At 40.1% G+C, this 123,945-nt stretch overlaps 3 protein-coding genes and 5 long non-coding RNA genes across 16 annotated transcripts; all 8 read left to right on the top strand.

Annotated features, from left to right (window-relative positions):
* Window positions 1-7,049: 7,049 nt before the first annotated feature.
* On the top strand, window positions 7,050-8,739 carry LOC120906648. Its single transcript, XR_005740128.1, has 4 exons — window positions 7,050-7,333; window positions 7,401-7,794; window positions 7,860-8,167; window positions 8,237-8,739. It is a non-coding gene; the product is annotated as an uncharacterized LOC120906648 (long non-coding RNA).
* A 7,313-nt stretch (window positions 8,740-16,052) lies between these two features.
* LOC120905481 (N-terminal kinase-like protein) lies at window positions 16,053-68,577 on the top strand. Of its 8 annotated transcripts, none has more exons than XM_040316289.1 (13): window positions 16,053-16,253; window positions 16,580-17,033; window positions 18,573-18,887; window positions 18,970-19,205; window positions 19,269-19,347; window positions 23,976-24,197; window positions 24,273-24,428; window positions 24,880-25,144; window positions 25,226-25,390; window positions 32,349-32,494; window positions 32,575-32,709; window positions 32,771-33,251; window positions 65,001-68,577. In XM_040316289.1, exons 2-13 carry the CDS (start codon window positions 16,656-16,658, stop codon window positions 65,135-65,137), a joined length of 2,715 nt encoding a protein of 904 aa, XP_040172223.1. In that variant the 5' UTR covers window positions 16,053-16,253; window positions 16,580-16,655; the 3' UTR covers window positions 65,138-68,577. The 8 variants fall into 8 exon arrangements, with proteins under 8 accessions (XP_040172223.1, XP_040172222.1, XP_040172221.1 ...); XM_040316288.1 differs by having other exon boundaries at window positions 16,560-17,033; XM_040316287.1 differs by lacking the exon at window positions 16,053-16,253 and adding an exon at window positions 16,260-16,381.
* Window positions 27,977-32,318, top strand: LOC120905482. Its single transcript, XR_005739915.1, has 3 exons — window positions 27,977-30,467; window positions 30,563-30,628; window positions 30,699-32,318. It is a non-coding gene; the product is annotated as an uncharacterized LOC120905482 (long non-coding RNA).
* Window positions 68,578-80,080: 11,503 nt separating the features above from the next.
* Window positions 80,081-86,539, top strand: LOC120906597. 2 transcript variants are annotated; one of them, XM_040318385.1, is made up of 5 exons: window positions 80,081-81,385; window positions 81,445-81,617; window positions 82,807-85,558; window positions 85,655-85,726; window positions 86,180-86,539. In XM_040318385.1, exon 3 carries the CDS (start codon window positions 83,874-83,876, stop codon window positions 84,792-84,794), a length of 921 nt encoding a protein of 306 aa, XP_040174319.1. In that variant the 5' UTR covers window positions 80,081-81,385; window positions 81,445-81,617; window positions 82,807-83,873; the 3' UTR covers window positions 84,795-85,558; window positions 85,655-85,726; window positions 86,180-86,539. The 2 variants fall into 2 exon arrangements, with proteins under 2 accessions (XP_040174319.1, XP_040174318.1); XM_040318384.1 differs by having other exon boundaries at window positions 81,445-82,711.
* Window positions 86,540-90,406: 3,867 nt separating this feature from the next.
* LOC120906566 lies at window positions 90,407-91,358 on the top strand. Its single transcript, XR_005740121.1, has 3 exons — window positions 90,407-90,730; window positions 90,804-90,901; window positions 90,988-91,358. It is a non-coding gene; the product is annotated as an uncharacterized LOC120906566 (long non-coding RNA).
* Window positions 91,359-103,766: 12,408 nt separating this feature from the next.
* LOC120906606 lies at window positions 103,767-105,118 on the top strand. The gene is made up of 2 exons (XM_040318402.1): window positions 103,767-104,293; window positions 104,361-105,118. The coding sequence occupies exons 1-2, from the start codon at window positions 103,920-103,922 to the stop codon at window positions 104,707-104,709; spliced, it is 723 nt and encodes a 240-aa protein (XP_040174336.1). The 5' UTR covers window positions 103,767-103,919; the 3' UTR covers window positions 104,710-105,118.
* A 6,275-nt stretch (window positions 105,119-111,393) lies between these two features.
* LOC120905952 lies at window positions 111,394-112,288 on the top strand. Its single transcript, XR_005739965.1, has 2 exons — window positions 111,394-111,788; window positions 111,851-112,288. It is a non-coding gene; the product is annotated as an uncharacterized LOC120905952 (long non-coding RNA).
* Window positions 112,289-121,666: 9,378 nt separating this feature from the next.
* Window positions 121,667-122,897, top strand: LOC120905999. The gene is made up of 4 exons (XR_005739977.1): window positions 121,667-121,766; window positions 121,828-122,058; window positions 122,130-122,393; window positions 122,448-122,897. It is a non-coding gene; the product is annotated as an uncharacterized LOC120905999 (long non-coding RNA).
* Window positions 122,898-123,945: the final 1,048 nt, after the last annotated feature.

The raw sequence follows: 123,945 nt of genomic DNA, 5'->3' as shown, positions 1-123,945 counted from the left end.
GCCGTCATATTACTATCTTCTTCGAAATTTGAAAAACACTGGTTATATGCCGGGATTTTATTAGAAAAGTTTGTTGCTGTGATCACTTAATTCTATTAGAATATCTAATGCATCATGCATTCTGTTTTCTATGTCTTGTTCTGTAATGGTGGTCTTCAGCCAATCTAAATTGCGATATAAATATGTCATATCCGCAAGTTTTTCGTCAAATTCCTTCATCTTCTGCACTGAACTAATTTGCTGATATTCAAATCTTACGCGCCGCTGGGTATTCCTGTCGATGCATACGTTGTCTACAATACAATCAAATTTTACCTCCAAGTTTTCTAATTTCCGTACGATTTTTCCTAACATATTTTCCCACCTAGTTTCTTCACTGATGCTCAATAAATTACAATCTCTTTTAGTTGATTGATTAGTTTCTAAAATTGGAATGTTCTGCTGTTCAGGTGTTCTTGGGGTATAATATGTATGGTCAATATTATTTCTCTCTTTTCTAAAATTTGAAGTTGCCAAACTCGGCACTGGAGTTGCTGATCTGTTCTGTGATAAAATTATTCCTCGATTTGGAGAATAATGGTTTTGAGATTTTAGTCCCTGTTTTTTTCGTTTGATAGCACCAAAACTTGTTTCTGCCACATTTTCACTATGTAGTTCAGACGAAGAAAAGGAAAAAGTACTCAGTTCTAACCATTCTTCTTCTTCTTTGTCCGGCTGATGCATGATGCCTACGAGGAGTAAATCGAGTTTTATTTTTCAAATAACCACATTGATCACAATCGTTACGATAGTCAAATACATACCATGCTGTACAGGAACACTGACGGCTAAAGATCGATGGTAAGTATAATATACTTTGTAGCAATATGTTCTCCTCTCTTCTTTCAGATACAACACACTCTGGCTGCCAAATGAGTATAAATGACTCTCGCTAGGATCCGCGACTGACCACATCGAAACTTCGAACAATAAAAACAAATTCAAGGAATAACGGTGCAATGGCAACACGGGTGGCACTTGTGAAAAAGAGGGAGAATGAAGTAGGTAGTCGGGAGGAAAAACAAGACAGATTCAATATGATTAACACAAGCCGTTTTGTGTTTCGGACTGGTGCACAATTGAGGATATTAAGGACACACGCGGCTCTTCTGTATAAACCACTTATATTTTAATATAAATAACATATTTTCTACAGGACTGTTGTGTGTGTCGGGTCGCGGCCTATGATCGAGTGCCGACCCTCGGTAGCCCGATCGCTCCCGAAGCTCTTAACGGCCATTCGGACGTCGGATGCTGTCAGTTGCACGACAGCATCGAGTCGCGGTTACACTGCACCGTTTCTGTACACAACAAGCCGAAAAGGGGTGGAAGCGGGGGGGAGGGGATAGGTGGAGTGAGTTCTTTTTTTTCCCTGTCGATGTGTTCGAACACACACTCACCATCGTAGTCAAATAATAAACATGGCCGCTTCAACAAATGTCATCAGGCTTGAACTCGAAGAACCTGCTAAACGGCTCTGTCAACATGTCAAACTCAATCTTATCCGGGTGAACACTAGGCTAATCCGGATTGCCTTATTGCCCTTGGTCTTAAGCAAGGTGGAATATAGAGGAGGTGTCTTCTTAGCGTTTGGCATGTTGCCATTTTGAGATTCAGTTTGACAACAGCCGTCGATTTTTGTTTACAGGCAGCAGCTGCATTATAACGTGTAAAATGTCGATTTATGGAGTGTGGATGCAAAATACAATTTTTTATTGCTAAAAAAATGTTAATTAAACGAAAAAAATACATTTATCCTATCCAAATACCAGCAACATTCGTCCCATTTGACAACTGCCGTCGATCCTGGTTTTGTGCTTTTTTCTAAAGCCTCGATGCCCAATTGTTCTACATGACGACACCCCAAGTGCCTCAAATCCACTAAACGGCCACTAAACGGCTTCTAAACGACTCAAGCACTCTTCCTAAACGGAATATAGAAAGACTTCGTTTAGCAGACGGCAAACGACTCATGCAATCTAAAAATAGCGAAAAAGCTGGTGGCGCCATCTGTTTGTGGGATAGCCAACCAGTTGAGCTTCATCGCTTGGAGGAGAGCTTTCTCATTTCCTCTGTACTGTTGTATGGTTTCGCATTGAAGTTATGCATCGCTAGAACTAGAACGGCGATGCGATTGTTTAAATACTAAACTCCAACCGAAACCACCAGTACTGAAGCAAGTGAGATTTGAGTAATGGTCGTTGGTGTTGATACCCACGTATCTGACCACACGACCATTTATATAGATTTTTGCTCAGATAGTTAGAAGGCTATATAGGTCATGATAAGATGAAACTTGTCGAAAGACATTGCAAGAAAAGGATAGCAATATAATGATGATGTAATAATACGCCATCTATTGATGAAACCAATGATGCTGTGGAGCTTTCATTTTTTTCTATGGGTATTAAATTTTCCAGTCGTTTAAGCTTAATCTGTGGCGCTTGGGACCTCCTTTCTACCCACTTTGCAAAGTGGGTATAGGGACTAGGTGGGCTTATAGGTTTGGCGGGAAGGCCATATTGGACGAACGAATGACAGGAGGGGATTCGATTGTGATACGTAGTTTTTCACCCACACTACGACACATCATCCAAAATAGCCATTGGAATTCACACGCATACATCAACAAATGATCGAATCCCCTCCTGTCATTTCGTTTTCATTTTTCTACAGTACGGCTGTCAATTTGTTCGGGATAAGCTCACCTGTATAATAAACCCACTTTGCATTTTCAGATTGCGTCGATTCTTCTTCCACCTAGCTGTCAAAACGACTTATAACTTGACCTGATATCTTTACGGTCCTTGATCTATATTCATTTGGTGAAATTTGTTCACAAGCTTTCGTTTGCTTCATATCAAGGTGGATTAAAAATATTAGTAGGTGGATAAGGGCCTTTGGGGGGTCGCCATAGTTGAGGGACTTTACGTCATTTTAGAACCGTTAACCATCGGTCAAGATTTGATGATATATTTATGCACGAAATTTAAAATCATGTGAGTAAGAGTTCTAATCTCACGTAAATTGTCCATGCAGCTCGTAGATAATGAGGAATTAATTTGAAAATTGAAAAAAAAAAATGCTTTCTTAATTTTTATCATCAAAAATGTCGAAAAAACAAAGAATTATGAAATAAATTCACGGAATAACACAAAATAACACACTTTAATCCATTTTTTAATGTTTATTCGAAAAAATGGGGTAGATAAATTATATGAACAAATTTAATAAATGGAAACAAAGTTTGAATCCTGGGGACCTTACGTCCAGTGGCGAATTGTCAAACTACCCAGTCAGACAAATCGGACTTAATTTACCCCTATCTTACCGCTAAATTACCGGTAATTTAAGAGTAATTTAATGGTAAATTAGCAGTCGTTAATTTACCTATTCGAGCAGTTTTGACAGATCCTATTCCTTCCTCTATTTTGTTTATATTTTTTTCAGCTAAATTGTTAATAAATAACACGAAATTTATGATATTACAGTTTACTGGTTATATTCAATCATTTTCCTTAACTTTTACAAACGGTTACAATGAATTTTTTATAGCAAACTCGACATGAACAGCCGCTTCACCCGGAGAAGGTGGTGCACAAATAGCACTAATAAACACTATTTCTCGGCTGTTTTTTTTACATTTTACAGTTTTAAACACACCGCCGACGTCTTCTTCTACTAAAATATCATTAAAACAATACTCTTTTTGGTCTAATTTATATCTTTTTACTGACAACAAACAACAACACTTCGTACCGCTAAATTGCTCTTAAATTACTGTTATGACAGACACAAAACCGCTCGAATGGGATTAACAGAAGGATCCCACCATGCAATTGACAGCGATTTGCGAGGGCGTGCGAGGGCTCGCACGCCATACAAGTTCACCGCCCCAGAGCCCTCGCATTAAAGAGCTTGCGATCCTTGGTAGTTTTTTTACCCCTAGTTTTAGCAGTTATAATTATAGCACTGCGGGGTCGCCATAGTTGAGAGACTTTACGTCATTTTAAAACCGTTAACCAATGGTTTCCGCACACAAATCATAGCAAATAGAAAAGATTTCTTAGTCAGAACGTGCATTTTTGTGTGTCTATTGATTTTATCGAAAAAAATGAAAAATATCAACAAACGATTTGATGATTTAAAATCATGTGAGTACGAGTTCTAATCTCATGTAAATTGTACATGCGACTCATAGATAAAGAGAATTAATGTTAAAATAGAAAAATTTTAATTATTTCTTAGTTTTTATCCTCAAAAATTTCGAAAACACAATGAATCATAGAATAACTTCATGAAATAATACGAAATAACACACTTAAATCTATGTTATAATGTTAAATAAGAACTCGCACAGCCCAACATATATTTTTAAATAATATTTCATCGGAAAAATGTGGTAGATAAATTATATGAACAAATTTAATAACTGTAAACAAAGTTTGAATCCTGGGGACCTAACGTCAAGTGACGAATTGTCAAAATGCTCTGGATTTCACCACCTAATTTTTTAAATTCCACCTTGATTTAATTTATTGATTTTCTTGGTTTTACCCAAGTAACCAAATCGGTCGTAACCCTCTGTAAAGCCACTTCAAACCCACGTGGGTTAGTGGTGGTCGATTCAGTCGTTAACCCACCAAATTTTAGAACAATTGGAGCTGTCAGTTCTGATAAGATGTATTGGCCTTGCCCGCGCTTGGTCCACCTTCTCCAAACCTGGTGACTAGGAAAAGATGGATCAAGTACGGACTAAGCCGGGCAATATGCCGAACAAGGTTTTAACCTCTCCATTTATTTGATTCATCCACTTACAGCACAGCTTCGGCAATATTATTAAGAAATAAACTAAGCACTGACCAGCGAAATGTAAGAGTCCATTTGCAAGTTAACAAACACGCGCATCCACATCTTACACAAATATGTTTCACAACAATTGAACTTAAACACACAAGTTTTATAGCTTCTTTTGCACAATTAAACACATATTGGGGTGATACATGTGAGGTAAATGAATTACCCATGCATAAAAAACTAACTTTAACAAACATTGAAGTGGCCGCTTCGGGAGATGTGTGGTTTAACCCACTGACAGTTTTTTGGCTTTGTTCGATGCAACTGGATTTTTAGTACAGGAAATTGGTGGCGTTTTCGGTATCTTGGTTATTTGGGAACCCCTTGGGAGTTCCTTTATAACCAAGTTATATGGCTAAATATAACTTGGTATTTAGTTATTGAGCAGGGTGGGGGGGGGGTATGGTCAGCGTCTGTTCTCCATGTTAGGGGCGGCTGGCTGTCCCTTCTATCACTCTTTTGGTAAAAGTATGTCCTCTGCGTTAGGGAACGGTAGGACCCTCGCCGCATGTGATTTTGCCCCAAGCTTTTGTATGGGATTTGACGTTAATGACAGCACTTACGAATCAAAATCATTTGATATTGCCGCATCGCCGCATGCGATTTCATTTCAGATGTCAAATATCTAAAATCATATCAAATAATTATTATCTTTTAACGTCTTAATTATTATTAATCTTAATTATTATTATTAAGAAATAACAAAATATCATAATAATGCCTTAAAAAGCTAGAAAATTGAGAAAACTCATTTCTTGCCGCATGCGGCGAAGTTCTGACCGTTCCCTTACAGTGGAGAAGCGTTACATTCCTTAAAATATTCCCAAGCAGCATTTTTATTACGGTTGTGTCCACGCGACCGACCAGTGTACATAATTTGAATTTAAAAAAATCGATGAAAAAAAAACGTTAAAAATAACCTCTATAAAAATGCTGCTTGGGAATTTTAAAAGGCATGTAACGCTTCTCTTATGTCACGTAGAGGGCTGAGCCTTAGGCTGGAAATAGACGAACCGAGATCATCGCGGTACCGCGAAAATCGCGTATGACTTGAGCTGTCAATTCTGTTATAACATCTGACATATAGCCGAGATAATCGCGGTTCGTGTATGGCACCATCCGAGGTCTGGTGACGATTGAATGTGCCAAGAAGAAATATTTTCATTAATCAATTTGCGAATCAAATTATTTATTTCACATAGTTTGTGCAAAATAAAATACAAAACTCATTTCTCGACACAAGTTTTCACACAAATCCGCCAGGAAAAGTAAAAATAATCGGTTCGCGCTACCGCGAAAATCTCTGCAATACCGAAGTTGGGTATCTCTGCGAAACAGCAGTCTCGATTGGAGGCGCGGAAGATTTGACATCTCTACTGTTCTACAACTGTTATAAACAAGGCGCGAATTTCGCGGTACCGCGACGATCTCGGTTCGTCTATTTCCAGCCTTACCGTAGCAATAGACGATGCGCAATCTCAGATTGCGCATATATTTATCTGTCAAACGGGTCGGTTTGATATATTTATCTGTCAAAAAAAAAATTATATATCTCGGATATATAATCTTGAAAATTTATGCGCAATCTTGGCGCAATCTGAAAATGTATGGAAATGACGTTTATAGCTCAGGGTTGGCGAAATGACTTATGTTTTGATAAAACGAATATATGCGCAATCTGAGATTGCGCATCGTGTATTAATACGGTTAAATTACTGTTATGACAGACACAAAACTGCTCCAATGGGTAAATTAACAGAAGGCTCCCACGCAACAATCGAGCAGGAAAATGTATGGAGATCTGTCAAATTCCGTGTTGTTTGTATGGACGCAGTACCAACGTCATTGGTTTGGAAGCTCCCTTCACCTGGTTTCGCTTTGTCTGCCCGGTTCCCCGTCCTGAGCGTGTTGCTTCCATACGAGTTTCAACTTGTCGCCGGTAGCTTCTTAGGCCGCAAATACACGACGCGCGTTTTCCGCGGGCGCGTTCAAACGCGTATAACAGTTCCGCAGAGATATCCAGCATGAGCATCTCTGCGTTTCCACGGTAGCGCGTTCGAATGACATTTCATTTCTATGGCTGGATTGTTATACGCGTTTTCCGCGGGCGCGGAAAACGCGCGTCGTGTATTTGCGGCCTTACTCCTCTTACGAGTTGTTTTTTCTTCAACGGTAGTGAGTGGTTGTGCATCAGCCATTTTCAGTGTTTTGTTTGGTGCAATCAATACTGTAGTGAATATTTGTTTGGCGTTTATTTTTGTTTTGGTCGTACAAATCAACTATTTCATCGAAGTTTCAGGCTTATTTCAAGCTAACACAAGCTTCGAAGGCGATATGTACTCAAAGAAATTGAGAAGATCGGGGCAATTCGCTAAAATTCGCCGAGTCAACCAAACCAATTTTGAACGTGAAATGCAAGCATTGATGGATCCCTCACGTAGGTTTTTTGTTGTTGTACTAGAGTTAAGTGAATTTTTTAACATTATGTAAACATTTTTTTTCAGCTTGCCCTTCAGTTGTTCCTACTTCGATTGAAGAAGACTTTGGCATGCCAGAAGGCATTGATAGTGATACTCAACTTTTGGAAGATGATGAAGACGTGGAATCTATTCCGTCAACTAATACTGATGCGGAGAGTAATACCGAAGAAGAAAGCGAAAATGACTTCCAAAAACCATTTGAAACACTTCTTAGACTATGGGCTCTTTCATGCAAAGTTCCGCTAACAACTTTAACCAAACTGCTGAAATTGCTTAGTCATAAAACGGATTTCAACCTGCCTAAAGACGCCAGAACGTTTTTAAAAACTCCTATTCTTATTGGCAATCAAATAAAAAATGTGGCTGGTGGACAATTATGGTATCGTGGAGTCGAGAAAACCCTAAAACAATATTTTTGGTGAGTGGATAAAACAATTACATGTTAAATGTCATACATGTTTTAATACAAAACAACTATTTCAGACAAGTTACACCCGCAACGAGCCTAATTAATATCAATCTTTCCATGGACGGATTGCCGTTACATAACAGCGGGCCAACACAATTGTGGCCGATTTTAATGACGTTGCCGGATTTTGATCCAATGCCAGTGTTGGTGGTAGCCATTTTTTGTGGAGCATCAAAGCCAGAAAATGCTGAGGGCTATCTTCGTCAATTGGTGGACGAACTAAACCATCTATCAGACCAATGAACCATTATTAATGGAAAAATGATAGATATTCAGTTACGTGCAATAATTGCTGATACACCTGCGCGCTCGTTTTTAAAAGGTATAATGGTTTGATTGAAATGTTCTATCAAAATAAACTAATCCGTACCTTTTACTTTAACTTTTACAGGAGTTGCGTATCATAATGCAGTGCACGGATGCATAAAATGTAAGAGTCTAGGCACTTTTATTAAAAGCGCACGAAAGGTTGTTTATAAAAGTGTTCAAGGTGAACCTCGCACTGACAAGGAACTAAAAGGCGTTGTGTACAAAGAACACGTGAAACGCACATCTCCACTATTTTATTTGAATGACTTTGATCTTATTGTTGGTTTCATTATCGCTGATCTACTTCATCTTATAGATATAGGTGTATTTCGTAAATTGATACAGGGTTTTGTCACTGGCGCCCTCAAGCCTTTTCCAAAATGGTCACCAGAACAACAATCACAGGTATCAGCGCTGTTACTTAAAATTATATTTCCCAGCGATATAAACAGGAAACTACGTTCATTGAAATATTTGCCCTTTTGGAAAGCTTCAGAGTTTGGAAGCTTTTTACGTCACGCAAGTATTCCAATACTTAGTCGTTACATAAGTAAACAAGCTTTTGAACACTTCAAGTTATTTTATGTCGCCGTCATATTACTATCTTCTTCGAAATTTGAAAAACACTGGTTATATGCCGGGATTTTATTAGAAAAGTTTGTTGCTGTGATCACTTAATTCTATTAGAATATCTAATGCATCATGCATTCTGTTTTCTATGTCTTGTTCTGTAATGGTGGTCTTCAGCCAATCTAAATTGCGATATAAATATGTCATATCCGCAAGTTTTTCGTCAAATTCCTTCATCTTCTGCACTGAACTAATTTGCTGATATTCAAATCTTACGCGCCGCTGGGTATTCCTGTCGATGCATACGTTGTCTACAATACAATCAAATTTTACCTCCAAGTTTTCTAATTTCCGTACGATTTTTCCTAACATATTTTCCCACCTAGTTTCTTCACTGATGCTCAATAAATTACAATCTCTTTTAGTTGATTGATTAGTTTCTAAAATTGGAATGTTCTGCTGTTCAGGTGTTCTTGGGGTAAAATATGTATGGTCAATATTATTTCTCTCTTTTCTAAAATTTGATGTGGTGTTTGGCAGCCCTGCACTTTAATCAGTGACGTGCAGGTTCAGACAGCTCCGACAACGTCAATCTGTCAAAGCGACAAACCGCATGAAGGTGAAATAAACGGGCATTAGACAGAAGACAACCAAACGGTGTGGTCATCATTTCTATATCACAAGCTATTTCGGCGCTTGATACAAAATGGTGGAATCTGCAGAAATTCGCTTTGTGGATGTCGTAAAGCCCTTTACAGGCGATGGTGATATCGTCGGTTGGCTGGATCGCTTTGATAGGGCTGCAGAATTGCGCAAAGTGAAAAATGTTGCAGAACTGTTGCCGCTGTTTTTAGATGGCGGAGCAGCCCTGGTGTACGATCGCTTGAGCGATGAGAAGAAGAAAGATTCAGAGGCAATAAAGGTGGCGCTCAGAAAAGCCTTTGGTCCGGATCCGGCTGAATCTTACGCATCGTTCATTGGCGCACAGTGGGCTGGCGAACCACCCGAACAGTATCATCAAAAGTTATGCCGTTTAATGAAAGACGCAGGCATCAAAGGCGACGAGGTGTTACGTGCACAATACTGCCACGGGTTGCCCTTGTCGGTCAGAAGCGCGCTGCATGCGATGACAGAAAATTTGACCGACACCGAGAAGCTTCTAGATGCGACGCGATCTCTTCTCCGCGAGTACGGGAAGCGGCAAGCAGATGAAAGAGTGCGCGTGAACGACAACATGGCGGCAGCAGCTATTGTTAACCGGCGGTATACAGGGCAACAACAAGGAGAAACAATGCAGGTATGCCCGCGATGCGGGGACAGCATTCGGCAAAAAGTGTAAAACTCCAAAGCAACCACCTCTATGCTGGACGTGTGGGCAGGTAGGGCATTTTCGGCGTAATTGCCCTGCGGGAAACGGACAAGGGAGTTCTACGGCGCCAGCGGATCTCCCACGACATGCTTAGAGGCGCTGCCTATTATTCGAGTTGTCGTAAACGGTGTACAGGCGCGGGCCCTTATCGACACTGGCTGTGGAAAATCGATCATCTCGCCCCGGTTCTCCACATCTACGGCGTTTGGACCGCTCGCAACGATAGTAACAATTAATGGAGACAGGGTTTCTTGCCAAGGTTATGAACGTGTACTGGTCGAATGTTCTGGAATGTCAGCCCGCATCGAGTGTCTTGTTTTGGACAAGCTGGTCGATGGCGTTGATGTAGTGCTTGGAATGGACGCGATAGAATCGTTCGGTGGCGTAATGATTACGAGCACCGAAATTTTTCTGGGAACCACTACTGCGATCCGGAGACAAAGTTGTGCGCTAACCTCGAAGCCATCGTGTGGTGCAGCATGTGGAGCGGTGCCAACAGCAGTGACAATAGACGATAGAGATTTTGAGGCGAGCTTTGACGGGAAGGAGTGGACTGCACGGTGGAAATGGAAAAAAGACCCTGCGGTGCTGAGAAACACTACCGCTAGTTACGGCAGCGTTGATGATCCTGTAAAGAAAGATCGGTTCGATGAAGAGGTTCAAACATGGATTGAGAATGGTTGGCTGCGACCATGGAAGTCACAGGTATACGGTAGGCTGCCACTCATGGCGGTAGAACAACCGAATAAGAACAAGATTAGACCGGTTCTTGACTATCGTGAGCTTAACAGCTTTGTTCAATCGAACCCTGGATTGGATGCTCCTGCTTGCGATGAAACGATTCGAAGGTGGCGGAGAATGAAGGGACCCTTAAAGTTGGTGGACCTGCGATCTGCCTATCTTCAGGTACGGATCGATCCTAGCCTCTGGGACTTTCAACAGGTATGTTTCAAAAACCGATCTTATTGCTTAACACGCTTGGGCTTTGGGTTGAGTAGCGCACCAAAAATCATGAGTAAAATAGTTGAATACGTACTATCTCAAAATGATAAAATCAGACGAGGTACTGGTAGCTACATTGACGATATTATCGTGGATGAAAGTGTGGTCTCAGCAGGCGAAGTTGTCAACCACCTGAAGCGATATGGGCTAGAAGCGAAGCCACCAGTACATTTGCATGGAGGGCGAGTTCTTGGGCTAGAACTTAGCGAGAACGAAAGGCAAGTGTTGTTTCGTCGAGGGAATGATCTGCCGACTTTCCCTGATCACGAGTTGACGAGGAGGGAATTTTTCTCTGTGTGTGGACGCCTGGTGGGACACTACCCAGTGGCTAATTGGTTGCGCGTCGCGTGCAGCTACTCGAAAAGGCATTGTCAGGGGCAGCGATGGGATGATGGTGTTGGAGAAAAGGCAATGATGATCCTCCGGGAAATATTAGAAAGAGTGCAACGCGATGATCCGGTTAGAGGTTGTTGGATGGTGCCACCAGATGCTGCGGAAGGCATTGTTTGGTGTGACGCTAGCTCTGTAGCATACGGTGTAGTCTTGGAAATTGGTGGCGAGATAGTAGAAGACGCAGCGTGGTTGCGAAAAGAAGCAGATGCTGGCCATATTAACATTGCGGAGCTAGACGCGGTGATGAGAGGAATCAACCTTGCACTGAAATGGGGCTTGAGTAAGCTGAAAGTGATGTGTGATTCGGCTACTGTGGTTAGCTGGCTTCGATCGGCCTGTGATTTGGGACCAAGAGCCAAGGTTTCTGGTGCTTCAGAGATGTTGATCAGAAGACGTTTGGGCACAATACGAGAACTCATGAACGAATATGCACTGGAGTTGAACGTGATTTTTGTTCAGTCTGAACAGAACAAAGCAGATGCCTTGACGCGAGTGAAAAAATCATGGCTCACTAAACCGATCACACGTGAGTTACACGTGGCGTGCGCAGCAAACGTGAAGAGGTTGCATGAACAGCATCATTTTGGCGTAGATCGTTCACTCTATCTGGCAAGACTGGTAGATCCAACAATAAATAGAAATGAAATATCGCAGTGCGTACGCGAATGCATACAGTGTCAATCTATCGACCCAGCACCGACCACACACGAGCAAGGTGATCTCGAAGTAAAAAGAATATGGCAACGATTAGCTGTAGACGTAACTCACTTTGAATCAAGTAAATATCTTACAATAGTAGATTGTGGACCAGGACGATTTGCGATATGGCGCGAGATAAAAACAGAGAGTGGCTCAGAAATAAGTCAGGTGTTGGAAGGAGTATTTCGTGAAAGAGGACCTCCTGATGAATTGCTAATGGATAACGGATTGGCATTCCGCTCTAGCTATGTCGAACTGCTGTGTAGGAACTGGAATGTAGTGAGGCGATATAGAGCAGCTTATCGCCCATCCGGTAATGGTATTGTCGAACGTAACCATCGAACAATTAAAAGAATAGCTGCCAGAAGTGCCACGTCACCTCTCCAGGCCGTGTTTTGGTACAATCTGGCGTCGGATTGTAGTCGAGAGGAATCTCCAGCAGATGCCATCTTCCGTTACAAATGGAGACATCCTTCGGCAAAACCTCGAGAGCCTTCAGAAAAAGGCATCGAGGAATGCCCCTTCAAGCCAGGAGATTCAGTATTCGTTAAGCCACCCCAAGTAACCTGTACAACCAAATGGAAGCCTGGTACAGTGACTGGTGTCATATCAAGAAACACTGTAGAGGTGGAAGGCACGCCGAGACATGTGCTTGACATTCGAAGAGCTCCGAGTACATACGGGGAAGAGATTTTTGACAACCTCACACATTGCTTTACCATCATCTGCAGCTGAGGACGAGATAGATCTCTTTCTTGATGCGAGGTCAAACCCGAATGATTCTATAGACGCTTATGTCGAAGTTGATGAGGAGCAAGAGGAAACAAGCGTTGAGCAATATGCTGAAATTCCTGCCCAGTTTGATGAGCAACCCATAGAAATGAATGAAGGTCGACCGGCGCGGAACCGACGGCCGCCACAGGCACTGGCAGATTTTGTTGTAGACATTAAGTGATGAGAACATCATGGGGGCGTGTGGTGTTTGGCAGCCCTGCACTTTAATCAGTGACGTGCAGGTTCAGACAGCTCCGACAACGTCAATCTGTCAAAGCGACAAACCGCATGAAGGTGAAATAAACGGGCATTAGACAGAAGACAACCAAACGGTGTGGTCATCATTTCTATATCACATTTGAAGTTGCCAAACTCGGCACTGGAGTTGCTGATCTGTTCTGTGATAAAATTATTCCTCGATTTGGAGAATAATGGTTTTGAGATTTTAGTCCCTGTTTTTTTCGTTTGATAGCACCAAAACTTGTTTCTGCCACATTTTCACTATGTAGTTCAGACGAAGAAAAGGAAAAAGTACTCAGTTCTAACCATTCTTCTTCTTCTTTGTCCGGCTGATGCATGATGCCTACGAGGAGTAAATCGAGTTTTATTTTTCAAATAACCACATTGATCACAATCGTTACGATAGTCAAATACATACCATGCTGTACAGGAACACTGACGGCTAAAGATCGATGGTAAGTATAATATACTTTGTAGCAATATGTTCTCCTCTCTTCTTTCAGATACAACACACTCTGGCTGCCAAATGAGTATAAATGACTCTCGCTAGGATCCGCGACTGACCACATCGAAACTTCGAACAATAAAAACAAATTCAAGGAATAACGGTGCAATGGCAACACGGGTGGCACTTGTGAAAAAGAGGGAGAATGAAGTAGGTAGTCGGGAGGAAAAACAAGACAGATTCAATATGATTAACACAAGCCGTTTTGTGTTTCGGACTGGTGCACAATTGAGGATATTAAGGACACACGCGGCTCTTCTGTATAAACCACTTATATTTTAATATAAATAACATATTTTCTACAGGACTGTTGTGTGTGTCGGGTCGCGGCCTATGATCGAGTGCCGACCCTCGGTAGCCCGATCGCTCCCGAAGCTCTTAACGGCCATTCGGACGTCGGATGCTGTCAGTTGCACGACAGCATCGAGTCGCGGTTACACTGCACCGTTTCTGTACACAACAAGCCGAAAAGGGGTGGAAGCGGGGGGGAGGGGATAGGTGGAGTGAGTTCTTTTTTTTCCCTGTCGATGTGTTCGAACACACACTCACCATCGTAGTCAAATAATAAACATGGCTGCTTCAACAAATGTCATCAGGCTTGAACTCGAAGAACCTGCTAAACGGCTCTGTCAACATGTCAAACTCAATCTTATCCGGGTGAACACTAGGCTAATCCGGATTGCCTTATTGCCCTTGGTCTTAAGCAAGGTGGAATATAGAGGAGGTGTCTTCTTAGCGTTTGGCATGTTGCCATTTTGAGATTCAGTTTGACAACAGCCGTCGATTTTTGTTTACAGGCAGCAGCTGCATTATAACGTGTAAAATGTCGATTTATGGAGTGTGGATGCAAAATACAATTTTTTATTGCTAAAAAAATGTTAATTAAACGAAAAAAATACATTTATCCTATCCAAATACCAGCAACATTCGTCCCATTTGACAACTGCCGTCGATCCTGGTTTTGTGCTTTTTTCTAAAGCCTCGATGCCCAATTGTTCTACATGACGACACCTCCTTTCTACCCACTTTGGTCTTAAGCAAGGTGTCTTTATTAAGGAGGTGAATTGTTAGCGCGTTTTCCGGGCGCCATCATTGAGTATTGTTAAGTCAAATCGCATACAATTTTCTATACCCCCCTCCAGCCCTCCCCGATTTTATACCGGAGCCCCCAGTATTGTTATGTCAAGTCGTGAAATGTCAATTTGCTCTGAAGCACTTCACCTCCTAATATCCATACACCTTGGTCTTAAGGAAATGTTGCCGAGATTTATATGGGAAATTGTTACGTGGGCTGTCTGACTGGGTAGAGTCCACCACTTGATATTTTTAAATCCACCTTTGGTGGTACACAAAACGCAGCTTCACGACCAAGGTGTTTTAAAATGACAAGGTGAAGTTGTTCAGAACAAAATGAAATTTCTCGACTTGACATAACTGTTCCTTGGGCTCCGGCAAGGTGTTATAAATGACAAGGTGAAGTTGTTCAGAGCCAAAGTGGGTAGAAAGGAGGTGTCGTCATGTAAAACAATTGGGCATCGAGGCTTTAGAAAAAAGCACAAAACCAGGATCGACGGCAGTTGTCAAATGGGACGAATGTTGCTGGTATTTGGATAGGATAAATGTATTTTTTTCGTTTAATTAACATTTTTTTAGCAATAAAAAATTGTATTTTGCATCCACACTCCATAAATCGACATTTTACACGTTATAATGCAGCTGCTGCCTGTAAACAAAAATCGACGGCTGTTGTCAAACTGAATCTCAAAATGGCAACATGCCAAACGCTAAGAAGACACCTCCTCTATATTCCACCTTGGTTCAGAGCAAAATGACATTTCTCGACTTGACATATCTCTTCCTGGGGCTCCAGTATAAAAATCGGGGAGGGCTGGTGTGGGGTAATGGAATTTGTATACAGAGAGTGACAGATGTCCCCCACAATGTCGCCCAGCAAAAGCGATAAAAATCAACCTTCTAAATACATTATCCTTGGGCTCCGGTATAAAAAAACAGTGAAGGTGGGTGCGGGGTAATTAAATTTGTTTGCAGAGTGGCAGATGTCTCCCACAATGTCGCTCAGCAATAGCGATACAAATCAATCTTCAATCAAATACATTATCCTCGTACACGACCCGAAAACTTTTTGACGTAAAGATTCCAGATTTCTGAGTTTACGCCTCAAGTTTCGGGTCGTGTACCGAGGCCTTCATATCCTCATTATTTTACCTTCTATCTTTCAGGAACCTTGGTCTCGCCCGACCAAAAGTATCAATTTCGCTCGTTTTCGATGCAAAATTTCACTCTTTGTTAGTCAAAGTAGCTCATTGCACTGAGTCAACTTGCCTGTAATTTTGTTTAAAACCGTAAAAAAAAAGTTAAAAAGTATTTTTTTTTTTAGTTTTGAATTTATTTAGCTCTTCTACAAACTGGTCTACTTTTTATCACACGAGATGCCATCACTTGCGACAACTGTCTCAGTTTGTAGTCTCGTGGGATGTAAAAGCGCATTAGGATCTTTCTTGAATTGTAAACATAAAACTAAATGAGGTAAATGTCAAATCACAAGCATATTATACTTTTATTCTCTTGTCAATTTCTGATGTGCGACACAATCTGTTTCGTATATTGACTTTGTTCTAATGCCGTGGAGCTCTCCATTATCGTAATATAAAAGGGTAAAACGTGAAAACACCTAACACTACTTTAATGAACTCATTTCGGATAATCTATGTTATCCATTTTAGTACTGGGATTTACTTTAGATGTATTCTCTTCAGCAGTGCAGTGGCCAAATTGCTTTGAATATTATTCAATCTAGTATAAGATCTTCAATAATACAGTTTGTCATCTTAGACCTGTATCGTTTCATCCAGAACAGCAAATATAAATACCGTTTAGCGATTCTGTGAAGTTGATTCAGTTGTGTGCAGTTTAGTGTGTGTGAACGTAATGTGGTCTTTTTTCTCACGCGATTCGTCTAAAGACTTCCCTTATGAAATTGGTGATCCAGTGCAACAGTTCAACACCAAGAGCATCTGGAGTCTGTTCCGTGGCAAACGAAAAGGTTCAAACGATGAGGTGTCGGTCTTTACCTACGATATCAAAAATGGTTCGGATATTAAGCTGGAACTAGCTAGGGCCGCACTTAAGCGGCTCAAAACGCTCCGCCATCCCAGCATACTGCAATTTCTGGACAGTCTGGAATCCGATAAAGTCTTATACGTGGCAACCGAACCGGTCGAGCCTCTAGGAACACATATCGGCAATCTAGCTGCTCAAGGACCTCAGCGCGATTTGTATTTGGCCTGGGGTATATTTCAAATCACGGTAAAGTATTATTTTGTAAGCAAGCATCCCTTCTATTTTTTTAACATCGAATCTATAATGTTGTTTGTTTGTTCTTCATTAATGAAATATATGAATGGATAACGAGTAGCTTTAAAGGTGAATGAGCAAGACATATAAAGTTAATAAATAAGTCAAATCAGTCTCAAACTATTGGTTGATTTGTTTCCTTTGCATCTGCCCTAAAACCGAGCCGCTTTTCCTGAATAATAATAAAACTTAATTATCCAGGTGTAATAGTTCAATGCAGAGATGTCAAACATACTGCCCGAGGGTCACATGTGGTCCGCGAAGCTTTTCAATACGGCCCGCGCAGAACTTTGACAGTTATATGAATGAAACTGAAGTAAATTGTAGATTACGAGACAGAAAAATGGATGAAATATTTTTTATCCACTGAGGAAGAAGATTTCAACATTTAGTCTCAATAGTTCGATTAACGAAGTGTGATGTGAGATTTTTATTCAGTGGCTGTTATCTGGCAGATATCCGCGAAGATGGCATGTAGCATATGCTTTAGTTCTTGTTTGCTGACGGCTCCCAAAAGCCGGACTTATATTTTCCCATATTTTCACCCATTTTCTGACTTTGAGGTTTTAGGAAAAAAAAACTCGGAAACCATGTATCGGAATACCATTTTTACTTCATTGATGAGGGTACCCTTTAGCTAGGCTTCGACAAAATTCTGGCCGATATCTTTAAAAATATCGAAAATTCAAACACTTCAAAAAGGTGTGAATTGTATGAGGCCGATTGGAAGTTGAAAGTCTCTTTTCCTTAAAAAAGAAATAGCCACACATCTAGCCATTATTTGACGATATGGTAATAAACTGACAAGTTATAGTTATTATTCATAGGCATTGTCAAAATGCGGCATTTTTTTTTTTTCGTGTGTCGATATGTTGAGGTGATATACGAGGTCAAACGAATCGTCCAGGTTGCCTCAAAGTTGGCGTGTATCTGGAACATTGCATGAGAACAATAAAATGTCTGAGTTAGGGCAACCACCACTAAAGTATAATATGAGTAAATGTTAACTGCTTTGCGTAATTAAATTGTATTTCCATATTTGTTATTTGTACACAATTAAAGATGGTGGAGTATTTGTCGTGAATAGGTTTATACAAGGCTTCGAAAAAGTGTAGATACGATTCTAAGTCAAAGCATAGATTTTTATAATTTTCTCCGACCGAAAACGCCATGTGGCGTAGTGGGTGATGGAGAAAACAAAAACTGGGCGAATAGCTTAAAATATCTGAATTAATATTTTTTACTCAAATCCGGCTCGCGACCCAAAACGAGTTTGACATCACTGGTCTAATGAATTCTTAATATTAATTATTATAAAAATTAATTCAAATATTTGACATTATTTATTATAAAACTCCGGGGTATTTCGGTTTAAATCCAAAGTATTCTGTTCTGGCATATACAATATAAATTTATTTATAATACAAAATGTTCATTCTTCTAGAACATGAGTCAACGTACTAATTCTTTATATCTATTTACTGATTTCAGCGTGCATTATCATTTCTTAATAATGATGGCAACCTGAGACACAACAATGTATCGATATGGTCGGTATTTATCAATACATCAGGCGAATGGAAATTGGGTGGACTGGAGTACGTATCCTCGGCTGAATTACCTGTTGTCCCACCGATAAAAATACCACCTTCTTTGGAAATTTATGATCCACCGGAAAAGAATGACGCTAGCAAAATAAAAACGGCTACAAAATGTTCGAGTGACATGTGGGGTCTCGGTTGTCTGGTGTGGGAATCCTTCAATGAACCTTTGAAAACACGAGGACACCTTAAAAATATCGAAAGGGTAATGTAACTAATCTCATGCACATTTTCTACTATACCAATAGTTATGATTTTTATCTTTGTGGTATTTTCCCTCTCTGTAGATCCCAAAATCGTTAGCTCCATTATATTGTGAGCTTGTTGGTGCCACACCTGCTAATCGACCTAATCCCGCTGATGTTATCACCAAATGTCGCAAACCTGGCGGATTCTTCAAAAATGACTTAGTTGATTCCTTACTTTTTCTGGAAGAAATTCAAATCAAAGATAAGATTGAGAAGATGCGATTTTTTAGCTCCCTCACTGCGCAAATAGATAATTTTCCTGACAATGTTTGTAGGTGAGTGTTTTCATATTTTCGCTCCTAGCATTACCAAAATTAAGCTCCTCATTTTTTTCATAGGTACAAAATTCTTCCGCAACTTATAACAGCCTACGAGTACGGTGATGCTGGTTCTGCTGTTTTAGCTCCAATGTTTAAGGTAATGTGTCGAAGTATGGCAGATTAAGTTCAGTCTTCTTTCGTTTTATTATTTCACTGTAGTCTTTCCCCGAGTTATGCGACACTCGAGTAACGCGAATTCGAGTTACGCAAATTTTAAATTTTTGACAGTTTAGATGTCAAATCTGTACAATTTTCTCTATCAATTGTTAAATGAAAAATAATTTGCATTTTTTAAAGTGTTAAATCACTAAAAAACAGAAATAACCCATATACACCTATTGCATCCAATCAAAAATCATTATTAATCAAGTATATTTTGGCTATAAAACGTGATATTCAACTTGCGCGAAAATCCGAGTTACTCGAATGTCTCCGGAACGCATTATTCGCGTAACTCGGGGAAAGACTGTAGTTGATAAACTCTGGTTCATATTGCTTATTATTCATGTCGCGTTTTTCCTCCCGAGGAGTTCAAAGATTTTATCTCAAATTTTCGTTCCTTCCTATTTGGCGTAATAACTGTAGTTAAGTTTTGCCTTATCACTCCTAGCCATAGTATTGTTCAAGATACTGGTTAGCTGATTGATTTACCCATTTATCAGGATAAACAGTCTTGATTATCAGAGACTCGATCCATTCAAGCTTTGAGCACATGACAGGCACATGAAAATAATTCAAGAAACTGTAAAATATATCAAAGAATGCACTGTTTTAAATTATTTACGCCGAAGGCAAAATGAATTATGGTTCTTTTATTTACTCCTCTTCTTCTTATTCTTATTCTTATTCTTATTCTTATTCTTATTCTTATTCTTATTCTTATTCTTATTCTTATTCTTATTCTTATTCTTATTCTTATTCTTATTCTTATTCTTATTCTTATTCTTATTCTTATCCTTATTCTTATTCTTATTCTTATTCTTATTCTTATTCTTATTCTTATTCTTATTCTTATTCTTATTCTTATTCTTATTCTTATTCTTATTCTTATTCTTATTCTTATTCTTATTCTTATTCTTATTCTTATTCTTATTCTTATTCTTATTCTTGCACAACCTGTATTTAGCTATCAGGGACACCAGTGTAATATAACAATAATTACTGTTAATGTTCTCACTTTATAGTTGTGATCGTCCAGGCGATCTTGGAAATTTGTAAGAAATTTCTCTTACTGGAATCGTTCGAGCTAAGAGGCTTTACCTTGCATAGGGGAAACTCCCAGCTCATGAATAAAGATACGTGCAACTTCATTCACTGTCTATATCAATTTATCTTTATTTCACAAAACCCTGGTATATATATCTTAGAATTATTTGTGTGTGTTGGTTGTGTACGTACATTTTGTGTCGATGTGTAGGTGTGATGCATTCGTATATGATATATGCGTATATGCTATTTGTATTTTTCTTGAAATCTTTCGCGTTACGCTGAGATGTTGTGACCTTTGCGTCTTGGGGTGTTATCCTACAGGAATCAATTATCGCTACGCATTTGCATGTTACATCATGCAGTCTGTTTCCTATTTGATCTTCTCGCGCTGTACGGACCTACGCAGACACATTTTATTGCCCTACGCTTACCGATGAAGTACTGGGCCGTTCCAAAAGCGCATGTGTATTTAAACCAACAATAATTATTCCATACGATAAGTTACTGTTAGGTTCTATGTTCCCATTTGCTGCATTTATCAGTTATGTTTCAAATGGGATTTGACTACTCTGCTGTTTTACCGGATTTGTCAAAGTTTTAACTATTTGAACTGTAAAATGTGATAGTTTCCAGTGGTTCTATGATTATACAAAGTTGTACAGCAGACATGCCACACCAGGAAGGGCATGTAATTGAGTCTTGCGTGTTGAGGAGATTACCACGGAACCGGACATTCAGTCAAACAAGGATAATGTTTTGAAAGATCCGGTTCACCACTTGCTGAGAGAAATAGAGGCGAATGATCGAATGGCCAAGTGAGCAAGTGGACAAGAATCATTTTTCGGATCATCATTCTGTTCTCCCCAGATAGTGGGCATACTTTTTCGATCTTACACATACATGATTATATATATACCAAAACTAGAAAGTATGACCGGTTGCACCACCTGATCTAACCCGACTCACAGATTTTGTTTTGACCATCCATAACGATCATCCTATTAAGTCGTGTGCAGACGAATATCATATTTGATAGCAATATGTCCAATTGTTTGGAGATATATGCTTTCGAGGTGTGAATTGTAAATTTATTCAACTGAGCTCTTTGGCGCTTATCGTGTGGATGCAGATTTAACGATTTCATTGTTCACTTGTAGATCATGATGAAGATATAGCTACCTCTCTGCAGCTGGTTCGCTCGTTAACACGCTGAGCGCTACATCTTCGCCTCTTCGGACATACTGTATACGTGAAAGTTCGATCTTTTTAGTACGTTACACTCCATAAAAAAAATGTAAATTGGATAATTTATGTAACTTGTTTTTTTGTTAGGCATTTTTTAGAACAAAAAAGTTTTGTTATTAACTTTGATGTCTTAACCGGTATGTTTTAATTTGTTTTAGTTTTTGAGTTTTTTAGGATTATATGGATCCTTTTTATTGTTTCTTCAGTTTGCTTTTTTTTATTATTTTTCTTATGCATATCCTTCGCCTTTTCCGATATTATGTATCTTTGTGGATACACACTAGACTATCTTAATATTTTGCCGAAATAAGGAATGTCTTTGTAAATAACGTTTCAGGATTTTAAAAAATACTACACGTGTATAACGACCTCCTTAATCTGTTTTTGGTCATTTTGGACCTTATACACACTAAAATACAGTCAGTTGTAATTCTGTTGTATCCGTTTTTGTAAGTAAACGCGCCCTAAAAAGTTTTCTTCAACAAATAAACAAATAGATTTGTTTCTTTTGCAACAAAACAACATTTTCCTAGACCTGGGCATAATGATAAATTCCAGCGGAGCGTAGCAGACTAACAACTCCGAAACCGGCTTCACACCAACTGCTCCGAACCAACGTCTCAGGACTAATGTTTCAATGGAGACGGTATTGTAGGATAGCCTAAAAACATAAAATCGTTTCTCGCTTGCATGGAATAGTGATGGGTAATCCGGAATGGAGTCAGGGATCTACTCCCACTCTGGTGTGCAAAATATGAATCCAACTCCGTATCATAACCGGATTAGTCCGGAACAGTCTGGATCAATCTGGATCGTACATATTATCGAATAATATAAGGCATCGGCCTTACTGAACAGGGAGCGCACTCATGAAGAATAGTCTGTGCAATAATGAACAGTCATTTTGAGAATTAACAATACAGGGTTTCACACTTTATATCAAGACCGCGGGACTCCTTCCCGAATCTGTCTTAGCCAATTCCAAGACTGCGGTATAATGCTTGAAAACGCTGATGATTTTACACGTTTAATCTTTATGCACATAAGTGTACTGGAAACACTCAATTAATGATGGTTTGATAATGTAATGAAATGGTAATGATATTAAATAAATTTATACGTATGCATTATTGCATATTATACAAACTAAAATATTTTATCAATTTTATTAAGCAACTTGAAATGTTTAAATAGCCATAATTGCTAAAAACTCGAAATGCATTACTATGGAATATAGGAAAATTTTCTCAGTGTACGTAGCACCATAAGGCATCTTCTATCCAAATTTGAGCAAAATCGGTCCAGAGCATCATTTTTAACAAAATATGAACATCATTATATCTTGAAACCGATAAAGGTGTAGCATATCTGCTAAACAGAACTTATTACAAACCACACTATCAGCTATAGACACATTATAACACACTCCAGAAAGCCAAACCACACTATTGCAACAATTTCATTATATTACATCAGCAAATCAATCCACACCATAGCAACATACCCAGACCATACCGTCCTTAAAAAAAAACCATTGAGACACATTTATCGAAAACAACCAAAACGCGCAATATAAGAAATTCAAGCGTTACTGCAGCAAAGTAGACAAACAGAGAACGCATAGCAACTTATCGCTAAAAACGCAGCATAGGCACATAATGACAGACACCTCACTCCGATACAATGTATTTGCACAAAAACACATTTCAAAACCAAATGTACGAAACTTATAGAGTATAAATTTTTTAAAAATCCGACCGTGGCAGGTCAGATTTGTTCGGACTGTCAAGATAGGACGTTACGCTGCACAAAAACTTCGCCTTCCAACTTATTTCAAGAGTTTAGTTATGTAAGGTAAACTTAAAGGTAAGGCTTCTAAATTTCAAAGTTTCCATTAAAGGAAACCCCTTCAGGGCTTTTATGATCGCCTAAACGATCAAGAGGTGAGAAGTCCGCTTCGAACAAAGTATTATTCTACCTCGATACATGTAAGCGAAACACTGATCTACCGCGACGGTACTTGTTGATCGATGTACAGTTGTACCGTATGTACGCTCATCACATTACATGGCGACCGTAACAATCTTTCGAAAACATTACAAAGGAAAAGTATGGGGTAAAAGGAACAAAAAATTATACCCTGAGCTATAAACTATGTGGCAAATCTGGCGTTTATCAACGTTGCGTTGCATCACGATGTACATACAAGCAAATACAGTACAAAATTGCCGTTCAATTTGATTTATAAGACATTTTTAACATTTTTTTCAGTTGGGTCGGCTTTTAGACGAAGGCGAATATCAGAAGCGAATAGTGCCATGTGTAGTCAAGTTATTTGCTTCAACTGATCGTGTAACGCGCTCACGTTTGCTACAGCAACTCGATTTGTTTATTTCGCACTTGCAACCAAATGTAGTGAATGATCAAATCTTTCCTCAAATTGCACATGGTTTTCTAGATACTAATCCGACTATCAGGGAACAAACCGTGAAGGTAAGGTTTATCTTATTATTAAATTACAATTGATAGTTAATTTGGTCCTATTTTATTTATTACATTTTTCCATAGTCAATCATCCATTTAGCGCCTAAACTTAATTATAACAACCTGAATGTAGAAGTGTTGCGTCATTTTGCTCGACTTCAGTCGCGAGACGACCAGGGCGGTATTCGAACAAACACCACTGTTTGTCTTGGTAAAATCGCACCCCATCTACATCCACAAGTAAGAGGAACTCAACTAATACTGGATAATGTTGGTACAGTAGGTGACCGCTAACTGAGAGGTAAACAAGCTCCAGTTACCGAACAATGTTCGCTAACTGGAGTGACGTTTCTATGGATTGATTGTTTTGATCGGTGTTGACTGGAATAAACAAACCAAACTTTTTTTTTCATTTATATTGGTATAAAGTATAGTAATTCGTGTAATAACATAAACTAATAGCAAACGTAGGCAAGAGACCCTAAATTTGTTTGAAAAATGCACATTTGCGACAAATTTATTTTCATGAGATTCCGGATGTTTCATGTTTTGACGTTTAAGTGTTCGTTAACTGAAAATCACTCCAGTTAGCGAACCTCCAGTTAAAAAGCACTCCAGTTAAAACACATCCAGTTAGCGGTCACCTACAGTATTTGTAAATTGTTTCGGAATTTTTCATAATTTTTCAAAGGTGCGGCAACGTGTACTTGTGTCTGCCTTTATTCGAGCTATGCGTGATCCATTTCCACCGTCGCGAGTAGCAGGAATATTAGCTCTCGCAGCTACTCAGCAGTACTTTTTGTTGAATGAAGTTGCTATACGTATACTACCAGCACTTTGCCCACTTACAACAGACCCTGAGAAATCGGTCCGCGATCCTGCCTTCAAAACACTCCGTGGATTTTTGGGCAAGCTGGAAAAAGTATCAGAAGACCCCAGTCTACGCGAGAGCATGGGTGAGTAATGTGTTGCTGAATGTTTGATTGTTCTTGCACTGCTATTCTTGCTGCTTTTCAATTCTCAACCTCACATTACAGAGGCTGATGTTCATACAGCGACTCCGTCGCTCGGTAATGCTGCTGCAACATGGGCTGGGTGGGCAGTGACAGCAGTTACTGCCAAATTCTACCGCAGTCAAAGTGACACTGCCCGACCGAAGCCACCACTTACGGGTAAAACCTTGAGTAAGCCTGCTTCTTTGGGTATGTAGCAACCTTTTGATTTATGTACTTTACCTTATTCAGGCAACAATCAATCCGCTTCTGCAATCTTCGTCGTCTTACTCGCTTTTTTAATCTCTATTTTCGCTTATGATGTCTTAGATTTGGCTTTAAAATCATTTTCGTTTTTTGTAAATTTGTTGTTGAAGTGATAAGTAGTTTTTGGCTGGTATTATTGAATCCGTTCGTAGCGGCGGCGTACGTCCCGACACTCATTTTCCTAACGTACTAGATGGCTGCTGCGCAGCTCTTTACCGCGGCGTTGTAGGACCGGGCACAAGAAATGTGTTGCCATTCCTAAAGTTTCATGTGAGCGCCTACGTTCCCGCTACGAACGGTTTCGATGATACCGGCTATTGACTTATTTTTGACTTTCTTCTTCTTCGTTCTTTTGGCCTGCCTGTACCACTTGTGGGGTTAGCTTTCAATGACTTATGGATTAACCTCCATAGCAGGATTGTAAGTCCTACGCATGGCGGCACGGTCCATTTGGGGTTTGAACTCATGACGGACATGTTGTTAAGTCATACGAGTTGACGACTGTACCACGAAACTGGCTAAATTTTTGGCCCCAACGTCCATAACCCACGGGGCCCTCCTTGCTAATACAGTGCCATATTCTATCAACTGTTATGGATTATGTACTAAAGATTCCGGGGCCCCTCATTGACGGGGCCCCCCCGCAATGGCTATCTTTGCTTATTTAACGGTAAGCCCTGACAAACACATAGATATTAAACTCAATTCTTCAATATTCAAAATATTACGATTTTGCGTGTTTTGGTGTTGTTGGCAGAACATTTCTCGAATTCGAACACAGTGGATTCTCGCATATCGAGTGTAATCGTGGTAAACTTGAACCGTTTCAACAATATGACATGCAATACGCTCCATTCAGAATTTTGTTCATAATTGTTCACGGTGAAAAATAATGGCCAGCGGGGAATGATAAGGAAACGAATTTAATTCATTTTTGAACTTGTTTTTTAGTCTGAATAGTTGGGGCATTTAATTCCCTTTGTTTCCCTTTGGTGTACGATGAGTAATATTCCGATTAATATTCTATGAAATATAGAGAAAACAAATTCACGTTCACACGCATTTCCATGTGATTCTCCGCTTTGTTCACGGCGAAAAAATAATGGTCAGCGGGAAATCACAAAAAATGCGTTCAATTAATTTATTAAATTCAATATTTTTTATAGTCTAGATAGTTCGGGAATTGAATATCCTTTCTTTTGGTGTACGATGAGCCAAATTCTGATACAAATTTATTGAAATATAGCAAAATAACCAAAATTTCACGTTCACTTCCACGCAAAGTCTAAAGCGACCTTTATGCGGGAGACTTTTTCCATAACAGTAGGGGACCGCTAACTGCGAGATGAACAAACTTTAGTTTAGCGAACAATGTTCACCAACTGGAGTGACATTTCTATGGATTGATTGTTTTTAATTGGTGTTGACTTGAACGAACATATCTTACTTATTTACAAATCCGGCGCTACAACCGCTTTGCGGTCTTGGACTGCCTCAGGAGTGTCCGAAACCGCTCACGATCTCGCGCCTTCGTCTGCCAATCGGTTATCCTTGCCTTAATGGCGGACGTCTCCACGCCATCTTGTCACCTCAATTTGGGCCTACCACGCCTCCTTTGTCTTTGTGGACGGCCTGCGTACAACATGGTCAGCCCAACGGCGCCTGGCGAGCTTGATACGCTGCACGACAGTATGGTAGGCGTAATCTCGTATAGATCGTCATTATAACGGCTCATCCATTGTCCTTCCACACATACGGGGCAGAGTATCCTTCCGAGCATTTTCCTCTCGAACGCGGTTAAGAGGGTTTCGTTAGATTTGGACAGCATGCATTAGTGATGGGCAAAACGGCAAATTTGTGAACATTGCGAATTTGTGCAAAACGGCACACAATAATGCACATTTGCGATGAAATTCTCTTCATGAGATTCTGAATGTTTAATGTTTTGACGTTTAAGTGTTTTTTGTATTTGTATGAAAAGAAAAAGAATTGCTTCCAATATCAAAATGTGCTGGTATAAATTTATAGTAGTCGATTAAAAAATGGAAAAATTACAAAAAAATTGACGTTGTGTTGCTAGACATTTCCTGCTAGATTTGTTTGAGTCCAAAAGAAGCCAGTTTAATTATAATTCAACAATTGTTTGAATTAAATATTCTTCAGCAAAAATTATCTTTTTTATCTAGCAGTTGAACGTCCAAATATTTATGACATTTTCCATGTTTTAAGCGACTCCAATAAATTTATACATATAAACATTAATTATCCCGCATAATGAGTAAGGAACTGTCACAGATCAAACTCGTTGTGTGGGGTTCCACTGCATTTTGTTCGAGGGACCTTTTCTAGTAGAGTACCAGATTTCCAATTGTTTCCTGAAGTTGATGTTTTTCTGATGATTTAAATAAATAAATAAATAAATAAATATATATATATATATATATATATATATATATATATATATATATATATATATATATATATATATATATACAGTGAACCCTCTCTTATTTGAGAGGCGATGGGCAACACCATACACAAATAAGAGGGACACAGATTTCAGAGGTTTTCCAAATTAGAGGAGAGAGAGGGTTCACTGTATATCTATACCTTGTCTTACTCTTTGGCATGTCTTTTCCCGATTCCGTCATTCTGGTGGAAAAGAACCTATATCGTTTTGTAGCATCGTCCATTGACCCCAAATGGTCCTGACATCCTGGGTGTAAAGCCTTATTCTTCCTCCCTATTAATTCCAAACAACCCTTCTGTCGTTTCAACTCTTTCTTCTCCTTGCTGATCTGCTTCAGCAAGCTGCGAGAATTCACCAATGTCTCCGTTTGATACACATGTTTAAAGGTTCTCCTTTCAGTTTGTTCGATCCACAAGGTCTACCCACAGAAACTACACCAACAGTTTTCACCATTTCTTCCTGTTTTTGTTTCGTACGAACCCGCGCCGTTAGTTCACTTGACACAATAATCACTTCTCGATCGTTGCAATATTGGATGTCTCGTCTTTCTTTTTCACTTATATTCCCGAAAATCGACAAAAAAGGCCTAAGGTCCAAGCATGTCTCGTCTTTCTTTTTCACTTTCCCTATTTGATTCCTGAAAATCGACAAAAAAGGCATAAGGTCCTTTCCTAACCACTTTTGCTGGACTCATCAACGGCTTCAGATACTTCTTTCCCAACCAAATTGGTTCTTTTGTCTCGTTTCCTCACACCGTGTTAATCTCATCACTCCTAATAATTTCTGCACTGCCACTGGCTTTACCGTTTTGCCAGCTGATTGTTCTAAATACTTTTAGCGCCGCGTCATATGAAATCGCATGACGGTTTTGCTCACCGCTCAGCTGTGTATCGAGCGGTATCGAACATCCCAACCTACATCGTGACGTTGCAAGCGGTTTTTTTTTTTGTATTGAAAAATTTTTCTCTATAGCGCGGTCAAATCATTCTCGATAGCAGAACTATAGAGACGGTTTTTGCAACCGTGCGACAGCGTTTATCATACATTTGGTTTCTGTATGCTACATCCCTTCTCAATTTCTTTCGTTCTCTCCATTCTCTCTATAAAGACTCTTACACTCATTTGTCCATTCTGCACATGCTTATGCTCTTTATTTCACTTTCATACTCACACATACAAATGTACATACCCACACAATTTACACTGCCGAAAACCGGGATACACACGTATCCGTCATGCCTGCCTTCTCTCCTCGTTCTTCTTCATTTCATCCAGCGTTGTCTTCGTCGAATGGTGTGCATGGGTTAAAAATTCTTCCTGCTTGCCTCCCCTCGCTGCTCCCACGTGCTGCGCTAGCGTGCTGGATGATCGTCCCTACCTTCCTGCCGCCTCTCCTCTACCAGGCGTTAGCACGTTGGAGGATCGTTCCTGCCTTCCTGCCGCTTCTCTTTCGTCCGGCGCTAAAGCGTTGAATGATCGTTCCTGCCTCTCCTGTCCTTTTGTTTTTGGCACTGTTGGTGAAAGAGGGAAATATTATCTATTTTGAAAACCGCTGTTCCATAATACCAAGACGGAGAGAAAATTTTTCTGATTGTTAGAATGAGAAAAATGATAGATACACATAAAAATCGCGCGATAATGCCGGTTGGGATGACGAGAACGACATGTGCTACGTCGCTTATCGCAATGAAACAAAAGAGAAATAACAATCGCACGAGAACCTGTCGCTCCCATCGCTCTCTTGCCATGCGCTACGTGCTCACTCAAAAACTGCCCAACCAGCATTATCGCGCGATTTTTATGTGTATCTATCATTTTTCTCATTCTAACATTCACAAAATTTTTCATTCTGCCTCGCTCTTCTGGGTGTTGGTCTGTATTTGCTTGCGACTTGGCTGTGTCGCATCAACGATTCGCATGTTTCATTTAGCTCATCCCTTTCCATCGTTGGAGAGAAACTCTTGCGTCTCGCTTTTCTGGGACTTGTCCAAATTCGCTTGCTACACCAATCGTTCACGCAAGCGTTCTCCTCTCGCCCGCTCTTTGTATCATTGTACAGGTACTCCCCGATATACGCTATCAATGCGTACCGGAGGCAATAGCGTATCTCGAATATTCAATAGCGAAAGTCGAATTTCGAGGTTTTCAGTCAAATTATAACTAATATCCGTATAACTTTGCATGAAGTGGTAGGTTTTAGCCACTAAATTAGTTATTTGATCTAATTTCAACTTAATTTTTCAATTTTATACCATTTGAAATGGTTTTTAATATTCAACCAAAAGGGAATTTATTTTGCATTTGACATTCGATTTCTAAAATTAGTACTACTTGTTCAAAGAACCGTCAAATTTAGAAAAAAAGCGTATAGCGAAATCGTGTATATCGAGTATGGCGTATATCGGGGAATACCTGTATAGCCACACGAGGAAGGCGCTGCTTCGCGTTCACATGAAAATGTGGTAGTGTGAAATCAAGTTTGCAAGCGGTAGGACGCGTCGGTGTGTGTCCGTTTTTTCTCTCGTGAAACCAGTACGGAAAAACTATTTGGTAAGTACAGTTTTTAATAAAGGGTTATATCAATCTTTATCAAACTGAATTGTATTGATAATTGTGATATAAAATCAATTTCGTTTTTTTTAAAGAAATCGTAACACACGCACGAACGGAAGTGAGCACGGACCACAACAGAAGCAATATTCAATTGGTTGGTAAGTATTGTGCTTGACGTTAAATTGAACAGCTGTTGGCAAAATAGTTAATATTTCCTTCTATCCCTAGGAGTGCCGAAAACAGAACAGGAGAGGAAAGAAGGCAGGAACGATCCGATCCTCCAACGTGCTAGCGCCTGGTAGAGGAGAAGCGGCAGGAAGGTAGAGACGAACATCCAGCTCGCTAGTGCAGCACGTGGGAGCAGCAAGAGGGAAGCAAGCAGGACGCGTACACACCATTCGACGACGGCAAAGCTGGAGGAAAGGAAGAACGAGGAGAGAAGGCAGGCAAGACGGGTACGTGTGTATCCCGCACCGGTTTTAGGCAGTGTGAATTGTGTGAGTATGTAAATATGTATGTGCGAGTAAGAAGGTAAAATAAAGAGCGTAAGCATGTGCAGAATGGACAAAAGAGAGTAAAAGTCTTTGTAGGGAGAATGGAGAGAATGAAAGAAATTGAACAATAATGTAGTATACAGAAACTAGATGTATGATACACGCTGTCGCACCGTTGCAGAGACGTGCTCTTTAGTGCTGCTAATGAGCACGATTTGAGAACGTTTTGAGCCCGTTTTTTCTCATACAAAATTTTAAAATGTCGCGCGATAATGTCGGTTGGGTGTGACGTCAGGCCGGTGGTCAAAGTGTTAACGCACTATCAAAGTGAGGCGAGATTACCGGTTTATTCGTTTGCCTATTCGTTGTTCATTCGGTACCTGTTACACAAGCTTGACCACCCATCACGCTGTAGCTGTTTTTGTCATAATTTCTGCCGAAAAGCCCCTCGCCACCACATCTAAAACACTTCACCGGAGTACGTTCGTTTGTATTCGGGACAAAAAGTCGACTTTTCGTGGAACAATCTTGAGCTGAGCTCGGTGTCCCTACTTGCCGCAACTGTAACACTTGCGCACACCTCTTTCTAACCTTGACTCTCGCTGCACACTGTTCTTCTTTATAACACTTTTTTTCTCCGCTCTTTCCATCAGCAAAAGTTTTTCTTTTAACTCGACTATACTGCGTGTTCGGTAAAGTGACGCACGCACCTTTGCATCGTAAGACACACCATCCACGATGCACTCGATAACGCTACCATCATCGATTTCCGTGTCACGAGCTGCATTTCGTACACGTATTCTAACATTGCCTCTTACGGACGTTTTACTCGTGCCATAAGCCGCCTATGCACATCACTTGACCGCATTATTTTTCCCAATTCTTTAATCAACTTGGATCTCACAGCTGCATACGATGTTACGTTTTTCTCCGTGGAGAGAAAACTCCGCGCAAAACCAACCGATAAAGATTTGTTCATTTCTAGAAATAGCAAACAAGCGACAAATCGAGTTATCAAACACGCGTTTACCAAATAATGACGTTAATACCAAATATGCTTTTTTGATACTTATTCTCAACTATCATTTAATTGCCCTTTAAGTCTGCCTGTATCAAGCGATTCAAGCATACATTTTCTCAAATGTTGCATGCTAAATAATAGCCATGAATTTCAATATTTACGTTTAATCTATGTTCAACAAAAATATAACTATAATAAATAAAAAAGTCATGAATCAGCATGTTTACATTTGCTCCATCCGCCATTTATTTGTTCTTAGGTATAACGGCTTTTTTTTATCCGTATGTTTTCAATGAAGCAATAATGTCTGTATCAATCATGTTTTCATGTATGTTTTCATGGTTTCATGTAATTGTGTTACAGAACAACCTTCTAGCAGCAGTATTTCGACCACAACTAGTAGCGTTACCTCCATGACTTCGCTAGAACACGAGAGCGCTGATACATCTGCATCGGTAAGCGACTATGGTCCGGACAATTGGGATCAGGAAAACTGGGGTGATATGGACGTAAGTTAATGGTGTTTTGTTGCACAAATTAGAATTAGAATGATAATGCCGCGACAACCGTGCTATTTTTTTCTTCTTAGACGTCTCAGGATCCAAGTAGTCCAATGACTGGAACATCGAATCAACCAAACTCGAATCTCAACATGATCGGCAGTGTTAGTGATGTGCGCGATGGTTGGGACAACGAAGATTGGGGAAGTCTAGAGGAAGATCCGGTATAGAAGATAGTGACTTTGTGTATGCTGTAACACTAATTGAATATATTTCTCTACGCAGAATGAAACTGAACTAAATGAAAAAGATGAAGATGAGCTTAATCAGGTGCAGCCAAAGGATGAATTTACTACGAATAACCCGACCGCTATCTTAACAGATTTGGTATTATCAATCAACAATAGTCATACTGACAGTTCGTATAATATGGGACGAGCCGGTGGTGGAAGTAGCAGTAACAATAGTACGACGAATACGATAAGTTCTTCATTGACGGAAAACACAGTAAAAGCAGTTACCACCAACAGCAACAGCAGAAGTACATGCAACAGTACTAATGCAAATAACAGTAATAATAACAGCATCAACAACCAAGGGAATCATATCAACAGTCCTAGCAAGATGATTGCGCTCAAGAATATGAACAACCTGATCAACATCAGTAGTAGTAATAGCAATCAACTCTCTGATTGGAATAACATAGACGACACGGGAGCTGGATGGGGCGACGGTGAATTTGAAACGCTGAACGAGGAAAGTGCAGGTATGATATTAAGATGTAACAATGCGCCAAAAATTCCGCCAAATAGCTACGCGCCGTTAAGTGTGAAGCCAAAATCGATGACATTTGATGAAATTCGATACAAAAATCATCCATTTCACGGTAATTTTGTTTACGCCATGTGTGGGCGCATGGCAACATTTTGTATATCATCGAAAGTAATTTGGGTTCATACATTTAGGCATGAAAGGCCGCGGAGCCACGGGGCTTTCTCAAGCTGAGAAAACATTCTCAAGCACTCAAAACTTGTTCTCAGACGCAAGCTCGTGGCCGTCGTCAATTTTTCTCACTCTGAGAAACTGATAAAGCCACTCAAGTTTTATTTGGAGCTTTAAATAGAAAATATGCTTTTGAACGCCTTTTTTCAATTAAAATTGTGTTTGTTTCTGTTTCTGTTTTGTTCAGCTTGTTTTAGGCCGCGGGGCCATGGGGTTTCTCAACGCTCATTTTCTCAAGCACTCACGAGTGCTTTTGAGAAACCTGCGTTCTCAATGTTTGTCGTATCGGCACAAAATCGGTTTGAGAATCTTTGAGAAAGTTGACGATGCAGCGATCGGCTGACTGAAATATGAGCAATTGTGCTATTTGTTTTTCGGTAATCACGTTGGAAAATGTATTCAATATTTATAATTGAAAAAGTAAAAAAAAAAATGCGATTAACAACTAAATTTCTATTTAAAGCTTCAAACAAAGCTTGAGTGGCTTTATCAGTTTCTCAGAGTGAGAAAAATTGAAGACGGCCGCGAGCTCACGTCTGAGAACAAGTTTTGAGTGCTTGAGAAACTTAAATGAGTGCTTGAGAATGTTTGATCAGCTTCAGAAAGTCCCGTGGCCCCGCGGCCTTATATTTCTATTTATATGTTTCCTTCTCTTTCCTTCTCCTGTTCCTTGCGTGTATTGTACATTCCTGTACAGTTCTCTCTAGCCTGCTCAATATAGACAACTTTTTATGTTCCCAATCCGTAAAATCCTAATTCTACACTGTCAACAATGTTTCAAACGTGGGTTCAAGTTACCATTGACGGATGATTCAATTTGACTTTTTTTTTTATTTTAGTTATAGTTGTATTGTATTTTACTGGTTTAAAATTAAAATACTTGATTGTAGTGTTGAGGATGCTAGACAGGGCGGATTAAGTACTACGCAATTCAGCGGCCGCGTGGGGCCCCGAAGTCTAGACATTTCAGAAAGGCCTACATTCGTGTGACCCCTTTGGGCCTCCACTCGTGTTAATTCGCCAATGATGCTAAAGAAATCCTCTTTGTAATTCTTATGTTGGTTTAGTTGACAGAAGCGGCAATGTCTTTGAAGATCAGAAAGAGAGTGAACGATCGTAAGCCAGCGAAACGCTCCATCCGCTCTCTTATCTTGTACTGTGCTCTCCGCAGAAAGCGTTCAGAGTGTTATATTTGAACAATTACACGAGAAATAGTCACCACTTGTGAATTGTATAATCTGAACAGATAAATATGCATCATTATCCGTCTCTTCATTTTGATTGGTCCGTTTCGCATAATACACTGCTTCTAGTTTATTAAGTCACACCCCTGATGTTTCATCTTTAAAAGATATGCTATCGGTTAGTTAGTTAGTTAGTTAGTTGATTTATTTCCATATTTATAAGTTGTTCATACATTTGCTGCGTTATATTATACTATAATGGGCCCGAAATAAGCTTCTCTCTCCTCATTGATTTGATTGCTTTAGGTAGCTCTACGCTGATTTTTCACTGCATTGCATAGCTTATACAGTGAGGAACAAGAAATTATAGGGGAAAATGGCTTTGGAAAAAAACCCCAAATGTGAATGAAGAAAGTAACCTAACGCTATTCTAATCTTAATAATAAATCTTTCATACTAAGATTCCTGGTAATATTTACAACCTAAATTAGATTTATAACTTCAATCTAACTGGTTGAGTGCATAATTCTCTCAGAACTGGATGTGTGCTAAATGAGCATTTTACATTATATGTAGATTTTAACAATGATAATTTACAGGATATTGTGTATATATTACAATCTATGTGCAATTGAGCTGTTCTGTACCCAGGGAGGACTTTAAGTATAGCTTTAAGAAATTTGTTTTGTATTCTTTGAAGTGTCAACTTATGACAATCCGCACAATTGGACCATACTGGTGAAGCGTCAGTTATATTTGGGAGTCTTAATGCTTTGTATGACACTATGAGCTCTTTTGGAATCCCGGCCAAACTGATAAGGCTAGTTAGAATGACTATGACCAACGTCACTTGCCAGGTGAGGGAGAGGGTGGATGGAAAACTCTCAGGACCTTTTGCTACCACCAAAGGTCTGCGCCAGGGGGACGGGCTTGCCTGTCTCCTATTCAACTTGGCGCTAGAGAGGGCCATCCGCGACTCGAGGGTGGAGACTACGGGAACCATCTTCTATAAGTCAACCCAGATCCTGGCATACGCTGATGATATAGACATCATTGGTCTGCGGCTCTCCTATGTAGCAGAAGCCTACCAAGGGATCGAGCAGGCGGCAGAGAGCCTCGGATTGCAGATAAACGAGGCAAAGACCAAACTGATGGTGGCAATATCAGCGGCCCTAGCAATAAATAATCAGGAACTACGAAGGCGTGACGTATAAATAGGTGAACGCACTTTTGAAATCGTCCCAGAATTCACCTATCTTGGGTCAGAGGTCAGCAACGACAATAGCATGGAAGCTGAATTGCGCGCAAGGATGCTGGCTGCGAACCGGTCATTCTACAGCATGAAAAATCAGTTCACTTCAAAGAACCTGTCGCGACGGACGAAACTGGCCATATATAGTACCTATATAGTACCGCTACTCACATACGCCTCTGAGACATGGACACTGTCCAAATCTGACAAAACCCTTCTAGCCGCGTTCGAGAGGAAGATGCTCAGAAGGATACTTGGCCCCGTATGTGTGGAAGGACAATGGAGGAGCCGCTATAATGACGAGCTATACGAGATGTACGGCGACCTCACTGTCGTGCAGCGTATCAAGCTCGCCAGGCTCCGGTGGGCTGGCCATGTTGTAGGCAGACGAAGGCGCGAGACCGTGAGCGGTTTCGGACACCCCTGAGGCAGGCCAAGACCGCAAAGTTTTGAAAGTATTTTAGTATTTAAGTTTTGATTTCCTATTGAGGAAATAATACAGAGTTCTAAAAATGTTTTCGCATTTAACACTCAGCTTGTTTGTGTGAGTTTTAAATGTCAGTCGTTTGTCTAGATATACTCCCAAATATTTTATAGAATCCATCCAACCAATTAAATTTTTGTTGATCATGAGTCTAGAATTGGGTAGCTCGCGTGAAGAATATAGCTTCGGTTTTTGTTTCGTGTAACTTTAACTTCCATTTTTTGCAGTACCGCGCGTACTTCTTTAGGTCAAAGTCAAGATTTTTAATTATGGCTTTTGGATTTTTAGCGGTAGATGACAATGCAAAATCATCTGCATATACGTATTGCTCGCAGTTGCGCATTATTGGAATGTCAGGATATGTATATGTTAAATAATAATGGTGACAGTGTGCTACCTTGGGGTACACATGCCAACGGTGTGTATTAGTCATGGGCAAAACGATTCTTTTCACCGAACGCGAACGAACTAGTTCGCTCACCAAAAAGAACCGAACGCGAACGACGATTCTTTCGTTCTTTGTTTCATGGGGTTGTTATTCACAAAAAACGCTCGTTATCTTTTTCATTTACCCACCATAGACGCATACTGTAGCCAAAGAAGTACTCATTCTGCGGTTGAAACCAAATAATTTAAAAACATTAAACACTTGGCTGTCTGGTCAACACAATCCATCGCAAAACCGACCAAAAACTAGCATGTAAAAAACTAATACGAGCAAAAATGTCTCCTGCATATATTGTACCCCATGTCTTATACACACTCAAGGATTCTATTTAAAAAACTACTTAAATCTGGATCAACATGATGAGCGCAATCAATTCAGTTCAGTTCATTCGCGAACAATGACTAATCCGTTTGAACGGGCTCGATCTATTGAATTGTATAGGTATAATTTCCATACCAACAGAACACAGATCGAACACAAATGAGCCAGTTCGAACGCGTTCGATGTATTCAGTTGTGTAGGTACGATTTATACACCAACAGAACACAGATCGAACACTAACGGATCAGATTGAACGCGTTCGATGAATTCAGTTGTGTAGGTACGATTTATACACCAACAGAACACAGATCGAACACCAGATCGAACGCGTTCGATGAATTCAGTTGTGTAGGTACGATTTACATACCAACAGAACACAGATCGAACACTAACGGATCAGATCGAACGCATTCGATGAATTCAGTTGTGTAGGTACGATTTACACATCAACAGAACACAGATCGAACACCAGTTCGAACGCGTTCGATGAATTCAGTCGTATAGATACGATTTCCAAACCAACAGCACACGTATCGAACACTGCTGGACAAATTCGACAAATTCGCGTTTGAGGAATTGAGTTGTATGGGTACGATTTCAACACCAACAGGGTACATTTTGATCTCTGACGACCCGTTCACACGGTGCGAGAAAGAGCGAGAAAGCAATATGATTTTTCACGTTTCATTACCACATTTATGTGTGCCGTCGAACACTGAACGGAACGTTCGAACGCGTTCGGTGTAGTCAGTTTCTTCCAAAAGTCCTGGTCGTTCTTTTTGTTAAGAACCTCGTTCGTTCGTGCACTTTACCGAACTGTTCGAACGGTGCGATTCTCGTTCATTTTACACATGCCTAGTGTGTATGGGTTTGATGTGGAATTTGCTACGTGAATGTTGTTCTGCCGGTTAGTGATAAATGATGTATTATATTGATGATAAATGTATTATATTGATTAGATATCTTGGAAAGTTAAATTTTATGAGTTTGTAAACTAGCCCTTCATGCCATATAGAATCGAATGCTTTCTCATAATCAAGCAGTACCACTCCGGTTGATTTTTTGTTTAGTCTATTGTGTGATGTTTTTGGTCATTCTATGGACTTGATGTGTGGTGGAAAAGGAAGGGCGGAAACCAAACTGGCTGTCGGGAATTGTATTGTTGCTATAAGAGTGGGCAGCTATTCTTTTTTCTAAAAGTTTTTCGAATATTTTTCCCATACAACTGAGAAGTCTAATTGGTTTGTAGTTTTCTGGAATGCTATGATCTTTACCCGGTTTTGGAATAGCAATAACTTTAGCTATTTTTCAAGTTTTTGGAAAGTAACCAAGTAATGCTGCTGGCGGATGTGTTGCTCCGTCGCAGCGCTCAACGCCGGTGCTTTACACCGAGTCAGGTATATTTTTCCTTCGTCGACCGGAGAGTGCCTCCGACTATTAAGAAACGAGCGATTCTGAGGTTTGTGTTCGAATGCGCTTCCTTTATTTAGGTTTTCATCTCTTATATGCTATTTAGTTGCTGGCCGCATATAGGTCAGCTAACTGTATCTATGACTATTTTGATAACAAGTTTATTTATACTTAATGCGACATGTACCTATGGTTTATGAATTGCGTAAAGTTACTTCCTCGTTTGAACCGTGAGAACGATTGAATACCTGTTTATGTTTGTTGCGTTTCTGAAGCGCGCGCTATTGCTTGAGGCGTGTTTTGCTTGAACTTTGTTTTAACTTGAGGTGTTTTATCTTGAAGTGTTTTACTTCGCTACATCCGCATATATGCTTTTACTTCATAATGAGGTCGTACGCAACATCCCGGCCCCCGTAACTTCTCGTGAGAGGTTACGCTTCTGTTGGTGCCTTAAACGGCGGAGGACGTTGACGTCTTCTATTACATCTTTTAATCGTAAAAATCGCAAATATAGTTAATGGTATGAGCGTTGCGCCGAATAAAAGCGCGAGCGTTGTATTTGGTGTAGGATTGTTTTATCTATTGTTGAGGAGTACTCTTGCTTTACTACTTTTTCTGATTTTTCTATGAACTTTAAGCCTAGTGCGATTGCTCTTTTTGGAGCGTGTCCAACTAGAGCCCCAGTCGATTGAACGCGTTTTCCTATCCTTAATTTGCTCCGTTTTTTCTCTAATCATGTGTACCGGTCGGATTTCTATGTTTGTAGCAAATTGTTCTGATTTGGGGGTTGCTAATGTTTTTTGTTTCAAGAAATCTGAACCCTCTAGCCATATCGAGTGCCCCTGTTTAGGTTTCGTGGCTTCGTCTGCTGGATTGTCTTTTGAAGCTACCCAGTGCCACTGAATTCTTGATGTTCGATGGATAATTTCTCCTATTCGACATGCCACAAATTGTTTGTAATTGCGAGCTTCTGAATTGATCCATCCTAGTACTGTCTTTGAATCTGTCCAATAGAATTCTTCATCTATATTCAGTCTCAATTCCTTTTTAATGGTATCGGCAAGTCTGACACCAAGTATTGCCCCTTGAAGTTCTAACTTTGGTATTGTAAGTGGTTTTGTGGGAGCTACTCTTGACTTAGCTGCCAAAATATTGACATTTACTGTGTCTCCCTGTATTGTTTTTAGATATACCACGGCTGCGAAAGCCTTTCTGAGGCATCTACAAATGTATGCAGCTCTCTGCGACAGTTTCCCTTGATGTTTGAATAGGATCTGACGATCTTAATATCTTCAACAGTTTTTATAGCGTCGAGCCATTCCTGCCATTTTCTTTGGAGGTTAATTGGCAATACATCATCCCAGTCAACTTTCTCCTTCCATAGTTCTTGCATGAGGACCTTTGATTCCGTAGTGAGATTGATGACCAGGCCCAATGGGTCGTAGATTCTCATTAATTTGAAAGTATATTCCTTTTGGTCAATTTCTTATCCTCTAGTGGTGGAATTTTTAGTTTATATCTGAAAGTATCGTTTCTCGTGTCCCAGTGCATGCCAAGAATTTTCTCGTAAGTATCATCCTTGTTTTCGATAAAATGCATCTCTTTATTCGCTCTCCTGTTCTCAGGAAGAGAGCTTATCAATTCATGAGAATTTGACACAAAGTTTCGTATAACAAAATTAGCCTTATCATGAATTGTCATGATTTCGTTTACTGTTTTGGCAGCATCTTCAATACTGGCGAAACTATCCAGATAATCATCTACGTAATGATTATCGGTAATTGCCTTCACCGCCTTTGGGTTTTGTTTTTCGAATTTTAGAGCGTTTTGATTCTTTACAAATTGTGCGCATGCTGGAGAGCATGTCGCTCCAAATGTCATTACCTGCAGGTGGAAACTTGTTCTTGTTTACTATAGCAAAGTGAGGAATGTAGTTTATCTTGCGGTTATGTTCGAGTAGCTCTCCAGGGGTAGCCTTTCGCGCATATCATTTACTTAGGTATTCCGCAATAGTTCGGTGATACCATTCTTTTAATTCGACATCCTTTTCTAATTTTCTTTCTTGTGATTTTAATCTTGTCAGGACTTGGGGATAGCTATTTGATAACTGTGGTTTGTCTTCCTTCCAAAGTAATCCTATCTCGTATCGGTTTTCCTTATATGCCAAGGTATCCTTCATAATTTCCAACGCCTGCTGTTCTAATTTTGGCATTGGCGCTTCGTTTGATTTAACTCCAAATTCTTCAGTTGAGAAAAATTTCTGCATAAGTGGTGACATTAATTTTTCATCTTCTTCTTTTTTATCTTTGATTGTAAATAGAGGACTACACTTGTTTATATCATTTTTCCAATAATGTTTTCCTCCTCCGAATATTGTCAATCCCAGACGAGTCTCTTGAGCTACCGGCTGGTTAGGTTTTCCGGAGCGATATCCAATGCTTTGAGTATAATAAGCATGTGGGAGACCTAATAAAACTGTGGGAATGGCATCATAGTAGCTTTCTAAATCGATATTTTTGAAGTGTTTGTACATTTTGCTTAATTTCTTAGCATCTACCGTTTGTCTAGGAAGGTCGAGTTCCTTCACCGAGCGTAGATTCTTGATGTTGAGCATTTTATTATTTGGCCCACGAACCCTCAAGGATACAATTTGACTATGTGGTTCGTCTTGTATGTTTCCATTCGTCCACGATAATTTAAGAGGCATATTGGGCCCTGTTAGTTGCAGCTGTTTTCTTACATCATCAACAATAAGACTTGTTGCTGACGCTGGATCCAACAAGGCAAATGTTTTTATTTCCTCACATTCGTGATATAATGTGATCGGTATGATTTGATAGTAAAGCTTTCTGTCCTCTTTGTGGAAGTTTAATCTTTGTGGAGGAGTGTATGATGGGGATTGTTCCTCTTTCCTATGGAGCAACGTATGGTGTTTTTGTGAGCAACGTTTCACTCTGCATTGAGCAGGAAGGCGGCAGCTAACTGCCTTGTGGTTTTTGTATTTGCAGCAATTAGTACAAATGCCCTTTTGGGTTAACAGTTTCCATCTCTGCCATACTGGCTTATCTATGAGCTCTTGGCATTGAGTTGTTTTATGAGCCCTTCTACATACAAGACAATGATTGTCTTTAGAATACATCTTTGGCTGTAAGTGGGCATTTAATCGGTGCCCTCGAAATTTCTGACCATTTTCATTTGCTACCAAAACTGCCGCTAGGTCCTCGGTTGGTTTTATCCATAGTGCCAGATCACTTAATGTGTGAATCTCTTTTTCATTTAATGTTTTTGCAATCCATTTATTTCTAAGATCTGTTGATAGCCGTGCTATGAGGTCGCTTAGGAGCCTCTGATCATTTAAATATTGTGTTCTCCCCAGTAAATTCATATTATCTACCATATTATTCAACGCGTTGGAAAACTCTATTATTGATGTTGGATTTTCTATTGAAATGTGTCTGCAAGCTGTGAGATCGTTAAGCAAAGACTTGTAGACGCTTTCGGGGTTACCATAAAGTTTTTCTAATCGGTCGATAATTTTCTCAAGATTATCAGGACTTAACATGAGACCACTGACTGATTTTAATGCATTCCCTTTTAAGTATCGCTATAGTCTATTCAGATTCTCCAGCTTTGAAAAATTTCCTTTCTTAGTTGTTTCATCAAAGGCCGTTTTAAATCGAGGCCATAGTTTATAACTACCATCAAATTCAGGAAGTTCCATAAGCGTACTTTTGCCAGCAGAAGAACTAGCAGTTAGTGCGCTTACAAGTCTGTTAATATTTTCGGTAAGCGAAATATTTTCCTCGCTTGTTTCGGGTTTCAGAGCCTTATCGCTTAGCAATTGTTTCGTTTCCTGCTTTTTTGGTTCTATTATAATTTGATCTTCAAGAGTCTTCTGCAATTTTTCTATTTCTTCTTCTTGCTGCTTCTGTGATTCTTTGTTTCGCTTTTTATTATCTATCTTTTCCTGCAATAATTTTACTGTTTGGATTAATGCTTCACGCATTTCTTTTCCGTCGTTAGCGACTTCGTTTAATTCCTCTTGTAACCGCTCCAAATCCTTTTTATTGTTATTATTTTGTTCTAATTCTTTCTCTCGTTTTTCCTTTCATAATTCGCAAAGTCTTTGTGATTCTTCTAGAGCCTTCTTTATCTCCTTCCTTTTTTCTTCAGATTTCTTACATTTAGAACATACGAAATTCTTTGGGGTACTCTTTACCCCCAAACAACTCAGGTGAAACCACCTGTCGCATTCCGTGCAACTAACCTGTTTCCCCCACTCATCTTTGTTAGTACAAAATTTACAATGACCGTTTGGATTAGTAATAAATTCCATTGTTACTCACTCAGCGTTTGAGATGCTTTCGTATGCCGTATCACGGATGTCCGCTTGCTGATGATTCTAGTCGATCTGGTGGGTTCTTCTCTGGTCCGGCTACTGCTGTATAGTCGTCTCTAGTAGGTTGGATGCTTTCTTCAGTCACGTTATTGCCGGACCCGCTCTGCTGCTTGGAACGTCTGCGATCGCTGTCTGCTGCCTGAAGTCGCTGGTCCACTGACCGTTATCCGCTCGCTGTTTGTTTTGTTCGCCGGCCCTGGCGATGAGTCGCTGCTTGCTGCTTGGTGCTTGGAGACGCCGGTAGACTTGCCGCTTGTCGCTCGCTGTTCGTTTTGTTTGTCGGACCTGACGATGAGTCACTGCTTGCTGTCCGTTCCAAACCGAGTAAGCCTACTCGTTGTTGTTTAATTCGATGTTTTTAATCAGCTATTTCCATTGAAACTTAAGCTGTTTGTTGTTACTCGTTGTTTTTATTTCGTTGTCGTCGACCTTGCTGTGTAACCACCGAATGGTCACTACGTTGGCGTAGCCTTTTGCTGATTTGGCTTTTTGACGTTTTGCCGTTGGTTTGTTTATATCGTTGTCGGTACCCTCCGTGCTCTTGTGTTCGCTAACGGTTCTCGGGTTTTGTTTATGATGTCACCTTATTCTTATGGTGTTTCGGCGGTCGTGCTTAGTCACGCACTTATTTGCCGTTCTATTTCACTCCTGGTGTTGATTTTAATGCTTTGTGCACTTTCATTCGTGGTGTTTCGGCGGTCGTGCTGGTTTACGCACCTTATTGCCGATCTATTCCACTCACGGTGCTGATTCCTATTACTTTACGCACTTTCACTCGTGGTGTTTCGGCGGTCGTGCTGGTTTACGCACCTTGTTGCCGATCTATTTCACTCACGGTTGTGATCCTTACTATTTCACTAACTTTAACTCGCGGTGTTTTGGCGGTCGTGCTGGTTTACGCACCTTGTAGCCGATCTATTTCACACACGGTTGTGATTCTTACTATTTCACTCACTTTAACTCGCGGTGTTTTGGCGGTCGTGCTGGTTTACACACCTTGTTGCCTATCTATTTCACTCACGGTTGTGATCTTCTCTATTTTACGAACTTTAACTCGCGGAGTTTTGGCGGTCGTGCTGTTTTACGCACTTAGTTGCCGTTCTACTTCACTCACGGTACTTCGGCGCTTATGCTGGTCTGAATCACGTGCTATTAACTACGAGGAGGTCGTTAGTTCCTCTCTGGAGCCACCATTAATGCTGCTGGCGGATGTGTTGCTCCGTCGCAGCGCCCAACGCCGGTGCTTTACACCGAGTCGGGTATATTTTTCCTTCGTCGACCGGAGAGTGCCTCCGACTATTAAGAAACGAGCGATTCTGAGGTTTGTGTTCGAATGCGCTTCCTTTATTTAGGTTTTCATCTCTTATATGCTATTTAGTTGCTGACCGCATATAGGTTAGCTAACTGTATCTATGACTATTTTGATAACAAGTTTATTTATACTTAATGCGACATGTACCTATGGTTTATGAATTGCGTAAAGTTACTTCCTCGTTTGAACCGTGAGAACGGTTGAATACCTGTTTATGTTTGTTGCGTTTCTGAAGCGCGCGCAATTGCTTGAGACGTGTTTTGCTTGAACTTTGTTTTAACTTGAGGTGTTTTATCTTGAAGTGTTTTACTTCGCTACATCCGCATATATGCTTTTACTTCATAATGAGGTCGTACGCAACACCAAGTTTCAGACAACCATTAAATATAACGTTAAGATATATTATGGCTTTCCTGGGTAACCTTTTGATTGCATTATTATTTACCTGGTCGTGTCCTGTAGATTTTTTTTTTTGTTTTTAGTCGTCGTAAGATTATAGCAATGTCTTTTGGTTTAATTAATTCAAAATTAATTTGTGTTATCTGATCGATTTAATTCCGGAAACTCCTATTTTTTTTCTTTTACTTGACGATCAAAAGTACTTTTATAATTTGCTGTTAAAGTGTGGGCTGATTCAAATACTTTTTTTAACACATTTTTCGGTAGCCGTGATAAGGTTTTGATTATCTTTTTTCAAAATAGGGATAGAGTTTTGCTTACTTACTTTTTACTTATCCGGCGCTACAACCGCTTTGCGGTTTTGGCCTGCCTCAGGAGTGTCCGAAACCGCTCACGGTCTCGCGCCTTCGTCTGCCAGTCCGATATCCCGGCCTTAATGGCGGACGCCTCCACGCCATCTTGCCACCTCAATTTGGGCCTACCACGCCTCCTCTGTCCTTGTGGACGGCCCAAAAGGACTTTACGGGCTGGGTCGTCCGTTTCCATGCGTACAATATGTCCAGCCCACCGGAAACTGGCGAGCTTGATACGCTGCACGACAGTGAGGTCGCCGTACATCTCGTATAGCTCGTCATTATATCGGCTCCTCCATTGTCCTTCCACACATACGGGACCAAGTATCCTTCTGAGCATCTTCCTCTCGAACGCGGCTAAGAGGGCTTCGTCAGATTTGGACAGTGTCCATGTCTCAGAGGCGTATGTGAGTACTGGTACTATATAGTCCCAGCTTCGTCCGTCGCGACAGGTTCTTTGAGGTGAACTGATTTTTCAGCCTGTAGAATGACCGGTTGGCAGCCAGCATCCTTGCGCGCAATTCAGCTTCCATATTGTTGTCGTTGCTGACCTTTGACCCAAGATAGGTGGATTCTGGGACGACTTCAAAAGTGCGTTCACCTATTTATACGTCACGCCTTCGTAGTTTCTGATTATTTATTGTTAGGGCCGCTGATGTTGCCACCATCAGTTTGGTCTTTGCCTCGTTTATCTGCAATCCGAGGCTCTCTGCCGCCTGCTCGATCTCTTGGTAGGCTTCTGCTACATAGGAGAGCCGCAGACCAATGATGTCTATATCATCAGCGTATGCCAGGATCTGGGTTGACTTATAGAAGATGGTTCCCGTAGTCTCCACCCTCGAGTCGCGGATGGCCCTCTCTAGCGCCAAGTTGAATAGGAGACAGGCAAGCCCGTCCCCCTGGCGCAGACCTTTGGTGGTAGCAAAAGGTCCTGAGAGTTTTCCATCCACCCTCTCCCTCACCTGGCAAGTGACGTTGGTCATAGTCATTCTAACTAGCCTTATCAGTTTGGCAGGGATTCCAAAAGAGCTCATAGCGTCATACAGTTTTACCCTGGCTATGCTATCATATGCGGCTTTGAAGTCAATGAAGAGATGGTATGTGTCGTGTCTGCATTCAACCATCTTCTCCAAGATCTGCCGCATGGTGAAGATCTGATCAATGGTTGATTTTCCGTTTCGGAATCCTCTTTAATAGTTTCCGACTATCTATTCGACGTGCGGGGCAAGGCGATCCTGAAGGATCAGGGAGAATATTTTATAGGCGGTATTCAACACCGTAATACCCCTGTAGTTGTTGCAGTCCAACCTGTCTCCCTCCTTGTATACGGGGTAGATGATGCCGAGATTCCAATCACAAGGCATCGATTCGCTATCCCACACCTCAGTAACTATTTGATGAATCTCGTTTTCTAGTCGTCCACCTCCGGAGTTTTGCTTATTTTTAATTATTCTGACAAAAGTGCAGAGTTTGTCATTGCAGTTTGTCATTGATTCCAGATTTTTGGACCACAAATTGTTGCGTAATTCAGATAACTTTATTTCGATTAGATTTTTAAGGAAATGGTAAGAGTTTTTCAATATTGCTAAGCCGTTGTCTTTGCCATCTCTTTCTAAATGTATTTCTTAGTTTTATTAGAGAAATAATGTTCGGAGGGATAATTATGTTGTATTTTCCTGGGTTAATTACCGGAACTGCCATGTCATGCGCTGTTACTGTTACAGATGTTAGTTTTTCAATCATATTGCCAATTTGTTGATGATTATGAATATCATTGAGAGATAATTCAGTTGGATTTATCCTATCATTAATGCATTGCTTAAATTCGTTCCAATTGGCTTTGCTATAATCATACATGACTTTCAGGTTTGACATTGGCTTTTTCTTTTACTACACTAAAAGAAACTGGTAAATGATCTGATGAAAAGTTTTAAGAAGTCTTTAGTGTTGAAAGAGAGCTATTTTAATTGGTGAGAGTGATGTCTAGTGTTGAAGGGTTTCGTTTTGAATCGGCAGGGTAGTGTTGGAGTGTCTGGAAAGCAGATAGTAAATTGACCTTTTTGTAATTCTTCAAATAAGCATTTACCCGACGAATTTATAGACGCGCAATTCCACATTGAATGGCGAGCGTTGAGGTCACCACATATTATGAAATTATTCCTTATTTTGGTAATTTTTTTTGGCGGTTACAAATATTTATTACAAAAAAAAAATACAATTTTTAAATTTACTAATTATTTAATTCGATGCGCCTTTGGAAGTAGTTAATTGAATACCTATGGCTTCTATTATTTCCAGTGCAAATGATCTCATTGGGCTATAAGCGATGTTGTGCTTGATTAGAATTAAAAGCCCACCTTTGGTACCTGACAGTCGATTTAGTCTATAAGTATTGTAATTATTATTGTTGAATCTTAGTTCTGGCTTTAGAAAGGTTTCTACTATAATCATTATGTCTGTATTTTGTTCCTTTAGGAAATGCTCTAATTATATTTTTTTTATTGGAAACATCGTTTGCATTCCAGTATGTAATTATTAATTCATCTTGTGTATTCATTAGTTCGCTAAACAAAACTTGCTTACTATCTCGAAAATTGCGGTAATTTGTTGCTCTTTAGATTTGCACGAGCGAATTTTACAAAAAAAAACTTGTCCTACAATAACTGTTAGTTCTGCGCTGTTGTAAAGATCGTCCCCGTTTTGATTTGGTCTATTATTCTCTTTCTGGGTTGGAATTGTTCTATGATAGGAAGGGTTTGGCGGAAGAGTGGGAAACGCATTACCCTTAAGTATGAAATCCCTAGCTACTGGTCTTTTATTGGTTTTGTTGACCTTTTTGGACAGCCCCAAAAATTTGCAGGGTGACTATCCTCACAGTTTGCGCATTTCAGCTTATGGCTGGGAAGTTGCCCGTTCACTGGATGACGACTCTGACAACGGACATATTTTAGATTCGTGCTTACCTGCACATTTAATGCAGGTGGCGGGATGATGACAATTTGTGGCTCCGTGACCATATTATTGACATCTTTTACACTGCATCGGCCCTTGTTTGCTAGAGTAGAAGTTCTACTTTACTCTACAGTGATCTAGTGCACTAATACAGCGCAATTTGAAGAGGTCAACGCTTCCTTTAGCGAAGTGTAGAAGGTAAGTTGCATGTTCATCATATTTTTTGTTGCGGATTGCCAACTTCTTCACCGCAACTGGTTTGATATCCTCTTCATCAAGTATTTTGATGAGATCTTATGTAGGTATATCGTAAAGCCCGCTCAACACTACTTTAGTGGTACGATCTTCGATCAGCTGATAAGTGTGAAAGTTCACGTTGGTGTTTGAAAGGTGTTTGACCACGGTTCGAAAATCCTCAGCTGTGTTGGTGTACACGATGATGCCTTCGTTCGCTATTTTGGTGTCGTACCTTACTACACCTGCTGCGATGATTTTACGGTGCACTTCACCTCATGATTTGCACGCGATTTTTATTGGTGGTATACGTTCTTTACTACTAGTCAAAGTAGGTTTCGTAGTGTTAGTGTCCATCGGATGCTCATCATTGTTGTTATCTAGTATTGCGTACGCATAAGGCGACACAAATTTGACCTGCTCTGCTTTGAGTTGTTCGAGGCGATGGAAGGTAGATAAAGGGATCTTCACACTCCGTTGTTTCGACTTTACTTTGCCACAGCCCATGGTGTAAGGCCAGGTAGCTATTAATGTGTTGGTTATAACAGGTTGGCTGATAAGTCCCCGCTCTAACAAAGAAAAACACATTTTTTTTTTGTCAAAATTTATTTTTAATATTTAACATAGTTCCCTTCAAGAGCGATACAACGATTATAACGACCTTCCAATTTCTTGATACCATTTTGGTAGTACTCCTTCGGTTTTGCCTCAAAATAGGCCTCAGTTTCGGTGACCACCTCTTCATTGCAGCCAAATTTTTTCGCTGCGAGCATCCTTTTGAGGTCTGAGAACAAGAAAAAGTCGCTGGGGGCCAGATCTGGAGAATACGGTGGGTGGGGAAGCAATTCGAAGCCCAATTCATGAATTTTTGCCATCGTTCTCAATGACTTGTGGTTGTGGCACGGTGCGTTGTCTTGGTGGAACAACACTTTTTTCTTCTTCATATGGGGCCGTTTTGCCGCGATGTCGACCTTCAAACGCTCCAATAACGCCATACAATAGTCACTGTTGATGGTTTTTCCCTTCTCAAGATAATAGATAAAAATTATTCCATGCGCATCCCAAAAAACAGAGGCCATTACTTTGCCAGCGGACTTTTGAGTCTTTTCACGCTTCGGAACCTGGTTCACCGGTCGCTGTTCACTGAGCCGACTGTCGATTGGACTCAGGAGTGTAGTGATGGAGCCATGTTTCATCCATTGTCACATATCGACGCAAAAACTCGGGTGTATTACGAGTTAACAGCTGCAAACACCGCTCAGAATCATCAACACGTTGGTGTTTTTGGTCAAATGTGAGCTCGCGCGGCACCCATTTTGCACAGAGCTTCCGCATATCCAAATATTGATGAATGATATGACCAACACGTTCCTTTGATATCTTTAAGGCCTCTGCTATCTCGATCAAATTCATTTTAAGGTCATTCAAAATCATTTTGTGGATTTTTTTGATGTTTTCGTCGGTAACCAGCTCTTTCGGGCGTACACTGCGTTCACCGTCCTCCGTGCTCATTTCACCACGCTTGAGTTTTGCATACCAATCAATTATTCTTGATTTCCCTGGGGCAGAGTCCGGAAACTCATTATCAAGCCAAGTTTTTGCTTCCACTGTATTTTTTCCCTTCAGAAAACAGTATTTTATCAAAACACGAAATTCCTTTTTTTTTCATTTTTTTCCCAATAACAAAAGTTGCTTGACAAAAGACGCTCTGTCTTACAAACTAATTGACATACAGACGTCAAATTTTGACACGAATCATTTGAAGGTTGGTACTATATAAAAATAATATGCATTTAATACTAGCGGCGCCATCTATGTGTCAGACCGGGGACTTATCAGCCAACCTGTTAGGCTTCACTTTGAGTGTCGTTAGCTGTGTTTGTATTCTCTTCGCTGTTGGAGTGATTAAACGTCTGTACTCGACGGGGTGTTACTAGTATGGGGTGTTGTTTGTGGTTCTAAAAAAGAATTAAGCACATTTTCAATTATTTTTACCATGCATGTAGCCGTGCAAAATATTCAAAATGTTCAATGGAGGTTTTTGACCGTCTAGTTTCTATAGCCGCTCATGAATAAATTATGATAGAAGGTTGATTTTACTTCAAATTCATAATCGTTTTTCATTGAGTTATATTTTCTTGCGTTGTCTGGTACAGATGGATGGTGCTTCCCTTACATAGTAAATCCTGTTTGGCATGCTATTGTCCAAAATGTTCTATCTTTTTGGACGAACTTCTATCAAGCTTCCCAAAAAGTGACTTTAAATTTATTTATATTGAAAAATTGAACATTTTTTGCTTATACCTTATTAAAATTATTCATTCAATATTTTCTACCGAATTAACATAAACAATTTGGGAATGGTCAATGTAACAAATTTATTTCCTTACTCATAAATCACATTATTGCAATCGTGCTCGTGTGCATCCTGGCATTGTGTGGCTGAAAGGTCAACTTTTATGTATGAAATCTGAATATAAATGGCCGTAGCTACCAGATAGCCAGTTTTTATAATTATCTAAATTCATTATGCTTCATGTTGGCTGGATAATGGCTTTAACTTTAGATGGTGTATCATCATCAAATAAATTATTCAATTTCACATAACATGTAATTTTTTATATGTTATGCATGTTTTACAATGTTATGTTTACGCATGTTTCGGCTGCATCTTCGATGTATTTATAAAATTACGACAAATGGCTGACTGCATCAACTCCATCTCCAATTTGTTTGAAACGAATTGGGTTTGTAACGAGTTGGATTGGTATAACATCTGTTTACAGCGTTACAGTTGATTCTCGTTCCATTTGCTTCCAATCGCATATCGTCACTTGCGAATCGCATGCTACTATCATGAAATGTCTGCCTGTACAATCGAGTGGCTCGCACAATGTGGTCGTCGCAGTAACGGGATGCAACGTTACTGTAAGTATCCTGTGTGAAGTTTTTTCGTCCGTCCTTCCTTTGTAACAAAATTATTATCCACGGCTAATTATAATTATCCTATGACAAATATTACAAAAAGGTTCTCATTTTCAATCTCTCACTATAGAGCGTTACTTTTTCACTCTATAATGAGACGATGTTGGTTAGTGAGGTGATGTTATGTGCGGATAGCTTGGATGATTGGATGCTTGGATGCGGATAGCTTGGAAAGTGTACAAGAAAACCAACACGGTTCAAAGTGTTGGTTTTCTTGTACACTTTGCAGCGACATAGCGATTCATCGATGTAGGCATTGGACGAAAACGGCAACCATGTTTACCTCAAACAAACATACGAGTAATTATATGTTATGTAATATTTATAAAGTGATCTAAATAGTTCAATTATAAAAAAGTACGAGTAAGCTTAAAATTAATTGCAGCAGCTTACATGATATGCACCCAAGGAAACATTTTGGATCTAGCTTGAACAAAAACTGGGCTGTCTTGCTCTATCTTCTACCCAAGGAAACATTTTGGACCTAGCTTGAACAAAAACTGCGCTGTTTTGCTCTATCTTCTATACCGCACCTGCTTGCACTCATTCGCGAGCGTTAAAATATACTCTCCCGATTTCATGTTCTCGCGAATTGCCTGCTGCTGTAAGAATGTATGAGTGAATGGGTAGCGTTTTTCTCTGTGCTTCCTCTTCTCCCCCCTCGTTTGTACTCCCTTCTTCCATCGATCCGATGCGCGATTCCTGATTCGACCGCGCAATAACATTTGTAAGGTTCCGCCGCAATGAGATACTGTACGGAAATATACAGGACATTTCCTTTAAGCATCCGTGGTCCACACGGAACGCCGATGAACCAAACACCACCGGCCAATGTCAAATTCTCGATATTGGCAGTGACTGGTGAATGTGTCCCTTCCCTCCCTCATCCACTTTAATTCACTTACTTCTAATCTCCTTCCCTTTCGCCTTCTCCTAGAACTCATACAAATGGAATTCTAGAGAGAAGTGGAGAAGAGGGAGGAATCAGCTTTTAGCTCTCTCTCAAAAAATAAGTCCAAAATTGTCTGCCTTTGGATACCAGTTTGGGTACTGAGATAGGGCCCCATCTCAGGCCCATAGTTTTACCCATTCATCACGTTTTGGACGTTTGGGTATGCCGCACCTGCTTGCACTCATTCGCGAGCGTTAAAATATACTCTCCCGATTTCATGTTCTCGCGAATTGCCTGCTGCTGTAAGAATGTATGAGTGAATGTGTAGAGTTTTTCTCTGTGCTTCCTCTTCTCCTCCCTCGTTCGTACTCCCTTCTCCCAAACGTCCAAAACGTGATGAATGGGTAAAACTATGGACCTGAGATGGGGCCCTATCTCAGTACCCAAACTGGTACCCAAAGGCAGACAATTTTGGACTTATTTTTTGAGAGAGAGCTAAAAGCTGATTCTCTCTCTTTCTCCACTTCTCTCTAGAATTCCATTTGTATGAGTTCTAGGAGAAGGCGAAAGGAAGGAGATTAGAAGTAAGTGAATTAAAGTGGATGAGGGAGGGAGGACACATTCACCAGTCACTGCCAATATCGAGAATTTGACATTGGCCGGTGGTGTTTGTTCATCGGCGTTCCGTGTGGAACACGGATGCTTAAAGGAAATGTCCTGTATATTTCCGTACAGTATCTCATTGCGGCGGAACTCATGTTATTGCGCGGTCGAATCAGGAATCGCGCATCGGATCGATGGAAGAAGGAGTACGAACGAGGGGGAGAAGAGGAAGCACAGAGAAAAACGCTACCCATTCACTCATACATTCTTACAGCAGCAGGCAATTCGCGAGAACATGAAATCGGGAGAGTATATTTTAACGCTCGCGAATGAGTGCAAGCAGGTGCGGTATAGAAGATAGAGCAAAACAGCCCAGTTTTTGTTCAAGCTAGGTCCAAAATGTTTCCTTGGGCTTCCATCGATCCGATGCGCGATTCCTGATTCGACCGCGCAATAACATTTGTAAGGTAAGAATAATTGATAGCCAGCGCCTACACGCGTGGTCCAAAACAGCCGAAGTCATACAAAATCTTGAAAAAGTCTGCGCCCTTTTGTTCCGGCGTCCTCGTGAAGTTTACCGAGCCGAACCGAATAGTTGTGTTCGATAAACATGTGTGCGTATCAGGTAGCACCATTTGTACTGCTTACCTGCCGTATGCCGCTGTGATACCGAGCGCGACGCAAACACAACGCGTCTAGAGAACATGTGTAGCCGTGAGGAAGCTTTTCTGTATCTCTTTTGCCTCGTCCTTGCCTTGAGATCCTGATGAGTGAAGCATGCGTACATTTCGTGTACGTTCAGTGTATAAACCCTGTCCCTCATGTTAATGGAGTAAGATATAATCTCTGCATCTATATGCTCTGCATCCGGGCGTGGGCAGGCCCGTGGACGCCGTCTTCGCAGACAATGGTCCTCGTAAAACGTGAACATTTATTTTACAGTTTTTTCATGTTTTCAAGTTATTTTCTTTTAGGTGGCAATTTGAATCCATAGATAAATGGTGTAGGGATACGATAATGTAAGAATAATTGTGTTTTGTGGCATATTCACAGGAATATTCAGTAAACTGCTTAACATGCCCATTTTGCAACGCTTTCCCCTACTGACTGTATGGCTGTGGTGTTATGAATGACCTCGATGCTACAGTTATCAAAATAGTAATGCAGCATATGGCCACGTGTAAAGCTAGTTTTTCCCCAGGTAGAATGTTGGGTATTAAAATCGCCAAGTATTATAGCAGGTAATGGTAACTGTGGTAACAGAGTTTCTATTTCCTGAGCAACAATAGATAGAGGTGATAGAGAAGGGGAAAGGTACAGACTTACAATTGTGGATTCTATTGGTGAAGGTATTTTAACGGCTATTGCGGGTATGTTGGTAGAAATATTAATATGGTTAGATGGTATGTATTGTTGAATGCCTATGCTAACAGAGTGATGCATGTTGGTTGGTGTTTGGTAAAAATGCATGGTATAGTTATTGAATGGAGAATTGTTTTGATTTGGTATGGTCATTATTTCTTGATAAGCAACTATTGTTGGGTTGTGGCGGGTAATCAGAATTTTTAGTTCATCAGAGTTACAACTTATGCTCCTGATATTCCAGGACATGGCAAACAAAGGCGTATTGTTATTTAACAGAGGATGGGGGAATATGGAGAATAAATGTTTGATGTTGCTAAAAAAAAAGGTGTGTTGTGTGTGATCATTATGGTTTAGAAATTGTATGTCTCTCTGATTGCCTCATCTCGATGAAAGGGGCATTACCCAAGCGAGTCAACACGCTCGAAAGTAGCAAGGAAAGTAGAAATGAAGTAGCCTTCTACTTCCCGTTCTACTTTTGTTGCTTCAAATCAGAAGAATGTAGAAACATGTGGGTTCCAGGAAAGAGCAAAAAATGAGTTCTCGCGTGTACACCACACACAAGCACGCGACGACTCACTCTCACGCTTACCGTTCTTGCTCTACGCCCCTCCCCCTTCTCACTCGCCCCACACAGATCTATTTTTAGAACATCACTCACTTCCATCGACGGCGGTCGATGTGACGATGTGTGTCGTCGCGTGTGTGTTGTCGATTTGGTCAGAAAAACTTTTTTCTTCAGACCAAATCTCTGACTTGAAGCGTCGGCGTTCCGATTGAACCATCGCGACTTTGATCAGTGCGCGCGGTTAAAACAACCTTTTGTATTGTGTTGTATGTAGCGTGCGCGCCAAAATTGTAAGAGTGCGCGGAGAGTTAATGTGGTTTTTTGGGGGGTGGGGGAATAAGATACAGAGACAAATTTCGATGCACATTAACACATACATTCTCACTGCACGGGTTGAACTGCGAATACTCAGTTCTGAGAGAATATACTCTTGCGCTCGCGCATGAGTGCAAGCAAGCGCGGTATAGAGGATAGAGGGAGACAAACGATTATTTTGCTCCAAGCTTTCTACTTTTGTCCCGTTGGGTATCGGGTGAGAGAAGAAGCTCCTGTCCCTCAGAGTTGATCGGAGAAGGAAGAAATAGGGATAGGAGATATGAGGAATTTTTGTGTTAAGGTTTTTTTTTTAAGGGAGGGAGGTTTTCTCCTCGGAGGAAGTTCAGATCGTTTTTAAACGCCTTTGAAGAGGTCGCTTTGATTCCGTCCAGATGAGAGAGGGAGCAAGAAGAGACAGACTCTTCGGATTGGTCCATTGTTTCAACTTTATTGGTTTTGTTTTGATTAAAAAGATCAATAAATTTGGTTTGTTCGATTTGCATATTTTTAACAGTTACTGTGAGTAGATCAATTTTCTTATTTAGATTAGCATTTTCTTGTTTAAGTTGGGCAAAAATTTCATCTTTTGGATCAAGGGTGGTAACAGATGGAGGGAGTATTTTCAAAAATTCTTCATTTAGTTTTTTAAGATTGGTAATTTCTTCGTCTCTAGAATCGGGTTTAGTGGAAGGGGCAACGTTAGTTTATGGATTGGGGGACACAACTTGAGCGAGAGTGTGCCTTTGTTGAACTGCGCTCTGTTTATGTAGTAGGGAATTTATGTATTTTCCTGCTTCATAGAAAGACACGTTGTAATCAATTTTATATTTCATGACTTCCTGTTCCTTGAGATAAAACGGGCAGGATTTGTCAAAAGAATTGTGGTTGCCTTTGCAATTACCACATTTCAGTGGAGCAATACATTCACCATGGGCAGGGATAAGATTGTGGCAATCCTGTGAGGTTCCGCATTAGCCTGGTATGGCCATTGTTGCGTACGACCTCATTGTGAAGTAAAAGCATATATGCGGATGTAGCGAAGTAAACCACTTCAAGTTAAAACAAAGTTCAAGCAAAACACGCCTCAAGCAATAGCGCACGCTTCAGAAACGCAACAAACATAAACAGGTAGTCAACCGTTCGCACGGTTCAAACGAGGAAGTAACTTTACGCAATTCGTAAACCATAGGTACATGTCGTATTAAGTATAAATAAAACTTGTTATCAAAATAGTCATAGTTACAGTTAGCTAACCTATATGCGGTCAGCAACTAAATAGCATATAAGAGATGAAAACCTAAATAAAGTAAGCGCATTCGAACACAAACCTCAGAATCGCTCGTTTCTTAATAGTCGGAGGCACTCTCCGGTCGACGAAGGAAAAAATATACCTGACTCGGTGTAAAGCACCGGCGTTGGGCGCTGCGACAGAGCAACACATCCGCCAGCAGCATTAGCCATATTGAGCACATTTCAGGCAAAGCATGGGTTTGAGATAATACGTGATAACGAGGTAAAACGTGGGTTTGAGATAATAAACACGAACAACACTTTTCAGCACTGCACTCCATAGATATAGGAAATTCTGCACTGCGCTGATCACGGGGATATAAAATAAGGGTCAGTCGAGGAGCGCGAGTTAGAACACATCTGCACTCTTTGCCTGTCACGAGAAGATTGTGATATGACAACCGTCGCAGATAATAGCACAAATATAGCACTTGATATAGCAAAACTGATGCGAGTGTAATGGGTTAAACGATAGCTACGGTCGCCATATGACGAGCGTACAGCTGTACCGTCGCGGTAGGTCAGTTTTTACTGAAATGAGCCGAAGTGGAATAAGACTTTTGTTCGAAGCGGACTTTTCAACACTTATCGTCCAGGCGATCATAGAAACCTTTAGGAGGTTTCCCTTACTGGAAACGTTGGAGTTTAGAAGCCTTACCTTGGGTAGGGGGACATAACTAAACTCTTGAAATAAGTTGTAAGGCGAAGTATTAGGAAGCGTAACGTCCTATCTTGGCAGTCCGAACGAATCTGACTTGCCAGGGCCGGAATTGGTTTTATTTATACTCAATGGGTTTCGTACATTTGGTTTTGGAATGTGTTTTTGTCCTAATTAAAGGTTATTGATATGAAGTACAATTAATACATTTTATTGGAGTGAGGTGTCTATCATTATGTGCCTATGCTGCGTTTTTAGTGATTTTACGAAGGTTCTGGAAAGTTTCAACTGTTCTAGCCAAAGAACGAGTGCGTTCGTCGATCTTTGCCTACACTGCGCTTTTAGCAATAAGTTGCTATGCGTTCTCTGTTTGTCCACTTTGCCGCAGTAACGCTTGAATTGCTTATGTTGCGCGTTTCGGTTGTTTTCGATAAATGTGTCTCAATGGTTTTTTCTATGAACAGTGGTGTGGATTGATTTGCTGATGTGTTATAATGAACGTGTCGCAATGGTGTGATTTGGCTTTCCGAAGTGTGTTACAATGTGTCTATAGCTGATAGTGTGTATTATAATAAGTTCTGTATAGCACATATGCTACACCTCCCCCCTTTAATAGAATAACGTAATGAATTACAATGATTGAAGTTATTCTCCTGTGTACTTAATTAGTCTGTTTTTGTGTACTGTAGAGGTTTTCTTTGTTGTATTGTTTTGTATTATGCAATTAGGCCCTTGGTCACTTACTACTGTGAAAGGTCCAATGTAGACTGGATCTAATTTTTTTCTGTTTTCATTTTCCAAATATACCTGATCTCCTATCTTTATAATGAATGGTACTGTATCTTTATTTAAGATTTGCTGTCTTTTATTCTTTGCTTTTATCAAATTTTCTCTAGCTATTTCGTTTGATTTTTGGAGTTTATATTTCATTTCAAAATAATATTGGTCAATATTATAAACTGGTTCTATTTTTGTTTTAAATATATCTTGTGGTAAATTCGCTTTTCTTCCAAATACCAATTCGTATGGTGTGTAGTTTGTGTCTGTGTGTTCTGTTGTATTGTAAACAAATTCGTAAAATTTTGTCCAATCGTCCCAGTCATCATGATGTTCGTTTGTATAACTTCTTAGGTATTCGTTTAGACATCTATGATTTCTTTCTAATGACCCTATTGTCTGTGGGTGGTAAGCTGTGCTAAAAGTCTGTTTAATTTTTAAGATTTCTGAGATTTTGTGTAATATTTCATTGTTATACAGTGAACCCTCTCTTATTTGAGAGGCGATGGGACTGTCGAATAAGAGGGGTTTTCAAATTACAGAGGTTGAAAGTGAATGAAAGGTCCATACAAACAAGAAAGAGACAGACATCTTCACAGAACATTTAGTATGCAGCCTTAACTGTTGCTATAGGAAACTGCGAACAGAATCGCTAATTTGAGCATACATCTTTCAATAACCATGGCAACACCATACACAAATAAGAGGGACACATTTTCAGAGGTTTTCCAAATTAGAGGAACAAAAATGTACTGGAAATCAAGGGACTGTGCAAAATGTTCAAATAAGAGAGGTTTTTCAAATTGGAGAGGTGTCAAATAAGAGAGGGTTCACTGTATTCTAGTCCTTGATCTGATTTTAATTCTATAAATGTTCCAAATGTAAGAATAAAGTTTTCTACCAATGCTCTTGCTTTAGTATTTACTTCTTTGTTATGGATAGGTATTACTACGATGTATTTTGTTAAGTCACATTGTATGGTTATTGCATACCTGTTGTTTTTGTTAGTTTTTGTTAGTGGTCCTACTGTGTCGATTGAAATTATGTTAAAAGGTTTTGTCGGTGTTGTAGTTACAACTGTGTCTTCCTTAGTATGTCTAGTTGTCTTATTAACTATGCATGCCTTACAATTTCGTACGTATTTCTTGATATCATCTTTCATATTTTTCCATTTATATTTTTCCCTTATTTTCTGGTACAGTCTGTACTGGCCTATATGTCCTCCCGAAGGGGTCATATGATAATCTGCAATTATTCTCAGCCTATCTTTCTCTGTTGTTATCCATCTAGTTGGAGTAGACAGGATTATTTCAAACTTGGTAATGGCTCTGTTGGCGATTTCCTTAATAGTTTGTTGGGAATATTCTTTGAATAAATGGTCTTCTTCTGACCACGCTAGCTTGTTTCTTCCATATTGCTTCGCGATTTTGCACATTTCTAGAAGAGCAAACTCTAATGCTTGACTTCTATTTACATCTTTTCTCAAAAGAAATTTTCCTAGTGCTTTACCATATGAATGGTTGTATATAATGAATTCAACGTTGTTCTTATTTCTCTGCGTACCTATTTTCAATACCTTTCTCACTTCTGAAGGTCTTTCTGTTTTCCACATCGCGGGATGATCAGTCCCTGTTGTTGCGATTGGTTTACCTTTGTTTATATCAGTTTGTGAGATATTTTTCTCAACCATGGCTCTCGTATTAACCATTAAAATCGTTTTGGATTTTGGTATTGATGCCTTCAGGTCATCCGAGTTAAGAATTATTCTCGATAGTGCGTCTGCCGCAACATTAGCTTTACCTGCTAAATATTCTATTTCAAAGTCAAATTCTTCTGAATCTAGTCTCATTCTAGTCAGTTTAGAAGTAGGGTTTTTCATACCAAATAAGTATGCTAATGGTCTATGATCTGTTCTAACTATAAATTTTTGACCATATACATAAGGTTTAAAATAATTAATTGCCCAATGTATAGCTGTAAGCTCTTTCTCGATAATTGGCTTATTCTTCTCTCCTGGTGTAAAACTTTTACTCGCAAACGCGACTGGTAAATCGTTTCCATCTGTTATTTGTGATAACACTGCACCACATGCCATATCCGATGCGTCTGTCGTAATAATGAATTGTTTTTTAAAATCTGGATATTGTAAAATTGTGGGTGAGAGTAAGCTTTGTTTCAATGTATCGAAAGCTGCTTGACATTCTGATGTCCATGCAAACTTAACGTCTTTCTCAATCAAATTATTAATAGGTTTAGCTATCTTTGCAAAATTTTGTACAAATTTACGATAATAGTTACAAAATGCGACAAAACGTCTTGCTTCATCAGCATTAGTAGGAATCGGGAAGTTTTTAATCGTATCAAACTTTGCGTCGTCTGGATAAATTCCTTTATCTGTTATTTTATGACCTAAGTACGTTACTTCTGTTTTAAAGAAACAACATTTCTCTGCATTTAGTTTAAGGTTATACTTTCTTAGTCTATCAAAAACTTTACCTAAATTACTGATATGATGCCGTGCACTGCATCCAGTAACTATAATATCATCTATATATACAAATGCTAGCTCTGGTGTTAAACCAGCCATAGCGATAGCCATCATTCTTTGAAAGCTGTTTGGACTAATGTTGAGTCCAAATGGCATTCGTGTAAACTGATAGTGGCCTGTAGGTGTGGAAAAAGCTGTATATTTTCTAGAATTTTTATCAAGCTTGATTTGATGAAACCCTGACATCAAATCCAATGTGCTGAAATATTTGGCTCTTCCTAACTGATCAAGTATCGTGTCTATGCGGGGTAAAGGGAATTTGTTAGAAAATTTTCTTGTTTAACTGCCGAAAATCCACTACTAAACGCCATTTCTTCTTGTCTTCAACTGATTTCTTCGGTACTTATAGTATCGGTGAATTATATGACGAAATAGAATGTTCAATAATATTATTTTTTAACATCTTTTCTACCTGCGATTGCATTTCCTCAGTTTGTGAATGTATTTGCTTGTAATTTGGCATATAAGAAGGAATGTTATCTTTCAATGAAATTTCCTGGGTATAAAAATTGTTAGTAGAGACCGGTTCATCTTCTAAACAAAATATATCCGAGAATTTTGTGATAAGATTTTCTAGTTCTTCTCTTGCTATTTGTGGAATATTTTCTACATGAATTTTGTTATGAATTTTCTGTATTCGTTCCCTAGATGTGTTTGATTTTCTCTGTAGCTGTTCATAATCTGCTAAAGGTTCGATTTCTGGTTTGTAAGATTTTATCTCAAAAGAAACATCTTTATCTGTGGTATTAATGAATTTGATATACTGATTACGTTTTGAGACTATTGTGTTTCCGCAAAATACTCCTGGTTGGATTTCCTGTGATAAGATGATTGAATCTTCTGTCAAATTTGGTATAGTTATTTTTCGTACTACTTCACTTCGTTTTGGTAAAATATAATTTCCATTTACATTGTCTTCTATTGGATGTGAAATCAATCCGTTATCAGATGAGAAGTATATCATCCAATTAACATAATCAACAATACATCTGTGCTTTATGAAGTCTTTTCCTAATAGTCCGTCAGAAAAAATGGATTTAAGTCTTCTATTATATGAAATTCGTGTATAATGGAATAATCACCAAAGTGAATTGTTGTCATAGCAGTTCCTAAAGTCTCTGATTCATGGTCACTAGAGCTTATCAAAGTTAATTTTTTTGATGTATTGATCTTGCAACCTGGCTTTAATTTACTAGCTTTAAGAACGGATACGGTTGCTCCTGTATCTATGATGAGTGTGCTATAGATTTCCTTAGCAATTTCTATTTTAACTTTAACAAAATTATCTGCATCAGTGTTTATGGTTAGTATAGGGTATTTTCTGATGCTTGAGAGTGGGCTAACAAATTATTCTGTTCTTCTGCTGTTACTGTGTTATGAATAGGCGCTCGAGTATTTTGCCCATTGCTATTATTCCTCTGACTGCATTGTACGTACTGATTTCTATTAGAATTATTTTGCCGATTTGGCTGCTGATTTCTGTTGTTGTTAGTATTGTTATTGTTGTTATATCTGAAGTTATTATTATTTCGGTTGTTGTTCTGTCCATATCTTATGGGTGGGAACCTGGGTGGGTTTTGGGTTTGAAACCTATTATTATTTGGGAATTTGTTGAAATTGTTCCTTTCCTGGTACAGTATCGGACATTAAGATAGAACCCTGGTGTTTTCAACGCACCGTGCACTTGTTTTGCCACGTTACTTGTGTTTGTGTGTGTGTGTGTGTGTGTGTGAGTGTGTGTGTGTGTATGTGTGTGTGTGTGTGTGTGTGTGCATGTGTGTGTGTGTGTACTAGTAGAAAGAGAGTGTGCTTTTTAATGTGTATTTGCAAGTGCGCGGGTTTGTGTCTGAAAAACGTAGCTTGCCATGATGTCATATTGCGTTGAAAGTATTCTGATAATGTGTGTTATCATGTGAATTATCGTGCGTTTACACTTTTATAAAAACTAAAGTTTGCATCGACAGCAGCGCTTGTTCCTCGGACGAAAACGCAGGTGTGCTGTTTCATGAATGTGAATGCGACACCGGTGCGAAATGGACACGCGCTCAATAGCAATGAACTCGGCATTCCCTCACAGGTGTTTCTCCAGTGCAGGCCATTGAAAGGCCTTCGTGCATCTCTGCGTTGAACGTAGTGTGCGCATGGAAAACTTGGTGCGTGCATTGAGCTGGTGCGCAGTTGTTCTTTTCAATGGGCGTTTTGTTTCATGAGCGCGGCAGTATTCTGTTCTCGATTTAAATGGGTAGACGCTCACTCGCTTACTCATTGATGGTTTTTATCCATACGCGCATTTTTCGCTGCTCTACAACGATGTAATTCATCACGAATATAAGCAGAACGCAGGCAGAGCACGGGATCAGCCGTGTCCAAGTTTTTAACCAGGGCGTTCTTGACGGTCCAAGCAAGCAATGTTAGTAACAATGGGTCGAGGTAAACGTTGTACCGATTATCAGCGCCATATGAAAAAGCGAATGGCTGCTGCAGGCATTACAGCCGTTGCCGTCAAATTTTGGCTCGAAGTCACCAATTTTTGACAGTGTGCATCAATTTTTGTCTCGAAGGCGTCAATTTTTGACAGTGTGCATCAATTTTTTGTCTCGAATGCGTCAATTTTTGTCAGTGCGCATCAATTTTTGTCTCGAAGGCACCAATTTTTGTCTCATGGTCACCAATTTTTGTCGCTTGTTCATGAAATTTTGTCTCTTAATATATCAACATGAGTTTACCTGATTTGACGCGTAGTTAGAGTTATTTAATTGTAGTAACATTTAATTTCAATAAAAATCTGTGGTTTATGAATATTTTATTGGGATTTTAAGGAAAATGCTTCAAAATTTTTGACTAAATTTCAGGTACACTGGTGGACTTAAAAATAGGAACTTTTTTCTGTGACCGAAAAACATAGTTCTTGTCGGAAATATTTGGTAGCCCTGAAAAGGACTATTTAAGTGGTTGTTGGGAGGTGGTGTTGCGGTGTTCCACAGAGCGGAAACATATTCTAACGGTCAATCTGGTGACCGTTATTCGCTATCACTTCCTCACAGCGTAGGGCCATATCGCCGATGAGGTTACGGCATTCGCTTCTGTCTATGCGTTTCCACATAGCCTTGCAGCGTCTCCATAGCGACTCGGCAGAACGTGCATGCTTGTTCTTAAGCTGACGCTTGAGAGTTGATCACAGATTCTCAATCGGGTTGAGGTCTGGACTCAACGCAGGCCACGGTAGAACTTGCACATCCTCGTTTGCAAAAAAACATTTAACTAATCGCGATGTATGCTTTGAGTCGTTATCGTGCTGAAAGATGTAATGCTCTTCGTCTCCGAATTTTTGTCGGGCATGTGGCAACATCTTACGACGTAGTATGTTTCTATACCCTTCCGAGTTTGATACGGAACAAAGGACCCGGGCCGTGCTAGGAGAACCAACCCCACACCATTACGTGGCCGCCTCCGTGCTTTAGGGTTTTTATAGTATTTTTTAGATGATACGCCTGTTTAGGAAGGCGCCAGACGTATTTAGTGCCGTCCGAACCATCCAGATTGATTCTGGACTCATCCGAAAAAAATATTTTGCTCCACCAAAAGATGGATGCAGCTAAATGCTAAATGTTTCCGGGCACAGAACCCACCAGCGTGTAAACGGCGCGACACCGTTTTCGCCGAAACTTGCAATCTAAGCTCCTGCTTAATACGATTGCAAGTTTTGAAAGGGTCCGCCCTGATTATCTCAACCATCTGCGCGTCAACGTCAGCCGTTGTTTTTCGCGTTGGCGTTGGCGTTGTCCACAAACGTCCGCGAACGGCCGAACGCCTTGCAGATGGTTTTGATAGGCTTGTTCTCACGATACAAACCCTGAATATGTTTCCGCTCCTCTGGAGTGCAGTGCTTTCCGCGACCCATGATGAACTTGTGGAATTTTCTAATCGCAAACTTTCACCTTTACCACTGAATGAAGAATGAAGCGCATCACGGTTTGGATCTCTTTTTATACTACCGAAAAACGCTGCCGTTACTCAAAACTCAGATAAGTAGCGCACCACAAATACGAGTATAAAAGGCAAATAAACAGCGATTGCAAATTCAGTACGCCTCGAACGTTAGGCGAAAGAACTCCGCAGGAGCCAAAGCCTCTCTAAACCATAGTAACAACAACATACGCCTCGATCTGTTGGCGATAAGAGGCCAACGAACTCCGCAGGAGCCAAAGCCTCCCTAAACCATACTAACAACAACAACAACTGTTGGCGATGACACACCTATTGCACGCAAAAAAACACACAACAATTTTTTTTTCCTATCTTTTTGTCCACCGGTGTACCTAGATCAACACAGCTGATTGCTTTTGAACAATTAATATACTTTGTACTCCTAAATCGAAAATGGCAGTACAATGATAAACCGTACGGATTGCGAAAACTATTTTAGGAATTTATTTAACTATTTGCCACGATTGCCGGACTACTCAGTTGAAATTGAATAAACAGAATAAAAAATAGTAGAACTTAAGTAAGATAAGGGAAACAATTGCTATCCATTGTTTTTAAATTTGCGCATTGAACATTCCTAGCAGTGGCATGTTGGTTGTTTTCTTAAACTTTTTTTTCAACATGGATGCTACTGAATTTGACTTGTAGAATTTCTTGCATATGCGTCAATTTGTGTGTAACGATTTTTTTCGGCTTACCTGATTCTATAACGTATGGTTTATTTTCAATGCATATTTAATAACATTATTTTTTTTTAAATCTTTTGAACATCAATTACAGGAAATACTAAAATGGATGAAGCTCGCCGAAAACGTGAGGATAAAAAAATGCAGCGGCAACGTGAATTGGAAGCAAAACGAGCACATCGCACTGGTTCTGGCGGAGGCGCGATGAAGTTGGGTGCCAAAAAAATTTAATCATATTATACGAAGGTTGAGGGTAATGCTCTCTCAAAACGATTGATGCAAACAAATTTTAGATTCTTCGAGAATTCCGCAATATGGTAGATTCTCGAATATCTTTCGATTTGCATCAATTACATGGAAAATCGTCCGAGAGAATCCAAGCATAATAACTGACCTGAACAACCATAGGTAACTTACATTGAATGGAAATGAATGAGTTATGAAGTGATAAACATATGCAAAAAAAATAGGTCAATAAACTAACACAGGTGTGCAATTTGCACAAATTGCACTTTTCTTGAGAAACAGTATGGAACCTAGCGAAATTTTTTTCAAATTCTCGCAAAAGCCTTTTAGATGATTAAAATAGGAAGATATTTATAAGACCTACAAGTTTACAATGCGTATATAAATAAATAATACACCCGTTTCCAGGTACATTCGAATCTCGCGTCGATTTGCATCAAATCACGTGCCGCTTGCTTCGAATCGCAAGCTGCTTCGATTGAATGCGTGCCGCTACGGTTGAATCGCCTGTTGTTAATGGGCCCCTTCACGATTCTAGTCAGCTTTTTATATGGAGTTTGACAGTTGGAGGCTTGAATCATGTAAACACTCCATACAAAACCACACCCAAACCTGCGATTTTCAGGCCAGATTATTCTAGCCAAAAAGCTAGAATTAGATTCGAATACCTGCTCGACACAATGGCGAAACAAGGTCGTGTTTTCATGTATCCGAAGGTGTATTAAAGAGATCAGGTCTTGGAATCTAGAATCAAAGTGTACGTAGATGACAGACCGGGTGGTCTCTCAAGCATGTTTTTATCACCAAATTTGAACGTTACTTTTTGACAGGACAGGTGAAACCTTTTGCTCAAACAGGCTTTCTGGTAGCTTGACGAATACACAAAACATTCATAAAATCTTCATTCAGAAGCTTCTTCTTCTTCTTTGGCTCAACAACCGTTGTCGGTCAATGCCTGTCTACCATTTGTGGGGTTGGCTTTCAGTGACTTATGAATTACCTCCCATTGCATGATATTCAGTCCTACGTATGGCGGCACGTTCCATTTGGGGATTGAACCCATGACGAGTATGTTGTTACAGAGTTTTCATAGCCAATTCGATATTGTAAACTAGTTTTCGGTTTTCGTCAAGTGTGTCTTTGGCGTTCATAAACGTTGTAAACCCTCAATTGGACGGAGTCAACTCTATTCTTTATTGTAAAATATGAAACAGTTGTTGTTAAGTTTGAATCCGGCGTACTCGGTATTTTTTAGGATTTTATTGTTTTGGGGCCAAAAAACTAAAGAGGAACTAACAATTTTTAAGTTACTTGAAATGTATTAATTATTAACCAATGTTGGCGGCATACATTATACAAGCAGGAAAACGATACAAATTTGAGAAAAAAAAATAAAAATACAGAAATTTATTTATATTAGCTTATTTACAATATACTTATAATTTGAGATAACTTTTTCGTATTGAGATGCATAAAAATAAGTATCTAGATAAAAAAATTAAAATAATAAATGTAAACCGTAACCATAGGATTATAACTCACATATTTCATGTAATTGAAAAATTAATTATAAAACTATGTTATTTTACCTAATAACAGTTAACATCCAAACAACTCCTTGGAAGTTTTATGGTGCCAAAACAATAATATTCCAGAAAAAAACTGAGAACACTTCTGTACTGATTCAAATTTGACAACGACGTTTCATAATTTATAACATCAGAATAGAGTTGACTGCGTCTAATTGAGGGTTTACGACGCCAAAGTCACACTTGACGAAAACCGATAACTAGTTTACAATATCGAATTGGCTATGAAAACACTGTAAGTCGTACGAGTTGGCGACTGTACCACAATACCAGCTTTCGCAATCTGTCGAAGCGATAAAAATCAAACTTCTAAATACATACACCTTGGGATAAGCCCATCCGAAAATCATAGCCAATTTGATAGTTGCTCGAAAAGTGCTATAAATACAAACAACTGACATTTCAGCATGCGATCTAGAAACGGAAAGAACCCAATATTGAGTTTTTAGCAGCTCGAGAATGATAATGTGCAAAAGCAACGCAAATTTTGACTCATTTAATACGGGTTTAAAACTAAGTTTTATAGCATAAATTCCTTTAATGTGCAAAAATTTTAACGAAGCTTAGAACCTCACGAAGATATCTTGGTATACAGAACAATTAGATAGCTAGATTTCCAAAAGGCATCTAAGGCCGCATGGCCATGTGGTTTCTCAACGCTCTTTTTCATAGGCATTCATTGTGAATTTCTCAAAGATTGTGAATCGACACAAAATCGTTTTGATGATCTCTGAAAAAGTTGACGATGCATCGATGGGCTATTTGAAATATGAGCACATATGCTTTTCTTTTGTCGGTAAAATACCTTCAATATTAAAAAAAAAATTGTCGGACGTCAAAAAAATACCTTCAATATTTGCAATTGGAAAACGATTAAAAAATAAGCGATCTAACAAATAAAAACTTATTTTCTTTGAAAGCTCCAAATAAAGCTTGAGTGACAATATCAGTTTCACAGAGTGAGAAAAATTGACGCCGGCCAGAAACATAAATTAGTAATTTAGAATATTTCCCAGCATGAAAAAGCTCCATGGCCCGGCGGCTTAACTGTCAACAATTCGATGGTAGCGGCACCCGATTCAGCCGTATTCAGCGGCATTCCACATGTGAGGTCCAAAACAGCCGAAGTCATACAAAGTCATGAAAAAGTCTGCGCCCTTGTGTTCCGGCGTCCACCCGACGTTTATCGAGCCCAACCGAATATTTGTGTTCGTTACACATGTGTACGTATCAGGTAGCAGCAGTTGTACTGCTGACCTGATATATGCCGCAGTGATACCGAGCGGGACGCATAGACAACGCATCTCGAGAACATGGGTAGCCGTGAGGAAACTTTTCTGTGTCTCTTTTGCCTCGTCCTTGCCTTGAGATCCTGATGAGTGATGCATGCATACCTTTCGGGTACGTTCGTGGTATAAGCCTATCCCTCTTACTTTAATGGTGAAGATAGAATCGTATGCTATCGGCTCTGCATTCGGGCATGGGCAGGCTATCAGCCCGTGTTCGATCGTAGTGGCATACGATTCGAAGGAAGCGGCACGCGATGCAAGCGGAACGAGATTCAATCGTAGCTGGAAAAGGGTTCGTGTATCGTGAATCCTCATACAACGAGCTCATTTCGGTCCTGCGTTTCACTCATGATACGAAAAAAATCGTAAGAGGATAATTATTTTCCATTCGGTAAACAATAAATACCTAATTTTTACATTTCAAAAATGATTTACGAGCTCATTGATACTGTCGGAAAGTTCCAGCTTTAGCATGCTATACTGAACCTTAGATGAAATTCACCGAATTAGCTATTGTCTATTAAACTGATACTGATTTCAATTTTAATACCTATGATTCATTTATAAATTCGTCACTACCGACAATCAGCTTCTCTTTACACCGGCAAGTGAAATGAGTTTATGTTTTGACCGAAATTAAGTATATAGCGAGCATCTTCTCTAATAAAGCTTGCTTCATTTAGAATTGGAACAAACTGTTGCTCATATTGTGGCACTCCTGGTGGACGGATTTGGAAGCTCTTGGCGTCAACGAGTCGGGCATTTTGTCAGCTTGACGTATGTATTTTTGACATTCCGCAAATCGACTGTAATTAGTAAACAATCAGCATGGAAGCCGAAAGCAGGGAAAAAAATGTGCACAGTTATTTGGAAAATCCTTTGTGATCTGCATTTAGGCTAGCTAAAAAGTTGAAATTTCCCAGAAATACCGTATGGCGCGTTATCAAACGGTATAAGAAAACATTGACGACGATTTGGAAGCCTCAAGCCAATCGTCGGAGTGGAACTGTCGACCGGAATCTGCGTAGTAAGATTTTGAAGACGATTAAGAGGAATCCTAATCTGTCGGACCGTGATTTGGCCAGAAAATTCGGTGCTGCTCATAGTACCGTCAGGAGAACTCGACTCCGGGAAGGAATCAAGTCGTATCGAGCTAGCAAACAGCCAAATCGCACCATAAAACAGAATAGTTTGATCAAAACTCGTGCTCGGAAGCTATACGATCAGGTGCTGACCAAATTCGACGGGTGTCTTCTGATGGATGATGAAACCTATGTTAAGACTGACTTCGGGCAAAACCCAGGTCAAAAATTTTACTTGGCAACGGGTCGGGGGGATGTTCCCGACAAATTTAAATTAGTTTTTGCCGACAAATTTGCAAGAAAATTTAAGATTTGGGAGGGCATTTGTAGCTGTGGAAAAAAACGAAAGTTTTCGTTACAAACAAGGCAATGACGTCGGAACTATATCGAAAATAGTATCTCCAAAAACGAATTTTGCCATTCATTCAATCCCACGACCATCGCGTAATGTGTTGGCCAGATTTGGCAAGCTGTCATCACAGTAAAGTCGTTGGAAAATGGTATGCAGAGAAAGGGGTCCAGTTTGTTCCGAAAAACCTTAACCCACCCAATTGCCCCCAGTTCCGCCCTTTTGAGAAATACTGGGCAATCATGAAGAGGAGACTCAAGGCAAAGGGAAAGGTTGTCAAAGACATCAATCAGATGACGACCTGGTGGAATAAGATAGCTAAAACGATGGACGAAGAAGATGTGCGCCGCCTAATGAGCCGTGTTACAGGAAAAAATCGAGAATTCCTTCGAAACCGTGAAGAATAGTTTTATCCGTATTTTTCCTTAAAAGTATGAAGAAAACGCTACATTTGCATAAAAACAGATCTTAATTTCAATTTTAAATAACTGAGATTTTATTTTATTTTATTTTTATTTTATTAATTGCTCGGCCACGTTGGGTTACAGCAATAGTGCTTACGGACTATAGTATACAATTATTCACGAAGGAGTAGGAAGGAGTTTATGGTACGGAAAAGGAGCGAAGACGGGATCGGTAGACAGGATAGGAGAGGACAGCAGGAAGGGAAGGCGGAAGTGATTACATTCGTAAACGCTGCTACAGCTTGATTTATGTCACAGTCAGCATCAGTAAAGGACCAATCGGTACCGGCTAAAATATGATGAAGCTTTTGGTAGTCCAGTTTCCTAAAATTGAACATACGAGCCGTAGGTATTCGTTGAGAGGATGCAGGGCGAGAGTGCGTAAGGAGCACACTTGTCTCATGAGCAGGATGATGATTGTCTAGCGCGACGAGTGGAACAGGTGAAGCTATGACGGGGGAGCAGCGCTCCAAGAAAGCATAGCATTGGCAGCATTGACCTTCTGTCCAATTGACTTTCGCGTATATTTTTTATGCCAGATAATTGCAGCAAACCGTTTACCGACATTCCATCAAGCAGAGAAACATTTTCACGAGATACACCAGTAGGAATGAAGTGATTAACCCACGATGCAAACGGTTGCCAGGAGAGTGATGGTGAATTAAAATCACCAAGTAACATCATAAGATCATTTGATTTAAGTTTGCCAGCAACGAAACTAACACTCTCATGCAAATCGTCAAGGACTACTTCGGAAGAACGCAGATCGGGTGGAATGTAAACGGCGCCGATATAGATTGCAAGGTTTTGAAGCTTAACAATTGTCCAAACAGACTCCAGCGTGTCGAACGGCAGTGATAAAGTTGACGTGTTCAGCACGGAAGAGCAGGCAATGAGTACACCACCACCACGGCAACGGTTACTGCTGAGAGAATTTCGGTCGCAGCGATAGATGACATACGCATCCTCCGAGATAAGAGAGGACGAAATTGAGCCATCGAGCCATGTTTCAGTTAACACCAACACATCCATATCAAGTTCAGATAGACAGAGAGGCGTAACTCGTCTAGTTTTGTGCGCAATCCTCATACGTTTTGATAGTAGATGTTTAGTAGATCGATCGAAGGGATGAGAGAGCGAGATGCGCCGGGAGTGCTCTCGCTGCAAGTTATTAACGGCGAAAGAGAGTCGGACGGATTATGTGTATTACAATACAGATACAAGCAATACAAGCAATTGTCTATGTTCCAATTCTATCTGAAGCAAGCTTTAAAACTGCTACAATGTTCGTTTGTAAGGCAACCAAGATTACTGTTTTACCAATCGCCATATTAGCGTCACAGGGGCAACATCTACATCCACGATTGTTTGCAGTTGTCGTAAAAGTTTAAAAATGTGTGTTACTCATTTTTTCTACATGAAGTTTCTCACATACAAATTGTTAAACTTAGGGACTGGTGTTCCCAATTGTGTTTACCTCGGTATTTTATTTGCCACCCTTCTTATCGTTAGCCTCTTGCTTCTACACGACACTTATCGATCCGAACGCTTTGCTTTGAGTACACTGTAAGTAAACGCAACAAGAAATTAAATGAATAAATATGATGTAACTATTCGACACTCTCAAGTAGGAGGATATATACAGCGTCTATCACAACTGTAAGGACAGTCGTTTTTCGCGATTTGCGGAAATCCATAAGAGATACAGTATCGGACATAATGATAGGGTATTGGTTTTTTCAACGCACCATGCACCCGTTGGGCCAGGTTTATGTGTGGTTTGTATGTGTGTGTGTGTGTGTGTGTGTGCATGTGTGTGTATGTGTGTATGTATGTTTGAGTGTGTATTGGTGTGTGTGTTTGTTTCACAAGTATGTCGTTTCGGATAGATTTGTTAGTAGTTTTTTTTGTGTGTTGGGTTAGGTTTTTGATGTAATAAGTGTTGGAGTTTGCACCGACGCCTAATCTGACAGCAGTGTGAACACTGTAGTGACCGGAGGAGGAAATACGCTTTTCGGATCTTATTAATACGCCACGCACTCACAGTATATGTGTTCCAGCTGACAGTTCTAACTCAACTGACGATTTATTTTCTTCAATTCTATTCCTTGTCCTTCTCTCGCTGTTGATACAACTATCCATTTATCTCTTTTTTTTCTCTTTCTCTCTCTCTCTCACTCTCTTCCTCCCATACCTTATAATCCCTACAAACACCTTACAGTTTATATTAACCTTTGCGTGCACACCTTTCTTTATTTTGTTACCTTGTTTTGTACCATGTAGACAATCAGACATCAGACAATAAATGAACTTTGTAGTTGAGCTTAGACCGTCAGCCAGAACGGAACCACTGCGTTTGTTGGATTTATTCCTTTTATTAAGCTTAACTCAACAGGTTATGGACCCAGTTAGAGGCTAATTGCGTAATTTCTGCTGAATAATATCTTGACCAGTCAGAGTCGAGTACGTGTGTGAAAATTACGAGTGAATTCGGTCGCGCTTCCGAATAGAAATCCACAGTGCTAAGCAGCTACGAGCAATACCGAATACAAAATGGTGGACAGCAAGATGTCGTTCCCGAAACTAAACGCAACAAATTGGAGCACTTGGAAAGTGCGTATAGAAAACTTGCTACAGCGTGATGATCTATGGAAGGTTGTGGTGAAGCAACCGGAAGCTAAGAACATAGCAGATGATGATTGGATGTCCAACAATAGGCATGCTAAGGCAACTATCATCTTATCGCTGGAAGACAATCAGCTCCCATTAGTGAAAAACAAGGAAACAGCACATGACGTTTTCAATGCTCTCAAGAAACATCACGAGAAAAATACGCGATCGGCAAAAGTTTCACTACTGAAGAAACTTTGCGCGTTGAACCTGGCAGAGCATGGTGATGTTGAACAGCATTTATTTAAAATCGACGAATTATTCGATCGCTTGAGTGCAGCTGGAATGGCTCTCGACACCGACACGAAAATATGCATGATTTTTCGTAGCCTTCCCGCATTGTATGATACGTTAGTGACAGCACTCGATTGTTTGTCGGATGACGACATTTCTGTGGAATTGGTGCGATCGAAAATAGCGGATGAAAACCAGCGCAGGCTCGAACGTGAGTGTGGCTCAAACAATAGGAGCGACAAAGCACATAGTTCAGCAGAAAATAATCGACACCGTCCTCCCCGTCTTTGTCATTTTTCTAAGAAGCCCGGCCATTTCATGGCAAATTGCAAAAAGAGACAAAACCAAAGTAAGAACAATGGCAATGCGAAGACCGTATTGAGCGATGTTCCTGGAACAGTGTTTGTTGTTAACGGTGGGTGCAGCAACGCTTGGATTATCGACAGCGGTGCCAGTGCTCATATATGCAACGACAAAGCCATCTTCACCGAATTGAACGAATTTGCTGGAGGTTTTATAACGCTCGCAAATGGTGAAAAGACAAGGGTTCTAGGAGAAGGAAAAACTGTTATTTCTGTGATTGATGGTAATCAGGAGAAGCGCCACATTACCTTCAGTGACCTGAAATATGTGCCCGGATTAGAAGCAAATCAAATCTCAGTTGATCGCCTGGCGAAGAAAAATATGAGTGCGATATTCGACTGCGAAGGGTGCAAAATTATCGACATGCATGGAACCATCGTGGCAACTGGCGTACGGTATAATGGTCAGTACTATCTACAATTGGCGGAGACGTCCATGAGAGCAGCCAGCGACCAACATCAGAATTGTCAGCATCAGTGGCACCGGCGTCTGGGACACCACGATTGGACAGCCATCGAGAGAATCAACAAGGAGCAGCTAGGCACCGGGATGAAGATCATCGATTGCGGAGTGAAACTGGTGTGCGAGTGCTGCCTTCAGGGGAAATCTACCCGAGCCCCCTTCCCAGCTGTGACCGACCGGAAGTCGACGAAGGTGTTGGACATCGTGCACACAGACGTATGTGGTCCGATGGAAACACTAACACCGAGTGGCAACAGGTATGTTATGGATATAGTCGATGATTTTAGCAGATTTACCATAACTTGTTTACTGCAGAAGAAATCAGATGCCACGGAGAAAATAATCGAATACGTAGAGTGGGTAGGAAATATTTTAGGCAGAAAACCTCGTTTTATTCGTTCTGATGGTGGAGGGGAATTCGACAACACAAGGTTGCGAAAATTTTACGTCGATAATGGGATCAAGCCTCAGTTCACAACACCCTATTCCCCTCAATCCAACGGCGTGGCAGAACGAAAGAATCGATCGATCACCGAGATGGCTACTTGTATGCTGATCGATTCGGGTATGGATAAACGATTTTGGGGTGAGGCGATGTTAACGGCAACATACATGCAGAACCGCTTACCATCTAGATCCGTTAACAAAACACCGTATGAGCTATGGTGGAATCGTAAGCCGGACTTAAAACACATACGCATTTTTGGTAGTGACGCTTATGTTCATTTGCCGAAAGTGAAACGAAATAAGTTAGACAATATAGCTATAAAGCTGAAATTGGTTGGATACTCCTCAGAGCATAAAGCTTATAGATTTGTGAATCCTGAAACTGACGACATAACAATAAGTCGAGACGCCCGGTTCATCGAACATGAAAATAGAAACAGCTTTGTAGAAGTTTCATTAGTTTCACGTCCTCAAAAGAATGCAAGCGATGGCAATGACGAAATGGTAATCGCACAGACAAGCGAAGGGGCATCAGGAGAGGAGGAGATCCAAAACACAGAAACAAGGTGGAATATAGAGGAGGTGTCTTCTTAGCGTTTGGCATGTTGCCATTTTGAGATTCAGTTTGACAACAGCCGTCGATTTTTGTTTACAGGCAGCAGCTGCATTATAACGTGTAAAATGTCGATTTATGGAGTGTGGATGCAAAATACAAAATTTTATTGCTAAAAAAATGTTAATTAAACGAAAACAATACATTTATCCTATCCAAATACCAGCAACATTCGTCCCATTTGACAACTGCCGTCGATCCTGGTTTTGTGCTTTTTTCTAAAGCCTCGATGCCCAATTGTTCTACATGACGACACCTCCTTTCTACCCACTTTGGGCTGGAGACACCGAGAGCCGGCGCTCAACGTCGGGATTCGTGTTCATGTACTGCGGAGGAGCTATATCTTGGGCCAGCCGTAGACAAACGTGTGTCACCCTATCATCTATGGAGGCCGAGTACGTGGCATTGTCACAAGCATGCCAGGAGACGATTTGGTTGCGAAAACTGCTTCGAGATTTTGGAGAAAGCACATAAAATCCTACAGTCTTCAAAGAAGACAACCAAGGGTGTTTGGCTTTCGTGACAGAAAGAACTCATCGCAGATCCAAACACATCGACACGAAAGAACGTTTCGTGCAGGAGTTGTGTGAAAGGAACGATATCACCTTGGAATATTGTCCAACCGAGGTAATTGTCGTAATCGTCACACATTTTAATTATTTATTCGGCTTTTTTTATTCAATTTTTTTTTTTTTTGTATCACGCTCAACCGATATCTTTGCGATCAACCACAAGACTGACCCAAGGCTCCTTTATTTCTCCCTGTCGCCTGACTTGTCTTCTCTCCCTGATCTCACGATCTGTCCCTCTCTCACACTCTCTCTCTCTCGATTCACTCTCGGAGTTCACTCTCTCTTGATCCCAGCTACCGCTAGCTACCGGTAGACGTCCGTCTCCTTTTCCGCGCGCCTTCTCCATCTCTATCTCTCGTCTATCGTCCAATCTCTCCTCTCTCATCCTCATTTTTGCATGTTTCAATTTTTTGCTCTCTCTGATTTCACTAAACTTCTCTCTCTCTCTCACTCTTGATCCCTACAGTAATGATAGCCGACATCATGACCAAACCGTTGGGACCGCAAAAGCACGAGTTCTTTTGTAAATTGCTCAATATCGAGTAGTTGTACGATGGAGTCGTCGGTGAGGAGGAGTGTTGGAGTTTGCACCGACGCCTAATCTGACAGCAGTGTGAACACCTTACAGTTTATATTACCCTTTGCGTTCACACCTTTCTTTATTTTGTTACCTTGTTTTGTACCATGTAAATATCTTGATCAGACAATAAATGAACTTTGTAGTTGAGCTTAGACCGTCAGCCAGAACGGAACCACTGCGTTTGTTGGATTTATTCCTTTTATTAAGCTTAACTCAACAATAAGCAGGACCACCACCCTCGCGATCAGTGTTTCTTCGATATATTAACAATTTTACGGTCTTCTTTCGCCATGGTCTTCTGAGGACGTCCGGTTGACTTGCGCGTTTCGGTTGTCCAAACGCGTTTCGGTTGTCCAAGCACGTTTCGGTTGTCCGAAGCGCGTTTGCCACAAAAGTGCGCGATCGTTCCATCACAAACTCGATCGTTTTGCGCTTAATGCCAGCAGCCGCCATTCGCTTTTTCATATGGCGCTGATAATCGGTACAATGTTTACCTCGACCCATAGTTACTAACATTGTTTGCTTGGACCGTCAAGAACGCCCTGGTTAAAAACTTGGACACGGCTGATCCCGTGCTTTGCCTGCGTTCTGCTTATATTCGTGATGAATTACATCGTTGTAGAGCAGCGAAAAATGCGCGTATGGATAAAAACTATCAATGAGTAAGCGAGTGAGCGTCCATCCATTTAAATCGAGAACAGAATACTGTTGCGCTCATGAAACAAAACCCATTGAAAAGAACAACTGCGCACCAGCTCAATGCATGCACCAAGTTTTCCATGCGCACACAACGTTCAACGCAGAGATGCACGAAGGCCTTTCAATGGCGTGCACTGGAGAAACACCTGTGAGGGAATGCCGAGTTCATTGCTATTGAGCGCGTGTCCATTTCGCACCGGTGTCGCATTCACATTCATGAAACAGCACACCTGCGTTTTCGTCCGAGGAACAAGCGCTGCTGTCGATGCAAACTTTAGTATTTATCCAAGTGTAAACGCACGATGTTTCACATGATAACACACATTATCAGAATACTTTCAACGCAATATGACATCATGACAAGCAACGTTTTTCAGACACAAACCCGCGCACTCGCAAATACACATTAAAAAGCACACTCTTTCTACTACTATTTCTACTTCACACACACACACACACACACACATATATATATATATATATATATATATATATATATATATATATATATACTCTCCACTCCATATATATATATATATATATATATACACACATGCACACATGCACACATGCACGGAATGCACTCGACCAAAACATGAAACTACCGATCCGAACCCACTCCAAAGCATTGCCGGTCAATCGGCGTCATGATAACTACTCCAAATGGTGTGAAATCATGCACTGCAAATTTTCTAAGTTTGCTGCAGTTACATTTCGTACTGAAAGTTATTGAGTAATACATGGTTTTGTCGTTTCACTGAATATTTGTAAAACAAATTACTGAAAATGCATTTATTTATTCTGTCTGTTGGCACGATATCTACCTCGTGGTAGATCAGCAGCCGTAATGTTTATAAAACAACGAGCTGTCAAGGACAGCTCGAATAATATACGAATAAAGCACCAGATGGCGCTGTAAAACAGATAAGGACAAAAAGATATCCCAAAGGCGAAACAGCTAGATTATCAAAAATAGGGCCAATTAGGATAAAGTTCGGCAGCGGTCGCGAAATAGGGTCAAATGCGGTCAAGACTGATCAGCTGTTCGTAAAAATAGGCGCCATCGAGAATGTTAGGCCAGTAGCAAAAGTCAATCGACCGAAGAAAGACTAATTTTTAAACTGAGCAAATACATATTATATACAAACAAGCCAGTTCTAAGAAAGTCTATCCAGCTACTCACCAAATTGTTACCAGGCGTAACAACACTGTCAAAACGACATGTAAGTCAGTTTGAGCCTCAAAAGAAAATATAATGCGATGCCCGCTTGTTCGTGATGAACAAAAATTTGATTTGGGTAAGCGGTTACTTACAGACACCCCGATAAAATTTTAGGTGCATATTCGGCTTGCGGAATTAACGTTTTGGTTGAGAAAAATCTTCACACCACTTTGCTGTTCTTGCTGAAATTTCGTGGTAACCGTGAGTGCATACCAAATCAACAAACTTGTTTCGACAAAATACAGTTCACATCTGTATAAAACTTTATGAAACAGAAATGAACATGAGCAGAATGGACTGCCATCCTGCGCATCAATAAAAACCCCAATTTCTATACTTTTTTTCGCCAATTTTTAATCGATATCAATGACTAAACAATCAGTAATATCAGAAAGGCTTTGTGGTATGTTCAAATTTTGGGTACTGTGGATACTGTTTCGAAGCGGACTTTCGACACTTGATCGTCTAGGCGATCATAAAAACCTTTAGGACGTTGGAGTTTAGAGGGCTTACCTTGGGTAGGAGGACATAAGTAAACTCCTTAAATGAAAAGTCGATAGATGATGGGTGGGCTTAGTCCTATCCTGACAATCCGAACAAATCTGACCTGCCATGATCGGAGTTGGTTTTATTTATACTCAAAATAAGTTAAAGGTCGGAATCGTTTCCTATCCTATCGTTTTCGCTAAGCTAGTTACGTTTGTCTTTTATTGACAAGATATTTTACACAAGATACAAGATATAAGAAACGATATTTTCTTTCCTACTTTACAGTTTTCAGCTCGTGTTTCATAGTACGGACGATTTGATTTAAAATCGTCATCGTGAGCATAACATGACAACAATAGTTTGCTTTTACGTTGGTGTTTACCTTTTCAATGAATACTGAAGTACCGTCTTGCTTCGAATTTCGGCCACTTCATTTTCAATCGGTCAGAGCGATAAATTCTTACACGCGGGAAAACAATATTTTCATTCGAAAGTAACTGGAAATACCCTGTATTGCAGTATGTTTTTCTTAAGAGATCCGCGGACCACAGATTGGAGGCCACTGCTTTAGATCAGCTGCTTTCTAAATGATCGATCGTTGGGGGCCAGGAGAATGCATCTTTTTCTTCTACTCATGCATTATTATATTATAACAGTTAATACACAAAATAACTGGTTTATGATATCAAACAATGCGATTGGTTATATTGTTGTTTTTCTTAAATTATTATATCATCCAAGCAAGTTTCTAATTCGTTTTATTAACTTACAATTACTAAAATTGATTGTAAAGATTCTTCAATTAAGAGTCAGCAGCATAGTGTGCAAAAGTGTTTCAGGATATATCTGAAGATGATACAAAAACCTTAACAGCTGAAAAATTATCGAGACAAACGTACAACCGTTCAGTACTATTATGAGGCCACGGACAAGTAAGGCCAGGTCAGAAAAATTGTTAGCGTATTTCCTTCAAAAATGCTCCTAGAAAATCGTTGCATCCTTAAAAAGCAATAGTGTGTAACCATTGTTCTCGTTAAATCAACCGTCAGGTTTTTTATGGAATTATTCGTTTCTATTTTCTAATTTCTCCTCAAACTTGACCATATTGATTGGTCCGACAATCCATGTTATGGTGATCAAATTTGGAACGATATGAATTGTCATATTAAAATATGTTCAGTTACTTTTTAATGAATAGGATCTTCCTATCTTTCAAAATCGGGCAAATATTTTCTCGGGCCTGACTGCATATTGTGGGGGGCGGACTTTGCCGACCGCTGCCGACAGCTTAATTAGTTCAAATTTTACGCGATCATTCATATCGATATTTCCTTTCCGTCCACCCTTTTGACCCAAACCCTTCAACAGCTTGCCTTTCTACCATCACTTCCTCCTGTCCACAATTTTGACTGGGGCCCCAAAGGTTAGCCGGGGCACGAGTTCTTAGTTTTTGCGAGATAACATAGCCAAATTAAAAAGCGCACACATCGACATCGGAATCGATTCTTGAATGAAACCTCAACAGATAAAAAGAGCGTGCTTGATGTCAGCCAATTTTTCTTGCTAATTTCTACGGCTACGAATCGTTGTGTTGAGATCGGTTCCCGAGCCTTTTAATGTCGTATGTCCTTGTAGTTTGCGTTAGGCATCTCTTGTAACGGATTTTCGCTTTACCCAATTCGTGCGTAGCGTTCAATGCATTTGATCCAACGCTTTGGGCCAACGATGATGAAATGATATTGTTTTGAGCTGTGGGCATGCATCGCAGCGTTCTGCTTATCCAACAAAGGTAAAAATATTGCACATGTTAAAAAGGCAAATATTTTCTGCTTCTGATAGTAAAATGCTTCTGATAAATAAAATAAATATGCTTCTGATAGGTCTGGTAGTAATAGTAAATCTGATTGTAAACATAACCCAGGGAGGGAAAATGGGAGTATATTGGGTTGATAACACCAAATGGAAGGGGCCCCTCAATCGACGGGATCATCAACGCGGCCCCCAAATGGCCGAGACAATGGAGATTGTTCTTCGTATTATGGCTGTATATGGCTGTATGTAGATGCAGCTGTAACGGTTTTTGGTCTTGTTGTATTCGCAAAAATTTAAATAGTCGATAAAAACCATATATAAATGAACATGGTCCATAGGTTCCTTGAGTATTTTTATACCCTTCCCCCCTTCCTTCTAACTGAAACCTTTCCCATTTTCCCTTCTCTTCGGTCCACAAACTTGATGTGATCAATTAGGGCCAAGAATGAATATTTTAGTTTTTGCATTAAAAGACACACACAATCCACTATCCCAGGCCAGGAATGTGAATACTATTTTTCGTGTGAAATAGCTGTCTGCTTTCGGCACACAATCGCAAAGCGGTAGCAGGGGCCCCGTATACAAGAACAGGCCAGTTCATCCCAGCCAAGAGCGCACACAATGACATCGATATAACCATTTCTCGAATGAAACCTCAACCCACTGAAGCACCGTTGACCAAACGACCTTCCTAGGCTTTTTAAAGCGACGCGAGCTTGGTGTCAATTTTTCCTGCTAATTTCTGCGGCTACGAGCCGGTGTATTGAAATTTTGTGTAGGGGCCTTTATATTTTTGTCTGTGTATGATGTGTGCTAGTGGCTGTTGTAACGGGTTTTCTTTGTGGTTAAACGCAGCGTTCTGTTCTGTGTTGTGTGCATTAGATTTTTGCAGCAAGTGTCTCCGCGTTTTTTTGGTGAGCTCGTGCACCGACCATCCACACCAAGACACCAAATGGACGGGGCCCCTTATTGACGGGGGCTCCTTACCGACGGGGCCCCTTCATATCGATGGAATCGTTTCTCGAATGAAACCTCCCCGTGGACAATTCGAGCAGTTTTTCTCCGGTTCCTCAACCCGCTCTGCCCCACTTCGCCCATGTATCTTGAATAGCTAGCAAGATTTCATATTGCCATCTCTTTTTAACACACGGATGAGTTTTTCTGCTTGGGTACCAACAACGATTTTCAATCCATATCATGAGGTATAAACACAGCTACCATGTATATACACAGTGGCCTACAAATGTATGCATGTATTGGTTGACATTGCAAGTGCGTCGGCGAAGGACAGACAAGTGTAAAGGAGCCGGTGTTTGAAAAACAAAGCAGAAGTGTATTAATCTATATTTTGTGCAGTTTTAGATCCAGATTATTTACGAGAGTACCATCAGCAATGGCTTCAAGATCATCCCAATATCGGAAGCGTCGTCGCTTTATGGAAGAAGTTGAGAGAGAAATAGACAATGAGATCAATAATATGGAGACTTCCTCACCTGTCATGGTGCCGGCATCGACGAGCAGGATGTTCAGTAAGTAACTAATATTGTGTTTTTAGAGTACTATTATACATGGAAAACGGAATTTTGTCGCAGTATATTGCCAATTGGTAATCAGCAGCTACGTTGATTCATATTCCGATCGCAATTTTAGGTTTTGCACCGCCATAGTTTCTGCATCGGTTCTGCACCGCCACCCACAATGGCAACATGAGGTTTTTTATGTTTAACCTTACTTAGGAAATCACGTCGTCGTTTTCTGGTTGGCAGTGTGAATCCAAATAATAAGTGTTTTTTTTTTCTTTTTAAATTGTTTTTTTTTTTGTAAAAACAGACAGCCACTTGAATTTGCCAAACATCCATCGTGGGAGACATGATGATGTTTTGTTCTTTAACGATACATTAGTAGGACTTTCTTTCTAGCAGCAAAGCAACTTCCGAAGGCTACGTTGCTGTCTTCTTCAAACTAGACCGCTTCGGGTACCTCGGCAGCGTTGAGACCAACATCCGTGGCCACTGCAGCTTGCTTCTCGTCGTTTATTGGCGATTCCGTATCATCTCCCTGAACCCTGCCTGTTGCTGCTGAAGCGCGCCGTGACCAGCCGCAATCTGCACTGACGCTGGTGGGGTTGGAGGAAGTCTGGCTCGAAGCTTCTCTCGTCGGTTAGTGTTGCGTCGCTCGTTGCGGTCGCGCCGAACAGTTTCAGGTTGCGTCTCTAAGATGGCCATCTCCTCTTCGTATTACTCAATGATCTGCGACGCCAGGGCAACTCGTTCATTGTCTCATGCTCCCTGTAGTTGAACCGTGATCCGCCTAGAAGCTTCGTAGATAAGGCTCCAGCTCTCGACCTCGCGACAGGTGAGGTTGGAGGGTGTCCGTCGAATCGAACCTGATCAACCATGGCCGACACGCTTCTGGATTTTGCAGCAAAGCGCGGGCACTCCAATAACACGTGTTCCTCGTCCTCCGAAACGCCGATGAACCACTGAGAGTCCGGGGACGGTCGTGAATCCTTTGCTAATAAGCATTCTCGTTAAAAAAAAAAATCTGTCCTGACCTGTTTAAGCCTGTGCCTGGGCCAGATGGAAGGTCGTGTCTCCGTGTTAATGCCAGTCGCTGACGGAAGGTGCTAATTTCATTTCATTGTTAACTGACTTTTTGTGCCATATATACGTGTTTAATTTAACTAATGCTATGTTTTTCTCTTTCGTTTCTTTACAGACGAATTGCATAGTACTGATAGCAACTTAGGTGGGAATGTAGAGTGTAGCTTTAGCATAGATGTAGATACTAACAATACTAACAATGACAGCGCTGCAACTGTTGACGAAAATAATTTGGATGATATAGAAAATGAACAGGAAGAATGTGCTGAAGATTTGTATGATGCTTATAACTATTTGAATGATTTTCAAAGTTTAAAAGAAGCTTTGAGATATTTGGCAATAATGGGTCATCTTTCTCGCAACTTTCTCAACTTGCTTCTTGCAATTTTAAGAAAATTTGGTCATCCTGAACTTCCTAAAGATGGTCGTATTTTACTAAAAAATCCTAAAGTTAGCCAAGAGATTCAGCATATAGCAGGTGGACAAATGTGGTACTCAGGGATAGAAGTTGGCCTTCGAAATTATTTTAGGAATCATGTTCCAGAGGAAAATAAGTTTTCGTTACATATTTTTATTGATGGCCTTCCTCTCTTCAAAAGTAGTGATACACAATTTTGACCAATTCTTTTTAAAGTAAAAGAAATTCCCGATTGCCCGGTAATGATCGCAGGTGTATTTGGTGGTCAGAAAAAACCTACCGACTTAGAGCCTTATTTGCGACAGCTCGTAGATGAATTAAACAATTTGCAAGTAATAGGCATGCTGTTTGGAGAGAAAGTTGTAAAAATTTTTGCCAAGGCTTTTGTCACCGATACCCCTGCGCGGGCCTTTATAAAATCGGTAATGTACTTTCCGGCAAAACATGGGTGCACGAAGTGTACTCTCGTTGGAGAGTTTGTAAAACCGGAGCGCAAAGTAATATTTTGTTCACCACAACCTGCTCCACCACGTACAGATGAAAGTTTTCGACAAAGACACGATACAGAGCATCATAAACAAATTCGATCTCCTTTAGAAGAGATTGGTGGATTAGATATGATCTAAAGTTTTCCCACTTCTGATCGACTTCATCTTATCGATATTGGCAACACTCGTAAAATTTTGTACGGCCTTTTTCATCATAAATTTATAAGTTTTGTAATATGGTCTAGTGAACACAAGAAAAATGCCTCTCACTTTTTGATGGAAACGAAACTGCCTTCTGAAATACATCGACCATTTCGATCTCTTGACACTCTTCAGTATTGGAAAGCAACTGAATTTAGGTCTTTCCTACACTATATTAGCCCTGTTATATATAAAGATTTTATGCACAGTGACGGCTTTAACCATTATTTGCTCTACTTTTGTGGCATAACTATTTTCTCATCGTCAGTATATAAAAATTTAAACCCGCTTGCAAAAAGAATGCTTCAACAATTTGTTGTTGATTTCCCACTGTACTATGGTCGCACCCATATGAGCAGCAATGTGCACAATCTTCTCCACGTATTTGATGACGTTGAAGAACTTGGTCCATTGGACGATTGGTCTTCTTATGATTATGAAAACTTTTTACAGTTTATTAAACGAGATGTTAAGACAGGTTCAAAATGTGTGGAACAAGTAGCGGGCAGATGCAAGTTATATGCCTCAATTAATGTACATCATGGTCCCAAAGAAAAGAAATATCCCTGTTTGACTATAGATGGCTGTGGACTACATGTAACTGAAAGCTTTGTTTTAAAACCAAAATTTCGGGATCAATGGTTTTTAACAAAATCAAATGGTATAGTGAAATTTTTGAGAGCAGAAATCTCTCCGCAGAATTCGTTGGTTATCGTTGGAATCAAGTATGATAATAAGGAAAATTATTTTACGGCTACATTTAAAGATAATGTATCTTTTGTAGCGATACAGTCTAGTGAACTGAACATTCATAAACTAAATTCTTATTCACCATCTACTATGGTGACACTTGACCTTAAGTCTATTAAATGTAAGTTAGTTGCCGTTAATTTACCCCCTCGTCCTCTTGTGTACTTTGATGTTGATGAATTGCAAGATTCTATGCCTCCATCTGTATTATTTTTTCCATTATTACACACTTTTCTTCCAAACTAACCATATTTTTTATCTTAAAATCATGATTGTGACTTGTTTTGTCTTAGTGTAAATTATAATGTTATTGATTTTTTCAAAGGTTTACGGGTTTATTTCAAAACTTTTGGTGGAGGGTATATCATAGTATGTATAATATTATGTTTTATATGTATATGTATTATGTAGAGGGTTTAGGTTGACGATGTATTACATCACATTTTGAAAGAGGGTATATCATAATAAAAGTATGCACTAGTTTTCATTACAGAGTTACCAGGGAAAGAAATTTGTTTAATCTACAGGAAACTTCATTGTTGTTTTTTTATTGAACAGATCAGCACGAATTGTCGCATGTACATGCATTTAATAATAATTGTAAATGTTAGTGAAAAAAACCAAGAGATTCATTTCATGTTTGTTTATACTTTTTTATGTAAACACAATTATTTTTAGTACTTTGGACTTATTACTACGTTTAACGACAATGCCAATCTTTAAAACAAATTATCCAATCAACCTGTGATCCATAAGTAGTGTAACATCCACGACAGTTATAACTAAAATATTAGAACAGTTGATTGATCGTATGGTATCTTTTGATCATTCCGTACAAACACTAATCTCCAACATCTATTTTTTTTCTAATACTGCTCAACGTGTTTCGCATCCCATACGAGGATACATCGAGGAAAAGCTATCCCCTTACGTGACACGACACGACGTGACTGCGCTTAATATGGCATTTCTTCCAGTCTCAACAGTTCCGCTTGTTTTTTAGATAAGAAGTAAGTTAACATTTATTGTTTCATTTCTTCATTTCTTTATTGATACATTTCAATTACTATATTCAGTAATAATGCAATCTTATCACTTTTTTACAGCTCTTTGGAACATTGCTCATAGAAAGGATTTATTTCGTAATTCTGTATAATGCATTTACACAACTCTAATAAGTGAGTATTATTTCATTTGAATTCTTTTTTGATAATCCAATTCTAATTAAATAGTTCATCTAGATTATAACAGAGCTTCCACTAATTTTAAGAACTTTAATCTACTTATCTTCTACTATTTACACACTACTTGATCTCGGCTTATGGCAACTAGACTTATCAATTTGTTTCGTTTTAAATTATCAGTATGATTTAATTTAAGCTGCATCCAATCTTTTAATATCTTATCCGAACAATTTCCTCCTAATTCTTGAATAACTAGTACTATATTTTTATATTTACACAAAGGTATTTTATCTCCTACTTTTGCTCTTCCTGTCCACGAACATTGCAGTAAAATGTTAGGCCCTAGGATTAAATGAAGAGCGTCACAAGCACGTTGTTTAAAATCGCCCTTTGCAATATTTAGTTTCACCCATTGCACAAATTCATCTCGGTACTCTTTTTTTTCAGCTTCTTTTCCAGAGCATTCATCTCCTCAATTGTTTCTACAGTGCAACAGGTTGGCGAAGGGGTTTTATCCGTGGGGCTCAAGCAGGTGTTTTGATTCGCCAACAGTTGTTGCATCATCCCGGTCAGAACATCGAGCTTGTTGTTCATCACATCGTTCTGGACCTTTAGCTGAGCTACCATTCGGCTAAAAAAGTTCGTTTTATATAGTTTCATAGAGTATTTCAACGTTTCCTATGAGTATTGTTTTACCTTGTGTATGCAAATCTATATCGACAAGTTAAGCTTTTTTTGTCAAACAATGAGAAGCTCTACACGAAGTGAAACTAGTGAACAATACAATCTCTTAAATTCTTTGAATTCAAACGTGACATTTCATTTGGCGCCGAAAAAAAATTGATATCACAACTACATACATAAATACCCTCGTACCTCACCAATACATGTATATCAAGGTCGGCGCGCGTACACTCACACACTCACAAAAGCCTGTTCTCATATCCCCTAATTTTACCCTCAGTCCGAACAAAAACGTCCTCAGTTTTTCATATCCCACGGTTCGGTGACACAAAATTAGGGAGTTGTATGCAATTTCGAGCACTTGTTTGTCGAGTGGGCTCTACCCACTGGAGCACCGTTGCTTGCCGTTGATGTTAGTCAATTTTTCCTGCTAATTTTACCGGCTGCGAGCAGGTGTATTGATATTGTGTTTTGGGGCCTTAAAATTTTTGTTTGGGTGTGTTGTATGCTTGTGTCGTGTAACGGGTTTTCGGTGGTAGTTAAGCGCAGCGTTCTGTGCATTCCATTTTAGCAGGAAGTTGCTCTGCGTGGTTTTGGGTTTGGGTGTCTCGTGCACAGGCCATCCACACCAGCAAAAATTGATGGTTTCTCGCTCTGTCCAATACTGTGCGCCAACGATGAACGATGAGGTATTGATTTGAGCTGTGCGCGCGTGTCGCAGCGTTCTTCGCTTGCGACTTTGATGCAAGTATTGGCAGATTTCTTAGAACCTTCAATGTGCTGCTTTGAGTAGTATAGGGCCCCGGTTTTCTGCAGTCCGGGACCCTCGACAATATACAGTGAGTGAAGCGATGGGAAAAAATTAGTCTTTTTGAAATAGATGGTAAAAGTCCCATCCAGAGGGGGGGGGGGGGGTAGAATCGATACGAAGTAGAACATCCACAATGACGAAGCCCCCTAGATCGCCGGGGCCTCTGGCGGCCGCCCAGTCCGCCCACCGTTTAACGCGCCACTGGATGGTGTATTAAAACTGATTATTATATTGCTATCCTTTTCTTGCAATGTGTTTCGACATGTTTCATCTTATCATGACCTATATAGCCTTCTAACGTTCCGAGCAAAAATCTATATGAATGGTCGTGTAGATACGTGGGTATCAACACCAACGACTATTACTCAAATCTCACTTGCTTCAGTGCTGGTGGTTTCCGTTGGAGTTTAGTATTTAAACAATCGTATCGCCGTTCTAGTTCTAGCGATGCATAACTTCAATGCGAAACCATACAACAGTACACAGGAAATGAGAAAGCTCTCCTCCAAGCGAGGAAGCTCAAATGGTTGGCTATCCCACAAACAGATGGCGCCACCAGCATTTTTGCTATTTTTAGAATGCATGAGTCGTTTGCCGTCTGCTAAACGAAGTCTTTCTATATTCCGTTTAGGTAGAGTGCTTGAGTCGTTTAGAAGCCGTTTAGTGGTCGTTTAGTGGATTTGTGGCACGTGGGATAAAAGTTAACAACGGGAATACACTTGGAAATGGAAAGAATCATTAAAAAAAAGCAAAAAACTTTTCTGATTTTTGCGTGTTTGCTATTCAAGGTTAGAGTATGTGCTAAGCGGAATATTGTTCATAGATTTTTATCCTCATGAAATTGTAGGTGGTATTTTTTAAAGGACCATAGATGTGTCAATAATTACTTGCATTCCGTTTTTATCCTTATTAATATTTTTTTACCATTTCCGAGTTTATGAATTATGAAATAATAATGTATAAACAAATAAATATATTAAAATAATTTAAAATATTAATAATAATAATTAAATCATTACAATAATAAATAAATAACATTAGATTCACCCAATATTGGACACTTATCATACCTCAATATTGCTAGACAATCTATTAAAGTACAACGTTGAAATATTATACTCACATAAATCAAGTAGCCGAACTTAGTAACATATAGAACAAAATATAACATATACATTGCCAATATGATAGGTCCTAAATGAGTGGCACAACTATTCTCAGTGATGATTTTCATCAATTGCGGTGTTTTTTCTTTGGTGTACTGTTAACCATTGATTAATTCTTCTGTTTTATCCTTGAACAACCGTACATTAATTATATTTTCAGTAGTAACAATATTTCGCACGCCGAAGCCTTGACTATGTTGAAGGCATTAATGGCAGAGAAGCAGAGAAACCGGTTTCTCGAAGCACAGATAGAAGCAACACAAAAACGGCCTAGCCACAAGAACGGTTGGTTTGAAGAAGATTCTGACGCTCAGTCTCTGGAGCCTCTGCCATGTTTTACTTCAACAACACGTGAGGTTACCACAAATCCACATGGAGAATTATCAACAATGACGGCAATGTCCTTTGCAACCTTACAAATGTCAAGCTGCATCCCAAATCCAGGAGAAGAGGAAATTGATAGCAGTACGTTTCAAAGGTGGAAAGGTGCAGTTTGAAGCAGCTATGGATTTTGCTGGAATTTCAGATGAAACCATGAAAATGAATGCATTCAAAATGAAAGCTGGGTCCAAGCTTTTGGACATGTTGCAAATGACACCTTCCGATAGTTCACTTAAAGATGAAAAAGCGTTCCCATATTCAAATGCAATAGAGCGATTGGAAAAATACTACTGTTCGCACGATTATGTATTTTTCCAAAGACAAAAACTCCGATCTTTGGAGCAGAACAAAAACGAATCCGACTCATCTTACGTGAAAAGAGTAATTGAATGCGCAAAAATCTGCAACTATAAAAAAGATCAATTACTGGAGACAGTCGTCGACGCTACAAACGCAAAGGTGCGAGCAATCGGCAGAAAAGTTCTTCGGAAGAGCGGGTCACTCGGCGATTTTTTAGATCGTGTGCGTGCCTGCGAGATTGAAAGCATAAATGAAGAGACATTCGCTATAAAACATCAACCAAACAAAATAGGAGAAATAGCGGCTGAGTCTTATGGATCTCGCCCATTTGGTTCGTACAGAAAAGGATACCAACACAGTAATTCGTATCGGCGGAGCTACTCGACCAGGCAACCGTCCAGCAGTTGGAACAAAGGAGGGTCATCCCAACATACAATGGATCGTTTTTCTTCAAATCGTCGCGAGCGTTGTTGGAGATGCTCGGGAAATTATCATTTACCAGAGGATTGCCATGCAGCTAATAAAAGATGCCACTACTGCCAGGTCGTTGGCCACATCGAGAGAGCATGCCGGTTGAACCCGCAACACCTTGCAAAACGACGGGCAACGGAAACAACCGAACCAGCCCAGACAACGAAAATTCGGAAAATTGCGGCTATCTCGGATAACAATTGTCTAGATGAGTCGGAACACGAAGAAGGAGCAACGAATTTTAACACCCAACCTGAGGTCAGATAATTATCTGTTTTTCTATCACTAACACAATTTCTTACCATTCAAGTTAGAGCTCTAACATATCGTACAATACAACCATTAATAACGTTTACATAAACACTTCTAAAAAATATAAAGATATATAAATGGTACAGTGGAACTTTAGCAGTATAAACATACAAATAGTATTTAATTGTTTTCAGCCTTTTAATTGAAGTTTAATCGAATTAATCACTTATTCAATTTTCGATTTTAGAAATATAAATCCAATGAATTGACAGACTTGAAGTCAAACAAAATAAAGGAGCGAAGTGTTTTAATAAACACAATGGTACAAAACGAGTATGACGAATGCTGCGTAGTAGGCTATTTGGCTGGAATGCCGATTAACTTTTTGATAGACTCCGGTGCAGACAAGACCAACTTCGACTGCTTGATCGGAAGCAATCTCCGAAGAAACCTACTATACATTAAAAAAAACAGGCACAGATAGACTATTAAAAGCTTCCCAAGTAGCAGAGCCGAAGTTTTTCAGAGATTTTTCTGTGTGCCAAAGCGAGATGCCCTGTCTTCTCTCTCTAGATTTTGGACAGCAAACCGCCGCGCGTGTAGAGGTGTGTGCGTGTGACGAAAAATGATGGATGAAAAACGCGAGAAGCGGGGTCTGAAGTCTTTCGTTGGTCACACACACTACCAGCATTGCATCTACCAGCGGATTGCGCTACACCGAGTCTACCCATCTCTCTCGATTTACCATGATTTTTTCTGCTATCGCACTCATCCGGGAGTTAGGCATCCTCAGTCTGTCCAGAATTTTCGTTGTGGAAGGATGTGCGGGAGTGATATGCGATTTCTTGTGTCCCCTGCTTTCCTTGTTTACGTTTTGCGCAGTGTTGTTTCTTCTTCCATTCTGGAATGATTTATCCTAGCTAACTTGTTGAGGTAAGTTTCTTGATCTCATATGTGTGCTTCAATGTACTATTTCAATTAATGCTTATCGGCTTCTAAGCTACAGGTGCATGCGCCATTCATCAACGCCTACGTGTTGGCATCATCAACAATCTTCAAAGTGGGTGACGGAAAGAAATTGTTTTCCAGTTTTAAAATATTAAGGTAAGTGTTGCTCTCTTCATATACGTAAAACTATCCAAAGTAATACGTACTACATGCATTTATTATTGGTTCATTTTTATTGACAGCATTCAGCACAACTCAGCCACAAAACAACGCACTGGATTACGCTAAGAACCTGTCGAAACGCGCGCAGCCCCCGGGCGCGGTAGGAGAAAGGAAGAACGAGAGGAGAAAACTAAAGCCAGCGCGCAGCTCTGATGGTACCCAGGACGCGGTAAGAAGAAAAAAGATCGAGAGGAAGAAGAACGGTAAATTTGGAAGGGAGAGACCGTTCTGCCGTCCACACAGTGTGAGTAAGCCAAAGCACGTGTTGGAAGGGAGAGAAAAAGTGTGGAATAAACCGCATGCGAATGTGTGCATACAGCAAAAGTAAACATGTGTGCCGCATCATTTCTATAAGCAATCCGAAAAGGGGGTGGAGCAAACACATTGGTATGCGTGAGGTGCAGAAGAAATCGGAGCGTTATAGTATGTGTGAACGCGATCGTTCGGGTGGAATGTGTCTATGTGTGCGTGAAACCACATTTACACTTCTTCTGTAAGTGGGTACGTAAGTGGGTCCATATGTGTACGACACGATCCCATACAAAACTTCGGCTTTTGCGGACTGGGTTACGGTGTACAAGATGAAATTCCGGTAATCGCATCCTTTGTGGTGGAACTATATATTTCCGAGGATCAACCTCGTCTTATGGTAAAGTTCTACGTGATCCCAAACGCAAGAGCATTGCTTAGCAGAGGCACTGCGATAAGGTATAGCGTATTGCAATTAGGTATGGAAGTACAATTCCAGAACCGGGCAAGGAGTAACACTATAAATCTTCGGCCGGGTGAAATTTTAGCCTTAACGCGAGTGAATTCCCTAGATTCAAGGTCGTCCCCGTTATACTAAAATACGATAAGGAATTACCCCCGTCACGGAACGTCTTTACGAGCATACCCCCAGCGTTTAGAAACAAAACAGAAAGACGACTAAAAGACTTACTGTCGGCTAGCATAATAGAGCGCGTAACGGAACAGATGGATAGGTCATTTTGTTCCTCACTATTGGTGGTCCCAAAAGGAAAATCGGATATCCGACTCGTGGTTGACCTGAGAGGCCCTAATAGAAATATAATAAGGACACCATTCAGAATGCCCACACTAGAAGCTATCCTAGCAAAACTCAATGGATCACGCTGGTATTCGACAATAGACCTAACAAGCGCATTCTTTCACGTTGAGTTGCATGAATCTTGCCGACATTTAACGAACTTTTTCGCTGGAGACGGAACCTATAGGTTCAAAAGACTTCCGTTTGGCCTTTGCAACTCTCCGGATATTTTTCAAGAGATACTCGAAACTATCGTACTGGAAGGACGCAAGGGAACCATCAATTATCTGGACGATATATTAGTGTACGGAAAGAGTAAAGAGGATCACGACGAGAATCTGCAAAAAGTTCTCCAGCGTCTGAGTGATCAAAACGTCCAGCTTAACACCACTAAATGCATATTTGGGACAAAGGCTGTTAAATTTTTGGGTTTCAACCTATCCGGTGACGGGTGGAGGGTCGAAGACGACAAAAAGAAAGCTATAGAAAACGCACGCAGACCTGAAACGATTGCGGAGGTAAAAAGCTTTCTAGGGTTGACGAACTTTACCAAACGGTTCATTCCCAACAGAGCAGATAAAACTACTAGGCTAAGATCTGTGGCTAAAGCAGATTGCTTTTACTGGGAGAAAGAAGACGAGGACGAATTTAACTATCTTAAAAAGGAAGCCCTAAACTCTATCACAAGACTCGGTTATTTCGATCACAAGGACGTCATTGAACTATTTGTAGATGCATCCCCAGTAGGCATTGGAGCAGTATTAGTTCAATTCTGTAATAGCGGTAAACCACGAATAATTGCATGTGCGTCCAAAGCCCTTACATCCATCGAGCAGAAATACCCTCAAACGCAAAAGGAAGCGCTCGCAATCGTTTGGGGTGTTGAAAGATTCTCGTACTACCTCATTAACATTTTCTTTACAATAAGGACTGATTCGGAAGCGAACGAGTTTATTTTTAGTGGTTCACATCGTATGGGGAAACGAGCTATCACACGAGCAGAGGCATGGGCGCTGCGCCTTCTGCCATATCAGTTTAAAATAGATCGAGTTCCTGGACATTGCAACGTTGCTGACGCATTGTCTAGATTAATTCACAGATCACAGATAGACGACCCATTCGACGAAAGTAACGATAAACACGTTCTGTAATCACTGGACGCGGGAAGTATGAGTATCTCGTGGGCCGAAATCCAAGAGGCTTCAGAGAAGGACGAAGAACTTTCCGGAGTAAGATCGGGGATTCGCATTGGAAAATTGCAAAAAAAACCTCATACGATACGAGTCAGAGGCAAAAAACCTGAGAGTTCTAGGTCCGTTGGTATTCAAAAATGATTTAGTCGTGCTACCTTCCGCTCTTCGCCAAAGAGCTCTCGAGGCCGCTCATCGGGGTCACATAGGATGTGGAGCAACAAAAAGAATATTAAGAGAGTTTTTTTGGTGGCCTAAGATGGCAAAAGAAGCAGTTAATTTTGTTAATAGCTGCGAAACATGTATTTCAATTTCAAGAAAGAATCCGCCTATCCCAAGTGCCACAAATCCACTTAACGACCACTAAACGGCTTCTAAACGACTCAAGCACTCTACCTAAACGGAATATAGAAAGACTTCGTTTAGCAGACGGCAAACGACTCATGCATTCTAAAAATAGCAAAAAAGCTGGTGGCGCCATCTGTTTGTGGGATACCCAACCAGTTGAGCTTCATCGCTTGGAGGAGAGCTTTCTCATTTCCTGTGTACTGTTGTATGGTTTCGCATTGAAGTTATGCATCGCTAGAACTAGAACGGCGATACGATTGTTTAAATACTAAACTCCAACGGAAACCACCAGCACTGAAGCAAGTGAGATTTGAGTAATAGTCGTTGGTGTTGATACCCACGTATCTGACCACACGACCATTCATATAGATTTTTGCTCAGAAAGTTAGAAGGCTATATAGGTCATGATAAGATGAAACTTGTCGAAACACATTGCAAGAAAAGGATAGCAATATAATGATGAGTTGTAATACGCCATCTATTGATCAAACCAATGAAGCTGTGGAGCTTTCATTTTTTTTCTATGGATATTCAATTTTCCAGTCGTTTAAGCTTAATCTGTGGCGCTTGGGATACCATTAGTAAGTCGCGAGCTACCGGACGGACCCTAGGAAATTCTACAGATTGACTTCTTGTCTCTTCAAGGCTGTGGGACAGGGGAATTCTTGTTAGTTGTCGACACATATTCCCGTTACTTGCAAATTTCGGAAATGATATCAACAGATGCCAAAAATACTAATTCTGCCTTATTTAAGTTCTTTTCAGTCTGGGGTTTACCTTTGATCATCCAGAGTGATAACGGACCACCATTTCAGAGCACAGAATTTATAGGATGCTGGGAAGATAAAGGGGTGAAAATTCGAAAATCCATTCCCTTGAGTGCTCAGTCAAATGGGTCCATCGAGAGACAGAACCAAGGCATAATTAAGGCGATGGCGGCGACGAAACAAGAGGGAAGAAATTGGAGATCAGCGATGAACGAATACATACACGTGCATAACACACGACGGCATCATTCTCGGCTAGGCGTCACACCATTCGAGCTTCTAGTGGGCTGGCGCTACAGAGGAACTTTCCCTTGTTAATGGGACACTAAGGAAGCATTGGACCGAGTGACGGTACGCGAAGATGACGCGGCAGCAAAACTGGTCAGCAAACAATTCGCCGACGAACACCGAGGCGCTAGAGAGAGACACATCAGTGCAGGTGATCCCGCCGTGGTGGCTATCCCACAAAGAACAAAGACAGATCCAACGTTCACCAGCGAAGAGTATACCGTCCTTGATAGAAATGGAGCAAAAGTAGTTCTCGTTAGTGATACAGGCGTAAAGATAGCAAGGAATGTTAACGACGTTAAGCTGAAGGTAGATCGATTCAGGCACTACTCTCAACGTGACTCGGAGGAAGAACAATCACTTACGCCTTCTATACCAATACAAGATACACATAAGGAGGTTAGAGAACTAGACAGACCAAAAAGGCTCGTGCGGATACCAGATAGATTCAAGGATTCAGTTATTTACAACATCACATAGGTTAGGAGATCGTTTATTTCTAGAATTAAATTGCGTATAACGTCAAAAGTAATATTTTTACTATTTACATAAGTTCCTTAAGATACCATTCACTTTTTTTTTAAACATAGTTTTTAAGCAAACACTTGAAGAGTAGGAAAGGGGAAAGATGTAGGAGTTGAGAGGCGTATAGCAGGAATTAAATATCCAAGCGTCGCGGAAAGGTCAGAAAATAGGAGACGGGAGGAAACTGTATTACCTAACGGGCAGCGCATAGAGCTTTGAAATAAGGCGAAAGACGGAGAGAGAGAGAGAGAGACAGAGAGACAGAGAGAGAGAGAGAGAGAGCCACCCGTCCGGCAAAATGAGTGTATTTTTTGAGTGATTTGAGTGACGCTGTCGAAATACCCACTCACGCGAGCCCTCCCCCACCCCACCCGCAACGCACGGTGCGCTCTGCAGCACGGTGTGTTTGTGTTCTTCGAGCCATGCTACCAACACATCAAAAGCTTGTTGTTTTTCACTTTCTTTCATACATTACCACGATCGCAAATACGCATTTATTATAAAAGCAAACACAAACACGGTCATTTTTGGTTTTTTTTTTTTATTTCTCGTAAGGACGGCGAAGGTCATTTTTGGTTACATTAAACACTTTATTGAAACTTAATGTAAACTTTCGTCACACATTTAGAACCTGACAAAAACACACATCATGTCGTCGTCCTGCTAAGTACGACCTCCATCCAGCAAACACATATCTGTGAATAAATGGATCTTTGGCCACCTCGTGGGTAGACCACTTTTTTATTTGGATTCCCAAGATGTCACAAAATACAATTTTTTACAATGTCCCCGCTGTGCAAAGCGACGGAAGGCGTTATGGCGTTCTGAGAATTTTATCATGCCTTCCTTTTCTCTCCAACGGCAAATTTGTCGAGCAGCTCGTCGAGCTGCCCGTCCCTGGCTGTTGGCCCGTGTTGGTGCGTCAGACGGCCAATCGCTGTCAGCCATCGTCCGTGCTTTTTCTCTCCATAGCGTCATCTCTTTCTCGCGTGTGGTCAATGCTCATGAGTTGCTGTGGCGCTTAAAAGCCGTTAACAAACATTGCGGTGATGAAGTTGCATTTTCACAAATCAAACCAAAAAAGCGCAATGAGTTTAATCGATGCAATGTAAAAATGATTACGGAATCGCTAGCGCACGATGGAGGGTTTGCTGTGCAACGCGCAGAACCATAACACAAACAAAACAAAGCCTGTTGTTTGTTGACGAACTTTACCAAACGGTTCATTCCCAACAGAGCAGATAAAACTACTAGGCTAAGATCTGTGGCTAAAGCAGATTGCTTTTACTGGGAGAAAGAAGACGAGGACGAATTTAACTATCTTAAAAAGGAAGCCCTAAACTCTATCACAAGACTCGGTTATTTCGATCACAAGGACGTCACTGAACTATTTGTAGATGCATCCCCAGTAGGCATTGGAGCAGTATTAGTTCAATTCTGTAATAGCGGTAAACCACGAATAATTGCATGTGCGTCCAAAGCCCTTACATCCATCGAGCAGAAATACCCTCAAACGCAAAAGGAAGCGCTCGCAATCGTTTGGGGTGTTGAAAGATTCTCGTACTACCTCATTAACATTTTCTTTACAATAAGGACTGATTCGGAAGCGAACGAGTTTATTTTTAGTGGTTCACATCGTATGGGGAAACGAGCTATCACACGAGCAGAGGCATGGGCGCTGCGCCTTCTGCCATATCAGTTTAAAATAGATCGAGTTCCTGGACATTGCAACGTTGCTGACGCATTGTCTAGATTAATTCACAGATCACAGATAGACGACCCATTCGACGAAAGTAACGATAAACACGTTCTGTAATCACTGGACGCGGGAAGTATGAGTATCTCGTGGGCCGAAATCCAAGAGGCTTCAGAGAAGGACGAAGAACTTTCCGGAGTAAGATCGGGGATTCGCATTGGAAAATTGCAAAAAAAACCTCATACGATACGAGTCAGAGGCAAAAAACCTGAGAGTTCTAGGTCCGTTGGTATTCAAAAATGATTTAGTCGTGCTACCTTCCGCTCTTCGCCAAAGAGCTCTCGAGGCCGCTCATCGGGGTCACATAGGATGTGGAGCAACAAAAGAATATTAAGAGAGTTTTTTGGTGGCCTAAGATGGCAAAAGAAGCAGTTAATTTTGTTAATAGCTGCGAAACATGTATTTCAATTTCAAGAAAGAATCCGCCTATCCCAAGTGCCACAAATCCACTTAACGACCACTAAACGGCTTCTAAACGACTCAAGCACTCTACCTAAACGGAATATAGAAAGACTTCGTTTAGCAGACGGCAAACGACTCATGCATTCTAAAAATAGCAAAAAAGCTGGTGGCGCCATCTGTTTGTGGGATACCCAACCAGTTGAGCTTCATCGCTTGGAGGAGAGCTTTCTCATTTCCTGTGTACTGTTGTATGGTTTCGCATTGAAGTTATGCATCGCTAGAACTAGAACGGCGATACGATTGTTTAAATACTAAACTCCAACGGAAACCACCAGCACTGAAGCAAGTGAGATTTGAGTAATAGTCGTTGGTGTTGATACCCACGTATCTGACCACACGACCATTCATATAGATTTTTGCTCAGAAAGTTAGAAGGCTATATAGGTCATGATAAGATGAAACTTGTCGAAACACATTGCAAGAAAAGGATAGCAATATAATGATGAGTTGTAATACGCCATCTATTGATCAAACCAATGAAGCTGTGGAGCTTTCATTTTTTTTCTATGGATATTCAATTTTCCAGTCGTTTAAGCTTAATCTGTGGCGCTTGGGATACCATTAGTAAGTCGCGAGCTACCGGACGGACCCTAGGAAATTCTACAGATTGACTTCTTGTCTCTTCAAGGCTGTGGGACAGGGGAATTCTTGTTAGTTGTCGACACATATTCCCGTTACTTGCAAATTTCGGAAATGATATCAACAGATGCCAAAAATACTAATTCTGCCTTATTTAAGTTCTTTTCAGTCTGGGGTTTACCTTTGATCATCCAGAGTGATAACGGACCACCATTTCAGAGCACAGAATTTATAGGATGCTGGGAAGATAATGGGGTGAAAATTCGAAAATCCATTCCCTTGAGTGCTCAGTCAAATGGGTCCATCGAGAGACAGAACCAAGGCATAATTAAGGCGATGGCGGCGACGAAACAAGAGGGAAGAAATTGGAGATCAGCGATGAACGAATACATACACGTGCATAACACACGACGGCATCATTCTCGGCTAGGCGTCACACCATTCGAGCTTCTAGTGGGCTGGCGCTACAGAGGAACTTTCCCTTGTTAATGGGACACTAAGGAAGCATTGGACCGAGTGACGGTACGCGAAGATGACGCGGCAGCAAAACTGGTCAGCAAACAATTCGCCGACGAACACCGAGGCGCTAGAGAGAGACACATCAGTGCAGGTGATCCCGCCGTGGTGGCTATCCCACAAAGAACAAAGACAGATCCAACGTTCAACAGCGAAGAGTATACCGTCCTTGATAGAAATGGAGCAAAAGTAGTTCTCGTTAGTGATACAGGCGTAAAGATAGCAAGGAATGTTAACGACGTTAAGCTGAAGGTAGATCGATTCAGGCACTACTCTCAACGTGACTCGGAGGAAGAACAATCACTTACGCCTTCTATACCAATACAAGATACAGATAAGGAGGTTAGAGAACTAGACAGACCAAAAAGGCTCGTGCGGATACCAGATAGATTCAAGGATTCAGTTATTTACAACATCACATAGGTTAGGAGATCGTTTATTTCTAGAATTAAATTGCGTATAACGTCAAAAGTAATATTTTTACTATTTACATAAGTTCCTTAAGATACCATTCACTTTTTTTTAAAACATAGTTTTTAAGCAAACACTTGAAGAGTAGGAAAGGGGAAAGATGTAGGAGTTGAGAGGCGTATAGCAGGAATTAAATATCCAAGCGTCGCGGAAAGGTCAGAAAATAGGAGACGGGAGGAAACTGTATTACCTAACGGGCAGCGCATAGAGCTTTGAAATAAGGCGAAAGACGGAGAGAGAGAGAGAGACAGAGAGACAGAGAGAGAGAGAGAGAGAGCCACCCGTCCGGCAAAATGAGTGTATTTTTTGAGTGATTTGAGTGACGCTGTCGAAATACCCACTCACGCGAGCCCTCCCCCACCCCACCCGCAATGCACGGTGCGCTCTGCAGCACGGTGTGTTTGTGTTCTTTCGAGCCATGCTACCAACACATCAAAAGCTTGTTGTTTTTCACTTTCTTTCATACATTACCACGATCGCAAATACGCATTTATTATAAAAGCAAACACAAACACGGTCATTTTTGGTTTTTTTTTTTTATTTCTCGTAAGGACGGCGAAGGTCATTTTTGGTTACATTAAACACTTTATTGAAACTTAATGTAAACTTTCGTCACACATTTAGAACCTGACAAAAACACACATCATGTCGTCGTCCTGCTAAGTACGACCTCCATCCAGCAAACACATATCTGTGAATAAATGGATCTTTGGCCACCTCGTGGGTAGACCACTTTTTTATTTGGATTCCCAAGATGTCACAAAATACAATTTTTTACAATGTCCCCGCTGTGCAAAGCGACGGAAGGCGTTATGGCGTTCTGAGAATTTTATCATGCCTTCCTTTTCTCTCCAACGGCAATTTGTCGAGCAGCTCGTCGAGCTGCCCGTCCCTGGCTGTTGGCCCGTGTTGGTGCGTCAGACGGCCAATCGCTGTCAGCCATCGTCCGTGCTTTTTCTCTCCATAGCGTCATCTCTTTCTCGCGTGTGGTCAATGCTCATGAGTTGCTGTGGCGCTTAAAAGCCGTTAACAAACATTGCGGTGATGAAGTTGCATTTTCACAAATCAAACCAAAAAAGCGCAATGAGTTTAATCGATGCAATGTAAAAATGATTACGGAATCGCTAGCGCACGATGGAGGGTTTGCTGTGCAACGCGCAGAACCATAACACAAACAAAACAAAGCCTGTTGTTTATTTCATCGATGACGCTTGCTTGAAAATAAAACACAAAGAAAAATAATCCCCGGCACCGTAGCTTAAGGAAGCTGCTTAGGCGCTATTTAGAAGGACCGCCTGGAACTTTGATGCTGTTTATCTACTGCAAAAGGCGAATTAGAGCAGCGATCTTTAGCGTGCCAAAATGAGCTGCTTAAGCAATTCTGGCTATTTGGGATACGGCATACTACAGACTAGAGATCTTCGGTGATCGCCTAGTCCGCCTACCGTTAGATCCACCGCTGGTTCATGACGGTGTTTTTTTTTTTTTTTACTGTGGAGGTGCATCCTTCCCCCTGCCTGCTGCGTATGCACCGGGCAGGAGACAGTGTGGCAAGTTGCACGCTGGATAGGAGCAGGCCCGCGGCACCGCCATCATTCCAGACATCTGCATGCCCGTCGTGGGTTCTAATCGCGTATGAACCGTCCGCCGTAGCAAGGGCTGACTATCCGGCTACGTGGTACTCAATCCTGAAAAGACCGGCATGATCGCGTAGGCCATTACGCCAATAATAAGAATAATAATAAGAAGAAGAACTTAGCATAGCAGTCCACACTCGGGGAAGGTTTTTGTTTTGACTTTGGTGCTGCCGGGTCTACCGCTGTGGCGCGACAAATGCACGGAATGCACTCGACCAAAACATGAACCTACCGATCCGAACCCATTCCAAGGCATTGCCGGTCAATCGGCGTCATGATAACTACTCCTAACCAACTAGCCTCCAGATTCTGGACGGGCAGGTGCAGCACCATACGCTCACCGTAATAAACAAATCCAGAATCCTCTTTTGTATGGATTCAATTCAAAATGTTGTTTCCACTGCGGCCGCTAGCTGGATTGAAAAGAAATGTGCAACAAATCACACGCACGTTTGCTTAAATCATGTGTCTTTTTAATACCCCCAACAGCAGAGCCGATCGCAAAGATGCCAATGCCAATTGTTGTGTTGTCTCTCAGGCCAGCGCAGATTTTGGTGCATTTTCTGCGCTGGAAACTGCTCGAATTTGCGCAGCGGGTCTTTATCACGCGTTACACAGTTACGGGAGCACGTCCACTAGCGGATGAGAACGAAAAGAGAAGAGAACGCGTGGTGGGAAAGACGGCTTTATATAATCTTTTTAACGGGAAATAGTTCAGTCTGGCTAAGTTGGTAACTATTGCTCGAATTAGCGTGCTCGAAAAAGGTTGCTCGAATTAGGGTGCTTGAATTAGGGTGTTCGAATTAGAGTGCCCGATATTTTGAATTGACGGTTGACGTCAGCTCCGGACTGTGGTGAGGCTATAACGTGGTCGCCACAGATCCTTACCTGTCGATGCACGCACTGCATGTGCGTCTGAACACACTGTTCACTTCACACTTTATCAAAACACACCGGCGCACGAGACTTAGACGAAATGCGCACCAACGCACAAACACTGCGCGCGGGACTTAGAACGAAACGCGCACAACCATCTCCGACAAAGCGTCGCGCTGTACTGGTGGTTTTGTACGCGTAGGAGGGGGGACATACGGAGCGATGGTTCGATGCTGTAGTATAAGCGAGACAACACGATGTGACGAGCAGCTCCAAGTTGAGCTCGCTGAAAGAAGACACACACACATTCACAGACGGCTCGTCAAAGCACGGTATTTGTATTGGTGTTAGTGAAGCGCGTGTAAAACAGAATGCGAACCCTACTAGCAATGAGAATGAAAAAGTGTGCGACTTTCAGGCGAGGGGCATGTAGAAGCATGGGGAAACGGTTGGAAATACGCGGAATTACGCGGAGGCGCGAGCGTGTTTTGGTTTCTACACAGTTTTTGCACTCACACAATTACACATGTGTGAATGTGTGCGTTCACTTTCAGCCTGCACGCTCAGTTTGGTTTTCTCGCAGCGGCATGCGGGTATCGGTGTCTCGCTCGCACTAGTGCAGCGAGTGTTCCTCTGTGCGCTCCCCTTCTTGCCACCACACGAAATCGTCAGTTCAGCTCAAGCGTTCGCCGCGAAAGGCTGCGCGCGTGTTAGCCTAAGTCCCGGGCGATCGAAGTTTCGCTAAGTGTTGAAGTGTTGTGCACATTGAAATAAAGCTGCGCTTATTTTTTATCATCTATCCTAAATGTGTGATTTGCGTTGCTTCATTTTAATATTTGTTTGCTGTATTGAACATCAACAACGGTATCCATGCAGTTAGGCGACTATTTTAAATACGACGATTTTTTTATATAAATAATGTGTGTGATTTTGTGGCAAGATTGTGTGAAGCTATGTGTGAAAATGCCCCTTTATTTGCAATAAAAGTGATAAAATATAAACCAAGTTTGATGTGTTCAAGTTTTTGTTTTGATTCGGGTGCACCAAGTCCGAATGAAGGGAAGCGCACAGCGCGCTACGAAAGAAACGAGCGGGAGGGGGTGTCAGTCCAGCGCAGCGCAATTCGCTCGAATCAAGTGGGAGGGGGTACCAGTTCAGCGCAGCGCAAGCCGAAAGAAACGGGGAGGAAGGGGTATGAGGAAAATACGATGAAACAGCGCGAGCGAGCGTTCTTTACAGCGAGAGCGCCTCGTGTATTTTAAAGGCAAGCAAGAGAGCGCATTCTCTCCGTGGTAGCGCTCCATCCGCCATTTTTAATTTCGAGCCCAAAACAACGGACTTTGGATCCGATCTTGGGCCGGGCCCCCACCGCGTGTTTCTACCTACCCCTCGCCAGAAAATTTCGTTCTCTTTGTCTGTCGGGAACTCTCATCCCGAGCGAAAACAAAAAAGCGCGGCATGCGGAATCTGACAGGAGGAGTTCTGGCATACTTGTGATTAATTGCGTAGAGGAAAGATCGACAAGTGCAAACGGAAAAATAAAATTGTAAAAATGAGCGAAAATCACGACACTTATTACACGTACGAAAGGCATTTTGGTGCCAAAGTCTAAATTTGACAGCTAAATGACAATCGACAAAGGGGTAGATTTGTTGAGCACTACGGAGAAGGAGAGACGCCACCGAGAGAGCGAGTGAGTGTGACCAAATTTTTTTGCCATTCAAATTTGGTCTGGTACTTTTTTGGCTCGCAAGCTCTTTAATGCAAGGTTTCTGGGGCTGTGAACTTGTATTAAGTCTGAGCCCTCGCGAGCCCACGCAAATCGCAGTCAGTTGTTGTTAGTATGGTTTAGAGAAGCTTTGGCTCCTGCGGAGTTCTTTCGCCTCTTAATCGCTGTCAGTTGCACGGTAGGGCTGTTTGCAAAACTGAGCTACTTTTTATCGCGCGAGACGTCTCCACGCGCGACATGTTCGCTCTATGTTTATTTGAACGTTAACCAAAAGAGATTATGTTTAGTTGACGTAAAAGCATTGTCGAAGCTGTGCACAATGTACAGTCTGTTCCCGAGTTACGCGGTTTCTGCGTTCCCGACGAATCCGCGTAACTCGAATATCCGCGTAAGTCGAATTTCACGTTTTTTGACTAAAATACTATTTATTACTCGCAGTTTTCGATTTAAATTAATACTTTTATACACTTTATCATTTATGTGATATGATTTGTGCTGAAAATTCAAATATTTCTGGCTTTTAAGCGGTTTCAATTTGTTAGCAAAAGTGCAATTTATACCGAACTTGAATCAAATTGTACTGATTTGACATTTAATCTGTCAAATTTAGATAACCGCGTATCTCCGAATCCGCGTAAGTCGAGAACCGTGTAACTCGGGAACAGACTGTATATATCATTACAATTCTAAAAAGTATTAGTAAAGTGTGTTAAACGTGAGTTGCGAAAGCCAATGGGTCAGTCTAGAAGGAGAAAAAAAAATGCGTAAAACATGGATTAAAAGAGATAATATTTACCATAAACCATTGTACAAGCAAAAGTTCAAGTTTACGTTGTTCCTCGTTGTTCTGATGGGAATATCATTTTTTATATATCAGTTGGTGTATATTAGTCAGTTGCTAACACTGGAATCAAATCATGTGGTACATGAAACACATTTGCTTAAACTGAATCCCATTACATCGATTAGTTTGGATGGACATGAGGTAGATAACCTCCAAGGCCGATTTGGGAAACATACCCAAGAGCAGAATTACAAATCACGGAATAAGACAAACTCAATTCTTAACATTTCGGAAGAAATTTCATTCGTTTATCCGAAGAAAATAGGCAATGCTGAACGACACATTTTTCGGTTTGTTTATATTTATGTGAGAAATGTACAAGCTGCTCTTTGTTTTATCATATTTTTTTCATTGCAGTGGCATTCGAGTGGTTGACCTACACCGTTATAGCGTAAATAAAGGCGTAAAGAATTTCCGATGCTTTACCTCTTTGAGAGAAATTCCTTGGGAGTGGGTTAACGATGACTATTGCGATTGTCCGGATGATGGAAGCGATGAACCTAGTACAAGCGCATGCCCCCGAGGACGGTTTTACTGTAAATTTCAAATGCGACATAAAACGGGCCGCGGAAAAGATGTGTTCATATCGAGTGGTAGAGTAAATGATGGTATTTGTGATTGCTGTGATGGTTCTGACGAATGGTTGACTCGAAGAAGCACGGGCCCATCTCATCTCTGTGGGGATGAATGTAAAACAGAATATTGATTTATCTCTCTGTTAGTAAGAAAAGTGGTTGACCAAATAATTGGCACATGAAGCCACCATCTTAAAAATATTCAATAAGTTGTATGGAAGCGAGGTTTGAAACTCAACATCGCTAAACGAAACATGTTCACGACCGATTTTGATAAGTATAACTATTTTACGCTCAAACAAAACTCGCCGAACGTTTCAACATAATCGACGAATACTCTATCAATACGGTGCGAGCTACAACATTTTTATCTGTTTCCCTGGGAGCCAAGCACTTTTTGTTTACATTTTTTTGGCTATGATATGCATGATAGCAATGGCCCCACCTCACACGAACCCACGGCCCTAACTCACATCTAATTCAATATCTAATTGAATAAAAATAGATTTAAAAGTGAAAAAAATAATGATTTGAATAAGATCCTGGTTGATTTCTTTTTATGTTATTGTTTTTGTTTGGTTCTATAATAAAATCGGTATAACAACAATAAATGGTGCTCGATTAGGCGCTACGCCACGTAGGTGACAAAATGTTGAAAAAAATTTCAACGTTGTCAAAACTTCATGTCTACTGCAAAAAGAGCTTTTCTCGTGGCCGCGTCAAAAATCTACACAAAAACGACGAAAAGCACAAACGTGTGGATACCATTAAGGCGAAATGCCATGGGAGTGACAAAATGCTGAATTTTTTTTTTCAAAACGTGACCTTTACTGTATTAATACACGATGCGCAATCTCAGATTGCGCATATAAAGGCGGTCCCCGAGATACACGGTTAATGGGGACCGAAAACGGCCGCAAAATACCGCGTATCTCGAATTTCCAGCAGTCGAAGTCGAATCTCGTGATTTCCAGCAAAAATATCACAAATTTTCGTGTAATTTTGCAAGTAGGGGGCGGTTTTAGTCACTTCATGAATTATTTGATATGATTCTGACTGAAGTTTTGAACCTTTTGAAAAAGTTTTTAACATTGGATCGAAACGGAAATTATTTGGTAATTTACAATTGATGTGTCAAATCAGTACATTTTGCTCAAAGAACTGTCAAATTTAGAAAACCGCGTATTTCCGAATCCGCGTACAGGTGTCCCCCGAGATACGACTGTATTTGGGACCGAAAAAATGTCCCAAAGCAAGGCGTAAGTCGAAAAAGTCGTATGTCGAATATCTATGAACATAAAATTTATAACCGAAGTTGAAGAGTTGGATTTTATGATATCGTGTATTTTATTTAAAATAATGTTCGATAATGTAATAATTAAATTTTAAAAACCGTACACAATATAGGGTCAAGATTCAAGATAGGGTAGTTGTGGAATCTTTGGAAATGTATGTATAACGGTTATCAGCCCAGAAATTAAAAAAAAAAAAACATCAATTTCTTGTCAATGACAACTTTTAACTGTCAAAATCAAAATCGTCGTATCTGCGAATCGTCGTAACTCGAGGGGGTCGTAACTCGGGGGACGCCTGTATATGTATCTCGGGGACAGCCTGTATTCGTTTTATCAAAACATACATGATACGGACGTCACACGAAGCGTAAACTTTGGCGTAAACTGGATTTCAGCCATACAACCCTGAAATCTTTTGACAGGAAGTTTACGCTCTCCCATACAAATCAAGCGTAAACTTTTTGAGTTTACGCCTCGTGTGACGTCCGTATGAGATTGCGCATCGTCTATTGCTACGGTCAGATTGCGCATATATTTATCTGTCAAACGGGTCGGTTTGATATATTTATCTGTCAAAAAAAATACATATATCTCGGACATATAATCTTGAAAATTTATGCGCAATCTTGGCGCAATCTGAAATTGTATGGAAATGACGTTTATAGATCAGGGTTGGCTACGCGAAATGACTTATGTTTTGATAAAACGAATATATGCGCAATCTGAGCCTGCGCATCGTGTATTAATACGGTGAGATTACGCATCGTCTATTGCTACGGTTAGTCAAAATTTTGTTACCGTTCAATTAGACATACAGCGACAACGTCGCGCGCGAGGAAAAATAGCTCAAAATTTCACTCTTTGTACATCAAAGTAGCTCATTTGACTCAGTCAACCAACTTGTTTTATAATGGAAAACACACCAAAATAGGTTAAAATGTGTTCAAATCTAATTTTTTGTGATTGGCATTAATCTGGCTTGTAAAAAACTAGATATTTCGATTATTTCGGATGAAGCAAAATTATCGCGCGCGGCGAGTAGCTCTGTTTGCAAAATTGAGCTACTTTTTTTGCGCGCTACGTTGTCGCTCTATGTCTATTTGGACAGTTACCTGTAGCAGCCAGGACAAAGTGGGTTTATTATGCAGGTAGGCTTATCCCAAGGTGCATGGATATTGGGAGGTGAAGTGCTTCAGAGCAAATTGACATTTCACGACTTGACATAACCGTCCAAATAGACTTACAGCGACAACGTCAAGCGAGACAAAAAGTAGCTCAATTTTGCAAACATAGCTACTCTTTTCGCGCGACAGTTTTGCTTCATCCGAAATAATCGAATTATGTACTTTGTTTACAAGCCAGATTAATGCCAAACGCAAAAATATAGATTTGAACACATTCTAACCTATTTTTGTGAGTTTTCAAATAAAAAAAAGGTTGGTTGACTGAGTCAAATGAGCTATTTTCATCTACACCAAGTGAAATTTTGAGCTATTTTTCGTCGCGCGCGACGTTGTCGCTCTATGTCTATTTGGACGGTAACATTAACGCAGACAGGCTCCGGTAACCGTTATAAAGGTGAAGTTGTTCAGAGCACAATGACATTTCTCTTCCAGGAGCTCCGGTATGAAAATCGGGGAGGGCTGGTACGGGCTAATGAAATTTGTATGCAGAGAGTGACAGATGTCTCCCACAATGTCGCCCAGCAAAAGCGATAAAAATCAACCTTCTAAATACATTGTCCTTGCCCGGTATGGTTAAACCATTTTGACAGACGCATCACGACGTGCGTCGAAATAGAAATGTTTCTACTTTGACGCTGCGTCGTCCGTCGATTATGAAAAATTAAGTTGAGATTGTTCCTACAATACACCACACATTAAGTTTGCCAGATAGAATCGGATGCGGCGTCCGACAAAATCAAAAATTTTTGATTCCGTCGTACGACGAAATCGCACGTCCGACGTTAGGGTAAACGTACCTATAGTGGTGCTAGTACCAATAGTGGTGGTATTGCACTAAAATGCGTCTCATACGATAAATTAACAGTAGTTAAGTTATATACGATAGTGTGAAATGTTCTCTAGCCTTCTAAAAGGATTTAAAAATGAAATGGGTCCATTCCGTTTCTTAGTGACCGAAAAATCCATTATTTTGTAAAAGGTATCAACATGTTTCCAAAATCCTTAGGATTTCATAACGATGCTCATATTTTTGTTAACGTTCTAAATGACCACATAACAACACAATTATTAGTTTTTTAACATAATTGTTATCAAATGAAATTTTTTTATTCAAATTCATTAGCTTTTGACTATATTTACGTATTTTTAAGTGTTTTTTACGATAGTGCCATTATAAGTACACCTATTAGGCATGTTCCTATAGTGGTCCTAGTTCTAAAATCAATAAAAACAGGTAATTTTAGATTTTTTTCAACGACATTTTTTTACTTGTCGTACTGTTTTCATTAAAATAAGCAACAAAAATAAGTTTTCTGTAAGTAATTTACCAAACAAAGGCCATATTTCGCTTATTTGGCCGAGTGAAAAATCGACTTCAAATCAAGAAAACTCTTCTGGGTATGAGTTGACGACAGGTACTTCAGTCAATACTTTCAGTACTTTAGTCAATATTTTCATCAACCAAATTCATACATTTTTTACGGTCAAATTACGAAAGAAATCATTATTATGGCAGTAATCCTTGCTATTCACACGAAAACAGCTTCAAAACTAAGTTATATTGATATTATACACTGTTTTGAGGCATCCTTGTTTACCACCACTATAGGAACACAATACGACGACTATAAGAACCATACCACCATTATAGGTACAACGAAGCAATCACAAAAATATGTATTTTTTCGTAAATTTGATGTGTTTCATGGTAAAAATGGTTGTGATTGCGAAGATAAAACATATTCCAACTGTTATGTGTTAAAATATTCAGAAATTGTCCTTCCTGACACTTTAAATCCATTAAAATACATCTGTACCACCACAAATTGCACCACTATTGGTACATTTACCCTATCTGTCAAATCTCATATAAAATTTTGACAGGCCTTCCGATAAAATCGCATCCGATGGAGCACAGACATGGGCCTAAGTCGAATCTCTTGATTTCCAGCTGAAATATCACTAATTTTCGTGTAATTTTGCAAGCAGAGGGCGGTTGTATTCACTTTATGAATTATTTGATATAATTCTGACCGAATATAACAGTTTTAAACCTTTTGAAATAGTTTTTAACATTCGATCAAAACGGATATTATTTTGCAATTTGCAATTGATGTGTCAAATCAGTACAATTTGCTCAAAGAACTGTCAAATTTAGAAAACCGCGTATCTCCGAATCCGCGTATAAGAGGTACCGTGTATCTCGGGGACCGCCTGTAGAAACAAAGAAATCTGTTATAGCGCGTGGCCACGGAGCTGAAAAAATTTTGAAAATTTTTTCAACTTTGTCAAAATTGCTTGTCAACTGCAAAAAAGAGCTTTTCTCGTGGCCGCACCAAAAACATACACAAGAGCGACAAAAAGCTCCAACATCTGAATATCATCGATATTTTGTTTAAGAAGCACTAAATAGGTACATAAATCAATTAGAATCATGCATTTTAGCATTATTATCATAACAATGGGTCACAACTGCGCCAAATAGCTGTTTGTTTACGCTTTTTCACGAACGTCAAGTTTTGTCAACTTTTGTCAACTTTTTTTCCTGGCTGCTCCAGGTCACAAAATTTTGACAAAAGCTCAAAAAAGTGACAAAAGCTCACATTTTGAAAAATTTATCAGCATTTTGTCACTCCCGTGGCCTTTCGCTTTTATATTTGCTATGCTTTGTGTGCGAAACCATTAGTTAACCTTTAAGTTGGCAACCGGATACCCGGCCCAAGCGCCACAGATTAAGCTTAAACGACTGGAAAATTGAATATCCATAGAAAAAAAAATGAAAGCTCGACAGTTTCATTGGTTTGATCAATAGATGGCGTATTACAACTCATCATTATATTGCTATCCTTTTCTTGCAATGTGTTTCGACAAGTTTCATCTTATCATGACCTATATAGCCTTCTAACTTTCTGAGCAAAAATCTATATGAATGGTCGTGAGGTCAGATACGTGGGTATCAACACCAACGACCAGTACTCAAATCTCACTTGCTTCAGTGATGGTGGTTTCCGTTGGAGTTTAGTATTTAAACAATCGTATCGCCGTTCTAGTTCTAGCGATGTATAACTTCAATGCGAAAACCATACAACAGTACAGAGGAAATGAGAAAGCTCTCCTCCAAGCGATGAAGCTCTCAACTGGTTGAGGTATCCCACCAACAGATAGCGCCACCAGCTTTTTTGCTATTTTTAGAATGCATGAGTCGTTTGCCGCCTGCTAAACGAAGACTTTCTATATTCCGTTTAGGTAGAGTGCTTGAGTCGTTTAGAAGCCGTTAAGTGGTTGTTTAGTGGATTTGTGGCACTTGGGGTGTTTTATTTTTTAACTTTGAACTGAAATAACTATTGATTCATTGCATTTATTGACCTGAAATATTCCGTAGCCTCTCAACTTTTAATTTATGATTTTTGGTGCATAATTTGTAATTTTAAACAGTCTGTAAGTATTTTAGTTTGATTTTTTTAACTTTACCAAGTAAGTTGGCAATCAGCATACCCGGGTATTCCATACATTTTGTGTGGAGAATGACGTTTCTCTTCTTTCGATTTTCGTATTGTGCTTATTTTCGAGTCAAATTCAAGCGATTCCAAATTTATCCGTTGAATTTATCATAAAATGAAAAAACTTAATGAATTATTGAAATAGAAGAGAATATATGGTCGAGATTTCTTGCTTACAGCATTGAAATATAGAAATCATTGTTTACCTATGGAAACCGTTAATTTTTTGCGTCAAAACGTGTGGAATACCCGGGTATGTCGGTTGCCAACTCTACGGTTAAGACCGAAAATACACGGACCGGAATTTCGCGGCCGCGGAATTCCGTCTGCTGAAAATTGTATGGATATGACAGTTCGGAAAAGTTGCCGTTGACAGTTTGTACAGGGGTTTGACAGCAGGCGGAATTCCACGGCCGCGAACTTCCGGTCCGTGTATTTTCGGCCTAAAGCTAAGGCTAGATGATAACTACTTGTATGCGGCTACAAATGACAGCTATCGATTTCCTTTGTTCTAGAACTGTCAGCTTGTCGCCGCTCGTAACCCGATGTATGTGGGTTACGAGCGGCTACACAGTGACATATTTGTTATCGCTCATGTTTATACCATACATTGAAGTGTTGGAAAGTGACATTGAAAAATAAAATTTATTTTTAAATTGCAAAATTATTTCAAAAATTTAAATTTAAAATGAAAGAAAATGTTATAAAATAATTTAGAATTATAAACAGTGGGTCTCGGTAGGTAAAACGAGTAAAGGTAGGTTGGAAACACAATTATTGAAAAAATATCTTGTTTTTTGTTGGATGCATTACAAGCGGGGCACTCAGCTGCGCTCTCCGCGAGAGCGATCTCTCGTCGGCTGACGAGCACGAGTGCCCACCGTCTCGGTACCGATGGAGATCGATCTCTCGGTACCGATCGGCAACGAGAGGGAACGTAGGGAGAGGTCGAGAGAGAGAGATTAGAAGAGATTAGGGGGCATTCGGGTCCGCGACGCGTTCGGAGCAACAGCTCACCATCTTCCCGCGTATACGTGTAAAACACATAATAGGAATAAATATTTTAATATAATAGAACATAAAATTTTTGTTGGGCACACATTTGGGGCTATTATTATCAGTTTTCTTAGGAACATCCAAGACAGACATATTTGGTACACCGGTCAAAGATAGCATCGACAGATTAATTCGACATGGAAACACTAATTGGTTCATATAAAAATAAAAAAAAGTAAGTTTATTTGTTCTCCCAAATAAATAATCATTATTGTCCTATAATTCCTTTGGTTTTAGCCAATACAAGCAACGGAAAAGGTATTGCACCTGATCCAGCTGGTTGGAACATATCCATGTCTGTGGAAGGATTCCGAGCGGCAGTATAAAAACCACGAAATACGCCACCAGGCTTAGCGAGAAATTGGAGCAGCGCTAGACGAAAAAACAGAGGACGCCCAGGAAAAATGGAAAAACCTGATGAACACCTACAGACGCACCAAAAAAGAAATTGCACGAAGCCAAACAACCGGCTCCATACACTTTCCCGCTCCAGGAAGATATCGGTCATCCAGCAGCGCCTTTCGATTTCCTGTTGATTTTCTTCTTCCTCCTCTTCAATAAGAAGCATCATTAAAGTGGCCACTTCAGAAGCAATAGCTGGTAGAAGTTGAGTTTGATCAATTTTATTGTCGTCCTTAACAAAACAATAAAACTATGGAGCAAAGCACAAACCAATCAATCGCTACAAGTATAAACACAAATCAACCATAAATGACAAGCGCAATATGACAGGAGAACAAACTAGCGTAGCTGGGCTCCCAAACGATAGCTACATTCCGCAACTACATTTGACATTAAGAACAAAAGAAATTGGTAGCTGTCATTTGTAGCCGCATACAAGTAGCTATCATCTAGCCGTAGCTTAACAGTTTTCAAATGACGTAAAGTATCTCAACTATTGCAACCACCGAATGGCTCTTACCCACCACCTGATATTTTTAATCCACCTTGTTCCCGCCAAACCTATAAGCCCACCTTGTCCCTATACCCACTTTGAACTACACCTTGTCTTATTAAAACACCTTGCTGGCACTCCCTCGCAAATCACTGTCAATTGCATAGCGGGGCTCCCGACCACGCTGGTTTTCGCTGGTCAAAAAAAAGCTAAAAATAGAAATGAACATTCGGATTCATTCCCTTCCCTCATATTCCAATTAATGCTCATGCTTCATCCTTGATGCTACCAACCACATCGCTAATTCTACTTCGAACCACTTTGCCAGTTGCGCCACCATATTATTATTCATGATCGTGCTATTTGCTTGTTTTGTTGTATGAAGGGGTACTGATACTAAATTAATTAAAATAAATAAATAAAACAATAAAAATAATAGATTGACTATTAAACACGCATTTCTAACAATAAGTAAAGGGGTCTGAAGTTACTGGAGCTGCATGTTTTAAAAAGAAATCAAAACTTAAAATCAACAATGACAACAATAAAAATGGAATTGAACTCATATCGACCATGGTGCAAACATTACACCATTACCATTTGACCATTACTAGTTCATGAACATGAATCGTTATCTATCAGTTTTAAACCCTTCAAATATAGCACAATGAACAAAGAGATGTCTAAAAGTTCATCGATGCGTGTGAGAGAGTAGAGCTGATGAATAGAAAGAGATGGCATGAGTTTATGTTCATTATTCCCGAAAAATTTAGCTTGGGTATGGCCCGGTTCTATGCAAGGAGCAAAGTGGGTATAGGGACTAGGTGGGCTTATAGGTTTGGCGGGAAGGCCATATTGGACGAACGAATGACAGGATTCGATTGTGACCGTAGCAACCCAAACTCCCGACCACGCTGGTTTTCGCTGGTCTTTTCGGGGATAGTTCGTTAACGAATTATCCCCGAAAAGACCAGCGAAATACAGATCATTTTCGGGAATAGTGAACACACGTGAATGATGAACCCATGCAAAAAAGAGCTAAAAATAGAAATGAACATTCGGATTCATTCCCTTCCCTCATATTCCAATTCATGCTCATGCTTCATCCTTGATGCTACCAACCACATTGCTGATTCTACTTCGAATCACTTTGCCAGTTGCGCCACCATATTATTACAGGGTTTCCCACGATTTATTGGTTGGTTCCCATCAATTTTTGGTGGGTTCCCATATTTTTTTGGTGCGTTCCCACGATTTTTTGGTCGTTTCCCAGAATTTGTTGGTCCAATTGTATTGATATCCAATTGGAAAATACCAATAAAATATGGGAACGAACCAAAAATCTATAGGATACGACCAAAAAATCGTGGGAACGCACCAATAAATCATGGGAACTGACCAATAAATCGTGGGAAACCCTGTATTCATGATCGTGCTATTTGCTTGTTTTGTTGTATGAATGGGTACTGATACTAAATGAATTAAAAGAAATAAATGGAACAATAAAAATAATAGATTGACTATTAAACACTCATTTCTAACAATTAGTAAAGGGGTCTGAAGTTACTGGAGCTGCATGTTTTAAAAAAAATCAAAACTTTAAATCATCAATGAAAACAACAAAAATGGAATTGAACTCATGTCGACCATGGTGCAAACATTACACCATTACCATTTGACCATTACTAGTTCATGAACATGAATCGTTATCTATCAGTTTTAAACCCTTCAAATATAGCACAATGAACAAAGAGATGTCTAAAAGTTCATCGATGCGAGTGAGAGAGTATAGCTGATGAATAGAAAGAGATGGCATGAGTTTATGTTCATTATCCCCGAAAAATTTCGCTTGGGAATAGACGATGCGCAATCTCAGATTGCGCATATATTTATCTGTCAAACGGGTCGGTTTGATATATTTATCTGTCAAAAAAATTTTATATATCTCGGACATATAATCTTGAAAATTTATGCGCAATCTTGGCGCAATCTGAAAATGTATGGAAATGACGTTTATAGCTCAGGGTTGGCTACGCGAAATGACTTATGTTTTGATAAAACGAATATATGCGCAATCTGAGATTGCGCATCGTGTACAAATACGGTGATACGTAGTTTTTCACTCACACTACGACACATCAACCAAAACAGCCATTGGAATTCACACGCATACATCAACAAATGATCGAATCCCCTCCTGTCATTTCGTTTTCATTTTTCTACAGCACGGCTGTCAAATTGTTCGGGATAAGCCCACCTGTATAATGAACCCACTTTGGCAAGGAGAATGTATTTAGAAGATTGATTTTTATCGCTTTTGCTGGGCGACATTGTGGGGGACATCTGTCACTCTCTGCATACACATTTCATTACCCCGCACCAGCCCTCCCCGATTTTTATACCGGAGCTCCCGGAAGAGATGTGACAAGTCGAGAAATGTCATTTTGCTCTGAACAACTTCACCTTGTCATTTATAACACCTCGGTTCTATGTGAATGATGCAGAAATATTTGTTGCTAAATCGTATAAACGAACCGTCAAAGTAATGTTGCTGGAACATGTTGGTGCAAGAGAAACAAATTGATTTGTTGCATGTTAATTTGTAGCACAACTTTTAGGACTTCGTTTTCGGAACATTTGCTTAGCAAAACGGTAAAAAATTAATTCAATTATTTTTAATGATATTGATAGCAAATACGAGCATACATTTTTGAAATAAATAAAAAATCCATAAATTTTGTCATTGACCAAATATTGGCTCAATTGTTCATAAACCTGCCCGATAAACAAAGAGAACGAAATTTTCTGGCGAGGGGTAGGTAAAAACACGCTGTGGGGGTCCGAACCAAGATTGGATCCGAAGTCAGTTGTTTTGGGCTGAAAATTAAAAATGGCTAATGGAGCGCTACCATGGAGAGAATGCGCTCTCTTGCTTGCCTTTAAAAACTCGAGGCGCTCTCACTGCTCGTTTCTTTCGTAGCGCATTTAGCGCTTCCCTTCACACGGACTTGGTGCACCCGAATCAAAATAAAAACTTGAACACATCAAACTTGGTTTATATTTTATCACTTTTATTGCAAATAAAAGCACATTTTAATTCATAGCGTCACACAATCTTGCTGCAAACATCTCATTCTTAATATAAAAAAATCGTCGTATTTAACCGTCTTGTGTACAACCAAAAAACTGAAGGCCGCAAATACACGACGCGCGTTTCCGCGCCCGCGGAAACGCGTATAACAATCCAGCCATAGAAATGAAATGTCATTCGAACGCGCTACCGCGGAAACGCAGAGATGCTCAGCTGGATATCTCTGCGGAACTGTTATACGCGTTTGAACGCGCCCGCGGAAACGCGCGTCGTGTATTTGCGGCCTAATGTTTTATAGCATATAGTAGAAAAGTTAGAATTTTAAAAATCCTATCAATATTTTTTTCAATCAAAAAAATGTTCTAACTCCACCACCATAACTGGCCAAGCCGCATGTTCTAAGTTGATGATTAGTCTTTTTCTAAGTTTTACTTACGTCTCTTTCAAAAGTTATATACATTTTTCAATTGTTTTGCTTATTGTATAAAAATATATGTTGACGATATACAGGGTTTTCCATTCCAATTAACAACTGTCCACAGTCTACTAGCAATCCTCGATTTCAAAAACACAATTGTCTACCACTTACAAACAAGTCAAGCCGTTTTTGGTACACTGTCCATTTCAATTTCACAATTGTCGTCTTCGAAAACACACGTCAGATGCGGCACGGTTTGTTTTGGTTTTGGCTGGAACGTGTATCACTTGTAGTTGGGCTGCTGGGCAACATGGACATGTTAGGCATTTTATCCCAAGTAGCACAATCCTGTTAAGAAACCGTTAAAAGTATGCCTAAAAGTATTACTTTTAGTATTCCATACAGCAGTAATTCCGGAGCTTAAAACACTGCGTAACGCATTCCTGGCTTCGTCAATGTTTCGTTAAAATTTAAAATTTAGCCGGTATTTTCAACGAAAAAGATCAAAATTAAGAGAGCGGTACTTGTTGCGACGCAATGCGTTGCGATTTTGCCAAAATGTATGGGATTTGACAGACGCATGCGTTAACGACGCACGACGCAGCGTCAAAGTAGAAAAATTTCTATTTCGACGCACGTCGTGATGCGTCTGTCAAAATGGTTTAACCATATCGGGTGAAAATCGACATTTTTTCACGTTAAATTGTTTCGAGCGCAATTGGACGTGTAATTGGACTACTAAATAATTTTATTAACAAAACAAAATAAATGTAGAGAAAGTAATTTCGTAATTGCTGCAAAACAGGTGTGTACGGGTCAGTATGGAATATGCAATAAAAAAGAGAAAACATGCTTTGCACTGTTTTGAGCAGAACTTGAAATGATTTTACAGTTGTAATTTAACATTATAATCACATCAGAACCTATAAATAAGAGGCATTATTGCTGTTTGTTAATGTTTTTCTTTGTAAAATGTGTTGACATATCCATGCAGAACGCAGCGAACAGATACCAGCCTGCGTCACGCAATGCGTTGCGATACGCTGCGTCGAAACAAGTACCAAGCCCTAACGAAAATATCGACAGGGATGGCTGTATTGCTGTTTCTCTTTCTATAATAATTTTCTAGATCTTCGTTAAGTTACAACAATGGGTGTTATTATTTCATGGAATAAATGCATAAATGCAACACGAATGCTTTTATTCGACATTTAATCATTTTGCCACTGCATATTGTCACTGTATCACAAAAGTTTCTTTCATTCCATGGGTTTGTTCCATTATATCAGCATGAAGGTTAGCTGCAGCCGTGGACGGAGAACATGATGTCCAAACGCTATCCGAATCGAAAATGCTGCGAAATATAAAACTTATGTAGCTCATGTGTAGAGATTGGTAATATCGATACACTGACCTGTTGTAAAAGCATGATGATACACAAATTAAACGAGAGCTGACAGAAATTGTCGCAGACGCTTGGTTTTGTTGTCATCTACACACAATACACACGAAGCTTGACGAACTTTTTGACATAAGAAATGGAGGCGCCATGTACGTGACCATGTACAGTATGTCTCATAAATTATCATCATCAAGAGTATATTATTTTGTACAAAAAATATTTTTTTATGAACATTTATCTCTTTAGCATATCCTTCATCAAACTCATTGCATATAATATTTAAAAATATGAAATATTATTTTTTTATTAATTTTTTTTTATTAGTAGATTCCGTAGATTCAAGTGCAAAAAAAAGAAAAAACATATTTTACGTAACGTTAAACAAAAAAATATTTTGTTGTGAAAATAAATGCGCATTATTACATAAATAAGAATAAAAAAATAATTTTCCGAATATTGAAACAATGAAACTGGCGTAGATAAAATTTGAAAAACACTGTGTGTTATATTGGCCCGAATCGAAAAAAAACAGGGTAACGGAATACGTCGTTATGCTGTAACGCTGACAAATGTCACATTCTCTTAAGAAACTCTATTTGATTTTTAAAGGCTTTAAAACACTGTTAATAATCAAATAAAGTTTCTTAAGGCTACTTGGGATGTATACTTTAATCTTTCAATACAATGCAGGAATTTTGACATTTATCGGTGCTTTTACTGGTAACCAATGAAAAAAAAAATTATAACGTCCCAAAATAACCTAAAAACTGTAACGATCCAAGAATAACTAAAACCAAATGATAAAACTGCTTAACATGTCCAAATTGCCCAGCTTTCCCATTTTCTGATATTCAATCAAGACCTGTTTACAGCATGGTTCAATTCTTACAGACAAGTGATACACGTTCCAGCCAAAACCGTGCCGCATCTGACGTGTGTTTTCGAAGACGACAATTGTGTAATTGAAATGGACAGTGTACCAAAAACGGCTTGACTTGTGTGTAAGCGGTAGACAATTGTGTTTTTCAAATCGAGGATTGCTAGTAGACTGTGGACAATTGTTAATTGGAATGGAAAACCCTGTAAGATATATAAATATATATGAAATATACTTATTATGTTTTATTAAAAACCGGCTACGACCGGCTCCATACAATTTCAGAACCTCCTCCACTCCAACTCAACGGAGCCGGCTCCGCACCCACGGCTCCGAAGCTTACTCCGATCTAGCTGCTCCGGAGCCGGCTCCGCACCAACGACTCCACGCTCACGGCTCCGGAGCCGGTTTTTACAGGATGCACCAAGGTGGAATGTATAATGAGGTGTAGTTATAGCGGTTTTGGCGATCCCCCCCCTGGGCTCCGATTTTGACAGATGGTTTTCCGCTTGTATATGTATTGATGGATTGTTTACGTTTTGCATGGTTAATATTTGGTGGAGATCAATTTGGGTGAATATTTTAGTTTATTAGAACACTGCCCGTGATTTAAAATGGAAATTTTCCTTCGAGAACTTGAAGCGTTTGCCAAACGCGGAAAACTAACTGTCAGTTTTCTTCGTCGATTCTTCTTCCACCTAGCTGTCAAAACGGGCTTATAACTTGACCTGATATCTTTACGGTCCTTGGGATGCACCAAAAAAATTATTTTAAAAAAAGTTTCAATTAGGAAGATCCATAATTAGCTGAGTAAATAATGTTGAAAGGAATCTATAAAAAATCGATAAGAGATGAACATTCTTCAACAATCACACAATCACATCGGGTGTTAGCTTCTACACTTGCGAGAAGAAGGGCCTGCCTAAGGCCCGTGTCTGTGCTCCATCGCATGCGATTTTATCGCACGTGCTGTCAAACGCTTTTTCGTATAATATTGCGATTATTTGGATGATTTTAATAATATAACGATTATGAAAAATTAAGTTGAGATTGTTCCTACAAAACACCACATATTTAGTTTGATAGATAAAATCGGATGCGACGTCCGACGAAATCAAAATTTTTTGATTCCGTCGTACGACGAAATCGCACGTCCGACGTTATCTGTCAAATCTCATATAAAATTTTGACAGTCCATCCGATAAAATCGCATCCGATGGAGCACAGACACGGGCCTAAGGGCGGTGGTAACGCTTTTTCGCATGCGATTTTATCGGACGGCCTGTCAAATTTTAGTATAGGATTTGACAGATAACGTCGGACGACCAAGGTGTATGGATATTAGGAGGTGAAGTGCTTCAGAGCAAATTGACATTTCACGACATGACATAACAATACTGGGTGCTCCGGTATTAAAATCAGGAAGGGCTGGAGGGGGGTATAGAAAATTGTATGCGATTTGACATAACAATACTCAATGATGGCGCCCGGCAAACGCGCTAATAATTCACCTTCTAAATAAACACACCTTGGGACGACGAAATCGCACGTCCGAAGTTATCTGTCAAATCCCATATGAATCGCGTCCGATAAAATCGCTTCCGATGAGTGTTGCCACCGCCCTAAGGGCAATGGCAACGCTCATCGGATGCGATTTTATCGGACGAGATTTATATGGGATTTGACAGATAACGTCGAACGTGCGATTTCGTCTTCCGACGTTATCTGTCAAATCCCAAGTGCCACAAATCCACTTGTTGCGACGATCATAAACAAACAGAGTAGAACTGTCACCGCGGCTGACAGTCAAATATTCAGCACTTGCGATCGCGAGAGATTCCACAATCTCACCTACAGAGGGCACTGTAACGGGTTCGGGTACAGGGAAGGCGAATGACCTTAGGATTAGGAATCGGGTTCCTCGCCATCGCGATTTAAACAGTAGCATCACGACAGCGAGCGAGAATAGTCAAAAACTTTTTAAAGGTATACAAAAACCGCGATTCAATAAAGTTTCCACCCAAAGCGAAACTCAGCGTTTTAAGTATTTTTTTTATTCCTACGAAGAAGTGAATACTATATCGCCACGCGATTAGTTCGGGAGCTAACACCACTAAAAGACCACTAAACGGCTTTTAAACGACTCAAGCTCTCTACCTAAATGGAATATAGAAAGACTTCGTTTAGCAGGCGGCAAACGACTCATGCATTCTAAAAATAGCAAAAAAGCTGGTGGCGCTATCTGTTGGTGGGATACCTCAACCAGTTGAGAGCTTCATCGCTTGGAGGAGAGCTTTCTCATTTCCTCTGTACTGTTGTATGGTTTTCGCATTGAAGTTATACATCGCTAGAACTAGAACGGCGATACGATTGTTTAAATACTAAACTCCAACGGAAACCACCAGCTCTGAGGCGAATGAGATTTGAGTAATGGTCGTTGGTGTTGATACCCACGTATCTGACCTCACGTTCATTCACATAGATTTTTGTTCAGAAAGTTAGAAGGCTATATAGGTATATATAAGATGAAACTTGTCGAAACACATTGCAAGAAAAGGATAGCAATATAATGATGAGTTGTAAAACGCCATCTATTGATCAAACCAATGAAGCTGTGGAGCTTTCATTTTTTTCTATGGATATTTAATGTTCCAGTCGTTTAAGCTTAATCTGTGGCGCTTGGGATCCCATATAAAAATTTGACAGGCCGTCCGATAAAATCGCATGCGAAAAAGCGTTGCCACCGCCCTGAGGGTTTATGCACGAAATTTTCAATCATGTGAATAAGAGTTCTAATCTCACGTAAATTGTCCATGCAACTCGTAGATAATGAGGGTTTAATTGAAAAAAAAAGGATGATTTCTTAGTTTTTATCATCAAAAATGTCGAAAATATAATGAATTATAGAATAAATTCATGAAACAACACAAAATAACACACTTTAATCGCTGTTTAAATGTTAATTAAGAACTCGCAAAGTCCAAAATATATTCGTAAAGAATATTTAATCGAAAAAATAGGGTAGATAATTCATATGAACAAATTTAATAAATTTTAACTGAGTTTGAATCCTGGGGACCTTACGTCAAGCAAGGTGTATGGATATTAGGAGGTGAAGTGCTTCAGAGCAAATTGACATTTCACGACATGACATAACAATACTGGGTGCTCCGGTATTAAAATCGGGGAGAGCTGGAGGGGGGTATAGAAAATTGTATGCGATTTGACATAACAATACTCAATGATGGCGCCCGGAAAACGCGCTAACAATTCACCTCCTTAATAAACACACCTTGACGTCAAGTAACGAATTGTCAAAATGCCTTAGACTTCACCACCTGATATTTTTAAATCCACCTTGGTAGAAACCAAAACACGCTCGCGCCTCTGCGTAAGGTCAGAACCTCGTTGCATGCGATTTTGCCACATGCGGCAAGAAAAGAGTTTTCTCAATTTTCTAGCTTTTCAAGGTATTATAATGATATTTTGTTATTTCTTTATAAAGATAATCATTATTTGATATGATTTTAGACATTCAAATAAAATCGCATGCGCCGGATTCGCAAATGCTGTCATTAACGTCAAATCCCATACTAACCCGGATGACAATTTCAGCACGGAAAATCGGGTTGACATATGATGCAAGTCGCTTTCCGTTCCGCTTTTCAGACGAAAGCGATCTCACTATGAGCAGCGTGCTGTGAGAAAAAAGGAAGGGGAAAATCAGTGCAATCATCGCATGGTAGTCATGGCGAAAAAAAGGTATTCCCCCCTCTTTCACTTTTTTCCACCGTTACATCCCTAGTACACTCTGACTCTTCCTTTCTATTCAGTTCATCTGTTGACTTGTTGTACTGCCGTGGTTGGATTTGATCCGCAGTACATCAAGTCAGAACAGCTCAATTAAACTTGTAAACCATCGAAGGCTTCGAAATCTTGGACGTTTAAAGGGCACCAGTAGACGAATCGAATCTTGAAGCAGAAATAGATCCACGCACAAGTGAAAATATTGACGATGATATCGTGTTGCCTTTGATGATTTCTAGGTGTTCAAGAAACAACAAGGGATGATGAAGAGTAAACGATGGAGAGTGCAAGTAATGAATTTTGATTTCGTTAATTGTGAAAACTAAATTTGTTTCCTTTTTCAGCAGCTACCATTGCTGATTTAGGATCCAGGCTATACAAAGAAAAAGGATTTGGAGAAAATTTGTGAAAACAGAATGTATAAATCCTCCAAGTGCAAAAAATGACTGAAGCAATTTCAATGTGACTAGCAGTGGAAAAGGAGTGTACGCTCTCTAAGCAGAGATGAATTTGCAAATGACGGAGGATGTAAGAACATTGGAAAAAAGCACATGTTATGTACATGTGGCCAGCCGGCTCTGTCACTCAATTTACACTACAAACCATTAAAAGCACGTGATTTTATTTAGCTTTTATAGGGTTCTTTGCCGGGTGTTTTTTTTTTCAAGTTTATTAGGCAGGCCTTTAGGTTTTAGGCCTTTTTGTGATTCATAGGAATGTTTTAGAATTGTGCATGCAGGTCAAAACTACAAAATACATTACGAATCAATACAATTATACTTTTTTTTAAGTAATTGATTAGATGTGTATTTCCCTCAGTTTTAATGTGTTCCATTGAATTCAGTTGTTTAAGTGTCGAACATCTGTGTCGGCCAGGGGCCCCAAAAAAGGCACCTACGACCCGCTCACAAGTAAAATTGCTACTCAATCTCTGGTTAGGACATTTGATACAATCCCTTACTACACGCTTCAATCAAGCCTCTAATTTCGTGTGATCGCTTAGGGCCTCCACTCGTCTTAATCCGCCACTGCTAACAATCACCCACAATCCAAAAGATGGCCTTTTGTGGACGAATATTTACGTTCTAAATTCGACTTGATGCGGTATTTCTGGGTGTTTCTAGGTAGGTTCTAGACTCTCTAGGTATTTTCAATCCATGTAATATTCCTCTTGATTTTCAACGTTAACGGTTAATGGTCATCGCACAACTGGGTATCTTCTTCATCGTCAAACGCTGCTTCATTTTTTGTTGATGCCTGTCATGGAGAAAGAATCACCCTCTGCAATTAAAAAACTTTTTTTACATTGACAACAGCACTCTGTAGGGTATTTTACACTTACCTAGAGGCTGTAAATCAACTATTAGTAAGGTAAGATGTTCATAATCTTCCCATGTTTGATTTTATGTTTTCTTCTAAGCATCGTGTGTCCGGTACAATATTTCACTATATTTTAACTGATTTGGGATATTTGATATGCTCTTTCAACAAAAGAATCGAGAAATGTAGCCCGTGGTCAATTATTGCACTTTTACAAATGTAAACAATTCGTAGAAGATCCAATGTTCTCCTCAAACCACAACACAATGGCGGCTCGATGTGGGGAAAAAATTTTTACTCACTCCAAAATCCGACCTCATCATGATTTCATCATGTGAGCGGCTGTTGCTTGATCATCTCATTAGAGCAATCATCGGCGATAGATTTGCTCACCATACAAACAAAATCATCTTGTCTCAGCGAGGGGAAAAAAACAAGCTTGCTCAGTACGCAGGAGGAAACGATGATAGCCTCTCAGTATGAGTTGAAGCAGCTGTCATTGAGCTCGCCATAGTGAGAGCA

This window comes from Anopheles arabiensis, chromosome X (assembly GCF_016920715.1).
Source record: "Anopheles arabiensis isolate DONGOLA chromosome X, AaraD3, whole genome shotgun sequence".
Classification (NCBI taxonomy): Eukaryota; Metazoa; Arthropoda; class Insecta; order Diptera; family Culicidae; genus Anopheles; species Anopheles arabiensis.
The sequence above is the reverse complement of the archived record's forward strand: the minus strand, read 5'-3'. Positions and strand labels throughout refer to the sequence as shown.

Excerpts from the sequence above, each read along its gene's own strand:
- LOC120906597 (XM_040318385.1), top strand. The coding sequence starts at position 83,874 with ATGGAAACGAAACTGCCTTCTGAAATACATCGACCATTTCGATCTCTT.
- LOC120905481 (XM_040316289.1), top strand. The coding sequence starts at position 16,656 with ATGTGGTCTTTTTTCTCACGCGATTCGTCTAAAGACTTCCCTTATGAA. Across the intron at positions 19,348-23,975 it reads TTTTAGCTCCAATGTTTAAG|TTGGGTCGGCTTTTAGACGA; the intron begins GTAATGTGTCGA and ends CATTTTTTTCAG. Across the intron at positions 24,198-24,272 it reads TCAGGGAACAAACCGTGAAG|TCAATCATCCATTTAGCGCC; the intron begins GTAAGGTTTATC and ends ATTTTTCCATAG.
- LOC120906606 (XM_040318402.1), top strand. The coding sequence starts at position 103,920 with ATGCGTAAAACATGGATTAAAAGAGATAATATTTACCATAAACCATTG. Across the intron at positions 104,294-104,360 it reads GCTGAACGACACATTTTTCG|TGGCATTCGAGTGGTTGACC; the intron begins GTTTGTTTATAT and ends TTTTCATTGCAG.